This window comes from Mytilus californianus, unplaced genomic scaffold (genome assembly GCF_021869535.1).
Source record: "Mytilus californianus isolate M0D057914Y unplaced genomic scaffold, xbMytCali1.0.p SCAF_11, whole genome shotgun sequence".
NCBI classification, from domain to species: Eukaryota; Metazoa; Mollusca; class Bivalvia; order Mytilida; family Mytilidae; genus Mytilus; species Mytilus californianus.
In genome coordinates, this window is record NW_026262593.1 from 30,767,660 (window position 1) to 30,911,838 (window position 144,179).

The 144,179-nt window shown below is 31.9% G+C and overlaps 4 protein-coding genes across 7 annotated transcripts in view; 1 reads left to right on the forward strand and 3 right to left on the reverse strand.

The window, feature by feature from the left end:
* The window catches only part of LOC127719891 (uncharacterized), a 17,347-nt gene extending 4,094 nt beyond the window's left edge, over positions 1-13,253 (reverse strand). The window contains exons 1-10 of one of the 2 annotated variants that reach the window (XM_052226245.1): positions 13,132-13,253; positions 10,057-10,210; positions 7,971-8,102; positions 7,373-7,538; positions 6,540-6,616; positions 5,321-5,375; positions 4,486-4,526; positions 3,272-3,317; positions 2,148-2,233; positions 35-277 (exon numbers count right to left, since the gene is read on the reverse strand). In XM_052226245.1, coding sequence (XP_052082205.1) covers positions 35-277; positions 2,148-2,233; positions 3,272-3,317; positions 4,486-4,526; positions 5,321-5,375; positions 6,540-6,616; positions 7,373-7,538; positions 7,971-8,102; positions 10,057-10,210; positions 13,132-13,137 — 1,006 coding nt within the window. In that variant the 5' untranslated portion in view covers positions 13,138-13,253. The remainder of the gene's footprint in view (positions 1-34; positions 278-2,147; positions 2,234-3,271; positions 3,318-4,485; positions 4,527-5,320; positions 5,376-6,539; positions 6,617-7,372; positions 7,539-7,970; positions 8,103-10,056; positions 10,211-13,131) is intronic. The other variant, XM_052226246.1, reaches the window with a different exon arrangement.
* Positions 13,254-16,313: 3,060 nt separating this feature from the next.
* Positions 16,314-28,315, reverse strand: LOC127719890 (uncharacterized). Its single transcript, XM_052226244.1, has 9 exons — positions 28,180-28,315; positions 26,462-26,630; positions 25,969-26,103; positions 24,634-24,799; positions 21,069-21,148; positions 19,574-19,622; positions 19,017-19,105; positions 18,465-18,701; positions 16,314-17,588 (listed from the first exon to the last, which is right to left on the reverse strand). The coding sequence occupies exons 1-9, from the start codon at positions 28,183-28,185 to the stop codon at positions 17,302-17,304; spliced, it is 1,218 nt and encodes a 405-aa protein (XP_052082204.1). The 5' UTR covers positions 28,186-28,315; the 3' UTR covers positions 16,314-17,301.
* A 5,366-nt stretch (positions 28,316-33,681) lies between these two features.
* LOC127719884 (uncharacterized) lies at positions 33,682-116,545 on the reverse strand. 3 transcript variants are annotated; one of them, XM_052226234.1, is made up of 39 exons: positions 116,424-116,545; positions 87,923-87,978; positions 85,444-85,530; positions 81,424-83,119; positions 79,865-79,997; positions 79,255-79,391; positions 77,459-77,684; positions 76,688-76,773; positions 74,314-74,346; positions 72,003-72,116; positions 70,955-71,041; positions 68,049-68,138; positions 66,523-66,714; positions 65,141-65,371; positions 61,773-61,907; positions 60,586-60,683; positions 57,620-57,806; positions 56,846-56,950; positions 56,237-56,453; positions 55,498-55,673; positions 54,624-54,772; positions 52,742-52,844; positions 52,154-52,168; positions 50,342-50,462; positions 47,665-47,871; positions 46,068-46,211; positions 45,229-45,431; positions 44,543-44,633; positions 42,720-42,837; positions 42,014-42,158; positions 41,605-41,695; positions 41,111-41,281; positions 40,324-40,537; positions 39,666-39,810; positions 38,719-38,881; positions 37,993-38,207; positions 37,192-37,327; positions 36,047-36,157; positions 33,682-35,459 (listed from the first exon to the last, which is right to left on the reverse strand). In XM_052226234.1, the coding sequence occupies exons 4-39, from the start codon at positions 83,010-83,012 to the stop codon at positions 35,280-35,282; spliced, it is 6,558 nt and encodes a 2,185-aa protein (XP_052082194.1). In that variant the 5' UTR covers positions 83,013-83,119; positions 85,444-85,530; positions 87,923-87,978; positions 116,424-116,545; the 3' UTR covers positions 33,682-35,279. The 3 variants fall into 3 exon arrangements, with proteins under 3 accessions (XP_052082194.1, XP_052082197.1, XP_052082196.1); XM_052226237.1 differs by lacking the exons at positions 74,314-74,346; positions 87,923-87,978; positions 116,424-116,545 and having other exon boundaries at positions 85,444-85,745; XM_052226236.1 differs by lacking the exons at positions 52,154-52,168; positions 87,923-87,978; positions 116,424-116,545 and having other exon boundaries at positions 85,444-85,745.
* Positions 116,546-130,347: 13,802 nt separating this feature from the next.
* On the forward strand, positions 130,348-136,784 carry LOC127719892 (ketohexokinase-like). Its single transcript, XM_052226248.1, has 7 exons — positions 130,348-130,916; positions 131,118-131,234; positions 131,733-131,870; positions 133,069-133,141; positions 134,690-134,816; positions 135,801-135,915; positions 136,286-136,784. The coding sequence occupies exons 1-7, from the start codon at positions 130,828-130,830 to the stop codon at positions 136,542-136,544; spliced, it is 918 nt and encodes a 305-aa protein (XP_052082208.1). The 5' UTR covers positions 130,348-130,827; the 3' UTR covers positions 136,545-136,784.
* Positions 136,785-144,179: the final 7,395 nt, after the last annotated feature.

Genomic DNA, 144,179 nt, shown 5'->3' on the forward strand with positions numbered 1-144,179 from the left:
TATAATGACATGAAGTAAGACTTTTCTTAATTACCGTGATTCTGTAGTATAGGGGAAACAAAGGCAACTTGCTTATCTCGAAATGGTGTTATGGAACTCAATGGTGACTCATCTTGCACTCTCTTTTCAGTTGGATCTTGTGAGGATGTAGTTAATAGAGATATTCCGGAATCCGTTGATTTAACATATGTGCAATCTGTGATCTTTACATCAGTAATGTCTTCGTCATCTTGTGAGTTTGGACTCTCTTTGGAACTTGAAGATTCACGTATCATCCCTGCATTAAAAATTATATTGCACATTATTTTTTGTTTAAAAATAAATGGGGAATGTGTCCATATGACACAGATGATGCCCCCGCTTGCATGTCATATAAAGCTTTAAAGGGACATAACCGAAGAACTGTAAAAGTGACGCTACCCAAATATGTATTTAATCTGTGTTTTATTTTAAAAAAATATTGTGTTTAAGTTTCATAACGGTTGAGACAAACTTAAATTAGAGAAAGCAAACGAATAAATTCAGCAATTTTTCCATTTGTAAATGGGAATAACTCTAGAACAGTAAAAATGACACAACCAACATTTAAACTTGATCTGTATTTTGTGATAATAAGCATTTCGTATAAGTTTCATAACATTTGGTTTAGGCTAACTGAAGTTAGAGAATGCAAATGAAAAATTAAGCAATTTTTCCATTTGTACGGGCATAACTCTAAGTAGATTGAAATGACGCAACAAAAATTCAAACTGGATCTGTATTTTGTGTTAATGAGCTTTGTGTATAAGTTTCATAACATTCGGTAGAGGCTAACTAAAGAAAGAGAACGAAAACAAAAACTTCAGCATTTTTTCCATTTGTAAAGGGGCATAACTCTAGAACAGTTAAAGTGACACAACCAAAATTCAAACTTGATGTGTATTTTGTGAGAATAAGCATTGTGTATATGTTTCATAACATTTGATTGAGGCTAACTAAAGTTAGAGAACGGAAATAAAAAAATCAGCTATTTTTCCATTTGTAAAGGACATAACTCTAGAACGATGACAGAACCAAAATTCAAACATGATCTGTATTTTGTGGTAATAAGCATTTTGTATAAGTTTCATAAGATTTGGTTGACGCAAACTAAAGTAAGAGAACAGAAATGAAAATTCAGCATTTTTTCAATTTGTAAAGGAGCATAACTCTAGAACAGTTAATGTGACGCCACCCAAATTCAAACTTGATCTGTGTTTGTGGTAATTAGCATTTTGTATAAGTTTCATAACATCTGGTTGAGGCAAACTAAAATTAGAGGACGGAAACCAACTTTGGGACGTACGTACGTATAAACGGACGGACAAGGGTAAAACTGTTTGCCCCCTCTGCTACAGCGGGGGCATAAAAAACAAGACTGGAAAAAACATACTCTTTACGATTTATATAGATTTAACATGATTTAATATATCTACTCTAAACATCAGCACAACAATGTTATATATATGAAGGACATATCAGTACGTACGATGAACTACCATTATTGAGCGAAAGATCTATCACTTTAAATTAGAATATGATTGCCGACTGTTTTGAATTTCATATAGATTTAAAACTCTCTGTCGACATGTCTTTTCGAATTTGTCTGGTATGGAGTTCGGTATTTTTGTCGGACTTTTTTTATTTGCTTTTGAAGATTTCAAATGCAACATATTTAATTATTGTAACATTTATCAATCATATAGTTTTTACATTGGGTTCGAACATTTACTTTATACGGTGAAATTTCTTTTACGTATGCACATGCTGTTTTATGGAATTATCTACCAGATAATTTTGGGAAAATGCTATTCAAATCAGTTTAAAAAAATGCAAATGAATTACGTTTATGTTTGATTTATACTAATTTAGATCATATCCTAAATGTTATTTTGGGTGGCATGTAATTACATCAGTTGTTTGAGCATGCTGCAATACCGCTAGTGTTCTTGTTTCAATACGAACAACGTAATTGAGAAATAAAACAATACTGGATAAAGGTTTCCAGAATAATACAACTTCTTCGGGAGCACTGAAAAATTAACTGCACATAAATATACATATATATTGAGATTGAAAACAACAGAATTTGCTAAATATTTATAAAAAGGTAAAACTCTATGAATTACCTTTTTTACGTCTGAATTGTCTCACTCCAAAAAATGCTAGTAGGAAAAGACCCAAAGTAGCAGAACAAACAATAATCGTTATAAGTCTGCAGAAAAAAAATAGAGATTACAGTTAAGATATAAAGAAATAAGTCGTACAGAAGTTACAAGTCATTAACATATTAATCTAATAATAAATACACATACTGCAAATATTGTTTAAAATACCAATACTTCAATGTTGGTAAGTTAAAAGTCATTTAGCATCACTTATATTTCTACTGAAGGAAGTTCCCGTGCTCAAACTCTTTTTCAATCCACAACTGTTTTTGACAGCGATTTTTTAACTAACACCATAGCTGCCTTTAATTGATTATTTAAGATAGCGATAATGATAATTATAATAATAAAATGCTTTCATCGACAAGCAACATACTAGCATAGATGAATGTGTAAGCCTGGCATAATGATACTGCATACTCTTAAATAAATCTGTTTGTGCACAAGGAAGTCTTATAACTCTTCAGTAAGCATTATATTTGCTACAGGAACTACACATATACACATGAGACGAATAGCTTGGACCCAAATATGCTATATAAAAAAACCATGCCAAAAGCATTTACGCAGTGCCCAACCAGAACAGCCATTATTATAAAAGCCAGATGCAGTAGCAACATCTCAATTCATGACTACTGAACTGTTTAATTTGATATTTTTCATCTTTCTTTGTATATATGTATTATCATGTTTGTTTATTAGCTGCAGACGACCTTTGTTAATTGGAATAACTTGTTTAAGTCTATTTCGCAATAAAATATGATAAAGCTAAGTGAATATTTAAAATAAATATGCGTAAAATGATCAGTAAAGCATGTACAGATGTTCCCCCCCCCCCCCAAAAAAAAAACAAAACAAAAAAAAACAAAACAAAACAAAAACAAAACAAACCTGGCAAGTAAATAATGTTTAAATTTTTCATATATTTCATATTCAAAATTTGTATCAGTTTCCAGTTTTAATTTTTTTCAGACTTTGTTTCGTTTAAAGCCTCTGGATATCATTAAAACTATCGCAGATATATATGGAATGAGAATCATTCATTTTTTTAAAATGAAACATATTGGCTTATCATAAGTACGTACATTTTTGAATTGATGGTGTTATCCACAATTTCCTTAGTCTCTGTATCTAAAATATGTTTAAAAAGTAACTGCTTCTTCTTTAATCACAAATAATTCATTAAGTAATTAAGCAATGATAACACTTGTCTAAATGGTGCTTGGAAAATTGTTGTATATAAATTATGGCAGTTGTGGTACTTTATGTTTTGATTTCTATAGTAGGCCTAGGTTTGTATAATTTTTTAACATCATAAACCACACTCAAATAACTATTCATTTTTTTTAGATATTGGTTTTCAATAAGTTGTTACTATTCAGACCATTGAAGAGGTAAGAAAAATATCGTTTTTTTTTGTGATGAATACATAATTTATGTATAAAAATGGCTTTAAATTTATGATCTAGGAATCAAAACCATAAAGTGCCGTGCGACAAAATAAATGTGTTTGTTGTATACATATTACATTTTGCAAATACAAAAATGTGCGAATGGCGACACTGTGATGTCAATGCAACTTAGGAGTATTCCAGTTATCACAATATAAAAATTCATATAATTTTATATTTATAATTTTATATTCTGTTAGCACACACAACTTTTCACCAGGTTAATGAATGATCAGCAGTTCTTATTACAAACATTTTCAATATGAACCACAACATATTAAATCTTTTAAATATTTTTGTAGAATATCATAATTAATAATGTTAAACTGTTGCATTCAAATACTACACATAAAAGGAGATGTGGCGCACACTTCAATAAAACTTCAATCCAAAAGTACTAAATCTACAGGATTCAACGATATAACTATATCTTCTTAAAGTAAAACAGAGTTTGGAAAATATATCATTGTTTTGATAAATGGAACATTACTAAAACAGTGTATAGGAAATACTAATTTTGTTTACAGCTCTCCTATAAAAGCATGCAAAGCAAAACTTTGATCAACTTGCTTGCTATGTTTGTTTGGATGTTTATAAACAAAAGGTAGGTAGTCTGTTTCAGTCTGTTTACTATATACTGGAATTTGATTGGACAATAAACAATAACTTCATTGCATGTCAATTTTTATTGTCTAATCAAATTCGAGTATATACAAAACAGACTGAAACTCCGCCTACCTATTGTTTGCAAACATCCATGCAAACATAGCAAGCAAGTTGATCAAACGTTTGCTTTGCATGCTTTTATAGAAGAGCTGCAAGACTATTCTTATTTCTAGTATTCCTACCTGTTTTATTTCCCCAAGAGGATACTTTGGTAATTGTGGTCCTGTAATAAAAGAAAATATAAATTAAAAAATCATGTGATGTCAAGCAAACCTAAAGCTGCTATGAAATAATATTCTGTCATGTCAGATATATTACCTTTAAAAGTATATGATTATTATAATAATAAGTGCACATTTTTTTGATATGTGACATAATCTTTCAATCAGTTTAATTGAAGTCTGGAGCTGGCATGTCAGTTAACTGCTAGTAGCAGTCTGTTGTTATTTATGTATTATTGTCATTTTGTTTATTTTCTTTGGTTACATCTTCTGACATCAGACTCGGACTTCTCTTGAACTGAATTTTAATGTGCGTATTGTTATGCGTTTACTTTTCTACATTGGCTAGAGGTATAGGGGGAGGGTTGAGATCTCATAAACATGTTTAACCCCGCCGTATTTTTGCGCCTGTCCCAAGTCAGGAGCCTCTAGCCTTTGTTAGTCTTGTATTATTTTTAATTTTAGTTTCTTGTGTACAATTTGGAGTTTAATATGGCGTTCATTATCACTGAACTAGTATATATATATTTGTTTAGGGGCCAGCTGAAGGACGCCTCCGGGTGCGGGAATTTCTCGCTGCATTGAAGACCTGTTGGTGGCCTTCTGCTGTTGTCTGTTCTGTGGTCGGGTTGTTGTCTCTTTGACACATTCCCCATTTCCATTCTCAATTTTATTTATAAAATTATTAAAAACGAAATGAAAATATCATGACATAACTCGCTTCCATATTTTTTTTAAATGATAGTTATTGTTCATTGAACAAAACATTGTTTCTAAGTGCCAATTCATAAATTACCTCGAAATATCAATATTTGGTACATTCCCGTTGATAGCTGTTTTTTTGTTCTCTTCTGAAATATAAATCAGACACAATAACACCCAAGACTATATGTTTCTTCAGTTTGTCATACATTTGATTTTGATAAGACAAAATCAAAAAGAGCAAAATGCTGTGCTCGCCTGACACTTTTAATACACAGAAGGCAAATAAATATGATATAAATTACTTGTGTTGTGTGTTTGCTTTAGATCTGATGGTGTGCAATGAGTTTCCAGGAATAAACTTTTCGTTGTACGCTCGAGACACAGTTTATGAGAGTCAAACTTAGAGTTACAAACCAAATCGAGAATAGAGAAATAAATATAAACAGTCTGATGATAACTTGGGAAAAGGGTATGGGGTTTCATATAATTACTTTACAATAAAACTCTATAATTTAATAACAATGTCATCAAATACTACCTGGTAGTAAAGAGAAAAATAACAAAAATACCAAGTTCCAAAGAAAATTGAAAGCGAAAAGTCCTTAATCAAATGAAAAAATCAAAAGCTCAAACACACCAAACGAATGGAAAACAACTGTCATATTCTGTACTTGTTACAGGCTTTTATAGCTAGCCAAACCTCTCATTGTACAAAAGTCGTATAGAATTCCATTTTACTGATAACAATCTACTTTGTGATGTTACACTTTTGTTTCAGATAAGAGTGAAGGTTGGTGCATATTAAAACGTTTTAACCCGCTGCATTTGTTTGCACCTGTCCCAAGTCAGGAATCTGATGTTCAGTAGTTGTCGTTTGTTGATGTGGTTCATAATATAAGTGTTTCACGTTTCTTTTATCTTCTTTGTTTTAGAAGTATCTGAAGGAATTCCGACTCATAAGAAAATAAGAAGAGGTTGACAAGGAGAGGTGCACAGGTCGTTCCCTTAGGAATGCCGACACCTTGTTGAAAAGTCTACCTCCTAATATTAATTCAACAAATATGTTGCCAATAAGAAACTCTAGTAAATTGATCACTTGTTCATCAGTGTAGCATTTGTTATAAGTAAAGGGTTACATACTACTACGGTATATTTAATACATAATGCTTGATTCAAATTCAGTATTAAATCTTTTATGTTCAATAACTCTTGCATAGTTCATTCATGTATGAAAAAAAATCATTCATATTGATCAACTGAAGGAAACCATTGAAATCGTCGGTCATGCCAAATCGAAGCCAGAATCTTACCATGATTGTCAGTGATTTCTTGTATGGGAATGTATACTGGTTCTTCTAGCTTTACTGTATATATCTCTTCTGCTATTCTAATGTAGAAGAAAAGAAAGAAATGTCGGATGCGATGATGCAAATAAACTGATTAAGATAATGGTTCAGAAATATATCATAATCAAATTACATTATTAATTGGACAAAGTAAAAAATGCCTTTCTTATATTCATATTTTACTACAAGATTGTTAAGACTTGTACTTTGAATTGGTGTCTTATTTGAATAAAAAAAAATGAATTGAATTAGACATCTGGTAAAGCGAAAACTATATTGCATACGGCAGTCATACTCTCATAACAATTGAAAGAAGACATGTTTTTTGAAATGTTATTGCTATGAATGTAGTAAAGACGCTAAATACATATACATCTTGCTGTAAACTATTGACTATTGTAAACAGCAGCAAAAGTGACGTTATCTGTTCATAAACTATCTATACACATTTCTAAAACTGTAGTTCTGAAGCAGAAATGAGGACCCGTTTCATTTTTATACAGTGAAGTCCTGTACATCTGGCTCTGATTAAACATTGACATATTTCTCATCTATTGGAAAACTAAAATGTGTCATGTATTCTTGAGATTGGCTTCAAATGCTCTTGCTCTATCTCGTGCGAATATCTTACAATCTGAAACAAAACAGAATGTGCATTTGTTTATTGTTAAGACAAAAAATTCTGTTTCAAAATGAATAATTTACTGGTGTATTTGATTTATAGAATTATGAACACTATTCTCAAACACATTGTTTTGACTACATTTTATTCGAATGTTTATAAATTTATTAAATACCTGACCGAAAGACATGATCCATTGATAGAAAGTGTTGTTCCATGCTTACACTTTCCACTAAACACCTTACAATTGCAATTGTCAAGTCCATAAAAGTTGTTAGTAGTATCGCAAACACATGGTAGGCTGCAACCTGATGTCGAAAGATAGTTGACCCTTTTTGCACCTATAAGTAATTAAGGTTTTCAATATAAAAAAAAGAAGACATAGTATGAAAAAGTATATTTTGACAGATTGGCAGTCAAGAACAACGTTTAATATTATTATTACAGAAATAAGTGCAATGATGTAATAGTAGTGTATTAGTTGTCCACAAGAGGCGACATAAATGTGGTAGGATGAAGACACATTTGTGTTTATGATTGGACGGAACTCACAAGTTGTAAAATAGTTATAAATTAGCATCATAATAGAAGGGATGCGAACGATACCAAGTGGTAAAGGGACATTCAAACGCATAATTCGAAAATAAACTGAGAACGCATTGGCAAAAATAGCAAGTATTAGCATTATGAAAATAAACCGCTTATAATGTTATTGAGTTGAGAGGTAAACTAATGTTTTTTATGCTAGTAATTTGAACTTATATATTACTTACCATAATGACAAGAATATTCCTCACATTGGAAAGGATAGTCTGAATTTGTTTCATCTGCGATCCAGGTATCATCTGGGCAAGGTTTGCATATATCCTTTCCTAAGTTGTTGGAACATTTTCGCACAAAAGTTCCTAAATTGATTATTGACAATTCATCAAAAGAATGCAAAAAAGTTATCGAAGAAATGTAGGGATCGCATTAAAAATGTTAAAATCAGAGATATCAGAGTTAATGTAACATGTGATTTGTTTAGGAGTGTTGTGCAAATTGAAAGTATGCACTTTTCAGGAACGATAATTTAAATTAACAAATTTATTATATATGCTCGAGGTAAATAGCTTAAATTATCATATTGGTGTGAACAGAGCTGGCAACTGTCCCCTAAAATTTAAAAAAAATATCCATGTCTTTCAAAGTAATGGTACAAACGCAAAAAAAAAAGCTCGATACTCATTCAGATTGGATATAGGGTTTCAGGTTTGTTTAAGGCTGTGAGGATGTTGTTACAATTTAGTATGGAAAAACTTAAAAGGTCTATGAACACTTGCTACATCTATCTACATGACTCTAACCTCCATGACATGTAGGTTGTTGTCCCCGCAGCAAACAATATCGCTCTTGTTGTAAATAACATTTCAGAACTGCTTGATGACGGAATTAGGTATAAAAATTAACTTGGTAACTCAACATTTACACACGCGACACTTACCAAACAGGAAATAATTGATATGTTTTATGTTTCTAGCGAATTTCAATCTAATATGAAGAACTGGACCTGCCTTAGATGTACTGGATGACAAAATTACAAATAAACCTTTTATTGCGTGGTCTGTCAAGTGCTCGACCAGAAGTCAAAGAATGAGTTGCTATAAAACTATCTACTCCAGGTCAGTGCGGTATTCAGCAGAGAAATTTAAAATTCTATTAGAGTACAACTGCTATATTCCTGACTTGGTACAGGCATTTTCTCATAATATACTCATTCTAAACTAAAACACCGATTTGAAGAACTAGTCAAACTTTGTTTAAAAAAAAATGGCAAACGTTAATACAAATATCCTGTTTTTGGGAAGGAAAAAATCGATCATGTTACGTTTAGATGACGTGTTCTGACAAACAATAGGCATTCTTATGGGATCCATAAAGTGAAATAACAAAAATACCGAACTTCGAGGAAAATTCAAAACGGAAAGTCCGTAATCAAATGGCAAAATCAAAAGCTCAAACACATCAAAGGAATGGATAGCAACTATCATATTTCTGACTTGGTACATCCAACTGTGTCCCCTATCTTGCCGACTTGTCTCTTTATTCATATGAGGAATATTTTATGCAAGAGATTCTCAGAGAAATAAAAAGTAGCTGTATATAGACACTGTCCTTTTACTAAATAATTCAAAGTTTCAAGGGACGTTATGCAACCAACAATCAATCAATCAATCAAGAGTTTCGTGACTATATGGAACGCATCTACCAATCCAATTTGGAATAAAGAACATCACAGATACGGTTAAGATTGCTCATATCTTGACTCTAAAATATGACAATGAAGGTCGATTAAGATTGTAGGTATAGGTTTTTTATCACTTGGCACATTGATGACTTGACTTTGCAGTTGGTTTATTTTCTGACCAGTAGAAAGTTCGATTTGATCAAACAAATTGCAGTTCGGTCAGAACTGTGAATGTTAAGGCAAAGGGAAATACAAGCAATTAAGACACTTTAACAAAAAATACCGAACTCCCAGGCATTTAAAAAATGAGGAAGTCAATAAAACAAGACAAAACCAAACGCTAAACTACATCAAACAACGGAATGCGAATGCAATACAACTGTCATACTCCTTTCATGACAGTTGTTTGTAGTTCCGTTATAGTGTTAAAGATGAGTGAGCAACATATAAGGCCATAACTGCATGGGGCTAGTGGTGATTTTAAGTTAACTCACAGAAGAGGAAAAAATCAATAATATTATATTAACTGTGCAGCAGTGGTCATAGAAACTTAGAAAAAAAAATTTTCCACTTCTATAATATTTTCATTATATCTTAATAATGATTGTTTTTGTTTGTTATTTGCTACTCACCCGCGGGGCAGTTATTCTCTACTTTTTTGCAGCAATATTCAGTTGAATCATGTGAGGTTCTACGAATATAATTTCTTGGGCATATTTTGGTTGATGTCAAAACAGGGTATATAAGAAAACTTCCGACGAAGAACTGTATCAACACATAAGAGCTCTGTAATTTAAATCATATAACTTAGAAAGGATCATTCATTCATTCATTCATTCATTCCTTCAATCCTTCATTCATTCATTCCTTCATTAATTCATTCATTCATTCATTCATTCATTCATTCATTCATTCATTCATTCATTCATTCATTCATTCATTCATTTATTCATTCATTCAAGAGCTCTGTAATTTAAATCATATTACTAAGAAAGGAAAATTCATTCATTCATTCATTCATTCATTCATTCATATTCAATCATTTATGCATGCATGCATGCATTCAGACCTTCCTTCCTTCCTTCCTTCCTTCATGCATTCATTTATACATTTATTCCTTCCTTCATTCATTCCTTCATTCCTTCATTCATTTATTCATTCGTTCATTTATTCCTTCATTCCTTCATTCATTTCTTCAATCCTTCATCCCTTCATTCCTTCATATTCATTTATTCATTCATTCATTCATTCATTCATTCATTCTTAATCATGCATTTATTCATTCATATACATTCATTCATTCATTCAATCATTCATTCATTCATTCATTCATTCATTCATTTATCATTCATTCATTCATTCATTCATTCATTTCTTTCATTCATTCATTCATTCATTCATTCATTCATTCATTCATTCATTCATTCATTCATTCATTCATTCATGCATTCATTCATTCATGCATTCATTCTTTTATTCATTTATTTATTCATTCATATTCATTCATTCATTCATTCATTTATGCATTCATTCTTTCATTCTTTCATTCTCATTCATTCATTCATTCATTCATTCTTTCATATTCCTTCATTCATTCATTCAATCATTCATATTCATTCATTCATTCATTCATTCATTTATTCATTCATATTGATTCATTTATTGATTGATTGATTGATTCATTCATATTTATTCATTCATATGCATTCATTCATTCATATTCATTCATTTATTCATTTATTCATTTATTCATTCAATCTTTCATTCCTTCATTCCTTCGTTCATTCATTCATTCATTCATTCTTAATCATTCATTAATTCATTCATTTGCATTAATTCATTCATTCATTCATTTATTCATTCATTCATTCATTCTTTCATTTACATAGGCGGATCCAGGGCCCGCCCCCCCCCTTTCGTGGGAAACATTTGGTTGATTATATAGGGAATCACTGAAGCGTGACTGTAGCGGCCCCCCCCCCCCCCTCTTAGGTCAGTCAGCCCCCCCCTTTCGTGGGAAACATTTGGTTGATTATATAGGGAATCACTGAAGCGTGACTGTAGCGGCCCCCCCCTCTTAGGTCAGTCAGCCCCCCCCCCCCCCCCCCTTTACAAAAAGTTCTGGATCCGCCACTGATTTATTTATTCATGCATTCATTATTTCATTCTTTCATTCATTCATTCTTTCATTCATTCATATTCATTTATTCATTCTTGATATCTATATCATTAACGGGAAGCTTAATAAAAAATTTATGATAAAAGAGATGATTTTTCATTTCCTATCGTTAATTATCTATTTTTAGATGGTGACGTTCCCTTGTCACCATCTTATGGTGTTTATATATCTCAACTTGTACGATTCGCTCGTGTATGTAACAACGTATTAGATTTTAGCGAGAGAAATTTATGTCTTACTGAAAAATTATTACACCAGAGTTTTCGATATCATAAACTAGTCAAAACATTTACTAAGTTTTATCATCGGTATAAAGACATCATTCGTAAATATAACTCAACATGCAGACATCTTATACGTTCGGGTATTTCACGTCCAATCTTTTATGGTAATATTCTTTACAAAGCACAAAAATGTCAGTATTCACCTCTAAAGCTAACAAAACCTTTAAACAGACATATTAAGAAGGGATAGTTACGATACTGTTGTCAGGTCATTAAAGATTGCATATTTTGGCTTTAATATTGATTCACTTATAGGGTCTTTGCATCGGAATTAACACATTTATTTTAAAACCAGTTGTTGGCATGACACGGGTTATGTTCTTCTCATATATTTCATGACGGTATAATACTAAACCCCTAACAGGAGGGATTGTGCCTGATATTCATATGATGAAGACATAATCTTTCAATCAGTTTAATTGAGGTCTGGAGCTGGCATGTCATTAACTGCTAGTAGTCTGTTGTTATTTATGTATTATTGTCATTTTGTTTATTTTCTTTTGTTTCCTATTCTGACATCGGACTCGGACTTCTCTTATACTGAGTTTTACTGTGCGTACTGTTGTGCGTTTGTTTTTTCTACATTGGCTAGAGGTATAGGGGGAGGGTTGAGATCTCAAAAAACATGTTTAACCCCGCCGCATTTTTGTGCCTGTCCCAAGTCAGGAGCCTCTGGCCTTTGTTAATCTTGTATCGTTTTTAATTTTAGTTTCCTGTGTATAATTTGGAGTTTAGTATGACGTCCATTATCACTGAACTGGTATACTTATTTGTTTAGGGGCCAGCTGAAGGATGCCTCCGGGTGCGGGAGTTTCTCGCTGTATTGAAGACCCATTGGTGGCCTTCTGCTGTTGTCTGCTCTATGGTCGGGTTGTTGTCTCTTTGACACATTCCCCATTTCCATTCTCAATTTATTCATTCATTCTTTCATTCTTTCATTCTCATTCATTCATTCATTCATTCATATGCATTCATTCATTCATAATCATTCATCTGAAAAGGATGCACAGATTTTTTTTCTCACTTAACAGAATACTTTTTATATATATTCATATGAATATTGTAAAATTAATTTAGGAATACTTTCTTGATCTATTATTACTCTATATGGGCAAAATACGCCATTACTGTTCGATCTATTTTTAATAGTATAGTGCGATGTAAAATCGATTAAAGCAGATAAATTCATATAAACATCAATATTAATTAGTATTTCAGTAAAAAAAAAAGATATAAATACATACCTTCATCTTGAAACTGCAGATTCACCTGCAACTTTGGAAGTTGATCTTCTTATTATCCATAAAATAAGCCAGATTTGATGTGAATTGCTCTCAATTCAATAAGGCGTCGTGATGGTGGCGAGTCTATAAATAGTACATTTTCGTAAATAAACAAGGCTTTTCCCTCACCTTTTTTTAGAATATTTCTGCGAAAAAGGTATGTATAGACGCAAGTCAACATAAAACTTGCTTAAGCTTTGCATTATAGTTAATTAGTCCGAGATTACTCTGACGTCCAACAGCTGTTTTGCCAGACAAGCTGGGGCCGGGGACTGCCCCAGCTTGTCTGGCAAAACAGCCGTTGGACGTCAGAGTAATCTCGGACTATATAGTTAATATGCCTTCCTGGTCAATGGAATGTATCCGAAATGTGCAATCTGAGCTAAATATACGACATGTTATTGAATCATAAGATCAGCCTTGGTTTAGTAATCTAGAAATAATGGAATTGTTAAAGATTCACGTCAACCATTACAAAATATTATAGTTGTTAAAATGATAATGAGGTTGTGAACTATTTTGCGATTTGTAAACTTTGCTTTATATTGTATTTTTTGTGTTTACTTTTGTAAGAAATGAATTACTTTTAAACCAGTTAAACCTCTAGATCTTTTACATGTTGAGTAGTATATTAATAGGTGCATTGCATGACATATATATCCGCGAAAATTTCATGTTTTGTAAAAGAGGGGTGAAAGATACCAGAGGGACATTCAAACACATAGATCGATAATAAACTGACATCGCCATGGCTAAAAAAAAGACAAACAAACAAATAATAGAACACAAGACACACCTGTCCATAGAAAACTAAAGACTAATTCGAGCAACACGAACCCCACCAAAAACATGTTTTATACAAATTGCATGGAATTGTCGTACTAATCATAAGGGTCAACGTGATTCCAATCAATTGAAGAAAACACCCATTTATACAGTTTACCAGCTATTCATGGATAAATGTTCTATTTACAAATGATTCTAAATTATGTAATGCACCATGCAGTAACACTAAAATTAATTCTGTATATATCTTTTCGCTGAATAACAGAGTGTTTGCGTTTTTGTCGAATTTTGTTTCATTCTAAATTGTGAGAACCTTGATATGTTCCATAATATATGTTAGACAGAATTTATGAATTCAATTAAACGAGGAACAAAGTTGATGAAAGTTGTTTATCTAACATGATGTAATGGGATTTATACATTTGACACATTGGGTGTGATTTTTGTATAGTTTGAAGATGCCGTGTTTCTATGTGGCCAGTGCAAATGTGTTTTCATAATTCCATTGTTTGCCACTTATCTTCGTTTATTCAACCATCTCTATCAAAAGTGTATGAAAAAAGTCCTAAGTATTGCTGTCATTATAAACGTTTTTCATATGATTTGTTTGGTGCTGCCACATATGCCATGGTCTTCATAAATGATTGCCTTTCCCGTGATTCTGGTTGTTTAAAAATATTCGTTAAGAGATTATGAAAAATATGTATCTCTTTTATTTCTACATACTGAAGTAGCGCTTACTAAAGGCAACAGTAGTTTACCAATGTTCAAATCCAATACATCGAGACAAATCAAGGTGACGTGTTATTTACATTTCTTCCACTTGTGTCTGAATAACCAGAGCAAAACAAATGAAATGTTTGATAAGGATAACAGAAAATCATTTCATGTTATTGTATTCTTTTATTTGTCTTTGTATATTACTACTTTTACTGTTTAGTCTATTTTTGGTAATATCTATATCACATGGCTCGGTACTTGTACATCCCGTCATTGCGTAAATGTGCTATGGTAAATTTGTGTATTTTAGTCTTTCTTATTGCTAATGTGCTTTGTCTTTATGCTTTTTTGTATTCTTTGTTGACATATTTGTTTGTTTTTAATTAGGATTATAACACAATGTTGACTGCTGCATCCATATTTTTGACATTTTCACCTAATATGTCTGTTTGTTTTGTTTACACATCGTTGTCAATATAATGATATTAAAACAGACTGTCATACAAGTGAGAGTTTATGCTGGCTATAAAATCAGGTTCAATCCCCCATTTTCTAAATTCAAAAATACCTGTACCAAGTCAGGAATACGACAGTTGTTATCCATTCGGTTGATGTATTTGAGCTTTTGGTTTTGCCAATTGCTACTTACTGTCCGTTTTGAATTTTCCTCGGATTTTTTTTATTTCACTTTTTTGGAAAATGTATGCATTTTACAAATACTTGATATGACAATTGGCGATGATGTGTTTTAGACTTATTTCTATTGCTGATACGTTGTATATGGAATATCTGATGCAAATGGTTAGTGCTTTGCTGTGAAACTTAAAGCTCATTGTTTATTCAAATTTACTTACAATAAGATTTTTATATTACTCCTTAAATCCTATTCTTTTCCCCCTTTTATAGCACCAGTCTGTTATAACTGTTTTTTCTCTCCGGAAATATTAGCATTTCATAGTTAACAAATGCCCGTCATGCTGATCATGGCAAGAAATTGATAAAATCACTGTAAAGGAAAGCAGTGGTATTCTTGCAATTCGTTACTATAACATATCTTCAGTCATTTGCAATTTACAATTCGGAACCCTATGCCCCTGTGAAAGCATCAAATCTCTGTTACGGAAATCATGGTAGGAAACACAAACTCTCAAATATCTTATCAACTGGGAGTTATATGCACCATGCACAGGCGGCAATACAAAGTTTCTTCAATGATTACCACTGATTACCAAATGAAATGGTATTTGGACTTTGCAAAAACGTTTGGTACTAATTCTGCGGTACAATACTTAGCATCTAAAAATACTATTATCAATATACTGGATTACCAGGTAACATATTTTTAGAACACAAAAAGGGAGTCTTTATGTTTCCTTTAAGCATTTTCGTCACTTTTCATATATCAGAAAAATATAGTTGGTAACTTAAACAACTAAAGCTTGTTATTATTCATTCCCAATCTCGAATTTGTTAAGCGAGGCATGAAAATATATAGATACCCATGGGACTTGTTTTATAGGTAAAGTGCATTTCATGGAGATCGAAAATGATGAATCTGTACTGATGTCAATTAACATAAGACATTGAATTGACTACTTAATGTCTCAGTGACTACGACAATACTCAAATAAAAAAAGTTTAAATAATATTCTTTATTGGTTTAGTGAGGAGAACCAACGTGTCCTCAGAGTTCACAGTGTGAACTATATACAAGAATTGTACATTTTGCTTTACATTTTATTTTTATACTCATTCAGATAAAATACTCCTGATTTTTTCAGTGCTTCCTCACATTTCATAATTAAAAATTTAGCTTAAATTGACATTTCTAAAATATCCAACTGTAAAAAGACATAATTGTTAACAAAAAGTGTATAACTAATGAAAAAAATCAAATGATTATTGTCATATAAACGAACAATCAAAACATAACGACAACACACATATTATAAGAAAAAATACTGTTAATTATTTACATTCATCCATAATAGTTGAAGTAGTCACACAATTAGCTATTGTTGTAATATTTAGAACAGAATTATTATCAAACATCAAATTTATCAATTAATTTGTTCTTTTATCGAAAATGTTTCATCACGAAGCACAAAAAAAAATACATTTCACCAAATAGTATTGGTTGCACTATACGACTAATAAGTAAGATCCGCCCTGTCAATAATTAAACAGTTCGATATATAATTTGAACAGTTACGTACAAAACCTTAATTATTACAGATATTTTTTACTGAAACACGGATTAACCGTATGCCATTGAGTTAAATATACAACTATTTATGCTTAACATATAATTTAACTTCATGAATGTGTTTGATTTATATTATGGGAAATCAGATGGATTAAATTCATTAAAGAGTTACTATACACATTTGTACTGATATGCAATTAATATATGATATATATATATATATATATATATCTGAATGAGATGATGTAAAAATACAATATTTTCGTTTATTCAACCAGTGAACATGATGATAATTGCTGACCTTTTAGTTCAGCTTTTCTTTAAATCTGTTCAAATGTTTCCAAGTATTCAGATCAGTATTTTTCTTATCTGCACAATTGTTAGCTAATAATTTAATAAGTTTCTAATCTGTTTAATTATCAACTGATGTTTAAACTTAGAGTAGAACCAAAGTCATGTTGGACATCAACAAAATCGGATTGAACGTTCTGGTTATACTGGATATTTTCTCCTTCTAAATGTCTTTGTTGTACCATTGCATAAGTTGAAGGCGGCGTGTATGTCTGTACTGGTTCTGGAGGTGACGATAAAGGCACTTGGTGATGTACAAGATGACCTGTTGTTAAATGTAAATGTCTTTGAATCTGTAATGTATCAGCTGGTGTCATCAATGTCATCCCAACCTCGATATCATTTGTAGGTGATTCTGTGAAGACAAAAATATCCTAACATTACTAAAGAAAACATTTCTCAATTTGTCAGTCTAAAAGGGGGTTGTTGGATGTCTTCTATATTACTTTTCGCGTGATACGGTCTTACACATCCTCGGGTTTCATATGTTTGGGTTTGATCGTTTCTAATGAAGGTGAATCCAGAAACGCTTTAGACGCACACAATTTATCAAGTTTTATTTTCATCGCTTACTTTCTAATGATTAAAACAAATCGATTAAAAACTGCTGAATGTGAAATTATGTTACAAAGGCAAATCAGCGATGTTCAATAGATATTTAATAACCATGGAAGTGAAGACAATTGAAATCGAAATATGTCTAAACAAAATTAAGTCATATTTCTCGTCATGGTAAGAAAATCCTGCGTTGTATGCATTACCTATCATACAATTCGAAAATTATATCCGGTGTCAGATCCATTAGCTTACACACAAATGGTGTTTCCTATTTCCGTGATCTCGATACATGTTTCTGAAAACTTCTTTATTGGGACCGAAAGTTTGGGGTGCCAAAATATACATCAATTAAAAGCAACGATAATGCAAAAGGGTTTTAACGATTAAACATTCCAAATTTTTATTGTACATGTAGTAGGATTTGTTAAGTAGTGATATTAGACATTCTTTCTCACAACCTTATTTTGGAGTTTTTAAGTAGGGGTATGTACTTTGCTAATGAATTTCCGTAACCTTAGATAGATGACATGCTACCAAAATCAAAATCGTCGCGTTCGTCAAATATCGTATTTTGAGATGTTCGATAGGAAAAAGTTAAATCTTGTCATTTTTATATTATACGGAATACATTTTCGGTGTCAGTTATGTTTACAGATATATACAAGAAACATACCACATTCATATTCAAATGGTTTTACAAAAGCCACACTCTTCACGCAGTCAAACGGGGATGAATTATCTTGATTTTTTGTCGTATGTACACATTCTGTCTGCTCAACATTTATCTTCACTTCTGTGAACTCTGATGAGCTTGATTGAACTCCAACAGATATTCCGGAGTCTGCAGAGTCCGACAGCAAGGGTTTGGTTTTTCCTTTGTTTGTATCCAATGAAGTGTCTTGTCCTTGATCTACAATAAAATACAAAGCAAACATAACTTTGGAAAAGAGATAATTTTCATTTTAATCTTTTCATCAATGATTAATTCCTTTATTAATAAATCTGGGATATAAATTGATACAAATCCTTTTACTGAATATGTTTATTAACTGAGCTTAAACAAAAAAACAGTGTTGAATAAAGGGTGGAAGTATGAAAATAATTCAAAAACAGAGAAAAAAGGGAAAAAATGAAAACCTTTGCTAAATAAAAGAATCAAAGCATTATAAATAACAAAAAGCCTTAAAGGTAAAAAATAACTTTATGAAATATGAAAGATAAATACCTTTTCTACATTTTCCCAAAACATCTAATTTTTTGCATGCACAGATTATTACAACTAAGCCAACCACAGCTACCACCGTTATTACCCATCTATAATGATGAAAATAAAAACAATAAAATCTTTCCCTTAACCGTAGTATATAACTAGTCTATTAGTATTCCAAATTGATGAAATGAAAAAGAAATACTCTAAGTCTCAATGTTTTCGCATTTGTTATTAGCAGAAAGTTCTCAGCAAATATCATATCTATATTTCTTTAAATGAATGATGCTTGAATTATGATTTGAATATTTGATTGTAGCTAGAATCAATTGTTTTTTAAGTTGCTTTCGAAATTACATGAGACTGGATGTATGCACATATATATAACAAACTTTGGGAAATAGCTTGTTTTGAAATACGAATGGAATGTATGAAATACAGATCTTCATCTAAATACTATTTTTATTACTTCATTTTTCAAATTTGATATTATATGTGATATGTAAACCTTGAATTGTTATGTAATTAACTAATTATATAGACAGAAATAAAGATATATGGATTTGATAACATACCTTCCAATTTTCCATTCATTTTCTTGAAGATGACTTTTTGTTTTCTGTCCTGAAATTAATTTAAAAAAATAGTATAAAGTTTTTTTATATGAGTGTTTGCAATAGCTTAATCTTTTCATCATGATAGTTAGAAATGATGTTGCCCTGCTACAGGCTTTTTTATATTAAAATGCAAAGTAGAAACTTTTTTTTTAAAAGGTGACTCTTTGTTCAATCACGATAAAAAAAAAAGAGAGCAAACTAAAATTGATAACGGGATTAAAATGTACAACCTTGCAAAAATAAAACGATAATGTTATATACTATTTATTAGATGTAACAGCAATTTAACGATGTTCAATTCTCCATTAATAAGAAGATAAAAATCAAGGTACAAAACAACACATGAATTGTCAGAACTTCAAAACAAGCGGGGCTGTTTGCACCGACATGGTAATCGTCTCCTTCTATGCATGCGAATCCATATTCAGAAAAATTGTCACATTTACACATTTTCGCTGGGATTGTGAACGTGAAACTTATGCACAGTCGATTTTAGAAAGTTTATTTTGAAAGTTATGTAGATGTGAATAATTCCCATTACCTTAAAATGTACACATGCATTTTTAAACTTTTGACATTTACCCAGACTTTATATATATTTTTCAAGAAGCTAATATTACAGTATATTTGATATAATAATTAAGACTAAGACTAAATACATACACTTTCCCTTTTATATTTATGATCATTTATGCTAAAGCCTTATCTAATTTATGCCTTCAACTGTTTTAAAAAGGAACAGATACGTAAGGTGGCAATCACAAATTATAAGAGGAGGCAAAACAAACAACAAAAGAAATAAACAAATGAACAGACGATAACAAAGTCCACAAATCCACTATATTTATTTAAGTATATGTAATGATTGACATTACTGACATTATTTAGACTTTGTACAAAAAATTAACACCCCGGTCTTTTACAGGTTTCGTGTGGCTACGGTTATGTGTTTTATAGATTTTGTTTTCTGTTGTTTTGTTTTGCACGAGAATTCCAGGATTTTCTTCGCCTTTTGAATTTTAATTGTTTCATTTTTATCTTCAGTATCTTTTCTTAATTATTTTGTCTAGTAGAATTGGCTAAACCCTTTATAATTTTTTAAATTATAGAAAAAATAAGGTTTCAACTCCCTCAGGCAAAATTGAACGTAGATTGATTTAGCTATTTCTAGGTCCTTTTGGTAATATAGCTTTTCAACTGTTTCGGTTCTTATACATTCTTTGCTTTCAAATATTTGGCTTTGAACGTTCCTGATGAAGGTAAATCCAGAAAAGCACTTCGGACGCATGAACTTCTTAACGTGTTGTTTTCATTTTTTAAACAAATTCCTTATATCCAAATATCTAGATTATTGCATTTTTTCTGCAGGTATCTTTAACTTAATTAAAGGTACGCCTATGACATTTATTTTAACTATTTAACTATCAGATCTAGAAAGTAAGTATAAAATTACCTGTATCGTTTGTTGGTCTCGAAAATGGTATCACAACTCCGTCTTTAAGTGGTTTTAAATTGTTGATTTGCTGTGCAATCCTTGAAAGAAAAGCAGTTATCATAATATTTATTGTTATAATGAAATCTCCTTTTAAAATCATCTTAACCATTGGTATACTGTTTGATATAAACAAATACGGCAACATTGTTATCAGTATATATATATATATATATATACAAGTCTAAATTGAAAACAACGTTCAAACCTATGATTGCGTTGGATAAAAACCGCAATTTTTATACGTGTGCATGCAAAACAAATTTCTTGTTAGAGGGATCTAAATACAGCACAAACAACATTTTCCAAAAGACCAAAAAGTGAAAAAGTATATTTTAACAAAACGCATTTGACTAGCAGGTCGAACAACGGATGTTCTTAAACCCTGCTGACTGCCATGGCGATTGCCAAATAAACGGATCACAGATGTAACAAAATGGATCTTAATTTTAATCTAATACCAAATAGAAACCAAAAAACTTGCGGAAAAGATGGTATACCGCAAACATGAGGTGCAAAAATTTGTACACCATATCCGGATTTCGACAATTAATGTCTCTTCAGTGATGTTATGAATCGAAACGGTATTTGGAAGGCCATATAATTTACCTCGATTTGGGATTGACTCTTGAATTTTGAAGAGTCGAAATAGGATGAACGGATCATATAAACCCGAAGGCAAATATAATACAAGCCCAAACGAAAAAATATAAACAAGTCTAAATTGAAAACAACGTTCAAACCTATGATTGCGTTGGATAAAAACCGCAATTTTTATACGTGTGCATGCAAAACAAATTTCTTGGTAGAGGGGTCTAAATACAGCACAAACAACATTTTCCAAAAGACCAAAAAGTGAAAAAGTATATTTTAACAAAACGCATTTGACTAGCAGGTCGAACAACAGATGTTCTTAAACCCTGCTGACTGCCATGGCGATTGCCAAATAAACGGATCACAGTTTTGACTCTTGAATTTTGAAGAGTCGAAATTCAAGAGTCAATCCCAAATTGAGGTAAATTATATGGCCTTCCAAATACCGTTTCGATTCCTAACATCACTGAAGAGACATTAATTGTCGAAATCCGGATATGGTGTACAAATTTTTGCACCTCATGTTTGCGGTATACCATCTTTTCCGCAAGTTTTTTGTTTTCTATTTGGTATTAGATTAAAATTAAGATCCATTTTGTTACATCTGTCATCCGTTTATTTGGCAATCGCCATGGCAGTCAGCAGGGTTTAAGAACATCCGTCGTTCGACCTGCTAGTCAAATGCGTTTTGTTAAAATATACTTTTTCACTTTTTGGTCTTTTGGAAAATGTTGTTTGTGCTGTATTTAGACCCCTCTACCAAGAAATTTGTTTTGCATGCACACGTATAAAAATTGCGGTTTATATCCAACGCAATCATAGGTTTGAACGTTGTTTTCAATTTAGACTTGTTTATATTTTTTCGTTTGGGCTTGTATTATATTTGCCTTCGGGTTTATATGATCCGTTCATCCTATTTCGACTCTTCAAAATTCAAGAGTCAATCCCAAATTGAGGTAAATTATATGGCCTTCCAAATACCGTTTCGATTCCTAACATCACTGAAGAGACATTAATTGTCGAAATCCGGATATGGTGTACAAATTTTTGCACCTCATGTTTGCGGTATACCATCTTTTTCGCAAGTTTTTTGTTTTCTATTTGGTATTAGATTAAAATTAAGATCCATTTTGTTACATCTGTGATCCGTTTATTTGGCAATCGCCATGGCAGTCAGCAGGGTTTAAGAACATCCGTTGTTCGACCTGCTAGTCAAATGCGTTTTGTTAAAATATACTTTTTCACTTTTTGGTCTTTTGGAAAATGTTGTTTGTGCTGTATTTAGACCCCTCTACCAAGAAATTTGTTTTGCATGCACACGTATAATAATTGCGGTTTTTATCCAACGCAATCATAGGTTTGAACGTTGTTTTCAATTTAGACTTGTTTATATTTTTTCGTTTGGGCTTGTATTATATTTGCCTTCGGGTTTATATGATCCGTTCATCTATTTCGACTCTTCAAAATTCAAGAGTCAATCCCAAATTGAGGTAAATTATATGGCCTTCCAAATACCGTTTCGATTCCTAACATCACTGAAGAGACATTAATTGTCGAAATCCGGATATGGTGTACAAATTTTTGCACCTCATGTTTGCGGTATACCATCTTTTCCGCAAGATTTTTGTTTTCTATTTGGTATTAGATTAAAATTAAGATCCATTTTGTTACATCTGTGATCAGTTTATTTGGCAATCGCCATGGCAGTCAGCAGGGTTTAAGAACATCCGTTGTTCGACCTGCTAGTCAAATGCGTTTTGTTAAAATATACTTTTTCACTTTTTGGTCTTTTGGAAAATGTTGTTTGTGCTGTATATATATATATAATATATATAAGTCTGAAAATTTAAACCCAACAGTGTTAGAATTAGATTTTTTATGCTGACAAATTTTTGTCCCTCGACGGGATTTAAACTTACACATTGGATACACTACAGCACCAATCGCTTAGCCTCATGTCCGGCGCTCTAGACCACTCGACCACATCCGATATATTAAAATATAACTTCAATAGTCGTAGTGTTACCATTACATATATATATATTATCAAATACTGATAACAAGATATATATTGTCAAACAGTCATTAGACAAAAATGGTACAGATATTTGCTGAACAATTCGTTCAGCTTCCAATATAATATTTAAAAAGCATTGCAATACATAGTCCTCTACCGGTTAAAAATTCATTGTACTGGAACATAATGCAAACTTGATCTATAACTTGTCATGGTGTAAACTATATAACAAATATCAAGTCAATTACAAGCATAACGAAAAAAAGTGTAAAAAACTGATTATTTGAGTGAATTTTCTAAGTCCAAGGACCATAACTCTGCACAAAATCATCAGACCGGAACAAAATTCAAACTTGATCTTTAACTTGTCATGATAAAACTATATACCAATTATTAAATCAATATCTTCAAGCATGACGAAAAAAAGTGTGGAAAACTGATTATTTGAGTATATTTTCTAAGTCCAAGGACCATAACTCTGCACAAAATCATCAGACCGTAACAAAATTCAAACTTGATCTGTAACTTGTCATGATAAAACAATATACCAAATATCAAATCAATATATTAAAGCACGAAAAAAAAAGGTGCGGAAAACTGATTTGCCGGACTGACGGATTGGCAGACAGACAGATAGACAGACGGACGGAGTGCAAACCTAAAGTCCCCTTCGACTTCGTCAGCAGGGGACTAATAAGGAGATGTGGTATGGTTGCCAATGAGGCAACGACCTACCAAAGACTAGTTTACAAATCGTTCAGTGCTGGATTGTCGTGAAGAAAAAAGATTTTTAGATATTTTCGGTAACCTCTGAATATTTTTTGTAAACAAATTTTAGGTTTTATCTTAGTTCATAAAGTGTCCATTAGTTAAACACCAACCAACAAAAAAAAACTGAACACAAAGTTGTCTTACCTTTCATCTACACATGAACCATTAAGTGCCAATCTAGTTCCTGTTTGACATGTACCTTCAAACAATTGACAATTACAGCCATTGTATCCGAAGTAATTTCTTCCTGTGTCACATATGCATGGAATTCTACAACCAGATCTTGGCAAATAGTCAACTCTCTTGGACTCTGCAACAGTTAAATGTATCAAATGAATAGACTCAATATTGAGTTAAAAAAATAACAAAAGGCAAGGAAATGTTTTGATCATAATGATTGAATGCTCTGCTGTCAGTAGGTTGCCAAAATGTATGGTTGCTAGATAGGTTAATTCAAATATAGTGGTATGATAGCCTATCAGTAGATTTCCAAAATGGAAAAGCAAGAAAGTGTTCCATATTTATGCTAAAGAAATATGTTTCTTATAATTTATGATTGCTTAATACCTTTATAAAAAAGTTGATGGTTTGAGAATCATTCGAGAAATTTACCAAAAATAGAATCATATCCTTTTGAAATTAAATGGTGCCATGTCAAAGTGTAGGTCATAATGTTTCCAAAGATATCTGGTTTCTAAGAGGATATTTCAAAACACGATTTTTCTGAAGACGTCCAGGAAAATCATAAAAAATTTAACTACATTCTTTATCATGTCAATGTTCGGGTCATAATGTTCACCAAAACATATGTTAAAGATGTGCTTTTCTTTTTCTTGATAATAATTCCTAGAAAATTTATCAACATTTATGTTTACGTTATGTTACCAAAAATATATAGTTCCTATATCTTTATTAAAAATTTAAGGGACTGAGGAAATTTACCAACATGGTTTCTCTAGAAACTGCAAACCTTAGCATTTTTTTCTTAAATTGTTCTTTTCTTCAAAAATTTTGGTCTTAAAGTCTTAAAAGGAGGTTGACAAAATTGGAATCACATCCTTTTGGAATTCAATTGTTTGAGGTCAAAATGCTTCCCAAATTATATAGTTTCTTAGATGTTTTTCCAAATTACGATTTTCTGAAAGACGTCTAGCAAATTCTCACAAATTTTAATGACAAACCTTTGAATTTCAATTTTAACTAGTCAAAGTTTTGGTCAAAACGTTCCGAAATATGTATGGTTGGTGTGTGTTTTATCAAATCTGCATTGAATAGAGAGACTTCCGTGGAATTTACTTAGTTTGAGTATCTTCTTTTGGGGAATTTGATTGGTCAAAGTCAAATGTTTAGTCTTAACGTTTCCAAAAATATATGGTTGCTAAAAGCTTTTATCTATTGTTTTAACAGAAGGATAAGAAGGAAAAAAACTGTGCGATTTAACTTTCTTATTATGACATATGAATGTATGTAGAAACATACCAATCGGACAGGAATCGTACGGTAAGCAGGGATGAACACTGTCAGAATTGGTCTCATCAGCTAACCATGTAGAGCCTTTACACTTCAAACATTTATCTTCACCGAGATTGCTGCTGCAGGTTTCCACGTAGTATCCTTAAACGCAAAAGAAATGTAAACAATGAATAAATTTGGTGATAAATAGATGTTACATTTTTGGTACACGAAAATACAATATAACAGAACCAAAATTCAAAGGAAAACCTGTGTAAAATGATATTTGGTGGTAAAAATAAACACTAGTGCATCTACGGTCATAAAGAATATTAGTAGATGAAATTGGAAAAAATGGTACCGATTTATGAAGAAACTCTACAAAATGTGAATTTTTATGTGGAAATTAATTATGAAATAAAACATTTGAAGACTCCGAAAAACAATTATTTTCAATGAAACATATAAATAAGACACAATGTCCGTTCAAAGTATGTTAATTAAAAAAAAAGCTAATCACCTGCTGTACAGTTTTTCTCTAACTTCTTACAACAATAATGATGCTGTTCAGTTTTATTCCAGGTGGGCCTCAGTATATATTTGACAGGACACTGCTTATCCGTGTTCATTGCCTGGCCTGACACTGGTAATATGAACAAGAGGAGGAACATGCGAGACATATTTTGATTCTGAAAGGAAATAGGAAAGAAATCCGTGAATACATCAACCTGCGTTTATATATCACATATATGTTTATTTATACCGAAAGCTTATATCTTCATCGTAACTATTTTGTTGAGTATCAGATAATGATATACAGCATTCTGGAACCTGGCTGTCTGCTCGACAATAGAAACAAGAACCCGACCAGGATCCTAGGCTACACATAACGTACCATAACCAACGATTTATTTAATTGAAGAGTGTTCAAATAGTCACAATTGTGCTTGTGGTTATCATATAACAGACATCTTAAAACGTTTTAACCCGCTGCATTTGTTTGCACCTGTCCTAAGTCAGTAACCTGTTGTTCAGTGGTTGTCGTTTGTTGATGTGGATCATACGTGTTTCTTGTTTCTCGTCTTTTATATAGATTAGACCGTTGGTTTTCCTGTTTGAATTGTTTTACATTAATCATTTTGGGGCCCTTTATAGCTTGCTGTTCGGTGTGAGCCAAGGATCCGTGTTGAAGGCCGTACTTTGACCTATAATTGTTTACTTTTTACACATTGTGACTTGGATGAAGAGTTGTCTCATTGGCACTCATACCACATCTTCTTATTTCTATAAATCTAAGTAGAAGTCAATACACATAAACACATATAGGAGGTTGAAAACAGTTTGAATCAGAATAATGATAATATTACTAAACAAGATAGTGATATTAATGCATCATCTTCCATGCAAATTCAAATTCCTCTCCAGTAAAAAGTGTCATTGATAAACATGAGGAAAACCCGGTATAGATGTCAGATTAACAAAAGTAATTTGTTGGAAACATGATAGAGTAATCATGTCCCTAGAAGTTGAGACAATTTACCGATAAACCAATAAACATCATGTTTAGTATCAGTATCATTCGCTCAACCTCATAACCTAGTACGTCACATTTATTTGTATATTTGTACATAGTGAGAACTTACTGAGTTACATATATGTTGAGATACGTAAATTTAGAACTCAGGGGAATAAAGGCCTTTGGTACTCAGGTTTTATTTCGTCGAAATGATTATATATTTGAGTGTATGTAATCTTATAAAGGTATTTGTAAACAGTTTTTTTTTCTTCCTTTTTCTGTTCTTTAAACAAAAAGACAAACATGAAAATGATAACAATGTCATGTAGACTCACTTACAAATATAATACTTCTCGTTTTATCATCTGAACACAGACTAAGATATTGCGTAATGTTTATTAATGTATAGTGGAAATTTAAGATTCTAAATATAACTTATAAAAAACACATTATAGATTTATTTTTAGTATCCATCACACTATGGTATTAAAGATTGAAATGGGTGAAAATATTGATAAAAAACAAATAAAATTAAGAAATTGATGAAATAAAATAATGATTAAGAAGCAAAAACCTAAAATGGGAGTAATAACATTCATAATAGTTTAACCATACCTGAGGTCACATGTATTGAATGATCATGCTAAAGTTAGTCGTTAAAATTTCGTTATGGCAAATACAGTTCCTTGATTTGATAAGAATAAATGTGATTAAATATTTACCTTCATCCTGTTGCATGCTTTGATTTTTCCAGTATGTTTATTCAAGTCTCAATTTGTGCAGATCTCTCTTTGCGTCCCAAATCTACACTGACATCGAACGTTCTCGAAACAATTTCTGGTTTGATCTAGTTTGGAAATTCCCTAAAAATTTTGATATGGGGTGATCATGTTATGGATGTGTTTACATTGCTTTGATTGTCCTTTTTGTTGAACTTTAACCCTAAACATTATTTTAAACTGAAAATGTGTTTACACCCCTTATTTTGGAAGACCGTAAAAAATTAAAAATTACTTTGGGATTTTCCTTTTCCCGTTTCAATGATATTCGTTTGGTTAACAATGAATTAGAATATAAATAAGTTCTACTGTATAGATAAAGGGATGAATATTTTGAAAATTTTTTGACAGGATTTAGTGATGTTATTGTTACAGTCATTTTCCATAAATGAACTTTTCCTTAAATATTAAATCTAACCAATAAAACCAATTTCTTTCTTCCCATAGGCATAGATTTGGCACTAGGTTTTGGAACTATAAGTAACTAGTTGTAGATCTTTTTTAGTTTTTACTCATTGGCTTGATGTCTCTGCTGATGGTTGTTTCGTCGTCGAGGTTAACAACGGCAAGAAAAAAGTCGGTGATAAATTCTATTGGGTACGGGTAATATCAAAAATCTAGGAAAAGATGACGAGATTGTTGCTACGATAAAGGAAATACATCCACGGTCATCTGTGGCATAGATATTCCATAAAAAATCCATCAAATAATGATGGTGATTGTAAATATTTCAAAGGAATGACTCCAACTTTACCATTAGGAACCCTAGTTGCAATAGTTTCCTTGTTGAAGCAGCACACTATCAAAAAAATCTTGATAGAAAACATACGCTTTATACTTTGATTGTCATGAAAAATTGTTGATCGCTGATCATTTCTTGTGAAACACAGAACCCACGCTGAAAGTTACAGGTTGGTCTAATTATGTCGTGTTGTTATACCACTATCCCAGGTTAGCAGGGGTTGGCATTACACAAACATATTAACCCCACCACTTCCTTAATGCGCCTGTCCGAAGCCAGCAACATGTAATGCAGTGGTTGTCGTTAGTTGCCGTCTTTGGACAAGAAATATTATTACTGTGTTTATTTTCTGTTAATTACTGTTCATTTGAAACACAAAGATAAATCGATGGCATATGCATGCTTTTGGAACATTTTTTGTTGGAATTTGCGTTTATGATTCTTTTCTTATTTCATAATTAGTGTGGCTTTCAAACTGTTTTGATTAGAGTGCCACTGGTGAGTCTTGTGTAGATAAAACGCTTTTCTAGCATAACAAATGACAATTAAAGCGACAGTAGTTTACCGATGTTAGTTTAAACAATATTTTTATTTTTCAAAAGTGGACAAATTACAATTATACAATAGAAATACCGGGATTTGGAAACAAGAATAACTTATATACCGATGTTCAAATCTCGTAAATCGATTAGAAAGAAACAAATCAAGGTAACAAACAAAACCTGACTCCCGGGGAATCGCATGAACTCCAAGAGCCTGTTATCTTTGATACGTTTTTGCAACCACTGGGTTGATAACACTATTAGCGGACGCTTCGACCGGTATTACAAGGGCAGTAGTCATAAAATATAATTGTTGCAGTCATCTACTATAAATTTACTGTTCATGAATTATCAAGTCATTCACAACATCAAGATTTTTCTACTTTGAGTCATAGAAGGCCATAGCTAGATTTGGCTCAACTGTTCGGAAATTTGATTTCAATGCTTTTAAATTTCGTTATTGATTTGATCTTCCAACTGTTTGATTCAAGTGCAGTTGATAAATCTTGCGTCTGGAAAACTAAATTATAAGCCTGATATCTTCAACGGGTGTTTCATGTGCAAGCGGGATATGCTTACCCTTCAAGAGCACCTGAGATCAACCCCAGTTTTGGTGGCAGTCTTTAGTTTTCTATGATGTGTATTGTATACTGTTATTGTCTTCGATCGTTTTTTGGTTGTTTATTTTGTATTGACATTGTCTGTTTGTTTTCGACTTATCGGTTTGAACATCCCTTTGGTATCTTTCGCCTCTCTTTGATAAGTTGTTTTTACACATTTTATATTTGTTTGTTTTCTAAAAACCGGATGAAACGTATGTAGTTTCATTTCCGTTTATATGAGATTTGAACATCGGTAAACAGCTTTTGCCTAAATGTCTTTCAAAATGCATTTGGAGTGAAATTCATATGAAGCTTCTCTACAGGATATTTCAGCGTTACCATGTACCAATTTGTGTATTTTGTCATTTCGCTTATTTAATGACTTTTAAAAAACACTCTGTTTGTGTGTATGTGAACAGAAAGGGTTAGAACACACATAGTGTTACCCATATGACACTTTTAAGATGTAGGACATTATTTCTGGTCCATTATCGATTTTTTAACGACTTATGTGGGACATTCCTTATCAACTGATATGTAAACACCACATGTTGACGTGCAAGGTATTTAACAATTCAAGAATGAAAAGTTGACGAAACGAAATATATATAATCGTTATGTTTGTCATAAATACATAATTTAGAGGCGACATTTCGTCATTGTTTAGGAAAGCATTCAGATATAAACATGAAACTTCAGTATCTGTTTGGTTGTTTTAAAAAGTAAAATAACAAAAATATTCAAAACGGAAAGTCTCTAATCAAATGGCAAAAAAAAGCTCAAATACATCAAACGAATGGATAACAACTGTTATATTCCTGACTTGGTACAGGCATTTTCTGATTTAATAGTGAGGTGACATTATGTACATATCGGAACGTAGGGTTAAAAGATGGTTGTAGCTTCTTTTCATTTTTCCGAACAAAGGAACAAATCGACAGGAGAATCACGGTTGGTTCCCATGGGAATGCCGATTGTATGTTGAAAGACAAGTCCTCCAAACGTTACAAATAAGTTGTCAATAAAATAATAATCTGTCTTAAAGTTTAAAATAGGAAAAACTGGTGTAAAGGGTAAAAAAATAAAAATGTGTTAATACTATTGCAAGAGGAAAGACAAGTAGATTGTAAATACTGTAAAATATCTTTGGATTTATTTTGTATTCACATCTGAATCACACCACCCCTATAGTACGTAGTTTTACAGTAACTCAGAAGTCCAGCTTTTATTGCTGATTAAATTGATAATTATTTGGAAAGAGGTTTTGTTTGAGCACTTGTTAGACCCAGCAAGAGTATGTTGTTTGTATGGACACTTGTGTAATTTTGGTATCCAGTATAGTGAATGAAGATTCGTTTCCTCATCTTTGGTTGAGATTCCAAAAGGAACATAGACATAGAACAGACATGTGATTGTTAAGAATTTCCTATTTTAGTGTCGACTTGTGGGAGTATATGTTGAGTTTCCAAGCGAATTGTCAATACCCAATTTATTGTAACTTATACTATTTTGTAAGATTTACTTTATTTTTGCGACTGTGCCAAGAGCACATGGTAAGAAAGTCTTGTCCATATTGAAATTGTTGGTAAAATAAAATTGAATATTACTAAGGAATCTTATTTGAAGTTTGTAAAATGGCACTGCAAAGAAACTTGTATGAAGATGTTCTTCTGTGTATGAATATTTACCTAAATGTTGAAATTCACATAACTCTAGAAATTTTTTGAAATCAAAAGCAAGTCTGCAGTCACCAATCTCAACAGTTTTGTAAAGTTTGTAGTGACTGGATCCAACCGTACTAGAGCCAATGTCTGACATGTAAAAAATGCCTTAAATATAATGGTTTAGGATCCATAACCATGGAACAACAAATAAAAACATATATCAAAATCAAAATCAAAGGGTATCTTACTTTCACAAATCTCACAAATTGTGTGAAGTTTCTAATAACTTGATCCAAGCATACTCGAGTAAATATTTGTGCTTAAATCTGACATCTAAAGTCCTGTAAAACATGGTGGAAGATACCAAGGTAACAATAAAAAAATAATCTCATAAATCAAGATAAACTGACAATGCCATGGCAATAGTTGTAACTCTGGAACAACAACCAGAAAATGTTCAAAATACAGAAGAGTTTGCTTCTATCAAATTTAACAACAGTGTAAATTTTTATGAAATCTATCAAAACATACTGGATATATACAGTCACGGGCACATAACTCTGAAAATCATGAAAACTGAAAGGAAGCTTACGTTGATCAATTCAAGTCCTGGCCCGAGATAAAATTTCAGGAATAAATATCACAGTAAAGTTGAGTCAGGGTACAAAATTTGAGAAAATGTCCAATTTTCCATGATTAAAGTCCCATAACTCTGGAATTACATATTACATAATTGGAAATCATCACTATCATCTTATAGTATGAGGTGTTGACATATTGATGTATAGTGTAAGTGTATACCAAAATATATCCCGTCTGATACAGAAGTTTAAAATGCATAGTTCAAATTGCTTCAAAGATAATTTTTTAAAAAGATTTATTGGAAAATCATTGAACACAAAAAAACTATTGTTTTGTACATATATTGACAAGTCCAAACTAGAAACTAAAGATTTTTTCAACCTCCATTTGATGTAATTCAAGTGTAAGTTCCATGCACTATTTTTTTCTACAAGAGGGAAAACTTTTAAAGGTTCATGTTTGACCAAGTTGTTTTGTTTATAAACAAACTGTTATGGCAATAAACCAGGGCCTTTAACAGCTTTATAATATATGGTATAATGTTCTTCATTGCTGGAATCAGTACAGTGGCCTATAGCTGTTTACATCCTTGTCCTTTGGTTTCTAGTGGATAGTTTTTTCATTGACAATCATACCACATTTTCTTATTTTTATACAGTATGTCAAAAGAGCCACTTCATAAATTTATTCTTTTATAATCTTTGGTTAGAACAGGAAAATTTTTCATTTCATTGGAGTTTTGTGAACAAAGACAGTGGAGGGTTGGGCAACCGCTAACATGTTTAACCCTGCAAAATTCTGTATGTGCCTGTCCCAAGTCAGGAGCCTGTAATTCAGTGATTGTTGTTTGTTGATGTATATCATATTTGTATTTCATTGATTTTTTGTACATAAATCAGGTTATTAGTTTTCTCTGCTGAATTGTTTTACGTTATCATTTCAGGACCTTTTATAGCTTTCTTTCTATGCAGTATGGGTTTTGTTCATTATTGATTTAAGGACCTACAGTTACTGACTTCTGAGTTATTTGGTCTCTGGTGGATACTTGTTTCATTGACAATCATAACATACCACATTATTTGTATACAGTATGTAAAAAAGCTTCTTTTATAATATTTGGTTAGAACCAAAAGATCTTCCATTCCAAACAAAGACAAAAGTTTATTCCTTTCCATTAATTCAGCTCTTATCTGCATTTACTCCCAACTGTCAACTCACATGTTCAAGACATTAAGAAAGAACAATCAATCAATCACATGTTCTATTAAACTGTATTTGTTTGAACGAGGTCACAAACTACAGAACAAAGACTATTAAATTTAAAATTTTATTTTCTCTTCATCAAGTATATTAAAAGCACCAACCTGCATACAAGTATTATGTGTTGTCAGCAGTTTTTCACACTGTAAACCTGCATATAATATTACATTGTATTCATATTGACCAATCAAACACCAAAGTGCATTTAGTAAAACCTAAACATTTGAAATCTTATAAAGTAAAAATGTGTTCAAAGCTACAAATTTCAAATAACTTCACATTTTTAAGTGCATCTCAGACAATTCAAAATCATATCACTTTGAAATAAGTGCAGGTCATAAAACTTTACAAATTTCATTAAGAAAACAAATTAAAAATTGATTATTATTATAATGCATTTCATTTGATATGTTGATTTCAGTCAAAGACATTTTGATTGATGTTGAAAACTAAAACTATCTTTTATAAGCTTCTTTTGGAGACATATCCTTGTAGCAATCACAAATTGTTCTCGGTAAAACAAGAAGTCTTCTACAACCCTGAATATTGCATGAAATACAATATATGGCATGACTATCACAAAATTAATCAATAAATAAAATAATATCTAACAGAATAAATAAAATAAATTATCAAAATTTACAAATAACATAACAAAAATTCTTTATACATCTATCATTCTAAATCTATATTTAGCATCTATGAGCAAGTATTAAAAATATATCACAGACAAGGGGGAGACAACTTTGTCCAAACTTATTTTGGCACACTATCGTAACAACTTTAAGTTGTGGTTTGTACTAATAGCACTTAATATCACATATTGGTACTAGTCCATTCACAATAGTTCACATCAAAGGAAAATCTTTTAAAGGTATCCACTTTTACTGATAAAAGACTAGTTTTCACAATAAAATTCATCAAAAAATTACACCTATCATCTATGATAGGTTTGTCATGCCTTCCTTAGAAAGAGTGCTTGTCATTATAAAATTTATCTTCCTTAGAAGTTAAGCTTGTTTTAATGGAAGAGTACTTGTCATAATAAAATTTTAAAAATTCTAATCCTGATAAAACTGGCATTCTGCAAATCAATTTACAAAGTAATACTGAAAGTTACCATTGTATTATAAGTGTTTATCTTCATGCATGTATCATTTAGATAAATATCTTTAAAACAATTAACAAACTCACAATAGAGAAGGATTTGGGGAAAGTCAATGCTAATTTGCTCATATGTTAATCTTTTACATCATATTTTCACTCACTCATTTTGTAAAAAAATATCTATATCCACCAGTAGAAACTTGTCCTTTTACTGAGAGAGATATTTTCTGTTCTTTTTTATCCAATCCTCTTCCCAATCAAATTAGCAATTAATACGACCTCACTCAAATGAAATTGTGATGATCATTTACAACATTCAAATGTCAATTTATGTCATTAAAGTCTTTTTAACCAAACAGTCTATGTTTTATACTAAGTTAAAATGTCTGCTCAAGAAAAACATAGGTTTGCAAGATAGATTTTCAATCTTATAATAACAGTTCTAGTAATTTTATTCATCCTAAAAGTCTAGTCATCTCTTTAACTTAACATTAAATGAACATATTAATGAGCTGACAGAAAGTAACTGCCAGTCAGTAGTGTATTAACTATTTCCCTGGTGATTGTCTCTATAAACAGGCATAGGAATCTGTGACGGTCTGGCTGAGAATGATTCTGTTGAAGAGCTCCTAGACATCTGTAGATGATTTAGTGATGGACTTCTCTTCATTGCAATCTTTGACCTCTTTTTTCTCAGATACCAGTCCTTCCATGCATAAAAGACCTAAAATAATTTTTAAAATATTTAAAACATTATCAAGCTGAAGAAAGGTCCAGAAATTTCAGTCATTTTTTGAGGACATGAAAATTAGAATAATATTTTTTTAAGATTTGTATGAAACACACTGATTAATAAGCTTCAATACTTTTATAAATTTTGACTTGGATGGAGAGTTGTCTCATTGGCACTCATACCACATCTTCTTATATCTATTCAAGCATGAAAACACATAAAACACAATTACAAACATGTTGCATTTAAAAACAACCCTTTACATGAACTTGAAAGGAATTAAGTATTAATCTTAATGTGATAATTAATTAACCCCATCAAGATATCTGTTTCTTATACAATGTATATATCAAACATGAATAAATTATCAATAAGAATTGTAATTTTACTTTTTTAGTATGTAATGGTATAATGGAAGAGATCCCCATCAGTGTCCAAAATCTTTAGAATCACTCTGCATTTTTAATAAATAACATCACAATGTACCAAGGTCATCTTAAAATTGTGAATAGAAAGCATTTGAAAGACGAAGGAGAAAACATAATCATAACCATGACCAAAAAGCAATGAGTACTTACTGTGGATTTCAAATGTTTGGTCTCAAAGTTATCTATCTTTGTCAAAGGAGTGGTCTTAGCAAACTCTACTCGCCATCTTCTCCAAGCTGTCTTCATCAAATTCTCACTTTCCTAAAACAGAATAAAGCTTAATCAGAATAAACAACAGTATCCGGATACAAGATTGCTTGATGAGACAAATACAAAATTTTACCATATTAGGCACCGCAGACAATAGAAATAGGTATTGGTTTTATTTCACATAAAAATAGTATCTGAGTTTTATTCACTACATACTGACTGTTGGCAGCCAATACAGTGTCATGCATTATTGATATCTTCCAAAGGATTAAAATTGCGTAGAAAATGTGTATGTAACACTTCACTTGCCTTGAGATTTTTGAAGACGAATATAGGTTTTAGAGCTTCAATTAATAAATTGATATTGGAGAATTAGTGTTGATGGCAGATTTTTCATTGCTTCTAATCAATTTATTTTATGAAACAACTTTAATAGATTAAGGACCATTTAAAGCTTGACATATTCTATAGATACATGTTGAAGACAGTATGTTGCACATAAGATGTCTTTTGATTATTGTTGATCATAGGTTGCTATCTTGTTGATGTATTCCCACATCCCTTTTTATTCATATGCCAATCTTATTAACCTGTAAAACACACTATAATGTCGGGAACTTCTTTAAGTGAATTGTTTCACATTTCTTCAGGTTCAGTCCTTTTATTGTTTACTATAAGGTATGGCTTTTGCTCATTGTTGAAGGCTGAATGGTGACCTATAATTGCTAACATCCAAATCATTTGGTCTTTGGTGGACAGTTTTTTCTTTGGCAATCACACCACATCTCCTTATAATCATAAAGAATCAACAAAATCCATTCTGAATCACAGCATACCCTCTGATATTGGTGATTGTGACCTTGACTTTTTTTGAGATATTTACAAACTTTATCATGCAACAACCTTTAATAGAATAATAAGCAATCAAATTAAATATCCAAATATAGTGAAAGAGATTTAGAATTTGCAGACCAGACAGGTCTTACAAATAAATCTAGTGTTAGACTAAAGTTTGTGACCTTGATCCCTCAAGTGAACTTTAAAATTTTTCCTTTATCAATTAGTATTCTTTATAAATTACTTACCACACATTTGGCTGTATATATTAAATCTACTCTGTACTTCCAAAGAGATCCAAATTTCTGTAAAAGTTTCTTTTTACGGTACTGTATATGATGTACAACTTTCATTTCATCCAACCATGCTTCCATGGCTATTGAACTGAAAAAAAAAACAACAAATATTTTCCTTTAGACAAAAATGTTTTACAGAATTGATACAATTTATGATAGGTTTGAGGCAAATCAGAAGTTGAAAAAAATCATGGCAAAATTAGGATGAATCATGACATACTGGAGGCCTAAATAAGCTGAAAAAGAAAGTGAAATTTTAAAATTGCCCCGATAGGTAACTACACCTTTTTTTAAAGTGCTTTCCCTGGGTACTTTGTCCATTACAAAAGAATGGCATAATTCGGATTGGTTTAGATACACATTAATTTTACATCTAATTGTCAGTGGAATAACAGCATTTTCTTTCAAGTCAAAACATGCTCATTTAATAGTTGCACATATATACTATATTTTAGAATTGTTAATGTCAAATTGATACACTGGAGGAGTTCCAGATCAAAATGGCCACCAAAAATTTTCATGTTGTCAGATATGATTAGTTCCATATTATATTTTGCTATTGAAAACCCCAAAAGTCAATCAGACAAAAAATAAAACAAGAAGTGCAGAATGCCATGCAGTACTAAAGGTAAATCCAGTCAGTGTTTAGGCATTGTGTCCTTGGGTTGCTGTCTTTTAAATTCAATTAGTTGACATAGGGGAGATAATAACATGATATTTTGAATTCTAGTAATGGACATCTCCACTACCTACCATAACTTTCTGTTGTGATGTGTAACAGCTTTATCCATTTTCTCTTCATCTATTTTCCTTTCCAACTTTTTCCTGGCCACAAATTGTCTCCATTTCCTAACACCTCTACGTGCTAACAAAAGATGATAGCATCTCCTAGCAATGACCCTGTTTAATCTTTCTCTCCATACATGTAAAGCACTGTGTACACATTCTATGTCTTTTTGTTCGGCTATCTGTAAATGAAATAATTTCATAAATATTATAGCATAGTGGGATGAAAAGTTTCTGGTATTTTTAACGATGACTGCTAGTAGAGCAAATACTGCTTTCAGCATTTACCTGTGATTTTTGGTGGGGTTATTGTGTTTTGTGGATTATTTTCTTTTTGTCTTTTTCCTTTTGTTCATGGTGTTGTCTGTCTTTCATTCCATTATGGTTTTGATTGTCCCCTTGATATCTCCTTTTTTATCATTTTTATAGAATACTCCATTTCAATACAAACATTATCTTTTGTTCAAATGTGACAGGGTATTACGAATTCACCAGGACATATCAGCTAGAAAAAAGTTTCCATGAGAAAATATGTGAAAAAACAAAATAGCCTTAATAGAAAATAACACTATTGACATGCATAATCTTTTTGGAGCAAGATTAAAATTGGATAGAATTATATCACTACATGCACAAACAATCATCTGAAAATTTAATAGTTTATGGTCACTTTTTTTACCCCATTTAACATACCTTCTCTGCTGTTTCAGTAAGTGAGTTGTAATAATCGAACTGACATTTCATTGAACTCCATACATCACTGACGATCCGTTTATTGACCTTACATGTCATTATTGCCCCAAGCCTCATTAAATGACGTTTTCTCTTTGTATAATCATGCCAGGATCTTAGCACTCTGCGAACAAGTAAGAAAAATATTGTTCTGAAATATACTCATTCTAAAATATACAGATCACAGCACGGCGAAAACTGGTTTATGATACTTTTTGTTGAGTTGCAAACTTAGTTTTATAAGAAAACAAAATCACTTTTAATAATCTGGAAATTTATAAACATCATGTTTTGTTTGAATCAAACAACTCATAATCCTTCACTTCATACTCATCATACTTTAGCCTTTACTTTAAGAGTTGTAATTTTGTGAACACATCAAACCTGAGAAATATGTTTGTCAGCAATGAAATTTTTCAAGGAAGTCATAGGAAAGTCAACGTTCAGTATGTAATGACTCCCTTTTTTTATTGATCTTTTTAGCGTTCATACTACAGTGCATATATACATTGTACAAGACATAAGTAAATGAAATATGTGACATTGTTATTATGTTAAAACTCTTTAAAGTATCTGAAAAACCTTTGGTAAATACAATACACGAAATTCCAATTTCTATTTTATGAAAGAACTGGCCCTGTTGACCTGTTGACCTGTGGTCATTTAGGGAAAAATGTGTCATAGAGCATTGTGACGAATAGATATTGGCTTTGAGGCGTCAATTTTTGGATCAAGGAATACTTGTATTTTTCCTGTTTTTCACAGATTCTGTATACATTTCTTTAGAAAATTCTTAATTCATTGAACATTTAAATTGGTGGTTCCACTGTACCCACAAAATCCATGAAAATTGGAATAATTATGAATCCACAGTATCTTCAATACAATTATTGCTTTAATTGACTTACTGAATCTGTAGTTTGAGATGGAAGTGTCCCTCGACTGATTTCTGTGCTCGATGCATGTTGACCCAGTACACGAAGTAGGATTTTACATGTCGCTTTGATAAGGCTTCTTTATAGGCAGCGCATACTTCCAACCTTCTTTTGGATTCTGAAATAAATGCATAATTCAAATGTTTGTCTCATTAGGATTCAGCTAATATCAGGCTGGTATTTTCTTTCAAAAAACATGTGATGTGGTTTACCAAAGAGCTTAGAATCATGAGGTCATCCAGGGAAATGATAACAGGGCAAATCTTATATTCACACAATAATAGTAAGGGCTTTTTATGGGGAGAAAATTGAAATGGAAGCCTCCACAAAATATAAATTATATGCAATTTAGGAATCTCTGTAGTATATTAATTCCAATTACCAAAAACCAATGCAGTACCAATTACCCATACAAGTGTAAAATAGAAAAACAAAGAATATGGAATATCCATCCATGACACAAAATCAGTAGATGCACAGCAAATAAAACACTCAAAAGGCAAAGAAACAGCACTTTTATTGCTGTTCTTCATGTTGGCAAACTTCTAGAACAGGGCTAATCTTGCCAGTGTGGGCACTTCAAAATTTAGTAATAGGAACCTTAAAAACAAGACTTTGTAAAGTTCCTTACTCTGTGTAAATGTGTGCCAGTAATGAAGAACTGTTCCTGTTAGCTTCATGTTATATAGTCTGATAGCCTGTTTAGCCAACAGTGAAGTCTTCCAACTATCCATGTATCCTCCCATCAGCTGCCAATTTTTACGATCAACTAATCTCTTCAACTGATGTTCTCTCTCTAGATTTCTATCATAATTGTAACGCCATCTCTCAAAACATTTTTTCATCTGGAAAACATGAACAATCGTTGTAACAAATCAGATAAATATCTTTTATTTTGTTATAATTTGTAAATCATAGTAAATTCATGTCCTTAAATGTATGTAATGAAAATGATTTCCATTAAATAAAGCAAACTAGAAATGATTATGAATAACAATGGCTGAAAAAATGAATGTTTTGTGACACTGAAACAGAGTGATTAACAGGAAAACAAAAGATATGGGTTGGGCGTACATTAGACAGAAATAATATGACATTAACAATGTATAAAAACAGCTTTTTTATATGTCTTTCTTATTGTTTAGTCATCTAAAAAATGTCTACAATGTTATGACTACAATTTCATTTATATGACAATTTAGAATGTTTGGAATTGAATGGTTAAACAAATCAAATTACTCATTCATTTCTCTCAAGTGTTATGTCTGAAAATCTGAGTGGAAATTATTTTGAATTGGACATTATCAGGACCAAGCAGGATTATTCAGTATTTACAACAGTACATTTTAAACTATTCAGATTTTAAGGTTCTAAATATATATCATTGTTTGGAACTTCAATAAGAAAAAATGATCTACCTCTAGTTGTTGGCGATATTGAAGTAACCTTTGACCTCTAGCTTTTTGAGCTTTATATCTCCATGTTCTTGCAATCTGTAGAGCTACACGCTGTACATACTGTTCATGTTCCTCATACTCCTGTAATCTGTCTACGTAGGCACCATGCCATGTTTTAAACATCCTTATTACCTGTAAATAATATGGATAAAAAAGGATTTAGAAAAGACATGACAAGAGTTTAAATAAAAAAAAATGATTTGATTATTATTTAAAGCCATTTCATTAATATATTATGTTCAAATGACAGCAAGATCCTGGAAAACCCTTGTGATGACAGAAAAATAACAGATATACTCTTTAAAAAATCAAGGGACCATTCAATGGCTGACATATCAACTTATATTTCCTATTATAAGCAATCCACAGGGGCAGATTTATTATAAAGGTTGGGTCCCCCTAAACTCAAACTATGGATCAGCCCCGATATATAAATATATGGTGTGTTTACTTACCAGTTTGGTATAAGACTTGACTTGGAAGTTGAGAACTTTTTGTTTTAACTGTTTATTTGTGTGCGCTACATCATGCCAGCCAATGACAACTCTGGAAAGAAATTCAGATACATTAAATTAACAAGTAATCATATTTTAATCTTTTAATTCTAGGTGTCAGCAAATTTTTCCATTTACTTGAGAGTCTTAATCAATTTTATAATTTCAGTCAGTAGAAATAATATATCCTATCATATGAGCATTGTCTAAAATATAGGTAGTAGGCTTCAGATTTTTTTTCCAATAAATGAAAATCTCCACATTATCAGCAATCCCTACTACTGAATCTGAGAAAAATATATCAATCTTTAACATTTTTTTAAAAACAACTACTTCAACACTAGATAATTTATAAGATATATTAACTTACTTTTGTACTAATTTAAGATTATACAGTTTAGAGGCCAACTGTAGTTTTTGTGTCTGTTCTCTCCACATTACAAAGTTCCTACATAATGTATTCCTCTGTCTGATGTGAGTCACTATTTGAGCTAATACTCTTCTTTTCTTGTTAGCTAAAAAAAAAATCAAATTAAAACCAACTTTGTTCGAATTCTGCTAATGTGACTTTTTGTAAATATCTTATGTTTATAGACACATGATATAATCAAGACTTCAGTCCTTATTTGTCCTATGAAGTTTGTCAGTGTAACTATGGATAAGTTGTGCAGAGATTATTCTGACTACTAGCCAAACAATTTTTGCACTGACTTCTAACTAGACATGCTTAGTGGAGAGCAGCAAATACCAATTTTCAAGTCTTTGGTTTGACCCATCTGTGGATTTATTATTATTGAGTAGGTATGAATAATAACATATTACTGTCTATTTTCATACAATATACAGTGCCAAAGCTACCAAACATGATAAAAAGTTATGAAAGACAATATGAAAAAAAAAAATGAAGATCACCCAATTTATTTGCTTTGTTTGACCTTTTGTCAATTCTAAAATAAATTGCCATGGTGTCGTCTGTTTTTATTGGACTTATGATTTTTGATTGCCCTTTCGGTATCCTCTCTCTCTTATAGACCAATAACTTGAAAGTCTCTGCAATAAGCAAATAATGTTTCTACCTTTAGCCCATTGGTGCCAAACTTGAAGAATTTCTGACTGATAGATTTCCCACGATTCTTGGTGCTTTTTGTTCACAGAGGTCATCTGTTTCTTTCTCATACACCAGGTTCTAAACATCTGTAAAAGAAGCATGCTATTTTCAAGCTAACAACTCATGTGCAAAATTCTGATGTAAAATAATCATATGGTCACCAAATTCATATTTATGGTAAACATCATTTAAAGTGGTGTTCTAGCTAAAAATATACTACAAAATGTTGAAATAAGCATGACATCATAGCAGGGTTTCCAAAACTGTCGTATTTTCCGGACATGACCGGTAAATTATATTTATGACTTGTTGTGCCAAACCTGAAACAGACATTTAATGTGGGTTTGCTATTTTAACATAATTCAGAAAAAAAATTGAAGTTTTTGCGATCTTTTTGACCTGACCTTTTGCCTTAAACAGCCACATTTCCAGTCATAAAAGTGACATGGTGATTAAATACTATCAAAACAAACCCTACTTTAATACCCTCTCGTTACAATCAAGGTTAATTAGTTGTCAGACAGTTAAAATTTACCTGTTCAGGTGACAGGTAAACTAATATGTACCTGACATTGATCGGTCTATTGGAAGTTATTTTCGGTTCAGCGGTTTGCATCTAATTAATTTAATCAAAAAGATTTAGACTATCAAAAATATGTTTATAAATATGATTTGATGAAAATTTTTAAAAGGTAGTTATAATGGTTTTAAGCGAAAACTCATCAGGACCACGTTGTTTGAACAAAGAACACACGTGTGCATGTACACAGTTGTGAGATTTAATTATGCATCCGAATTCTTCAAAAATGCTTAAATTATCATTGATACCTTTTTCTAACATTCATTTCAGGTATTTTCTTGAAGAAATAACGTTGGAAAGAGCTACTTAAACTCGATTGTACTTTGTAAACGTACACGGATTTTTCGTATCCGTCTCTGGTCCGTGTTTTACCATTGTCAAGTCAACATCCGGTATAAGAAAATGTGCCTCAAAAACGAAAGTAAAGATTTTGACAACGTAATTTTGCACAAATAAAGATTCTAAGGCAGATATCAGTATGCTAATGTTGCACACTTCGAATGATGCACTGTCAATTTAACAGTTTACGTCAGTACCTCGAATTTGTATCAAAAGTCAAGTTTAATATCGTTTTTATGCCAATCATTCATTGTTTATATGATGCCCAACTGATTAGCATGATTGCCTTTTGTTACTAAGTATAAAGGGTCTAAGAATCGGGACAAGACAAAAAATGTCCGGCTGGCACCTATATTTTTTGGAAGCCCTGCATCATAGCATTGTTAGCCATAAAATGCTGACTTTGACGTTTTTCACTACAAAACAGATTGTTTAATACACCAAAAAAATGAAGTTGGTTACCATATGATTATTTCACATTATTAAAACAGAAATTTATGTATCGACAACATATCCTTTTTTAAGAAAAATCTATGGATTTGAAATTGGAGATTTAATGAATTTAAGATTATTCAAGAACGTTTTTCACCTCATCTATGTGCTTTCTATACAAATTTTCACGTAATTTGAGAGATTTGGATCAATAATATTTCAGAAAAAAAAAAGAGATAAATACATTATTTTGCAATTTTCAGTTATAGTTTCAACAAGACAAAGTTATATGCAAATTTGTACCCAAATCTGTGACATAGCCCATTTCTGTACCCTCACCTTAAGTGTTATTTTCTTTTTTTTTGATGAAGCATATTTGAGTTTCAGCACAACTTTTTAACAACTGATAGATGAATGGATGATAGATAGATATCACTTACTTGTGTTTGTAATCTCCTTGTGTTAAAGTCATTACATTTCTGTCTCTGTTCCTTCTTCAGACTTGACCAATCAAACCATATATGCAGACACCTGTAAAAATATTATGACTATTGTAGTATCATCAATTCATTTAATTTTATTTGCTATATGAAGAAAATTAAAGTGCGTATGATTTTAAAAGGCTTAAAGGAGGAAGAGCCAAAACATCCTCCCTGTCAAATAGTAACATAATTGTACAACATACTTTTATTCAAAATGAGCTATTAATAAATAGTTTTAGAAGTCCTTGTACCTTTGCTTCATATACAGTGTATATAACAGACATATTTTAATACTCGAAGATAAATTGAACTTGTCATTGTGCAAAGTATACAACACTTGTTTTAAGACATTGACAAAAAGTTCTTTGCTCATTGGGTATAAAAAAAAATGCAAAGTATTGACAGGAATTAGCTCCCAGAGGGTCTAAAAATCTCAAGTTCTAAACCAAATACCGAGTCATTCTTGAAAGAAAGAAAGAAAACAGACCAAAAATCAAAATATATTAGTCCTGAATAAGCTGTCAGAGTAATAGGTTACAAAAAATACAAAATGGGGGACAAAAAGAAGGATGGAAAGAGTCATTACATTACAACACAAACTGTCTGAGTGTGGTTATTTTATTTTCCCCTACACTGATCCATACCTCTCCAAAACAATCCTATGATATGCATTTTTTAATTTTGTAATTCGTTGGTACTTCAGGCTCCATATAGCAAAGCATTTCTTGAGAGTTTTAGTTTGTATTCTCCCTTTAACAGAACTCTCCAATGGAAGGAGAGATTGTTCCTCTGGAGTTATTGTTGACCACAGATGTACTATCCTTTCAGTATGTCTTTTCTCTTTTGCCTAAATTAATAAATAAGTAAGACAAAATCAACAATCGGCAACAACAAAATAAACCATTTTTAAAGCAAAGCAAATTTGATACTTCTTTTCATTTAATTATTTATTTATTTCTACTTTTTCCATTTCAGTAAATTTTATTCTTATTTATTTTTTATTTAGGATGGGAGGTGTATTTATAAATAGTTTAAATAAATAAATTGTTTAGTAAATTTAAGTTTTTTACTTCATAAAAGCAATGTTTTACTTTCAAAGTTGTATTCTTTGGTAATATCTAAAATATAAGAAATTTCTTTGAACTTTCACAAAATGAGATTTACATGCACTTTTAAAATATCCAAATACAAAATTAATCTACAATTTGTCCCATTTCAAGTTCTAAAATTTTATTTACTTTTAAATGATTTGAGAATTTAATTCTTTTATAACTAGTAACCAATAACTAATCTAGCAATGATTTTTTCATGACAGTTTCTAAAAATGCAATAATAAAAACCTATTACAGATACAAGCACTTTAAAACCGATGTTACTTAAGACAACCAAGATATCAAAATTTTTACCTGACAGAAAAAAAGATATGAGACTAATAAGAATTTATTTATTTTTCAAAACAGCAATATATGTCATGAATATTTACCTTTTCAAACCACATAGGGAATATCTGTCTGTAGATCTTCATTGAGTAATGATGTAGAGCAAGGGCAGATAACTGCTTCTTGTATTTACTGTGACATTTGAAGTCATACCAAGCATCAAATACTCTCCTTTGCAATGAGGAATTCTGTAAAATAAATTATAGAAAAGATGTAATTTTGCAATTCTTTACACATTTTTGGAATGCTTTACTAGTGTCCTAGTTTTTGTTTTTGGTTCATTTGCAAAAATTAATTAGGAATTATTCATTTTATTACAACTGTGGAAGTTTTGCAAGTTAAATGGTTTTGTCCTGTTCTAAAAATATAAAAACTAAATAATTTTATTCTAATTTCATGATGAAATATTAGATAATCAGAAGACAATAGTAGATCAAAGGCAATTAAACTGAACAAAATATGATTATTATAACTTTCATTTCTTTACACAGTGGGATTCTAGCATCCACTGCAGACAACTCATTTTTTAATATAAGTCACATTATTTATGTTGAAGACTGCACAATACACTAAAGTTGTTTTCATCCTCGCCCTCTGTCTCAAGTGGATAGTTGTCTCATCTACTTATTAAGAAATAATTCATGGAAGCCATAGATTTGTTGAAAATTTACACATGGCCTAGGCCGTGATATTGGAATTTTATCCTGAGCTTTAGTGAGGGATAAAATTAACAAATATCACGGCCCAGGCCATGTGTAAATTTACAACAAATCTATGGCTTCCATCAATTATTTCGATTCTAATAGGATAAATAATGTCATTTAAACAACTGAAGCAAGGGTTGGTATGTCGTGTGTGTGGCTGTTCTATTCTAACCCTGTTAGATAAAGCTAAAATTTTCTAATAAATCTATAGCTTGCATGAATTAGTTCTTAATTAACCACTAGAAAAAAAATGTGTTTAATTCTTTTAATTCTCAACCCCAAACATTTGCCATTTTTAATTTTCATTTTTTTCTCGTAAGCTACCGTCAAATTCCAAAGTTGACATTTCGTAACTAAGGAGCCGCTATGTTGACTTGCTGAAATCAGTAAATGTGCGAATAATGCAATAGCATAGAAAATAAAACAACACCTACCTCATAACCCTTTTTAATGCAATATTATTCAAATTTGGAGGGTTAACGCAACTGAAAAACCTTCAGCTTTTGCATTTTCATTCGTATGTCGTCATGTTATGAAATGACTTTAATGCGCCAAAAACATTAATGGAATTTGCGGAATTTTATTTTATTTCGATTTTGTACATTTTTCCGAGCTGTAATACATTAATTCTTTTTGTTATGCATTAGAATAAGAATGAAGGTTCTGTAGTTTTTTTCAATTGCAATTTTTTACTCAGCGAAATCAGTATAGCGTTTGCACAAAGTTTACAATACATGTTGATTTACGAGGGAGGTATATTGTAACATCCATTATTATGTACATCTCTGAGTCTGCGCTAAGTATAAATATATCGAGAATTTCATATCACGGTGTTGTCTACAAAACGAAAGAAGCATGTCATATTAGAATTTTTATATACATTTTTTCCTAAAAAAATTACCACTCCATTTTAATGCAATTTTTCATACTGACTTACACTTTGAACTTTAGCCTTAGAACTGCCATCGTAAGCCTCTCTCCATATCCTAAACACCATTTTCTGCTGAAGTTGTACATGTAATTCTTTCACTTGTTTAGTGGCAGCCTTCATCTCACGCTGACGTGCTGTAAATTCCTTCCACTGGTCAAATACATTACTAAGAGGCCAGAATCGCAATCGTTTGATAAACATAGTCACAATTTCCTGTAATTATTAATAAAAAATTAATTTCATGATGTTCACCCTTACCCTCACATCGTAAGACCATCTACCTTTGCAAAGTTTTTATCAATTTAATCAGTAATTGGAATTATATTACAACAAGAATGCATCCATAGGACACCATGCCCTGCTTAATTCCCATGTTTAGTGAACCATGAAATCTGGGACAAAATCCAAATTTGGCATATCTATTAAACAGTTCAATTCATAACAAACACCAACAATCTTTAATGGACTGACTACCTGATGGAAAATGAAAATAAACTAGAGGCTCTAAAGAGCCTGTGTCGTTCACCTTGGCCTATGTGCATATACACCTTATCGCTATTTGTCCGCCATTACTGGACATCACAGAAGTTCCCGTAAAATTATGACGTCATAATAGAAAATATCTGACGCCACAATGGAAAAGTGATTGTTGTATGACGTCAAAAGTTCGAGCGGGACTGATTCTCGGGTCATGCGGGATTAGCGATAAGGTGTATTCAACAAAGGACACTCTCCAACAGTGTAGACGAGAATAGATTCATGACAAAAATCTCTGTTATGTTGATCTTGTATTGCTGATCATTTAGTCTGTTTAGTTTCTCTCTATCTTCTTTAGTTTTTGCTCAAAACACAAAAGAGGGTAAAAAAAAATCCTCATTTAAGGGCAATCACTCCTATAAAGAGTGACAGTCTACTAACTATATTGACAAAATTTGAATTGCAAGTAGATCTTGCCTTCCAGATCATTTAAGTGATTTAAAGTGTCTATTTATCTATTATCATTTTTATCATATAAGGCAAAAAGCAAAAAAAATGGTAAAAATCTTCATTAAAGAGCAATAACTCCAATAAGGAGTCATCGGACTATTTCCCCATAAGCCTTAATAGTAGATCTTGTCTTGCTGATCATTTTTACTTATTTAAGTTTCTATCTATCTATCATAGTTTTCAAGATCATAGGCAAATATGAAAAAATCAAAGTACTGAAGTACTGAACATCGGATGACTGCAAGTTCTTGTGGATGGTCACAAGCACTTGTCTCAGAAAAAAAAATCACATCTCTATACCTGAAAGTGAAGTTAATGTACAGATATATTTTTTTTTTCTTAGACAAGTTCGTGCGTGGATGATAAATAAATGACAGGGAATTCAACCTCACCGTAATAAATATGATATTGAAGTGATACAAATCAGTATACTCTGGTTTGTTGTTATATATTATATCAATATTTGTACATTACAGTTACATGTATATATAATTTTCTTCCATTTGTATATCATTCTATTCTACTATATTAATAATAGTGCAGTGCAAGTGCATGGTGGACACTCTGCTGTAATAATTCCTTTTTTCTAATAGATTGGATTTGAGTAGGCATTCATATTTTTCTGCCAAACTTTCAATCTCCCATGCCGAGTTATCGGTCCTTGAGAGAGAGAGAGGACCGATAACTCTGCATGGGAGATTGCAAATGTTCTTGAGATATTCTTCCGCATGCCTTAACACACATTTTCTGTACGTGTGCATAGATATTAAAGATTTTTTTACTTATATATATATTTCTAACGACAAAACATTTTCATATCATTAATTAATGTTCTAAAAAAAATATATTTAGGAGTATCCATTGAAAAAATGAATTTACAACAAGCGATAAGGAGTGTTATTTTGCACTCGATAATGGCCGCGTATTTATCATGTTTATAGATCGGTTACAATCCCAACACGAAAGTTACGTAATGGAAATCTAGGCGACAGCAATACACCGGAATGCCCTCACGGTCATCCAATGTAAAAATGGTAAAATTTGTCATTCAGGGGCAATAGCTCCTATAAGAAGTTGTCTGACAGTTTTGAAGTATATACACAATTGGTAGAGCTCAACATTCAAAACCTTTCTGCTCATAGCAGATTTTCTCTATAACGGTTTTCAAAATAATAGACAAAAGTTGCATTTTACCCCTATGTTCCATTTTTAGCCATGTCGGCCATCTTGGTTGACGGGCGTGGTCATCAGACACATTTTTTAAACTATACACCCCAATGATGAATGTGGCCAAGTTTGGTTAAATTTGGCCCAGTAGGAGAAGATTTTTGTAAAAGTTAACGAAGACAACAGACATCAAGTGATGAGAAAACCTTACTTGGCCCTGTGGGCCAGGTCAGCTTAAAATGAGAATGAGTTTTTTTTTTTTTTTTTTTTCTACAGGGGAAAATCTGAATTCCTAGTACCAACCTTCATGTCTTGTACCTGTATATGAAAAATAGTCCATGACTTTGAATGCTTAATGATTAATTACCTGATGAAATAAAAGCAACTTTCATTTACTTGGATGAAACTGTCTCAAGCGTTTGCATTTCATTCCCATGAAGTATAAGATATTTAGTGATTAAGTTCTCAGTAAATCATAGTCTAGGGCTATACAACCTGTGTATGGGATCCTATATATACAGATACCTACCCTCATCCTCTGTGTCCTAACAGCATGTTCTATAGCAAATCTGTTGTCCAAGAAAGATGTGTCTGCCATGGAAGGTTTATGATCTGGGTCATAGTCCACAGCTAATCGACTGGAACTCATCCTGTAAAACATAGATTACTTAATCATATATGGAAAACAATTTTTTTTTACGTCATATTGTTTCAAAACATAAATTGAAAATTATATTGCAACATAGAAATCAAGATAATCTAGTTTAAAAAGGGACTTCCTATCATGAGCAAACTTATTTTCTGTGACTTCACTTTCGAAAGGAAGGTATTCAGTATTTCCTTAATATTTTCTTTTCAAATTTTTCATGTACATGTAAAAAAAAACCTCAAGAATAAAAGCTTCAATTATCTACCAGCTTACCATAAACAAGAAATGAGCTGTCAAGTTGAGAGGGTTTTCTGCATTGCAAAATCAACCATTATTTAAATGTATAAGAGGGTAGGTAGTGTGATACAATATTCCCTTCTATCATCATTAAAAACATGTTAAAATTTGAAAAGCATTGGTTTACCCTATCGTAAGTTATTGCACGGAAACGACACTAAATGCAATTTTCCACTAAAATTAAGGACAGCAACTACTCAATGACAAAAGTGAAAAGCGTCAAAATATAATTTAAACTCAGGTTTTTAATCAGTAACAACATATTATAATTTGAAAAGAATTGGTTGAATAGTCCATCAGTTATTGCACGGAAATGACATAAAGTGCCATTTTCCAATCAATCAAGGACAATAACTCCTAAACAGCACAAGTGAATATTGTCAATTATGAACTTGACCTGCATGTTGTTATCAGTAACAACATATCAAAATTTGAAAAGCATTGGTTGAATGGTTCATAACTTATTGCACAGAAATAACTGGAGCCACCTGTCCAAAACAAATACTAATGTATATCATGCTTAGTATCTGATGTTATCTATTCAAATTTAACACTGTAAATTGTAACCCGAATAATTCAGTCATTATATTTCGCTGCTCTACAATGGCACATTAGCACCAAAATGCATTGACAATGAAAAATTGTCAATCAATCATTTGGAATTAGCTTGGGATTTACCCATCTCGATAAGTTAGAGCTATCTGATGATTTGTCACCTCTTCCACAGGGCACCAATCAAAATCCAGGATTCATGAAGAGTTTTCAGTATGTTAAGCCTTCAGGCCCTTGCAAGTAAGGGATATCAATAACAGGGAGGGACTGAATTATTTGGGTTTATGTAAATTATTAGTAATATCAAACAACATAACTGTAATTATGGAAACAAAATTTGTTAAGGTAACATATGGAATTTCTTTGATTAATACATAAACATTTGATTGATCAAAGGTGAAATTCAAACATTTCTTGTGAATTTATTATACTGTAAAATAATTATTTTAATGAATTTACATTGAGTCCATTTTCTTGTAAAATTTTCAAACAACATTAAGTTTTTTAAGCAGCATACAAAGCTCTCATGATAATTAGTTTCTAAACCTCAAACAGAATATAAAGTGTTATAGAATAACTTATCCAAGAATTCAAATAGAGAAAAATATTACACAAGTTACGGAACAACAAATTAACTCAAGAATGTGTGTTGTTTGGTCACAAGATGCTTATTTTTCTATATTTGAATTCTTTGATATAGTTCTTTTTATTACATTATCTGTTTTTGTTATACTGTGAAAATCAGTGTTTTTCATTGTAATGAATGCAATAAAATTGAAAAACAAAAATGACTAGAAAATGGACATGAGTTGACACATATGACATTACAATTTCTGATCTTACCCTCTTATATATAAACTGTTCAAATCAAAATCAAAATTAAAATTAAATTACACAATTTTAATTCAAATACATCAGAAAATGTGGTTATCCTGTTTGAATTTCCCAGCAAGAATAACCATATTTTGTATTCCAATTAAGGAGCCCATTTAGGGTTGATTAAAAAAAAATATAGAATATATAAATTCTTTTATGTTAATTTTTCAGCATTGTCATTGTTACAAGGGAGTGGCTCTCAAAACTTAAAACACACAATTCTATTGGTTGCTGTTTCAACAGTATTAAGGGAAGAATGGATACATTTGATTTAAATAAATAGTTATGTTAATAAAACTAAACAAGGAAAAGGAATGTATGGAGGTAAATCTTGTTATTTAATTAGCAATACACTTTCGGTATTTTTCTGAAAACAAAAAAATGTATAGGGAGACAAGGTTGAATTAGATAGACGGCTAGAATTGATGAGAGAAATATAATGTCAAGGCTATTATTAATAAACTAGTAATCATAAATCAAATATAGAGGTTTAAGGCTCATATAACATTTAGTTTATTGTATTACCAAAGGGAATAAATACAAATCAATGTTTACCTCCTACTCCTTGGTGTACCAAGAGCTGGTGATGTAAATGAACTCCAGTGGGTATCTGTATGATCAAAATCTGTCAGATTCTGTAACTGGTCAACTATAGCAACTGTAATGAGAATTATTTACAACTACATCTTCAGGATATGTAATATAAATTATATATGTATATGACAGACCTACCTACAGGCAGAGGTAAAACAGTAAACCTGCGCCGTTTAGAGCTTGGATATAAAAATGTCAAATATGTAAACACACTCTAACAAGTATTAACATGGGAACAACTCTTCCATTTTTCATTCCAAGAAACACAAAATGTTCTAATATACAAAGGGCAGTAATTCTCAAAACTCATTTACATATGATTGGAACTTAAACAAGCATGACGAAAAAAAGTGCGGAAAACTGATAATTTAAGTGAATTTTCTAAGTCCAAGGACCAAAACTCTGCAAAAAATCATCAAACCGAAACAAAATTCAAACTTGGTCTGTAACTTGTCATGATAAAACTATATACCAATTATCAAATCAATATCTTCAAACATAACGAAAAAAAGTGCGGAAAACTGATTATTTGAGTGAATTTTCTAAGTTCAAGGACCATAACTCTGCACAAAATTCGAACTTGATCTGTAACTTGTCATGATAAAACAATATACCAAATAACAAATCAATATCTTCAAGGCATGAAGAAAAAAAGTGTGGAAAACTGATTTGCCGGACTGACAGGAGGACAGACAGACGGACAGACAGATGGACAGACAGACAGACGGACGGAGTGCAAACCTAAAGTCCCCTTCGACTTCGTGGGTAGGGGACTAATAAGCATAACTTCATATGATTGGAACTTCAATATGCATAACTACATAATTGGAACTTCAATATGCATAACTTCATGTGATTGGAACTTTAATTTGCATAACTACATATGATTGAGCTTCAATATACATAACAACATATGATTGGAACTTCAATATGCAAAAATACATATGATTGGAACTTCAAAATGCATAACAACATATGATTGGAACTTCAATATGCATAACAACATATCATTGGAACTTCAATATGCAAAGACACATATGATTGGAACTTCAATATGCATAACTACCTATGATCTGAACTTCAATATGCATAACTAAATATGATTGGAACTTCAATATGCATAACTACCTATGATTTGAACTTCAATATGCATAACTAAATATGATTGGAACTTCAATATGCATAACTACATATGATTGGAACTTTAAGATGCATAACTACATATGATTGGAACTTCAAAATGCATAACTACATATGATTGTAACTTCAATATCCAAAAATACATATGATTGGAACTTCAAAATGCAAACAACATATGATTGGAACTTCAATATGCAAAAATACATTTGATTGGAACTTCAAAATGCATAACAACATATGATTGGAACTTCAATATGCATAACAACATATGATTGGAACTTCAATATGCAAAAATACATATGATTGGAACTTCAAAATGCATAACAACATATGATTGGAACTTCAATATGCATAACAACATATGATTGGAACTTCAATATGCATAACTACATATGATTGGAATATATTCTGCTATGTTTCTTTGTAAAAGATGTTAGAAATTTTCCATTCATAAACTGTTGTGGTAGATAGACAATTTATTTTTCCTATATACACTTTCATATGAAATAGGGACCGTCAAACAAAATGTGTAACTAAATTTCAAGATAACCACCAAGGGGTTGTAGACCAGTAGTACAGCAAACTTCCCTGTTCCTTCAGAAGGGCCATCTGGGGACTGTTGATCTAGCTGTACAGCAAAATTACCTGAACCTTCATGAGAACTATCTGAAAAAAAATTACTTGAACCTTTAGGAAAAATTACCAGATCCTTCAGGAGTACCATCTGGAGACTGTAAGCCTAGCTGTACAGCAAACTTCTGTATAGCATCTTTTACGCTGAAGTCTGTCAGATCATGCCATTCTGTGAGAATCTTCTGTAGTTGTCTTCTGACCAACAATTTCTGGTTTTCTCTGTCAAAAGAAACAAATAAAAAGTTCATCAAAGTAACTCTTTACTAACATCAAACATTGGAATTTGTAAATTTCATACTTGAAAAATTTTCAATAGTCAAAATTTCTTTTCTCTGAAACATTTTGAATTCAGATACCACAAAGTCTAGACTTGCAATACTGTAAAATTTTTATTTTTGCAGTGTACTTAACTAAACTATTTTGTTGGCCATTCTTTTTTATGAAACAAAGAAGAACTAGTTCTTTCAATCTGTCTTTAAGTTTAGAATGATGTATACTAGTGTAAAGGGTACAAAAGTCAAATGCTTTTATTCAATTGCAAGAGAAAAGACACTTAAATTTGTATTTATTCTAAAATAACTTAAGAATTTTTTAGTATCCACATGTGACTCACAACGCCTCTAGAGTAGTTTTTTTTAACAGTAATTGTGAAGCCTGTATATGATAGCTGATAAAATTAATGTTAATAGTTTGAATTAAGGTTTCATGGAACATTTTGCAGACCCTGTAATATAACGTTGTTTGTAAGGACACTAATGTAAATTTGGTATCCAGTACAATGAAGGAGGATCTGGTTGAAATTCCAAAGGAACATAGAACAGACCTATGATTGTTCAGGATTTTTTTCATTGGTAAGTGTCATGGGCGTATACGTTTAGTTTCAGTTGACCACCAAAGTCCATAATATGTTTTAGATTACACAACTCAATCATATATATCTATACCTTGCCACAATTGTTGCTCTGAATAGTCTCCTCCAGGACTGGAAAGATGACTTGACCTTGAAGTTTGCCCTCTGCTGTTCCATCAACTGTATTGCCTCTTCTCTTTCTGATATTTGTTGGTGTACATTTTTATGCCACAATTTAAAGTATTCTCTCATTAAATACATATTTAGTTCCTGAAAATAAACCAGACAATATGAAGTGAAATGTTTATTAAAAAGTTAATTAAAGATCTCAGTTGACAAAAAAATGAATGAACCGAATACAATTTTGTCAGACTTCAATTAAAACTTATCATTAGCAGAACTTCAAGAAGTTAAAAGTACAAAAGAAGCATTGTTTTACTTTAGTGGTCTCTCATCAAAAACCTGTAGTTGATACAGATTCTTATAATCAATGTTTATAAAGGTTGTTTTTTTTGCAAGGAACACAGGTGTTTACTTAGAAAACACTACTTAATTTCAGAATGCAAGCTATCGCATCACAAAAAACATAGATGTTGATTTACTTTGACAAAATTTCAGTTTCATTCAAACTTAATCTTTTAATAATGTTGTATGTGGAACCCTCATATCTAGCTTTGAAAAATCAACTTAACCACAACAGAAAACTGGCAGACCCATCATCAAATGAAAATTCCTGACAACTTTTTCTGCATATCTAAATGCTATCACTAAATGTGACCCTTACTTAGCCCTAAACTCTTTTGAAATCAGGACCCTTCATTAATATATGTTACCTTGGTTTCTCTGGTTTCATGTTTATCCTTTATTTGATCAAAAGCTTTTCCTCTCCAGCAGTAGAACAGCTGTTTTACCATCTGTTGATTGTGGAATTTAACAGCAGAATGCTTCCGTTTGATAACAGCAGACCAACCAATTATACAACGCCTCAGCTGATTGGTTGTTGTCTTGGCTTTGATCGCAACCTCCAATTGATGGATCAAATATTGTTTTCTAAAATACAAATGTTTTTTTTTTTATCTTAAACAACAAGGTTTAAGGGCATACTATACAAAAAAGATCTGATATTTTTTCTCCTTGAAAATTTGATAATTTCTCAAAGTCAAAGATGTTTCATTCTTGAAATATGCAAATCAAAATATACTTTCATGACTGACCTTTAGAAATATTTCAGTTTGACTTTCCCATGCTTTTGGTAAAAACATAAAATTTTATATTTCAATACTTTTTCCAAAAAATTTAACACAATTTCAAAACAAGAGAAGTAACAGACTGGCAATTGTCAAATGTGCAGCAGGCAAGATGGTACACAATACAAATAAATAATAAAACCACACAATAATTTCTGAATTTACATTGCTGCTACAAAATAAGACGTAACTTACCTCCAGTCACCAAAAGCAGCTCTCAGTTTCTTCCTGTCAAACAACACTTTATTCTTTCTACATTCAGATTTGTGCTGCACCAAACCATGCCAAGAAAGAAATGTCCTGTAAAAATGAAAAAATACATTTACATAAATAAAAAGCCCATCAAGAGTTTGTATTAAATGAAGATATTTATGAATGAATTAAAGCACAATTGGGTAGATGTATAGAGGGAGGGTTGAGATCTCACAAAACATGTTAAACCCTGCCTCATTTTTGCGCCTGACCCAAGTCAGGAACCTCTGGCCTTGTATAGTCTTGTATGTTTATTTAATTTTGATTCATTTATATGTTTCGGAGTTTAGTGTGACGTCCATTTTCTCTGAGCTAGTATACATTTTTGTTTAGGGGCCAGCTAAAGCCCGCCTCCCGGTGCGGAAATTTCTCGCTGTGTTGAAGACCCATTGGTGGCCTTGAGCTGTTTTCTGCTCTTTCGTCGAGTTGTTGTCTTTTTGACACATTCCCCGTTTTCATTCTCGATTTTACTTACATGTTTTGAAATATCATGGAATAAGGTGAAATGAAAGATAAATAACTCTAGAAAAACAATTTAACAAATCATTGAAAACAGAAGTCAGCTTGTTTCAAATAAAAACTAAAATTGTGTGCAGAGCAAATGAGGCACATATCCAGGTTAAAAATGAGATGGTCCTGAGTCCCACAACTCAAGATCAGCTAATCTTAAAATGTATAAATTCTGATCTTTAGTGTTAGTTTTGTCACAGTACTTACTCTGACAGCAGTGAACCTTGTTGTCTCATTAACATAGGTCTGATCTTTAGCCTTTGTTCTGTTGCCTCTTTCCATTTAATGAAATGTTGTTTTAGAAGTGAATTTTCCAAGATGGCTCTTGTTACATCTGCTTTGTGTTTCTCTTCATCTATCTTTCTCTTTGCTTCCTTCCATCTATCAAACATAACTGAAATGAAAAATAACATGACTCATTTAACAAAACTAAAGTCAAAATAAGATTTGCAAAGAATAGGTTGTTCAGATAGTTTGTTAGTATACATTTAACTCTAAATGTCATCAAATATAATATAAATTTGTTATTCTGATAAAAACAATATACAATTTGTAACTGTTTAATCAACTTTTTACATTTTTTTCCAGAACATTGTGCTTAATATAAATGAAATACTTGCTACTGGATGCCGTAGAGCAAACACCAATCAATCAATATTCACAGCAAAAATGTTTTCTACATAATGTTTTTTTTCATTTTTTCTTACCCCTCCCATAATCTATATTGAACAAAATTTTCTGCAAAAGATGTTTTGTAGTGGTTCTCTTAGGGCTGATATGAGAACCTAATGTCCTATTAAGATGAACTCAAGATTCGTAGATGAGTACTGTAGAGTATATTAACATGGAAAATTATCTGGTTTTATATAAGGTCAAGTTTACTCAGAAGGATATCAACATACAATAAATGAGGAATGTGTCCATGGGACACAGATGATGCCCCCGCTTGCATATAACATTATAAAGGGATATTACTCAAGAACGGTAAAAGTGAGGCTACCCAAATTCGTACTTGGTCTGAGTTTTGTGGTAATAAGCATTGTGTATAAGTTTCATAACATTTGGTTGAGGCAAACTTAAGTAGAGAATGGAAACCAAAAGTTCAGCAATTTTCCATTTGTAAAGGGGCATACTGTATAAACATTAATTTTCGTGGGGTTAAAATTTCGTGGTTTTGTATCCGAAAGTAAGTTTGTGGGGATTAATTTTCGTGGTTTTTAAGTAGAGAAAAAAATTATATAAATGTTACTTTATTATTGCCAATACTCAATAAAACTAATCTGAAGTTTCGCCATTGGGAAAAATCAATAATACATTTAATAGTTACAGTGAGCACTAATTAAGTGTTGTGACCTGCACGCTAACTGTCTTTTACACACCTTTGATGTTTTATCCAAGGACAATGATTGTGTAATAAATGTATAACGGCTTGAGGGTATTACAATCGCATTAGACCGATAAATGACAATGATTGACAGTTCTTGGTCATTATTTTTTACTGTACAAACAAAAGATTCGGATTATCATCTGACTGGAAGAAAATGTTTTAATATTGTTGTCTAATCAATTAACCTATTAATTTTCATTGTATGCTTTGATGTTAATCATTTATATAATGTCAAAATGATGTTGTCTGATCATTAAAAAAATTAAATATTTACGTATTTTGTATTCAGATTTGGCAAATCTAGAGTTAAATTTTTGTTGGGGTTTTAATTTCGTGGATAAGAATTATAAACGAAATTAAATCCCCAACGAAAATTTCTGCTTTTACAGTAACTCTAGAACGGTAAAAGTGACGCCACCAAAATTCAAACTTGATCTGTGTTTTGTGGTAATAAGCATTGTGTATAAGATTCATAACATTTGGTTGAGGCAAACTTAAATTAGAGAACAGAAACGAATTTTTGGATGTATGTACAGACAAACAAGGGTAAAAATTAATGCCCCCTCCGCTAAGGCGAGGGCATAAAAAATTAAAGAACCTTAGTGAGCACGCTCACATACCCCACATCCCCATATTGTCATTGGAGAAATTAAATAAGTGTAACAAAAAAAAATTGTATAAAAAAAAATATTGAATAACAATTTCCTGTCAATATGCACATCTACATAGTATGTCCTTCTTATCTACAAAATTTCATGAAATTCTGTTGTGTGGTTTCAGAAGAGTGGAGATGACAAACTGTTGCAGAAGTAAATTGAAGCAAATAAGTTCAATGGCGTAACTCCTAGAAAAAAAATAAATCGTAATTTCCTGTCGATATGCACATCTACGTAGTATGTTCTTATTATCTTAAAAGGTTTCATGAAATTCTGTTGTGTAGTTTCAGAGGAGTGGAGATGACAAACTGTTGAAGTAGTACATTAAAGTAAATAAGTTCAAAGGGGCGTAACTCCTAGAAAAAAAATTGAATCGTAATTTCCTGTCTATATGCACATCTACATAGTATGTCCTTATTATCTAAAAAGGTTTCATGAAATTCTGTTGTGTGGTTTCAGAGAAGTTGCGATGACAAACTGTTGCAGTAGTACATTGAAGCAAATAAGTTCAAAGGGGCGTAACTCCTAGAAAAAAATTGAATCGTAATTTCCTGTCGATATGCATAACTACATAATATGTCCTTTTTATCTAAAAAGGTTTCGTGAATTTCTGTTGTGTGGTTTGAGAGGAGTTGTGATGACAAGAAACAGGACTGACGGACGGACGGACGGACAAACTGACGGGTCAAAAACATTATACCCTCTGCAACTCGTTGCGTGGGGTATAATGATACACTTCAAAGTAGACAACACATTTAGACAAACACAGGAATAAGCCATTTGAGACCCTCATAAGAAGTCAAGGTCTTTAAAAACATCCCTGTAGTAGAAGAACTAAGGCACAGACAAATATTGGTATATACTGTACAATACAATGAGTAAGATAATAAGGATTTACCAAGCCAATATGTCCATGATTATATTTTGTAGGTTTAGCAATCACTTAAATCTTAAAATGTGTTGAATAAATACTCCAATATATGGCTTAAGGGCTCAGCTATATGTAAGACAATGTGCTACTACATTAATTCACTGCAGAATCAATCAACTTGGCAAAAGGAAATAACATTTTTTGTCTTTATGGGTTGCTGTCTTGTTCATGTTTACCAAACTTCTCATTCATAACTGACCTTTCTGCAAACAAAGTTGTCGATGTGGTTCTGTCGTGACCAGTAATCTATCTAATAACCTATGATGACAAACTGTTCTCCACACCACAGCTGCCTTCCTAAAAAATAATTATGAAACATTTATGACAATGCTAACTGCTAGACTTTCTATCCTTAAACATTTTCTATATACTGTAAATTCAGAAATTATTGCGAGGTTTTTATTAATGCGAATAATGCGAGTGGATGAAGATCACAATAATAAGAACTCCTATTCTGATATCTGATACTTATATCTGTATGCAGATTTACCTGAAATTGCAATAATTAATTTCGCATTTTGGTCCATTCTTCAAAAATCGCAATAATAAATGCACGCAATAATTTCTGAATTTACAGTATGTGAAAGCAGTTATAACAAGAACACTTTAGGGATTGCTGCAGTAATAAATGAAATCTCATTACAAAGTGTTGTTGTTATAACTACTTTCACAATTTGAGTTTTTATCGTAACAACCCTGCATAAACGAGGTATTCACTTTAGGGGTTCTTATGTATTGAAGATTTACCAGGCGGTGGTTCCCTCTCTTTAGTAATTTTTTAGAAAATTTTTTATCATTCTCAAATACATATATTTTCTATGATGTTTTGTACTGGTTGGTGATCTCAATACATGTGTGCTATGAAAAGGATAATATGTAACTGTTCTATCGAGTATCTTAAAAAAATTACATTTGACTCAAACTTTTATGTGTTTTTTTTTTAACTTTTATTTGATCTTTAGAAGTATAGAATTCAATGTGTAGATGAAGACTTTATGCTTTTTAAAGATAATAAGTTATCTAATCATTGCCTCCCCTCCCCCCTCTCCAAGTAGTTTTGAGTCAAGGCTGTGTGATTATCTCTTAAAATTTACAATCCAACAGGAAAACTTTTCTTTTTTTCAACTTTCCCTCAGCTAAACTGGCTTACTTAAACATAACCAATGCTGAAAAAGTGATGAATATTCACTTAAGTTGCCCTGACAAAAATTTAGCATACTTGAATGAGAAAAAAAGAAAGTGAATTAAGAATTGTTTTTGAATGACATATTTTGTGCATTTCGATTTTGTACATCACATCCTAATTTCTTTTTAGATGACCTTGAATGTTTGAGAGAGTCTGGAACTCATTCTTAAAACATTGCTTAACCAAAAAATACTATTTACCTAGCACATGTATTGGACCAGAAACTTTTAGCTCTGTGTAAGTCCAGTTTATCTTCAAATCTTTTCTTCCAAATTGACAGGTATTTAACTTGGACAGCCTCATTCATTCTGTGTACAAATACTCTCTTGAAGGCTCTGGTGGTATAAAATATCAAAATCAAAATCTTGCTTTATGTATAATACATTTTTTGTTTATAATATGTATATATTTATACACCCCTTTTTAAACCTGAAAATCATATACAAATACATGAGCTTTGTCAGAGTAAATCTCATTTATGGCTGATGACTACGTTGACCTCTAAATGTATTTTGGTTTTGTGTTTTGTGTTTTGTGTTTCATGTTGTCATTGATGTTTATCCCATTAATCACTTTATTCCTACTGTTCTAATATATATTTCCAATTATTTTCTTAAAATTGCTTATGCAAAAGCAAGAAATTTTAAACACAGACTTACCCCAATAGAAATATGAGTGACATTACAGAAATTAACATATCGTGTTGTCTTTTATTTCAGACTGAATTTCTAGATCATTCCTAGTTTCAATTTTCTGTTGGGAAACATTAACAAAAAATTCGTAAGGGTTCCGCGGAACCCAGTGTCTCGCCTACTTTTTGCTGTTAATCACAGGCTCAACAAAAATGAGGAAAAAAATTAATAAAAATATTCCTCTCTATACTATCTTTTGATTGTAAGTAGCTTCTGTCCAAGTTTGGTAAAAATCCAGGATAGTTTATGAATCTAATAAATGTTTTAAAAACTTAAACTGCAGACTGTATGTAATGTTAACTGGAAGAAAAACTAAGTCCATTTATAAGTAAAATACGGAAAAAATGGAACAAAATTTCCTTCTAGATACTAGCTTATAATCATAAACAAGCTTCTGTCTAAGTTTGGTACAAATCCAGGATAGTTTAAGAAAGTTGTTAAAATTTTAAAAACTTTAACCACAGAGTGAATGTAATGTTAACTGGCAGAAAAACTAAGTCCATTTATAAGTAAAATACGGAAAAAATGGAATTTTTTTTTTACAAAATTTACTTTTGAATATTATCTTATGATCATAAACAAGCTTCTGTCCAAGTTTGGTAGAAATCCAGGATAGTTTAAGAAAGTTATTAAAATTTCAAAAACTTTAACCACAGAGTGAATATAATGTTTCCTGGCAGAAAAACTAAGTCCATTTATAAGTAAAATACTGAAAAAATGGAATTTTTTTTTTACAAAATTTACTTTTGAATATTATCTTATGATCATAAACAAGCTTCTGTCCAAGTTTGGTAGAAATCCAGGATAGTTTAAGAAAGTTATTAAAATTTCAAAAACTTTAACCACAGAGTGAATATTTGTGGACGCCGCCGACGACGACGACGCCGATGCCGACGGAATGTAGGATCGCTATGTCTCGCTTTTTCGACAAAAGTCGAAGGCTCGACAATAAAAAAAGAATGTGTCTGAGGACACGAATGCCCCCACTCAAGCTTGCTTTATAAACAAAATGGGACGGACAGAAAGACGGAAGGTCAAGGGTAACACTTAATGCCCCCTTTGCCTTGCGGCGGGGGCATAATTATTATCATGTTGAATATAGTATGTTCATATCATTATACATCATCGATTCATTTGTTTTCAAAGAAAACCATTTTCTTCAGAAAAACTTTTTCAGAAGAGATTTAATTTTCGTGATTAGAGCTATTTTCCTAATGCTTGTAGTTTAAAAGTTTGGTTGGCTTGCTTGTTTTGTTTGTATAAATGTTTGCTCAAGCATTGTTATTAAGATTGACATCTGCAATCAATAGATAGGCGGGGCTTCAGCTTGTATACATTATACTTAAATGTTATTAGATGTTAAGAATAATGCAGGGTATAATGTATACAAGCTGAAGCCCCGCCTATCTATTGATTGCAGATGTCAATCTTAATTACAAAGGTTGAGCAAACATTTATACAAACAAAGCAAGCAAGCCAACCAAACCTATAAACTACAAGCATTAGGAAAATAGCTCTAATAATTTGTTTCTATTAATGTATACTGAATACAATTACTCCAAAATAGGTTGTTGGAAAATGTCCAGGGTATATAGTCATGTGGTGCTGATCATTTTTTAATTCAACAATTTGAACCTAACTCCTATAGTTTTTAGTCAAAAGCCAAGAACTGTGAAGAGTTGAAAAAAAATCCACATTTCAGGGGCAATACCTCCAACACAGGTTGTGTCTTATTCTGAAATTTTCTAGGTAGGCGAATCTTGGCATGTTGACTTTTCCTAATCTGCCAGTTTTTCTGTAATTAATTATATAAGCCATACATTGCAGTTTGACAAATTTAATAAATAAAAGGAGAATGTGTCTGAGGACACGAATGCCCCCACTCAAGCTTTGCAATGAAAATGGGACGAACGGAAAGACGGAGGTCAAGGGTAACACTTAATGCCCTTGTCGCCTACGACGGGGGCATAAAAGGACCTATAGATAATGCAGACCCAATATGGTGTCAATCCATTGAGGGGTTGTAGAGAAGAATTTTGAAGAAAACTATGGATGACATATGGACCATGGACCAAAAATATATAACCTACAGACTGAGGCAAACTGATGACAACAGCTCAGATAGCCCTTTGCATTGGGCCAGGAGAGCTAATAAATAAAAAAAAAATAAAACAAATTGAAATGTGCATCAAACAAATCAAATCATGTGCTAAAAATGCATGCTGCTGAAATAAACGTGGAATTAAAAAACACTAAACTGTATCAGCATGGAAATAAAAAATTATGATGGAAGATTTGTGGGAAATTAAACAAAATTGTGCTGTTAGAAAACCTAAGTGATTTAGAGGATGATTTGAAAGACAGGTTCAAAATTAAATGAAAGACAATTAAAATCTTTAGAAGTCGAGTTTAAATCAGATTTTTACCTCTTTCTCTCTTTCCTCGTTCTGATGAAATTTATAATTTTTAAATAATTGTTGACAAGTTAAATTTCCTATCTTATCCATTAAAATTGTTTGAGTATAAGAATTGACAGGATATATAATAGTCAAATATTTTGTTCTGTTATTGGAAGAATATTGCAGAGAAGACATAGAAAATAAAGATATTTCCAATGGGGGAAAACAAATTCTAATTTACAAGCTATTGTTTAAACATACAATAGTAGAATACAGTTTTACTCATTAAGAAGATATTGCAAGAAGACTTTAAAACAATAACGAAATTTGGTACAATACGTTGTAAAGAATAAATTATTTTCAGTATGAGACACTGTAAGGTATTTTCTTTTGATGAACACAAGTATGTTTATTCATTTATGTTGAAATTTTCATTATATCATAAATATGAGAAAGTAAGATTATTAAGTATATTACCTGATCATTTTACGATGACTAGTATGCTCATGCCAAGCTTCAATAACTTGTCTGACAAGTGCCCTCTGTATAAACACCTCAGCACCATGTCGTCTTCTCTTCAGTCTAGCGACATTATCTTTCCACATCTGGAATGTCTCCTGTAGAATGTCGTGACGGATTTTACCTTCGATCTCTATCCTCTCCCGAACATTTGTCACCCACTGTATCTTCCATATTTTCCAAGCATTTCTGGAGGGGAAAAAGATTTACTTTAATTCACAGGCTTGAAAAATCATGTGAAATCATAAATTATTAGAAAATTCATCAGTGGCTCATTTCACAAAAAATCTTACGAGAATAAATACTCATGAATAAGTACCGGTAATAAACATTTCAGTATAAATTAAGATGAATTTTCGTCCTTAAATCTTTGTAAAATAGCCCCTGTTGCATATCCTTTCTTCATTTTAGCTTGAGATTTTAAAAATTTGTTTGATCACTGTCTGATTGATGTAAATCCATTCCCTCCTCTTATCATAATATAAATTATCTTTCTTATTGTTTGTTTCTTTATTATGTAAGCTTGACTCACATTCTGCATGTGCCTGTCCCAAGTCAGGAGCTTGTAATTTAGTGGTTGTCTTTTGTTGCTGTATATCATACTTGTTTTTCTTTTATTGTATTGTTCATAAAACAGGCTGTTAGTTTTCTTGTTTTTTATTGTTCTACATTTGTCATTTCGGGGCCTTTTATAGCTTGCCATGTGCTGTGGGTTTTGCTTATTATTTAAGATGGTACAGTGACTTATAGTTGCCAACTGCTGCCTCATGTGGTCTCTTGTGGAGAGTTTTCTCATTGGCACTCATACCACATCTTCTCATTTTAATACTAAGTTAAAAACTCCTTTCATACTTAATATTTCAATCCAGTTTTTTAAATTACCGTTTTATAAGGCAGACATTTTTCATGTTATCCAAAAGCGTTTTTTTCTCATAAAAACAAGCAACTCATTAGAAATAAAAATCAATAATAAAACAATTTGCTGCTATATTAGTAAATATTCTACTAAAATCTATAAGAATAAGGGAATGAGGTATCATTGCCGATGAGACAACTATCCACCAGAGTCCAAATGATGTGGATGTAAGCAACTATAGGTCACTGTCAGCCTTCAACAATGAGCAAAATCCTTAATGTATAATATTTATATTTATGTTTATTTATGCTTATATTCTAAATCCATTGCTCTCTCAGATGACAGTTTTTATGTGAAGCCTGTTCTAACAGTCTTAAAACATTTGAATCTCTTATCTGACTATCTATTTTGTGAAAAGCTGTTTTTCAAGACAGCCTAAGCTACATACTTTTTGCTAGTCTGTAATACCTATCAAACCTCTTACCTGACAAGTTTTTTGTGTGAAGCTTTCTGAGCTCTCTGTGTAAGCAGGTGCTCCCTCCATTGTATAAAGGAGCTCTGTAGAGTAGTTATGGTCCAGTGCTCTATGCTGACTAACATATCTCTATGTCTCTCCTGCTTGAGGATCTGTGTCACATGGAGCCAGGCTGTCAATACCTGATGTAACGTTCCAGTCCTATAATCAAATATTAGCAGTATTTGTAAACAAATAATAATTTTGATCACTGATTGAGGTAGTTAAGCCATTCAATTTATTGTCAAATCTATCAATATAAATCTGTATACGTGATATATTTTTTTTCTAGTAATAAAAGAGGCTCATGAAAGCCTTTATCGTTCAAATGGAAATTCTATTCCTTAGTTGCCCAAGACTAGAGAAGATCTGTTTCAAGAAGTAAGCTTCAAATTGTTTGGTTTTCATCAATTTTCTAAATATTCAAATTGTTTTTGCCATAACTTTTCAGAAGCAAAAAGAATTTTGAAAATTGCATCCAAGATTTCATTTTATCATAACCACATATGTTCACTTGCTGAAGACTTCCATACATCATTCCTGTCATGTTTATTTAAAATTGTTAAAAAGATATTTCAGTGAAAAAGATGAAATTGTAATTTTCCTTAAGATTTCAATGGAAGCTGGTGGCACCAGTACAATATGTTTGCATCATAATTAAATAGAAATTGTCTGTGTGGGTTTCAATCATCAGTCCCTGAAAGTCTCAAATTAGTTTTAAAAAACATTTTTGAAAATTACTTGGCAATAAGAAATAAAAGACTGCCTCTCGTTGGCAATTTTTTCATTCAATCAAAACCTGTCTTGAGTGGGCAGCCCATTCTATACAATCAGACAAGTTTAATTTTCCTTTAATTAACTGTATAAAAATGTTATTGCCTCACAATATGTTTTGCCATGTAGATGTTTATGAAATGGGCAAGAATACAAAACATATATAAAATGTGATGTCAAAAACTTCAAAAGTGAAAAAAATAAACCCATAGAAAGGTTGTTACTGTTTTATATTATTTGTTATCAATTTAGTTCGAAAATTTCCTGCAAAACAAATCTTTGATTGAAGTTTTTACTAAGAGTTATATTTGTTACAATATTACTTACACTATCACTTACAGCATAAGAGTGAAGTCTCATTATAGTTGTATGTAACAACTAACTGTGATCTGAGTGACATAATTTTGGTATAATAACCTTGAAAATTCATCAAAGATACCAGTCTTATAATTTTCTATGCCAGACGTGTGTTTGGTCTACAAAAGACTAATCAGTGACGCTCAAATAAAAAAAGTTAAGAGGCCAAATAAAGTACAAAGTTGAAGAGCACTGAGAGCCAAATATTCCGAACAGTTTTGTGAAATACAGCTAAGACAATCAGAACCATTATAATGATTGCTATGAAGAATGTGCCTTAAACAGGGTTATAATCTTTACCTATGATGTTCTCTGGCCACCCTATGTTTGTGGTATACAGTGTTTATATCAGTTATAATCTTTACCTATGATGTTCTCTGGCCACCCTATGTTTGTGGTATACAACAGTTACTGTTTTAAATGTCTGTTTTACCAGCTTTCTGTTATGTTGTCTCCTGTAATACCATTTGTACATTATTATATTTAAACACATCTTTACTTTGGTAAAATGCAGGAATTATGTCTCTTTTCAATAAACAGGAAACTGATGTTAAAGTATTGATTCTTTTTAATTGCTAAAGGTTAAATACAATTGATATAAATTCAGCATAATTTGTCATATGTGTACCCTATTTCCTTTGTTTTTCTACATGGTTACTTGAGTAACTAGCTAATTTGGAATGCTTTGAAAGAATTAAAGTGTTCACAGTGTTAGGGGTAGATTTTTTCTTTTTATTTTATATTTCCTCTTTTGTTTTATTGGTTTTTTGTCTGTTTTTTGTTTGGAGAAGAGTGTCAAGGCGCAAGACCAATATAAAAGAGAAAGGAGATCTAAAATTCTATGAGCAAACGTTATGGGGAAATAAAATAATTTTAAATTTTCTTCAAAATCTGCAATTGTCCTTTTTTACTGGATGTATTAAAATAAATTCCTATAAATTTAAGAAATATGATATGCAATAACAACAAGCACCTAAGAGATAAAAGAAAAAGAAAAGATATCTGTTCAAATCTCTAACAGACTGAAAATATTCAAATCTTAAATGACGACAGAAGTATTCTAAATTGTTTGTAAAATTCCTCTGAAGAAAGCAAATGTAAGCAATCCTAAAGTTTGTTCCTGTGTTTCACGCTCTGATCACCTAACAAAACTAAGTACAAAGCAGCTTATATCAAAATACTGATTATGATTGAATTTAAGAATAATTGAACATGAGAAAATAAATACCAAATCTTTATATACTTCTTATTGTTTGGTCTTTAAATTCTTACAATGATAGTTGATACTTATAAGAAATAATCCTATATACATGTTCTATTTGTTTTTTTTTTTGTTTTTTTTACAAACAGCAGTATTTTCTAAATTAAATATAGTTTTCAATAGTAAGAACATTAAAAAAATATTCAATGATATAGGCTACAAAAATTACATATATTTCTTGAGTATGCATCTACATACATATATAAATATATTTATTTATCATATTATTTAATAATTCCAATGCATGGTAGTAAAGAAAAATGTTTTGGCAGATGGTTTTTATCTAATAAAAGAAATTCAGATAAATATTATTTTATTTTGATTAAGCTTAAACTTGAGTTCATATAAAAAACATATTAGGTAAAACTCTTCATATATGCATATATTAATCTCTGTTAAAATTGCAACATATATATCATTAATCACAATCCCGTAACCTTTTCTTAAATCAAAACCACCCCAAAACCAAATATTTCACATATTCATTGCAACCCCTACCATAATATATTTCTAAGAAAACTCCATATCCAGGAATAACTACAACAAAATAAATTTCTCATAACAAACTGCCATGCAAAACTGTGAACAATTTTAATGATAAATGAACCTTAAGTTTTGGAAGTCATTTTTAACTATGCTATGGAAACAATACACAAGGTGGTATGTCAAACATAAACGCTTCCTTTCTCTCAACCATGCATTTTTCACTTTTAATGATTTTATGAGTTTTCCTAAAAACAAAAAGTTTTAATGTCAGTAATCCACCTCTTCAGGCTAAATGGGGGTTAACATATTAAAGTTAAATCATAATAGACCTGAAAACTTAAATAAGATTTGGGCAAAAAAATACAAAAAAAAATAAAAAAATTAATAAAAATCTTTTTTTACAGATGCCCTGCCTTCAAAAACTAGGAGAAAAATCTTAACACAGGGACCTATATATTGTTCAACAGCATTGTACCATGCAAGAAGAATGTAGTGATGTGATATCATTGAGTCACTCAATAATCAAATGTAGGTAAAAGAAATGCAAATATTGTTGTACAGCTGTTGTACTACACAAGATGACTTCTGGAAGACCATAAGTAATTTACCATAGATTTCTAAGAAACTGACTGTAATGCAATAATTTACCAAGTAAGGACCAATGCAATAATTTACCAAGTAAGGACCACAATTTGGACAAGCAATAGAAGATCTATATGCCATGCTGCTTGGCAATTGCAGGGCAAAAAAATCTCTGATAGCTATTAAATGTATTTAAAATACCATTAAAAAGGTATATGGATCAAGTAATATAAGATGCATAGAAGAAGCATACTATATATTCATTGAATTGAATTACTTAACAATTATGAAGAACAAATAACAATAAATGTAAAATCAACCAAAATAAAAAGAGAGCAACCTCCTACAAAAAAAAAGGAGAAAACTTTATATCAATTCACATTTTTTATGAGCGAAGTATTATTGTGCATCCATTCACTTTTTCAAATGATGTTTTGACTGAAAAGTAATTGAGCAAGATAAAGACAGAGGATAATAGATTTCCATGGTAGTACTGTTATGATCAGTGTAACATTGACATGCCGAAAACTTACACAAAATGTTTCCTGGAAAAGATGGTATACATTTTAATTCAAATTATCATCTACAGAACTTATGAAAAAAATTGAATATCTAAATTCTTTGATAGTTGTTAAATCACTTTCTTACTGTAAGGATATAGATAAAGAACAAAGATTTTTGGCTGAATAAAACCTTATACATTATACTTTCTTTCATCATTCAAATGTTCACAAAAAAGCATGAAAACATAATTGCCCAAATATTAAAACTAAATCATAAGAATAAAGTAAGGACCTAACCGGTGCCCCCCCCCCCCCCCCCCCCCCCCCCATAAAATTAAACATCAGGGAAACCACAGTTTGGTTACAGAAATAATATTGTAATAATGCAAAAGAGAAACATTTTGATATTTGTGCGATAGTATATGTTTACTTAGCTTACATAGCAATCTCCATTTTAGATTTCTTCTCTTTAGACAATGATGTAAACTGTTTCCAATATTCTACTGCTTGGTGTAATAAACAGGACCTGAAATAAAAATACTTATTTTAAAATGCCTTTATATACATCATTATTAAAGGAACAGTTTTCACTTGTGATGGTCTCTATTTATGAGTAAAAGAAAAATGTTTCAACAGTTGTCAAATTTTATGAAAAGCTACATGCTTGAATATCACATTTTTTTTAATTGGCAAAGGAGCAGTATTTGATAAGAAGCAATTTTAATTATCATAACATGTACACTTATTATAGACAAATTAGAAATTTAATGTTTGATCAGGAGTTGGTAAAGAACAGTTTTAACAAAGTATTCAAATATGATAAATAACCAACATATTCAAGTAAAACCAAATACTGTAAACATTAATATTTTCCTTGGTTGTTATTTTTTGTGATTTCAATGACCTTTCTTGGTGGGTTTAAATTGCCTATCAAAAGTAAGTTTGTACTTAACATCAATATTGTTGCTTTCTATTGCTTATTTGTTAGCTCTTGCTTTTTCTCTTATTTTGAAATAAGCAAAAATATCTACTGTTACAGTATGATGCTTCTTTATGACAACTTCTTACCAGTAGTGATTACTGTAAACCATTTAATTTTAGCGTATACTTTATTTTGCATTTAGCCCTTTCTAGCCCACTTGGCAGCGATTGAATTTTGTGATTTTCAAATTAACTTGATGTAGTTAGGATCCAAGTTTCACATATTCGGGACAATCTTAACTTGCATTATTTTTCTACTTGTGAAAGTAACAAAAATAAATCGCACATGAAAATAAGTTTGTTTACAGTATATGGATAGAATATAAAACCGATAAGCCTGGTTTTATTAACAGGAAGAAGATCTAGATTTTATCTGTGGTTTTTGGTCTTGGAGAATATAGACCTTATCGCTATTTGGGAATCTGTGACGCCTGACCCAAGAATCTGCGACACTTGAACTATTGACGTCACACAACAATCATTTTTGTTTGTGGTTCATAACAAACCTGAAGTAATGGTCTGCTGCATTCTCTTTTAGTCTCATCTGGAATCGACAGCTCCATTGATATAATGATTGATGCAGTAACTTTTTGTCCAAAGCACTTCTTAATCTCTTCACCCTGTATTAAACAATAGAAACAATGAGGTGGTGTTTGATTAAAAGTTGTTTAGATACAAGCACTTCTCTCAGCTATATAATGATTTTGGATTACCACTACCTAATGGCAGCTTTTATAAAAAAATTCTAGAAAATTTTAATATATTTAATAATGATGATAGGTAGGCAAAACTGCTATTCATTGTATGCATTTAAAAAAGCAAACTATCACTAGAAGAAAACTGAAAATATGGACACAGCGCTTCGTAAGGCACTTATTAAACAACTTCTGGTGGAAATAAAAAAAAGTGACAGGTATAAAGTCAGGACTTTGACATCAATATTAAATAATATTAAAATTTCTGAAATATTTATTAAACTGTTACCACATAGATATGTCTCACCTTTTTGTTATTTTGATAATAAAATGCAAATGTTGAAATTAAACTAGCAATACTTTAACATGCAAGTTATGCAAAATATTCATAGTCAATAGACCATGACTGAGGAAGCAGGGCCAAATAATCTCCATGGAAATGAGATGTGACAATGCACCTCATACCTATGTCTCTCTTTTTGACTCTGTCAAGGCGAGACAACAAAAATCATACTTTATGAATATTTTTTTAGAAAGAGATAAAGGCACTCTATAAAAATAGCTCAAAAAGTATGCTGATGGAACCTTAATTTTAAACCAAGTTTTCAAACTTTCCTACTATAGTCCTACTTTATGTGATTTTGTCATTTGTTTAATGAAATAAACAAGTACAGATTCATCAATGTTAAAAAGCTATTTTCTGGAATGTAAGAAGTACTTTAAAAAACTATGTTCCTTTTAAATTCAGTTCATATAAGACAGAAAATTATTCTGAATACTTTTTAGTTATGATTGTAAACAAATTAGCCATATCATATATAAATTTTTCTATTCATGTATACAATCATGGAATTAAATTCATAATATACCCCTGGTGATTTCAAATTCAAAAACCTTTTAACCATTAAATTGTGCATAAATAGGTTCCTTTTTCTACCTGTCAATATTCTAACATTGTATAGGACTTGTAATTTTAGGAGAAATATTTTCCTTTTCAAAAATATTAATTTGAAAACAGTCGAAATTTTATGCTTAAACAAGTAATTGATGTCAAAACTTAGAGAAACTTGAGATTTATGCACATATACTTATGTTTTAAGTAATTTCTTATTGTCAGGTGAAATTGGGGCCTCTGTGGCCAAGTAAGTAGTCAAACTACTCTATCACTAGCCTATAAAGTATAAACACTGAGGTTGTGAGTTTGAATCCCGTAGTGGCAGGTGCGTTTGACTCAAATCTTAATTGACAAGAATTGTCATTTTTCTACTGAGGGTTAGTGGTTTTCTCCAGGCACTCCAGCTTCATCAGCCAAAAAAAATGACCACCACAATAGTGTTGAAAGTGGCGTTAAACACCAATCAATCAATCAATCAATTCATTGGCTTCTTACATCTCTTTGCATAGAAAAGATTTTATCTTAAAATTAATGCTGTGATATAGATGTCTTGAACATATTTCATCATATATGAGTGTCTGAAAAAAAATGCTGGAAACCTTAAACCATTATCAGCATCCGAAATATGATTAATTTTTCATATCTCATTTCTGACCTTGTTGTTAGATAATTATCACATGGTTGCTATAGAATGAGATATTCCCATCTCATCCAAACCCCCTGGATCATACAGCATAAATGCACATTTTTTCAATTAAATATTTAAATGATTTCTAATCAATTTGAAAGTTAACAGGTTGAAAAAAATCAAACACAAGAATACATGACTGGAGACTCTCAAAGCACCTTAGGAAAGATGTCCATTCACCTCAGACTAGGACATAGCTTGTTATAGACTTGAAATCTTTCTGTCAGGTGCCTGATATATCCTGGTCTTGCACTCTGGTTGGTGTTAGATTCTTAATATTTCATATGGATTAAACCCATTTCAATTGTTCCCTAAATATTACTGAATTCTTTTTAATTTTACAAAGCAGTACACATGAGTTATTCCAGATTTAAAAAAATAATCATTCATGCAAGGTATAAAATAAAAACATGCCTTTTACCATATCATAATAAGTGTATTAACCATAAAAGCACACAATGTTATATAAAACAATCATTTCCTTTTCCCATATGATTTTTCCATTTTAACCAAGGGGCACCAACAAAGGATATACTTACAATGAAAGTTCCATGCTATATCTATTATCCTTTCTAAAATTGTTAAATTAGTGATACACATACAATGAATTATTTTAAAAGAAAGAAAATAAACAAGAGTGCACATGCTGAAATGTCTCGCCTGCTTTACTGACCACAACTGATTTTATGTTGAAAGTCTAAGTATCAAATAAACTCAACATTATCAATGATCCATGACAATGAGGTCATGGTCAGATAAACCCTGCCTGACAGACATGTACACTTTTCAATCATTTCATACACCAAATATAGTTGACATATTGCTTATTGTATCCAAAAAAAACAAGACAAAAATAGGAAAACTTACCATTGACCATTTAAAAATCATGAAGGTCATGGTCAGATGATACATGTCAGACAGATATGTACACCTTACAATCATTCCATCCACCAAATATAGTTGATTTATAAAGTATCTAAGAAATAGACTTAACCAGGAAAACATAATATGGACCAATGAACCATGGACCAATGCAGTCACTGAACCATGAAAACAAGGTCAAGGACAAAGAGTATATGACATACAGAAACTTAATAACATATTAAGGCATCTGTATGAAAGGTATAAAGCATCCAGGTCTTCAACAAAAATATAATATCAAGAATTTTAAAGTGAGATGTCACTGCTCACAGACCATTTAAAGACCTGTCTTATTTTATCAATAAATCTGTACAGATGGTTTGTTCAACAACATCTGTTACAGAAAAAATTCTTATAAAATGCATTGAACCCTGCACTTAAAGTCTCAGAAAGAACTTTCCCTTAAAAAATATATAAATACCACAGAACACTACTAACTATAGAAAAGCATGACTTTGGAAGAATTGAAGAATTCTACTGGCTTTTTTTCTTAATTTTAGGGAACAGATAGTTGCTCTTATCATATCTTCTCCTCAAGACCTTCCAAATTTATTGTTTCTCAAAACAGCAAATGAAAAAGTTATCTCCTAAAATATCTTTTTTTAACTTATTATAGACTAACCATCACAATCTGATATATATTTTTTTCATATTGAATATTTGAAGAGGTATATATTTACTGTAAGTAAACCTAAACCATTTTAATGAGTATTTTAAAAGTCTATAAATCATTTCAGATCAGATGGAACCTTATTTCTAAATCTTTAAGATTAGGTATAATTACATACTTTTGAATTTTAAACCTACTGGAAAATAATTATATGCATCTAATTGTATGATTGACTCAACAATGTTTTAACAAGAAAGCATTAAAATAAAGTAAAATATGTTGGGTCTATTAATTTATTAACAAATATTTAGATAAACCACACAAGGTCCAATTAAATTCAGATTTGTAGTTCAAATAATTTCAGCTATGTCAAAAATCAGGATAAAGTTTATCTATATGTGATTATGTTTCAATATGGTGTAAGAATTTAGAAAAAAATACACATTTTAAATTCCATTCCAATAAAGAAGCAATCTAATGAATAAATAATTCACATCCAATTCCATGATCCTTTATCATCAAACTTTCTGTAAGAATGTTCTTTGATAACTGAAATTCTCTATTTTGGCCTAAAGTTAGAATAAATTATTTTGTGAAAAATATTCCATAGCCTGATATTCAGAACAGCTGTTGTTTAAAAGTATGTGTACAGCACGTCAATTAATAGTTTGTAGGAATACAAATGTCATATGAAGAATATTAAGAATTTAAATAAATAATTTTTTATAGGTTTTATGCTTTAGATCAAATAATGGATATTTTGAGATCATCTTTATACTGGCTTGGTTACAGATTGACAGACACTATAACAATAAAAATAATGTTACCCATAAAGCAAAACAGAAGCCTCGGTTGATGAAATAGATGGGTTCCACTCCTAACAGTCCCTTCTAGAAGGTGTCAAATAACATTTGTTGATAGGATTAAATGAACCAATTTTTTTAAGAATAAAAATAAGAAAAGTTCTTCTCCTGACAATGACCTTCTAGGAAAAAGGAGGGGGGAATTTTTTTAAACTGCAAAACATATAACCAATACTACAAAATAAGACTTACATTGAACCCCATCTTTACATAAAAGTACAAGGGCCTTTTAAGTACATGAGAGAGAAAGCTAAAATGGTCTGTCAAGCATGAAAAATATGTATCTTTATGAAGACTGTTAGTAGTTATTAGATAATTTAAGCAATATTGATGGTTAAAATTGATTTTTAAATATTAGTAATAAATAAAGAAAATTAAAATCACATATCACTGCAATACTTTTATGTCATAAAATACTCAAATGTCAATAATTATGACGAAGTTATATAAGGCCATTAAAAGTAACACAATAAAATACAAAAAAATGTGAATATTTGAAGAATGTGCAGGTAGACCTACTTTTGTGATTCTGACGTAAATACACGCCATCTTGCAAATGACATCTCAAGTCTCATCTTTATGTTTGCTTCAGCTTTGGCCTTCCACTGAAATCATAAATATTTTTTCAATAAAATGAGGGGGAAAACTGCATTTATTATGCTTTAAACTCTGGAAACAATCATTTTAAAACAAATTTATAGATTTATGGCTTTAGTAACAACCTCTGTGACGTTAGCTAGCTCTTTGGAAATTATCTTGATAAAGGAAATTTGTGAATCTTTCAACAAGTATGAAAATTTCGAAAATTCCTAAAAAAAATTTAATTTAAAGCAGAAAAAAAGACATGAATATGTATAGAAGATGCAATTTTGTATATAATAAAACATATCCAAATGATTGATTTAGGACAAATGTAAGAGTCAGGAGTCATTTTTACCAAAAAAATTTAAATAAATCACAAAGCATATCAAGTATAGCTATCCTGCCAAAAAATCCAGAAAAGTATATAAATATTTGTTAATAGGGAGTAGGCAATGCAAAAAAAAGTAATGGACAATTCAATGTAACATGTAATTAATTTATGTTAATAGGCTAGTGTAAAAATAGCTCCATAGGGCTTACAACTACCTACTTCTTTTGAACAGAAATGATTCTATTCAGAATAAGAAAACTGTGCGGAACAAAAAGTGATCTTTATCCTCTAGGAATGGTTATTATTTGTTTAAATAAAATTATTTTTTCCAAAGTTCTCTTCACTTGGAGAGTATCCTCTAACCTAATCAAGCTCACCTTAATAAATGTGGCATTGATGAGAGCACCTCTTGCTCTAGATTGTAAAATTTCTATCTGTATCCTAGACCTACTAATGGCCCATTTGAAAGCATTCATTCCTTTCCTTAGAGTATGTTGTTTGTGGAGAGTGTAGGCAGCTCTCTCTCCAGCATGGGAAATCCATCTGCGTCTCCATTTTTTTAGCATCCGTTTTAAAAGGTGCTCTCTATTGAAAATTTCTGCCCTGTAAAAGGTTATATGAGTTGTTTAATTCACAGGTGAATAGCATTCAAGATCTGGTGTATCTATTAAAGCTAGATACATCAAATTAAATGCAATCAAAGCACTTTTCTTGATTAATGTTTATTGCTGTCTCATTGACCTATACAGTTTTTGTCACACCTGTAACAAATGACATGGGGCATGATGTATAACTGTTGCTTTCTTGTGTGCTTGTCAATGAAAGTTTTGTCATCAACACCTGAGGTTAAATTTCCTGATCAGGTCTAATTCAGAATAAGTCCTTATAATAAAGGTCTAATAATGTATAGTTTATTGTTGCATTAGAATCTAAGAATATGATTTTTATTCTGTATGTTTTGGTTTTCCCCTTAAATCAAGTGTAGAGACTTCAGAATCTTAACATCATTTTCTACTCTCTGTGTTTATTTATAAATAATTACTGATGACAGATATATATTTGTTGCACTAGCAGCTATTCTTAATGGTTTAATCTCAAAAGGTATGGCACAGTCCTTTAGATTTTAATTTTGAGTGAATCTCACAACGTAAGTTTATGTTAACAGTCAAACCACAATACAGTTAGTATGGTAATAAGTTGCTTGCCTCTTGTCAAATATTCAATAAAACAGATCTATACAATTAATTTATAGATATGCTCAAAGAAAAGACATCAATAATTATATAGTTTTATCTGATTTTGATTTTTTTAATCTGATTTTCAGACTTAGTTGATTGTTTTCAAAATATCCGAAGTCCAATTAGGCAAGTATTCAACAAAGGAGAGAGATCACCTAAAAGCTTGATACTTTTGTGACAGCCCATCTACAATCTACAGTAATTTATTTGTAAGGTTTATTCATAATACTTTTTATGTTGCCTTTATTTGTATTTATATTTTTGCCTGATCATGATGCCTTTGTGGCACAATAGCATAATACTTTTGGTAAATTAATTATTATATTTTAAATGGCTTAATCATGATTTTTTTGTTACATACTCATAATAACTTTCTTACATAATTATTCATAATAATTTTTGTTACATAATTATTCATAATTTTTGTTACATAATTATTCATAATTTTTGTTACATAATTATTCATAATTTTTGTTACATAATTATTCATAAAAACTTTTTTTACATATTAAAAATAATTTTTGTTACATATTCAAAATAATTTTTGTTACATATTCATAATATTTTTTGCACCTAATCATAATAATTTTGAGTTTATCATTGGTGTTTTGTAGCAAATCATAATCCATTTGAATCAGAACCCAGTTTTCGTGTAACTTACTTTAGATGTTTTTATTAATGCTAAAAATGTGTCGGTATCAGGTCGCGATAATAAAATCTTGCATTCATACTTTCTGTAGTAATTTTCCGTTACAAAATTTTTGCAATCACATTAATTAGATATTGCATTTTAACCAGTAATCAGTAATTACCAATAATAAATGCATGCATGAATTTCTGAATTTACAATGATTTTAATATTTAAATTTGTGAGCTAATAGCAACATTTGTGTGGCTAAATCATGATTTTCTGTCTAACTGATCTACAACATTACCTCTGTAAACAGACACCATAGTTTGCTGTCTCTAACAACTGAGCATGTTCAACAGAATTAACATTCTCTAGGCTGACCCCTTGACCCTTCAATGCAGAACTTCTCACATTCTCCAACCATCTTCTAAAACATTTAGCCTACAGAACAATAAGATAAATCTGTAAGACTTCGCTACATGTAAATGACAAAAGTAATCCCCTTGTCCTAATTATTTAGGTTACACCAAATTATCTTTGGATTTTTAAGACAAATGTAGGTAAACATGTGAGCTTAGATAATGTCATCTATGAGTGCATATTACAGCCCTAACTTGACATATTTATGAAGTTGTTCAAATTCATATGAAATTGACATTATTTTGCTTAATATATTTTTTTGCATAACAATCCTACCCAGTATGAGAGCTTTCTATAAAACAGTCTTAGAGGACTTGAGTTCAACAGGTGTTAATGTTGTTATACTAAAATAAATGGTCATGTCAATCGGTCTCTGAGTATTGATGTGTATCAGGTGGATGGAGAGCCTCAACATATCCCCTTCAGTGCAATGTGCAGGGGGATAAAAAACAATTGAACTTGTATGGCATATTTGCTATTCTTTGGCAGCTTACCTTTAATATCAGCTCTTCCCTGGTTGTTGTGTCTACATTGTACAGTTTCCGTAGTAACTCTACAGCCAGGATAGTTGAGGACTGGGAACCAGAAGATTTATTAGAACCATCGATACTAATACCATCTGACAGCCTGAAATAAAATCAAAACAAATTGTACACAACAATAAAATAAACAGATAATTAAGCAATTACAATAATTTAGACAACAGATTGCTCAGTTATTGTTTACAGGATTTTATAAGCAATACTTTGGATTCATTCATTTTGTGGGTACTAATATTAGTATATTAAAGAAAAATTGCATTTATATGGATATTTGATTTTGTGGTTGTGCCAAATTTAAAGCTTGAAATATTGAATAGACAAGTGTGTATTATTGGAGACTGTATGTAACGCCCTCTGGATTTTTAGTTAGTTATTTTTGTGGTTGGGTTTCTGTCTCATTGATGATCATTCACACATATGTCAAGTATGTTACTATTTATAATCATCAATATCAGAAAAGTATATTCAGAACAGTAAAAAGCAAATGAACTTGAAGTTCCTTCCACATTGATTACAATGAACAGACCAAACATAATGAATATAATTGTAAATTATATTGGCAACTCTAAGATGAGTTGGTTAATTGCATTCACACAATTATTTTGAAAATGACAAGACAGCCTTGAACCTGATGGGGTCTTATTCTGAAGTAGCCAGCACATAATGCTTTCAACCATATACATGATATAGTACTGCCTCTTAAGGCCCCTAAATTCAAATGATTCAATTGCTGAACACAGAAGTTATATATCAGATACTTTCCTAAAAGTTTTGTTGACAAATTGAATACAGAAAATACATTTATTAGGTGAAAAATGTACATCCGATACTTTTCTTTTAATACTAATCATGCTTATAATGCAAATACACACTATTAAAATTCTCCCAAGGTCATTGCTTTCCACATTTAATATTAACTATGTTTAAATTTTCCACAATTTAAACCACTGAAAGTTTGTTTGCTTTACTATTTTTAAAATACATGTACCACATGTAATATCTAATCACAAAACTAAATATGTATAACCAAATATTTATAAACATAAATTGACACTTCAGTTATCCCATAATATTTCCTTTCATTTTTTTAGCAAAATTACAAGACCATGGCATAAGAAAATTCATGAAAATCAAGTAGGAAAATTGTAGTTAAGTATTTGTTTGGTGTTAAGTTTATATTTTCTATCTATTAAGTCAGGTTAAGTTAGACACAGGGAACCCCAGGTAAGATTTCTTCAATGAATGGATTTCAAACAGGCTATATATAACATTTTGGGAGCTTTTAATATTGGTTGGAAATATTCTCCCTGTGCCTGTTAATGGCTTTAATGAGCCCTAGATAGTATCATACAGGTGCTTGAAGTATCTACTTTGGCTGTGTATTAAGATTGAGAGTACTGAATAAAACATTTGGAAGAATTTTCCAGTTGTTTCTTTAATAAGCATGATAAGCAACATGCAACCTTTTCATATATAGTTTGGAAATAATTTGAATATACCGGAACACCTACCTGCCATCATTATCAGAAAGGGGAAGTAATCCATTGGGCATCTGTCCTAGACGTTGGATTTTCTCCCTTTGAATCTCCTCAGATATTCCATGGCCACTATTTTGTAAATGCTTGGGGATTTTGATGTCAATAACTCCAGTAGGAAGTCCAAACAATTCCTCAACTTTTGATTTTAATCTCTTTTCTTGAGAATCAGAAAACTTTGACTTATGACTAGAAGAATCATCACTTTTGATTTTTTTACCATGTGGAAAATTTTCTTTGAGAGAAGAATCAGAACTTTCAAATTCATCTTCCAATTTTTTCCTAGCTTTAGATTTAGTTTTCCTTTCCTCAGATGAATATCTTGACTTTGATTTTTCTCTCTGATTGTATCTCTGCTTTTCAGATTTAGGGGGTTCTCTTAAATCATCAAGTGTCATAACACCTGGATCACATTGTTTTAAATCATTATCAAAAGTGTGTTTTGATTTATGTGATTTTTCACTACTTTTTCTAGATGTTCTTTGCTTCAGATTGCTCTGAGCTACATGACTAGAATCCTTATCATTTTTTCTGTCATTTTTCTTTTTCTCTTTATTCAAATGCTTGCCCCTATGATTTTCACCATCATAACTTGTTCCGTCCCATAAAGGATCAAAATGAGGCACATTACTCTGAATGAACTTTGAACTCCTTTGACTAGAACTCAAAGGGTTATCAAAAGAAGCACCATTTTCAAGTAAAGGAGCATAACATTTTGGACAAGTCAAATTTCCTTGCCGACTGGAATAGGACATATTTTGAATACAGTTATGGCATCTGCTATGATCTGGGCAATTCCTACATAATAAATTACTATGGCAATTTTGGCACTTTGGAGAGGATTCATAATTATGAATATATATACAAGTAGTAGCTTTATCACGTTCTGGCACTTGGTCCAAATCCTTAAACTTTGAATCTAATCCATTTGAGGTTAATTTCTGATTGTCTTTCCCACTCAAAACAAATTCCATATTGTCTTGCACTAATTTTGTTTTGGGTGAAGGATCTTTTTTCCTATTTATTTTATTACCAACACTTGTTAACAGACCAGAGTATTTTTCTAAATGTTGCATAGCTTCATAATTTTGATAAGACATTTTAGCTAATTCTTCATCTACTTGTTTTTTTGTTACATTTCCATCTTCTTGTCTTTCCTGTAGATTCCTCTTCTTTTTACTATTTCTAGCATCTACACCAAGTAATCTGGGACTAACAAAATCTGCATCACCATTTATTTCATCATTTTGGTAATCATTTTGACCTTGAGGTCTTTTTAAAATTGACCTCAAAGCTGCAATTTTGTCAGTAAAATCCAACCCTGTTTCATCTTCATCATCCGTGAATTGTAACTTTTTCCGCACAAAGTCCTCATTTTCAAATTCTGCTTCCATTAATCTCCTTTGTTCTACATCGTAACGATATATTCTATTTTCAAGTCGACGTATTCCATGACTTAATTTACTGACTGGATCCCTGTCCTTCCTGTGTGAAATGTATGTTTTCCCTCCATCAAGACGTTTCTTTAAATCAGGAAACGGGTATCTTCTGTCATCATTATACATTTTCCTATCTTAATAGTTTAAACTACATTTTTCTGTTGACTGTTATCATGTTTTTCTCTTATTTTCATGACATAAAGGAATTCTCTTTTCATTAGCACCATAGTTTCCTGCAAAAAAAAATCAAAAAAAATCAATGTCTTAATATAAACTCCTCTTTAATCAAGATTAACACTTTGTACTGAAAGATGTCTTATTTTTTATCTGCATGTTTTTCAACAATGTTTGTGCCATTTTTCAATTCTGTAGGGCAAATTATCACTTTTTTACTTAAGAATAATAGTTGTCATTGTCACAGCAAAAGCACATAAGAGTTTTTTAAAATGTTGAAAATGAAAATCTGGATGACAAGGTCTCTAGGATATTTGCCACTTTACAGAAGGTACAAAAACAATATGAATACTGTCCTTCACAAAAGAGTATTATATAAAATGCTACAAAAACCAAATTTTTTCCTATAAACAGTCAATCAATCAATTCAACTCACAAATGATGTTTCATGACATCAACAATGTTAAAGAACATTTCCTTCATAAGATGCAACACTATTTCTGAATTTGTCCATTGGTCTGACCTTACCATATAATATATAAAACTTATGAAACAAAGTAAAGAAATCCAAACTTTTATTATCTCATTCCTGGGCCTATAATAATTCAACTTAAATTTCTCTAAGCACACATATGTTTTATGTTCACTATGATTTTGAATTGCACAAATCAGCACTTGAAACAAATGTGTCAAAAGTTCCGTTAAGAATGCCAATTTTGTTTTAAACACCTTTTGAGACTTTGTGTACCTGTTGTCCTTATCTTAACCAAATACTTCAAATCTTTTACCTGCCACGGTTCCTAACCGACAAGTATAAAAAGTAATATACAAGGATTAGAATTATATACCTTTAATTCTAATCTTCTTGTTATTGATTTGAAAAATTGCCATTAAGAATCCTAAACTTTTGTTACAGCGTTGCATGCAGTATTGTTTGGGCTTACACAGAAGGTGAAAGAAAAGCTTACTGTTTAATTAACTATTGATTCAATTTACAAAATCCATTATCTCTCAATTTCATCTGGTAATGTGAACAATGTTTGTTAAGTTCTAAGCTTTAACCATGTCTAAGCTTATCAGGGAAATATTTTCCTTCATTTTTTTAATTACAATTAACAACCTGCAGTCTTCACGATAAACTTTTAAATCTACAGGCCTGTAGCTGAATTTTAAAAATTTTAGTTAGATTCTATTGGCTTGTAGAGATGATTTTTACAGGCCGACGGCATTTATACAAGCCTGGGCTGGTGTGCTTGTGGTTGAACGAGAAGGCTGAAACTGCAATGTGGTTCCTGTTTATCACATAAAACCATCATAACTTTATGTATCAAATAAAAATCAACTTTGTCTGAAGTCAAATACAGCACACACCCATAAACATATCTGGTATGCCATTTTCTCAATTACAAAAATAAAAAAAAATGTACTAACATTAACCTATTGATTTTTTGTTTGCTTAATGTCCAGTGGCAAATATTTTATTCTTATTCAGAACAAAATCAATATAACAACAAAGTCAGTAAGAAGACTTGCACAATGGATCAATCAGTATGCAGATGAGATATTCAAACTGCCATTGAAAAAAAAGGGTTTGTTGGATAGGGGCAGAAATTTTTACTTGTATTAGGTCTCATACGTACACCTCAAAGTAATTTTGCATGTTCTTTGACATGAACTGACTGACAACCACTGACAAGATTCAACCTACTCTTAATACTTTGATCAGAATAATAACAACTTATACAGTGAAATACACATAAAATTTTACATTATTCACTTTATTTTTCTACTCACAAAAAATAAGTTGGTTTACAGTACCTAATACAATTTACAAAATTTAAGAATAAGGATATGTGAATATGTCATTTGAAAATCGTAACAATAATGTCACTTACCAATTTATTGTACATTCCACATAAAAAATGTTCATTCAATTATAATTGAATTTGATTATTCGATTTCAACAATTTATCAATTATGAAATATTTTAAAAGTCAATATATGTAAATAAAATAACTTTCAATGAAACATTGATTTTTACCTAAGTAAATAATGGTGTGTTCTCCTTTCACAAACATTAGTCAATAACTTTAGAACAATACCAGTCTATGTAAACGACACTCAGCGTCCTGTGCTAAAACAATTCCATAGTTTGTCCTACGAAACAAACTGTTTACTCATCTGTGAAAACTTTAAACACATACACTTTTACTGTTTTTATTCTCTTTCAAATTTTGAACAAAACAGTGTTTTTCTTAAAGTGAAAATTTCTTTAAAATCTTATCGCATATTAAACAACAAAGTCACTTGGTATACATAGTTCTATTATTGTCAGTTTAAATTTTTAAATAACGTATAAAAGTGTCTTTGAATTTCCACTTACCTGTCAAAATCCGAGTGATTATAAAATCCAAACTGAATTTGCCGAATTTCCATCAAACTTTCTTTCATTAGAATGACTTTTGTTTACCTATAAATCCATGAATTCAATATTAAAAGATTTTACTTAGCAGCATAAAACAAAAAATGCCTCATCGTCAGAAATCAAATCTTGTATTTAACTCCACCTGAATATAAATCCTATATAAAATATTTTCTAAATCATTATGTGTATTCCAGGTTTAAATAAATTAACCATAATTACTATTTCCTCAAGGTAAAATATTAAATCCAAAAGATTAACTAATCCCCAAAATTGTAAAATCACATGTAGCTAATTTGCTTTCAATGTAGATATGTTGAATAATCTGATCATCCGTTTAAATATCGAAAAATAGTACTAATGCCTTACATACTGACATGACTAGACCTGTGAAATATTTTACAGTTAGATCAAAAATCATATCAAACCATGCCTCATGAAATTTAAATAGTACTTTTCAACAGGCACGATAATTTTGTCACTCATCTAACAGATAACCTTCCGTATGTCGGCAACCGATGTCAAATTCTACATATCATTTGCATAAAAGATTTAATGGTAAATTAATATACTAATTGAAATTTAAAACGACTGTAGCATTAACAATCTATTTAAACCATCATAGAGTTTCAAAAAATATTGGCATTGTCGATTTATTACCATATAATGACACAGCTCCTTTAACATTTAACCGAGTTGGTCAAAAGCTATAGAATTGTTCAGATTAATTTATAAACAGTCTGACCAATAAAATACAATCAAACACAAAGTAATGTCCATGAACATTGTGTTACGCATTTCATGACTATAAATGTTTGAGTTGGTATAATGGTATGTCCATGTTAATTGCCTGTGTTGTTCATCTCACGAAAAAAAGTCCAAGGAGTCATATACAGAGTATTCATTAATTCTCAAGAATTACAAATGTAAGGTTGATTGATTGATTGTTGGTTGCTTAACGTCCAGTGGCAAATATTTCATGCATATTCAGGACAAGAACAAATTAATAATTAATAAAATAGGTAGGTTCTGTAATAGAGTCGACCGGGACCAAGGTCTGAGAAATTTGGACTGCCACGGGAAATGAGGGTATATTGGATAGGGACAGACATTTAGCCTTGCAACAGGTCACCTACGGACCCCTCAAAGAGTTGTTACAAGGGTTCTTAACGTGCAAAGAGCGTGGCACTCTCTTTACACGAGGCATCGGATTTAACGTCCCCATTCTGACCGGACGTGGCTGCAAATTTGTACATCCCACACAGCCAAACGGACACCCCACTTTGACAAGGGTTTTACTGCCGGTGGGAGGAAGACCAATGGTGACCATACTTCTATTCCCCAGTCACCCTTGGGGGCTACAAATGTAAGGGGTCAAATTAGAAATCTTAGATTGATATTGATGCAATTTTTGTTTTATTCCTAATTAAAATCTGAGCCTTTATTTTTCAGTAAGATTTGTGGTATCATTTACAATTTTGGACCTATAAGGACCAAAAAGGGCCAAAATTGTACTTTAATTTGGTATTAAAAAGTTTTCATATTTTAGATTAAGATTTTTTCACTATTGGACTAAAGCTTTTTTGTTATTTGTCAAAAAATTGTGCAAGGCTCATGATTTCTGAGCTATACAGAACCCAACTGCAATGCCAAAGAAATTATTTTTGATTTATAATTTTGTTGCAATTTTATTTGTTCTTTAAAAAAATCCATTTTTTTTAATCCAATTTGTCATACAAAATGATTTTGGTATAATTTTCTCAAAGAGTTCCTCTAAGAGCTTCTAGTAGTTAAAGCAAACGATTTTTGTCTACCCACAACCAACATTCCCTTTTAGACATGCTTAAAAGACACATTTTACATAAAGGTTTTGCTCATTGTTAAAGGTGGTACAGTGACCTATAATTACTTACATCAACATTATTTGGACTTTGGTGGATAGATGTCTCATTGGCAATCATACCACTCTCATTATTTTTATATACACAATCCATGCAGCTGCTAAATAATGGCTTCTTTATAGCTATCTTATTTTTGCACGTTTTCCAAATTTTTTGTAAATTTTTCCAAGTGGTTAAGAAACAAAGGTATCTTTAAACTAGGGCTCTCTCAGTTCTGAAAAGAACACATATCATTTGAATTTTAAAACTTCTAGATAACATAAACCAAATAATTTAGTGTTACTTGCCTTTTGAAAATTACATCAGGGTATGGAATTATTTTGATATAACACTCAAACAGGTATATAAAGGTCACACTTGGGACAAGAAGAGGGTGCCTGACAAGACAGGTTTTTGCTGAATAAAGGTGACCTTTATAGCAGGGTTGATTGTATTTACCTACAAAATATCTCTTTTGTGTATGAATGCATCAGTTTTGAACATTTTTCTACCATATATATTTATTATTTACCAGCTCTACCATGTCTACAGAAACATACCTGGTATTTTGTATTCAATGCTGTACATTTTTTTGTGGATGATCATTTTGTTATATCTGCAAAATAAAAATAGTACACTTTAGTTATACATATTACACATGCAATTGCCACTGAAAATTTAATGGAATTCATATTGTGATTATCCCATGTGACTGAATCTCTTCTATAGTTAACCTGTCGAACAAGAAAAGTGGAACCCCTTTTTCTTTGTAGTTTCTCAAAGATTCAAATACCAAAACTGAACAGGGCTCGACAATAACGCTTGTCCGATTGTCCGGTACCAGAGGAAAAAAAGGTCGGACAAGTAAAAGCTAGATCAAGGTTGTCCGAACCATTTTGTAGAAAATAAATTAAATCCAACTTTGATGAACAAAGTATTGAGTAATAAACAAAAAACAAGAAAAGATAAAAACAAATATTAATTTGACATGTTTACCATGTTTACTTGAAATTGATAATTTAAAACTGGTTCTTTGACAGTTACTTTATAACAGATAAAACGCGTAATATTCTCGGAAACCAGTCTTAGATGAAATCAAGAATGCGCTTTGTAGATAAGGTAACAAGACAGTTCGGCACCGGCACAGAAACCAATCCTTCCATGTTTAATAGACCGTGGCAGTATGGCACCGTAGGAGACATTTCGGGACCAAGCCAACCAGTACCTCATTTCTATGGAACGCCATAGCTGTCTTATGTGTCTTTTTTATTATAATAAGGTGTTTTTTTTATTATACGAAGGTGCTTATCTATTATACGAAGGTGCTTTTCTATTATACGAAGGTGCTTTTCTATTATACGAAGGTGGTTTTTTATTATACGAAGGTGGTTTTCTATTATACGATGGTGGTTTTCTTTTATACGAAGGTGGTTTTTTATTATACGAAGGTGGTTTTCTATTATACGATGGTGGTTTTCTATTATACGAAGGTGGTTTTCTATTATACGAAGGTAGTTTTCTATTATACGGTGGTGGTTTTCTATAATACGATGGTGGTTTTCTATTATACGAAGGTGCTTTTCTATTATACGAAGGTGCTTTTCTATCATGTGGATGAGCTTTTCTATTATGTGAATGAGCTTTTCTATTATGTGGATGAGCTTTTCTATTATGTGGATGTTCCCATGATTAACCGGAAGTGTGGCGTGTCACATGATTTGAAAACAGGGACGGGTCAATTGCTAATAAAATATGGAAAAATCTTAAATCAGAGACATATATACACATATGAGACAACAACCCAACGACAAAAATATTCTTTGCACATCTATGAATGTTTAAGAATTTTTGTGGAGGTCAAAAGCACATAACGTGTACTTATATATCCGTGACCTGGTACATGTATGTACCTATTGATGCATTTCGTCCTAAACATAAGTTGTGTGAAGAGACCAAGCAGTTTATATGCTTATAAAAAAACTGATATTAAAATGTATTCCTGTATAACAAATTCCGGGAATGAGACACTATTTTATTTAAACCAGATGAGATATTAGTGGTAAAGGTTTAAACAGAAGCAGGAGGTGTCAAGGGGCAATACAAAAAGTACAAGGTCGTGTAACACAGAGGAAAAAAAAGACAAATGAAAAGAAAATAACAGCACACATAGCTCTGCACTGAAACATAAACCCACAAAAGATCAGATAAAACTTGTCTACAATTTTAAATCTTTCTAATTTCAAACTCGAGTTTCACTACCCGATAGGAAAGAGTAAAGATAAGGATGTTGCAGTACTTCTGTGGTCTATGAAACAGAACATTAAAATTCTACAGTTCAGCAGAGCATTTTACTGTACTTATGATACACATTGTTTTTAATCAGGGTCTGTGATATTAAGTCTTTAAAAAACTACAAATAATGACAGATTCATATTCAATATTTCATGGCAGCAAAATAGTGATTTCTACAACACTATACATTAATTACGTTCATTTAGGAAATTAATGCAAAGGTTCCACAAATAATGTAATTCTAGGTCAATCAAAAATTAAACATAATTAAATTAAAACAGATATAAAATCAGTTTTCCACGAGACAAAATTCTACTGGCTACATATTTTTTATATGGAAAAGTTGCTTTCTGATTTCTTTTTTTGACATGTTAAATGACTATTTTTGTTCCTGATTGAATACTATTTATAGTAGAATGTAGGACAGAAAGTCACAGGACAAAAAGTCACAGACGAAAAGTCACAGGACAAAAAGTCACAATTCAGTTTTGAGATTATTTTTCTCTGAACAAGAAAACACTAATTTTAAAAATAATTTTTTTATTTTTTATTGAACTATAATATATGAAGCAACTTTGTAATTAAAATTTATTCAATAAATATCAATGATGATCAAATAATTGTTATGATAACAAAATGTCAAAGTGGTTTGGCACTTAAATGGCTTCATGGTGCCAAGAAATATATTATTTGCATGATTAAAATTTAATAATTTTTCATTTATCAAGGCTTATGAACAATTTCCTGAACTTAAAAATAAATAAATGTAAAAAAGAAATTATTTGAAGATCTTTCTCTTATATATTCAAACAATTGTCAATAAATTATTTGTGACTTTTTGTCCTGTGACTTTTTGTCCTATCCAATTTGTGACTTTATGTCCTGTGACTTTTTTTCCTGTGACTTTCTGTCCGTTTACCCTATTCATAGTATAGCCCAGTGTTTCTGTTAAAATAAAGTTCTGGTCACGGTTAAAATAATATGTCAGAATTTGTTTAGTTGTAAAAACAATTACCAAGCAATTTTTGTCGATCAGTTCAAAACATTAAAAGCTTTTTTTGGGCGATTTTGAAAACTGTTGAGGTCAATTTTTTTGGTCAAAAAACATTTTTTGTTACTATAAAGTTTACATTTTCATATATAATAATTATATTGATTAATATCGCATAACAGATTTCTTAGTTTTATTTTAAAATGTTGTTAAACAAAAGCTATATTGACACTTTTTGTCGTTCATTTCAACTTTATTGTTAGATTTTCATAAAATATAGTTATGTATCTCTAAGGTCTTCAAATATTGAAATAATCTATCAAATAACAAAAAGTTCTGACTATTTATATCTCATCCGGTCAATATATCCTGTCCCAATCCGGGCAATTGTCCTGTCGTTAGTGCAACCCGGATATATCGCCGAAAACAATGCAGGGTCAACAGGTGGACGAATTCCGATATATTGATAAATTCACTTATCAATTATGATTAATTGATTGTTTTATTTCAAATATAATAGTCCATAAAAACTTTTAAAGACTTAATTGATTTTCTTGATTTAAGATTTTTCCATATTTTATTAGCAATTGACCCGTCCCTGTTTTCAAATCATGTGACACGCCACACTTCCGGTTAATCACGGGAACCACATCCACATAATAGAAAAGCTCATCCACATAACAGAAAAGCTCATCCACATAATAGAAAAGCTCATCCACATAATAGAAAAGCTCATCCACATGATAGAAAAGCACCTTCGTATAATGGAAAACACCCTTCGTATAATAGAAAACAACCATCGTATAATAGAAAACCACCTTCGTATAATAGAAAACCACCATCGTATAATAGAAAACCACCTTCGTATAATAGAAAACCACCATCGTATAATAGAAAACCACCTTCGTATAATAAAAAACCACCTTCGTATAAAAGAAAACCACCATCGTATAATAGAAAACCACCTTCGTATAATAGAAAACCACCTTCGTATAATAGAAAACCACCTTCGTATAATAGAAAACCACCATCGTATAATAGAAAACCACCTTCGTATAATAAAAAACCACCTTCGTATAATAGAAAAGCACCTTCGTATAATAGAAAAGCACCTTCGTATAATAGAAAGGCACCTTCGTATAATAAAAAAACACCTTATTATAATAAAAAAGACACATAAGACAGCTATGGCGTTCCATACATTTCCCTACCTTTTTCTGTTGCTTATAATAAATATGATAAATTTTATTTAACAAAAATATTTTTTAAAATAAAAAATGAAGAAATTATTGACCATAAAATTCACAGAATCATATTTGATCATATGTAGACAAAACAATACTTGATTGCCTTTGAATAAACATTTTAATATATTAAAAACAAAGCTGTTTGTTGTAAGACATTAATCATAATAATCAATATTTTACCAACATGAAAGACCAGGATACAAACCAAATGAGTGTAGACTGACAGGCCTACCAAACTGTGCCTCATGTGCAGAGTCTGATGAGACTTTGGCATTGATGAAAACTAGAACCTAAATCCTGTGACATGACTTGATTCAGTTGTTCTCGACTCATATTTTTGAAAAGGATATCAAGAGATATAAATCAAATTCTATTCTTATGTTCATTGAATCAACTTAAAATGCCAAAAAGGTTAATATTAAGGTTTTTTTTTTTTGGACAAGTTACAATTTCATTCGGACAAGTAAGTTTTGATGTGTACTTGTCCTATTGGGCAAGTTGAAAAAAAAGTTATTGTAGAGGCCTGCTGAAGTTGTGAGTTCGAACCCCAATCTTAATTTACTAGGATTGTCAGTTTTCCTGCAGAAGGTCGATGGTAATCTTCTGGCACTTCAGCTTTCTGCACCAATGAAAACTGACCACCATGAAATAGCCAATAGTACTGAAAGTGGCTTTAAAAATCAATCAATCAAATAAATTGGAGTGTTGTCCCTATATCAATTATGTTCATCCTTGCTCATGTCTGAGGTATATTAGTTAGCAATATGGTATGGGTACACTAGATACAATATGGTATGGGTACACTAGATATACAATATGGTATGGGTACACTAGATACAATATGGTATGGGTACACTAGATACAATATGGTATGGGTACACTAGATATACAATATGGTATGGGTACACTAGATATACAATATGGTATGGGTACACTAGATATACAATATGGTATGGGTACACTAGATATACAATATGGTATGGGTACACTAGATATACAATATGGTATGGGTACACTAGATACAATATGGTATGGGTACACTAGATATACAATATGGTATGGGTACACTAGATACAATATGGTATGGGTACACTAGATATACAATATGGTATGGGTACACTAGATATACAATATGGTATGGGTACACTAGATACAATATGGTATGGGTACACTAGATACAATATGGTATGGGTACACTAGATATACAATATGGTATGGGTACACTAGATATACAATATGGTATGGGTACACTAGATACAATATGGTATGGGTACACTAGATATACAATATGGTATGGGTACACTAGATATACAATATGGTATGGGTACACTAGATACAATATGGTATGGGTACACTAGATACAATATGGTATGGGTACACTAGATATACAATATGGTATGGGTACACTAGATACAATATGGTATGGGTACACTAGATATACAATATGGTATGGGTACACTAGATACAATATGGTATGGGTACACTAGATACAATATGGTATGGGTACACTAGATACAATATGGTATGGGTACACTAGATACAATATGGTATGGGTACACTAGATATACAATATGGTATGGGTACACTAGATATACAATATGGTATGGGTACACTAGATATACAATATGGTATGGGTACACTAGATATACAATATGGTATGGGTACACTAGATATACAATATGGTATGGGTACACTAGATATACAATATGGTATGGGTACACTAGATATACAATATGGTATGGGTACACTAGATATACAATATGGTATGGGTACACTAGATATACAATATGGTATGGGTACACTAGATATACAATATGGTATGGGTACACTAGATATACAATATGGTATGGGTACACTAGATATACAATATGGTATGGGTACACTAGATATACAATATGGTATGGGTACACTAGATATACAATATGGTATGGGTACACTAGATATACAATATGGTATGGGTACACTAGATATACAATATGGTATGGGTACACTAGATATACAATATGGTATGGGTACACTAGATATACAATATGGTATGGGTACACTAGATATACAATATGGTATGGGTACACTAGATATACAATATGGTATGGGTACACTAGATACAATACAGTGATAATAATTTGTGTTAAGTTGGATTACTGTTTTATTGGTTGTTGTATTATATTCTCTTCCAATCAAATACAAACCACTGTAAATATCTAGAGTAATGTTATTCAACTGATGCCATCTATGCTGGTCATGGCACAGAGTTTTTTAAATGTGTCAGTCTGTATCATTTGACCAATAAAATTTGAAATATTTGCCTTATGTCAGTTCAAATGTCTGACACAAGTGAGTTGATTTTTGATACAATTCAAGAACTGAACTGATGAAAATGTATTAAGGACTCATAGATTTTCAAACAGCAAAAGTCCAAATGCCCTACTGAATTAAATCTTTTAAATTCACCAATTGGTGCTATGCCATATTCAAAGTTTTAGGGTTATATTTAAGCATTTTTTGATGTATTGTGACAGATATATGAACAGGACAAAGGAGAGACAATATAATTTCAATGACAGCTAAATTATTTGAATATACATCAAATATATTTAATTTCCGAACAATGCATTCATTTTGTTTTATCATGTAGGATATATAACCTATTGCAAATGAAATTTGAAATTCAATATATCTTTGTACGAGTATTGATGTAATCCATTGTCAATTCACTTTAAATATAAACCTATCAAACAATTGCCAATTGTTTTTTCACCAAGAAACCAGAGACAATATATGCAATTTAAATTCAATAATTGACAATAAGAAAGTTTATTTTCTGAGATAACTTACAAAGATTTAAAGTACAGATGGTTAGAAAAAAGATGAGATGAAATAGAAGTACACTGGAGTTAAACTTCATAGCTTAGAACTTTTAATAAAGTTTCATCAAATAAGGGTGGGTTAATGTATGTCATGTACCTCATTCTGATCAAAAAAAAAATTTCAAGACTAATTTAAACAGTACCTTTTCTAAAAATAAATGTGGATAGTGTCCACATATGGACACAGATGATGCCCCCGCTTGCATATCATATAGTTATAAAGGGACATAACTGAAGAACGGTAAAAGTGATGTACCCAAATTTGAAATTGATCTGAGTTTTGTGGTAATAAGCATTGTGTGTAAGTCTCATAACATTTGGTTGAGGCAAACTTAAGTTAGAGAACGGAAACCAATTTTGGGACGTACAAGGTTAAAACTTAATGCCCCCACTGCTACGGCGGGGGCATAAAAAATCCACACTATAAAGTACATCCCAGCAAAACAAAGACAGCTATGCATGTTGATCCATTGAGTCTGAATCACTCATTCAGCAAAAATATCTTTATTTATGTAAAAAATCTGAAATACAACAAATGGTTTCTGTTAACACAGATTCTTGTACTTAAAATTTATCATGCTATAAAACTATAACTCTGGTAAAGAGTTAAAAACAATGCAATGTTTGAAGTCGTTGTTTAAAATTGCTGACTATAAACTTTAACAATTTCATAATGTTCTCTATATTGATTCTATTCAAGAAGATATCTGAAATCAGTGTTGACAATCATACTTAATATCCAAAACCAATTTTAAATTTCCGTTATAATCTCTTAACATGATAACTAACTCGTCTTATAATTCAAATCTTAAAGAGCTGCGATAATTAGGATCTTTAAACAACTTTTCCAATCTTTTCTGGCTATAGATACTAAAGATTTATCTAAATTAAGCTTATTAAATTTTGCTAGGAGAGAAGTGTGGTCACTACACAAGTGGATTAGCTGGAAGTTTAAAGTAGATAGTACATTATGTAACATCCTTAGTGTCTTTTGTACAAACATGGCATTGTGGTAAACTTGTAAGTGTCTCCGTTAAATCCAATTGTAAATATATGTTGTACTGTTGGTATTCTGAAAGGGCTGTATCCAAGACACTGAGAATTGTCAAAATCATTATTAAATGTATTTTTTTACTTGATATTTGATATCGTCTATCATTTATTTAACTGTACTGAACTTTATTTCCTAGCCTATTGAAATCATATAACTGAAGCTACTTTTACCGACTTTTCAGAAAAATCTATGTTTAGTTATTGTGGATTCATTATTATTCATTGGATACCAATTTTCATTGATTTCATAGATAAATGCAAACTACAAATTTAACTTTTCAACAAAGTACAAATTTTCTATTGTCATATACGCAGACTTCGGCAAAACCGTGAAATCAAATATCCACTAAACTACAATTTATCTTCATTCCACGAAAATTGTTAACCACCAAAATAAATGAATCCACAGAAGCCTGTATTCAGAATAATATTGTATCTGTAGAATCGATCAAGAATGTCTAGCAGTAGATACAATTCAATTGCCACACAGCAGTTAGCAAGTTATGTGGTCATGGTCCATATTAGTCAGAGTTGGTCAACCAAAATGTTTCCACAAAATCCATCTTTAAGTCACCTGTGACTGCACATAAAAAAGTCAATAAATGCAGGCATAACAAAAATATAACACTATCATACAAGTGGGAGGTTTAGCTTCAGCTATAAAACCAGGTTTAGCCCACAATTTTCTTCAGATAATGCTTGTACCAAGACAGGACTATAACAGTTGTTTTCCATTCATATCATTGGTTGATAAAGTCTAAGGTTTGATTTTTTTGGACTTCCCCTTTTTGAATTTACCTTGGAGTTCTGCATTTTTGTCAATAGTATTTTATTAGGCTTAGATTTCCCCAAACAAAAAGCCAGAATTGTTATGTAGTAAATTGATCTTAAAGAACATTTTTCCATGTAATACGAATTGTTCATCAGGCATGAAATAAAAATAAAAAATTAAATAGCTGTGTATTAATTTTTCAATATACAGATAGAGTTCCCCTTGTATTGCATTATACTGAGCTGTTTCTGCATTTGAAAGGATCTAAAATTACAGCCACTTTTATGTCATTAACTATTCTGTACAACATATCTCACAACTTGTCTAAACGCAGGGTAACTTAAACGTGACAAAGGGAACATACAATTATCTAATTTTAAAGACCTTATGTCCTCTTAGACATTGCACAGATTGCATCACTAATATATACCTCAATTCTAATTCTCCTACACTTTTTATGAAGTCCACTAAGGCTGCTTCTTATCAACAGTAGGTCAACAATACAAAAATTCAGGTAAATATATGCAGGCACTACCAAAAATGTGATAGATTTGATAACAAAATGTGAATGCTTAACAAAAACACTGTATTCTAAAATATATAAACATTCTCCTTTAACTATATAACTATGTACCGTATATATATTTCTTCAAAATGTAACTAAACAACCAAAATGCTCTTCAAATAAAAGAGAGAAATCTTCAGGTTGCTATCATTGAAAACCAATATACATCCAGTTCAAGATGATAATATTTCATATCAGATATATATGTAAAATTTATAGGTATTACCCCACCTTGTTTAAATTATAAACCTGCTAAGACCTTTAAATGGCTTCAATATTGAGTCTCTATTGCATTTCGCATAATAATATTACTCCCTCAATTTTATGGGGTGATACATAATAAAATATAGATATACACTTCAATTTGTCCCATAAACTAGGTTTATATTCACTACTTAGGGTAGCATTTAATATGTTACATAGTAAAATATAGGAAGTAATTAAATAGAAAAGAGTGGCAACTGATATTTCTAGGTCTCTAAATATGAATGGTGTGTCCTGTCTTGTTGCATTGTTTGCCAAGCGATTCTGAAATGTTATAATATAGGGAGTACCATTGAAACATGCAATTTTACAATTTCAGCATAGAACAAGGCTGCATAAGTTATTCATACATTCAAATCAGGGGCGGATCCAGCCATTTATAAAAGGGGGGGTTCCAACCCAGGATAAATGGGGAGTTCCAACCATCTGTCCCCAATCAAAAGCACTGATCGTCAAAAAAAGGGGGGTTCCAACCACCAGAACAACCCCCATGATCCGCCACTGCAAATGAGCATTCAATTCAGTGTTGAAATATATACAGAAAATCAGATGTAGAAAATCAACAGAACAAATAAATTACAAAGACCTGAACATGGTTTATCACAAACACAAAGAAAAAGATTAAATTCTCACAATCATCAATTGTCAATACTTTCATTCTCTTTACCTCATTACAGTAGAACATAGAATGGTAAATAACATCAAATATTTAATTACCATTCGAAGAAACCTGATATTTTCCATGAAAGAAATTGTTACTGGAATACTTACTGTGTAAAAAGATTTGAAAGTTAAAATACCCATAAAAGGTTTTTACTGTGCTGTGTGTTTGTTTATTCTACATTGGCTAGAGGTATAGGGGGAGGGTTGAGATCTCAAAAAACATGTTTAACCCCGCCGCATTTTTGTGCCTGCCCAAGTCAGGAGCCTCTGGCCTTTGTTAGTCTTGTATGTTTTTTAATTTTAGTTCATTTATATGTGTTGGAGTTTAGTGTGACGTCCATTTTCATTGAACTAGTACACATTTTTGTAAAGGGGCCAGCTGAAGCCTGCCTCCGGGTACGGGATTTTCTCGATGTGTTGAAGACCCATTGGTGGCCTTCGGCTGTTTTTTACTCTTTGGTCTGGTTGTTGTCTCTTTGACACATTTCCCATTTCCATTCTCAATTTTAAAACAAGTAATCTAGAAGTAATATGATTCAAGTCTTATTTTGTCAATACTGTAATTGACAGAAGAATCAGAGGGGTTGCAGAAGTTGTCTATCATGATGGGTCTGTCATTGATAATGATGCTTACTCTTTTAAACTATTGTAACATGAAACATTTTGGTTGAAAACAAAACTATGAACAAACATCATTAGCAGCATCAGAAGGTTGTACAGTAAGACTATTGTACCGAGTAAATTTACAAGAATAACAAATTTGATTTTCTACAACAAAATACTGTCAATACTTTAACATTGTAATATACATTAACTTCACTACTATCAATATAAATATACATGCTCCATTTTCTATCAATGGAATTCCATGAACCGATTCAAATAATGATTATTTAAATGACAAAATACTGTCAACTTGTAATTAAGAGAAATTGATTTTTTAAATTGATCCATCATCAATGTTAAATTGATATATAAAAATCATTTGAACTAATTCATTCACTTTTACTAATGTTTTGTGATAATAAGTTTCATAGACAGCCTTTTTAAGCTTGAAAACATTTGTGAAATTTGATGATTTCAAGTGCCATTTTGTTACGTTTGAACTATTTGTTAAATATATATTAGAGACTCCAAACAGCCTGCATATATTATCAGGTATCTATGGCCATTGTCAATAATGACAATTCTGCAATATATATATAAAAATAAAGAGATTTTTTATGATTGCCAACTAGACAAATATTCACCAAAGACAATAGGACAAGGATGTGAGCAAGTACAGGTTACACTACAGCCCATATCATATAGATGGCTTTAAAAGGCTCAAGGATAACAAAATGTGAAATAATTCACCAAAGAGAACTATCAGTCTGATTTATGCTGATTTATGCTAAAAAACATGAAATAAAAAACACTTATACAGACAGCAACCAGGGACAAGTACTGGATAACATGGATCACAGACTCCTGGCTTGGGTCACGCACATAATAAATGGTGCAGGGGTAGACATGTTTAAGAGCACTCAACCCTCCCTCGATCTAGGACAGTGTTAACCAATGTGGTACAATTCCTAGTTGAATGGCAAGTAATAAGAAAAAGTTGGAATCTTTGTACAGGGTCTCCAAAAAATTATTTCAATAATTTGGTTTCTTTTTCAAATTTCCCTTTAAGTCTAAGATGAGAAAAAAACCCAACCTAATCAAAATCAAGAATTGAGGAATTCTTTATACAGAACCTCCATACATTATTCCTGATAAGCAAAGTGTGTGGTCAAATCAACACAAAATCATTACTTTTTAAGAAATCATCAAGTCATCACTCAAAAAATTTGAAAAGATTTTGAAATTAATTTACCAGCAAGAAGGCAAAGAAATCTGAAACTTGCACTTTGGTAGCCATATTTTATGCATGCATATGAGAGAGATTTTAACAGAGGCCTTTTTCATTTGTTCTGCCTCTTACCCACTATTTCAGAAAATGATGAAGATAAGAAAAGTTTTGAAATGTATAAAGACACTGATTATAACCACACATCCAAACAGATGGCAATTGCTCACACTGGACATAAGTGTTTAAATGTGCAGTGAACCTTTTTTCAACTAAAAAACAAACATACATGTACTGATAAAGATGTGTTTGATAAAGTTATAGCCTTTCTGAGGTATTTGAAAGAATTAAAACGTAACTAAAAACTTTTTCTTTTGTTTTCTATTCTGACCTCGGACTCGGACTTCTCTTATACTGAGTTTTACTGTGCGTACTGTTGTGCGTTTGTTTTTTCCTCATTGGCTAGAGGTATAGGGGGAGGGTTGAGATCTCAAAAAACATGTTTAACCCCGCCGCATTTTTGCACCTGTCCCAAGTCAGGAGCCTCTGGCCTTTGTTAGTCTTGTATCATTTTTAATTTTAGTTTCCTGTGTATAATTTGGAGTTTAGTATGACGTCCATTATCACTGAACTAGTATACATATTTGTTATGGGGCCATCTGAAGGACGCCTCCAGGTGCAGCAGTTTCTCGCTGCATTGAAGACCCATTGGTGGCCTTCGGCTGTTGTCTGTTCAATGGTCGGGTTGTTGTCTCTTTGACACATTCCCCATTTCCATTCTCAATTTTATCAGTTTCTTAAACTAAAGAATATACTAACAAACTATTAGCTTTATCTAAAATGTTTCCCATGTACCATTCATTAAAACTCATTAGAACATCAAAAACTCTTTCAGATTTAATTGCAGAGGAAAGAAATAAATGTTAATGTGACAATTTCCACACTGGGTGTTATAATGCACTTCTCACACCCTTTAACTTCAATGATATCAATACAAATGTAATATCTATTGGAAATGTCAATGTTTAAATTTCTTTTGTACTAATTCAAACTAACAAAAATTCTTTACATACGACATATTTGCTAGGATACAAATGGATGTTTGCCTCCATCTACCTTCACAAGGGTTTTGATTTGTATTGTGAAGTGTCATCCTTATTTATTGAAATATCATGCAACAAAATGTATATAGTTTGATGATGATTATGGATGGCTGTTTAACTTTCAGCGGCATATATATTTTGAGCTTTTCTTTATAGTTATAAGATATATTGAAAGAAATTTGTAACAGACGAAAAAAAGTGGAATGCTTTTGACAAAAAAAAAGGTGTTGTCTAATAATGTAATATTTAAAATAAAATGCTCTGCAAGATGCAGCTTGGTACATCCACAGAGGTCGAACCCTGAACAGTTGGAACAACATTCAAGCTTGATACGGCTGAATTTGGATTGTGATTAAATATTTGGCACAGCATAAGTTTCTGACACAGAATGAATGTGGTTAAAGAACTTAAAAATTTGAAATCGGACATTTACCTATTATGGTTCAATATCCTAATCTAAATACATGGTATCAAAGAACACCCAAGAATTCAATCTTTGATGAAATCAAACAAAATCATGGAATTATTAGAATCTGGAATAACTTTGGATTCTGAAAAATTGAAAATAAATTTATGATGAAAACATAGACTTATACTCAGATTATTGTCCAGAAACCAGAAAATCCTTGAATTTGGCCCCTAATTCCCAAACGGTTGTGGTAATAACCCCCAATAAAATGCTCCGCTGGGGCGCAGCTTGATACGACCGCAGAGGTCGAACCCTGAACAGTTGGGGCAAGTATGGACACAACATTCAAGCTTGATACAGCACTGAATTTGGATTGTAATTAAATATTTGACACAGCATAGGTTTCTGACACAGAATGAAAGTGGTCTAAGAACTTAAAAATTTTCAATTTACCTATTCATACATGTGATGGACTGTGAAACTCAGATCAGGAGATTGGGAAATTTTGGTCAGGAGATTAGGACTCAGATCAGGAGGTTTTTAATCAACATTAATTTTGTTGTAAATGTAACCGTGTGCTGTAAAAATGGTCTTTTAAAGTGTGTTTTCTTCAACTTTCCAACCAATTTATTATGTTTATAGTACCCTTGTACTTATAAAGTTTCTCCATCTTTATATTCTACATGTTCAATCTAACATTGTTTTTTTCCAGTATGTTCTTTAAATTTTTTACTTCATATTCTATAAAACAATCATTGCAACCAGAACATTTGTTTAGCTGTCTGCATATAGTTTTTATTTTTTTTTTTTTTCTCTTGCAAATAGTTTTTATTTGCAAACTCAGAAATTCATTCTATCTGCAAAGTTAGGGTCATAGTTACTATATAAATTTCAATTTAAGCCTTAAAAGGAAGTATAGAATCCGCAAATAATTTTCAAATTATTATTTTTTTTATTTGTCCTAAGACATTTAAAATCATTTAATAACCATCCTTTTATGATTATTTGTTCAATTTATATTTTATTTATATTCTTTTAAAAATTTTCATTATTAAAAGGAAAGTAACTTAAAACAGGATAAATCAAGGGAGGTAACCCAATAAATACACAGTTTTTGTTACACAACGGCAGTTAGCCTGAGGTAAAAATCGTTGCTTACCAGTATGTTTGACACCCAAGCTGACAAGTGAAGCCATATAATTATGCATGTTAATTGATTTACAGGTAAAATATAACTTCAGGTAATGTCAGTTACACCAGATGCCTGAGATGTTATGTTGGGCAGAAATTTTTCATTCATGAAAAATTTCATACACGGGATTTTTTCAACGGGAGGGGGGGGAGGAGACCCCTGAAAACAGGATTATTGTACTCCCGTCGGGAGGTTCACATGTATGCCTATTCAAACCATATCATTATTATTTGCTTTTATATATAAATCAGAAATAACCAATTTAAAATGGAAAATGTTAAAGAAAAAAAAGGAAAAAAAAAATCCCCCCCCCAATTTTTTGAACCCCCTTATGATTCATCGCCCCCAAACTCAATCCCAGCTTTCCCTTTGTGGTATGGTACCTTGCAGTACAATTTCAGAGAGATTCATACACTTGAACACAAGTTATTGTCTGGAAACTAGAAAAATGCTTGTTTTTTGGCCCCTTTTTGGCCCCAAATTCCTAAACGTTTAGGGCAATTACCCCCAAACTCAATTCCAGCTTTCCCTTTGTGATATGGAACCTTGCAGTACAATTTCATAAAGATCCATACACTTACACACAAGTTATTGTCCTGAAACTAGAAAAATGCATGTTTTTTTTGCCCTTTTATGGCCCCTAATTACTAAAATTTTGAGGGAAAACCCCCAAAATCAATCCCAGCATTCCCTTTGTGATATGGAACCTTGTAGTACAATTTCATAAAGATCCATACACTTACAAACAAGTTATTGTCATGAAACTAGAAAAATGCTTGTTTTTTGCCCCTTTTTGGCCCCTAATTCCTAATATTTGGAGGAAATTACCCCAAAAATCAATCCCAGTATTCCCTTTGTGATATGGAACCTTGTAGTACAATTTCATAAAGATCCATACACTTACAAACAAGTTATTGTCATGAAACTAGAAAAATGCTTGTTTTTTGCCCCTTTTTGGCCCCTAATTCCTAAAATTTGGAGACAAATACCCCCAAAATCAATCCCAGCATTCCCTTTGTGATATGGAACCTTGTGGTACAATGTCAGAGAGATCCATACACTTACACACAAGTTATGTCTGGAAGTTACAAAAATGCTTATTTTTGGCCCCTTTTGGCCCCTAATTCCTTAACTGTTAGTACCATAACCCCCAAAATCAATCCCCACCTTCCTTTTGTGGTATTGAACCTTATGGTAAAATTTCAATGAGATCCATTCACTTAAACTAAAGTTAGAGTGCGAAAACTAATGTGTATTCAGACGACGACGCCGGACGACGACGACGACGACGACGACATCGACGACGCCAACGTCATACCAATATACGACCACAAAAATTTTTTTGCGGTCGTATAAAAACAATCCCAACCTTCCTTTTGAGGCATTGAACCTTGTGGTACAATTTCATAATGATCCATACACTTATATACAAGTTATTGTCCTGAAAAAAGAAAAATACTGGTTGTTGGCCCCTCACACAAAATCTTTCCAAGAGTGGTCCCTGTCTATATATATTTTTTGTTTATTGTTTTGTACATAAATAAGGCCAATGGTTTTCTTGTTTGAATTGTTTTACATGTTTTCATGAAGCCTTTAAGAGCTTTCTATAGGGTATGGGTTTTGCTTATTGTTGAAGGCCTTACAGTGACCTCTAATTGTTTAATTTAGAGATAACTGTATTGTATTGCTCCGCGTCGCCAGGTAAACTAAATTTGCGACAGTAAAACTACCGATGGACGTCCGCAAGGTTTCAAATACAATACAGTTATCTCTATTCTAATGCAAAATAAACAAATCATTCAATTTTAGTCATTATTTCAGTGTAAAATTTTCATTAAACAAAAATTCCACGAAATGATGTTATCTTCTTTGGCGCATAAACTAGGTGACATCATAGGTATGCTTCCGGCATCAAACGTAAACACCAGGCGTTTTCTGGCTTCTTGTCCGCTTCAGAATGTTATAAAATATGATAAAAAGAAGATTTCTAGGTGCAAAATGTGAGGTTTTTGTTTATTATTGAAGAAATTACATGTCAATACATTCCGGAATTCAAAATGTCGGCTTCCTTAGTTACAGTCAGGGAGATAAAGAATTTTGCGCTTATTGTCATCCAATCAGAACCATTGATACAAAATAATTGCATTAGAATCCATGTTTTACTTGTTGGGGTCCATTATATCTGACTATAAGGTATGGGTTTTGCTCATTGTTGAAGGCTGTACAGTAACCAATAGTTGCGTACATTTATCATTTTGACTCTGCTGCATAGCTCTCATTGGCAATCATGCCACAACTTCTTATTTTTATATTGAAATGAATTATATCTCCCCTCTAAGCAGGTCTTGGAGGTAAGTTTACAGGTATGACATAAAGGTTGATAATATTATAGTACTATGCACATATTTATAAAAACATTTGTTAAATTTAAATAATTCTACAAATGAAATTAAATAGAATCAACCTTATGACTTTAGATGCCAGTCTACATGTCTAAATGAAGATTAATCTGATAAACAAAAGCTGTATACCCCCTAGTTGACTAGTCAATGATAACTTTACTTTGATCACTTGCCATTAACAAACAAGTTTGATAAATTTTCAAATCTTTGCTAATCTGTCAAGTCAATAAAGCATTAACAATTCCTATATTTTAGTGAACTCTCCTTTTGAAATGATTAGTTTCTATATCGATGGAATCTTTCCTGTCAAACAAAATATTCAGTAACTTAAAAGATCTGAACACTTAAGTTTTGTCTATCATATTTGTAACTGTTATCAATTTTCTTGTTAAAAATAGTGGGATTTCCCCCTTTTCATTTCACATGACCATTACAAAGAAAACTGAATTCTAACTCTGGTGCATATGTACTTGGATGCAAGTTCATTTTAAACACGACTTCAGTTCACTCTTGAAATAATTCACTAACAACATATACTTCAAGGATATAAATATTTAAAATCTGCTTTAATATTTTTCACTTTACTACATTCATATAGTAGGAACAGAGTCAAATAACTGGTTTTAGTCAAAATGAAACAACTATGTATGTAACAGACAGTGTCAGAGATGTCCTAAAATATTGATGTCTAGATATTCTCTCTGCTTATCATAATTTTAAACACAACAGATACCTAAGGGTTGGATATTGTTGTTGTTTGATGTCCAGTAGCAAATATTTCATGCATGTTAAAGATAAGAACAAATTATTAAAAAAAAAACAATAGATAGATGTTGCAAAGTAGGTGGGAAGAGGGGTGGGAACTTTGGAAATTCACAGTAAATATATACATGACATGTCTTAATAAAACTATATGATTCTGATTTCATGTTTCTAGAATAATTACACTCATGAATGTTCAAAAGTTTGAGAAATCAAATACAATATTTAATTGCATCAAAATAATAAACTGTTGACACAGAGATATGTCTTGCCTGTCAGCAGAAAAAAAAAAAAAAAAAAACAATCTGAAACAGCAGCATGGCTAATTAATTCAAAGTTGCTCGACCATGACATAGAGGGCAGCACATAAAAAGATAGTCAAACTGAGATGTATTGACAGTAATTTAACTTTATAGAAAATCATTGCCTATCATAAGTAGTTCCTATCAAACTACCTTCAGCAGAAAACTTAACATTGAAAATTGATGATTAATTCAAATTCACTGGACCATGACCTGGGGGGCAGGGCCTCGAAATAGTCACTAAGGAGTAATACCACCATTGATTTTCCCCTATTAGTCTTTGTTAAATTGGCACTTTTCAAAATATTGTGCAGAATCTATCTTTCTTTCAAATAAAGAAATACTTGGCAGGAGTAAAGTTTTATCCTGTCCAGTACTACAGTGAAAATTTCATGGCATATAAGATAATAACCATCACCGGAAGTAAACCAATTAAATTTTCACCCCTTTTTTTCCTGTTACAAAGCTTTAGTAACCTGAAGTTTCCAAAATATTTTATAGAAACACAGCAAATAAAAAAAAATGGTGCTTTGATACACCCAAGACGTATGATTACGACTCACAATTTTTTTTTCTGCAATGAAATTTAGGGTTAATTTCCTACAACTGTCGAAATCAAGGGAATACAAAAATTCTAAATATCCAGAAACAATTTCACAAACTTTTATTAACTATCAAGTATTGCAAGTTTTCAATTATTTCATAAGCTTATTTACTGTTTTATTATCAATGTGATTGTCTCCAACCTTATCTGCCTGATATTTAATGTACGTTTTCTAATATTCAAGGTAGCAAAGTTTAAAGCAATATAAAACTTTTGAAGGTATTAAACTTATCATACTATTTACTTCAAGTCAACAATAGCGAAAAAATAAATTACTCTTTGTAATTCAAATACAAAATTTTAATATGTGAAATTGGAGTCATTATCAATACAAATGTACAACTCAATTCATTTGAAGGCAGTACCTATATGTTTTTCTATTCAACACTTTAAACAAATATCAAATAGGTTTCAAATAAAATCCTACTTTTCAAATTGTCAATACACAACTCTTAGAAAGGAATTAAACATGTAAATAAATGTTGTATGAGTTTTAAAAAAAATCTAAAATGTTATTTATTTTCATTTGTTAATGATGTAAGCTTTAAAGTAGAAATTCATGAGAAAAACAATCTAACTGAAAATTAGGATATTACCATGCAAATATACAGTCACACCTGTATATTAAGATCACCCTTGGGACAAGAGAAAACTGACCTTATAAGAGAGGTGACCTTTGAACTGAAGTTCAAATTGTATAGGTAGTACTACAGGTTTGACTGTAAACAATAAAAAATTATTACATAAGTCGGTATTGTAATTAGGATTGTTGGGGATGGAGGTTGTGAAACTTTTACTGCTACCGGAAAAGTCCAAAATGTAGGATAGAGGCAAACATTTTGCTTTGCAACTGGCCAACTAGTGATGTATCAAAGAGTTTTTGCAAAGGGTTAACCTGCAAAAAGGGTGGCACTCTCTCAACATGGGTAAGGGATTCAATGTCCAGATTGCAACCAGACATGGCTGTGTATTTCTACATCTTGCAAAGGCATATTGACATCTCTTCAGAATCTGTTCAAACAGCCTGACTGGGAAGAAGTTCAGGTTGCTACATATATATTAATCCATAGAAATACTGTATATATATATATAAATACATTGCTTAAGATTATCACTTTATAGATATAAGAAGATCTGGTATGAGTGCCAATGAGACAACTCTCCATCCAAGTCAAAATTTATAAAAGTAAACCATTATAGGTCAAAGTACGATCTTCAACATGGAGCCTTGGCTCACACCGAACAGCAAGCTATAAAGGACCCCAAAAATTACTAGTGTAAAACCATTCAAACGGGAAAACCAACGGTCTAATCTATATAAAAAACGAGAAACGAGAAACACTTATGAACCACATCAACAAACGACAACTACTGAACATCAGATTAGGGGGCCATCTTTATCGTGCAAACCCTTGGTTATAAGGGTTAGCATGATAAAGACAACCCCTAGAGTTAACTAAAGTTTTAATTTTCACCATAGTTATATATTATGTACAGATGTATAGTAGTATTTTCTTGTCCCAAAAACTACAATAACTTTTCATCAATGTACAATAGTTTAAAAGTTTCATTAATCGTTGGTAGTTACTGTTCTAATCCCTATTGAGATTCAATGGGTCAGGGTTGTATTTTTCATATTCAGCTGTCAAATTCTAAAAGTGAAAGGGATAACTTTCAAGCATGATCCTTTCAGATTTCCCCAACATTGAGCTTTAAATTCAAAAAGGTTCAAGTCTTTAGTAAGACATGATGTCCAGGCATATTGTGAAAAAGGCATAATTTAGTTTTAAATATGGGTGCTCCAAGTTATTTCCCCTTAAGTCACATAATAGCTCAACAAAAACAGACGAATAGAAATTTATATTGGTTCTGAGATTAAGAACACTCTATTCTCTCAAGGGCTTGCTAATTTAGTGAATGTTGAAAGGAAGAGACTAACTGCTAGTTTATGTTAAATTTTTGGTCGTATTGATTAAAAATACAACTCAGTTTTCTAAAGCTGATCAAACCTGTGATGCATTCCCTATCAAAATTTTCAGCAGGTTAATGTTTGTTAATGTTTGTCAATTTAAGATTACAGAAATTATTTTGTACTTGCCTTTGTAAAATACCTCAAAGTTTTCAAAAATCTCAACAAAAATTTTGTATTACTTTCATTTAAACATATTTCATTTGCTATTTACACAAAAAACGAGATCAGACAAAAGTTATCAAGTTAATTTGTAATATACTCCAAAATTTAGATTCAGTCTATTGTATAACTCCTTTGACATTTGATTAAAGTTATTAAAAAAATTACTTCATTAATTTTAACATTATTATCTAATAAGTATATTAATTATTAAGCCTTAAAAATTACCTCCTTAACTCTATTCAAGAATGTAAAGCTTATAAATCTTAATCCTGACCAAAGTAGCTTTTTGGGTCAAGATGTCCAAACTCTGGTCTTGTCTATAAGATCCTAGGTTTTCATTATTAAATACAATAGTCAAATATGTGTATATAACAATAAGGTCCTATTTCATATAAAATGACATTGGTACATCCATCCAGAGATCAGTTTGAGAATGATATGCGACTTTTAAATATTCACATTTTTTGTTTCGTAATCTTTTAAAGGTATCTGACTTACTGATGAATTTGTCTGATCCCCTGTCCTATATGTATATCAGTATTCTTTTTATATAGAATAAGAATCCTTGGGGGCCACTTCCTATATACATGGTGATAGGACGTGCCGCTCGAATAGGTCACATTTTCCAGCTTGAAATATGTGAATAGGTGGGGAAAATTACTTTCAGAAATATATGAAAACCCTGTAATTTTTTCACAGCCGAAAGTCTCACTGTAAGTAAACATTACATAAGGAATCTGAGCTTCGGATCTGAGCTCCAAGCAAAGGTGATATTTTTCGCGATTATGGCAGAATGTGATTCTTGTCTGCTCCTGGGCTCATAATTAAGAAATGATTGTAACAGGATGCTGTTACAAAGTTGCCCAAACAAATCCTGTAAGTATAAACCCCTAAGGACTCTCCCTATTGAATAAATTGAAAAAAGAGTTCATAATTGACCTTTTGACCTTTCAGTATGTTCCCATGGTCATTACTGAAGACCCCATGTGTCTATCACTAACTGTTCTCAAGTTATAATCATTTGAAAATGAAAAAAAAAATAAAAATCCCATAGGGTTCTATAGTAAACCCCTCCTTTCTTTTTGCCCCTCAAAGTACCCCTTTATAAAGCCCAACTCACAAAACAAAATCCTGATTGCACCACTTGACATGTTAGTCTAACATATTGTGGAACCCTAAGTTAATCTGACAAGGGTTTGGGTGCGGACAAGCTGAAATTTAAAAGTGGCAGAGGAAGAAGAAGAAGAAGAGGGAAGAATAACAACAATAAGAAGAACTGAGCAAAACCAATAAGTCTCCAAACTTTGTTAATCATGTATAAATGACTTCACTTAACTTAGCGTTTAACTCTGCAGTATTTTCATTGTAAAGATTGAGATCGTCCCTTCAAAAATATTACTGTTGTCACCACGATTTGATTGACCACTATGGAATGTAAGTTTCCTACACGACAAAAGCTTCCCAGATCCCCTGAATTCACCCATGGTTTTTAGTGGTGTTGCTGTATGTCCTTTTTATATTTTTTGGATTATTTGTAAATTCTTCTTCGTCTGTCATCTTTCTTGGTGTCCCCGGCTGTGTTTTATCCACAAGTTTTCTCTCTTTTGACACCTTCTCATTCCACTTTACCAACACACCACACAAAACCCAACCAATATAGGGAAAGGTATACATTTTTAAAATCTAAATTATATTGGTAACAGAACCCAAGTAGCACCCCCTATCAATTACGTATTGAAGACCTCTGCAGTAGGGAAACAAAGTTACCCCCATGAGATAAGAGATAGAATTAAGACACTATAATAAATTTTTAAAGTATTTCCACTTTTTATGATATTGTATATAACAGATTATACTTTCGATTACATGAAAAAATGTACCCGTAATCGATTACAGATAAGTATTACTAGGAAGACCCCATGTCTGGTAAAAGGACAACACTTAATAAATACTTCAATGAAGTAAAAATAAAGAGATTTCTATGAGTGTATATTTAACATAGTTTTTTTCTCTGAATCTGTATTTTCTTGATATTTTTACATGCAACTTAAATAATGCTTGAAATGAAACCAAATTTATTGTTCTAATTCTTCACAAAGAATTCCATATTCTGTTCATTTACTACACTAAAAAATGTGAAAGCTTCATATTAACGCCATAAAAAAGTAGTGCTTTCCATCATCAAGGATGACCTACTAGAATAAGTACCTTTATTGGTCCCTTATATTCTGTTGAAGATGAGCTTTGGACAATTGGCACTACCCGGTATACTTTTGGTATGAACTGGTTGAACTCACATAATGGAATGTCCCATTTGTCTCATTTTGTTATTCTTCTTTTGATTCATTGAAATTGATAACCATCTAAACTTAATCATGGTAGAATTAAAGACCAAACAGCCTATTCAGTTCTACCATTAATTTTTCCTTGAAATTTTGTGTGAAGGTACTTCATGATTTTGGGAACAAAATAAGATGAAAAAAATTGGTGGCCACCGACTTGGTTTCATCACTATAGCAGCCTCAGTTTGATGTTTTTTCCAATATGAACATTATTTGGTTGTTATTCAAACCAATGATATCTAACCTACAAGCATGATTCTTTTTTTCATGTTAAATAGTAGATTTGTATATATCAATTAAAGATTTTAGAGTTTGAGATTTTTGTTGTTTTGATCTTAAAAAATTTATGATTTATTTCATTCCCACTAAAAATAATATGCAAGAATGTTTCAAAGATTAAAAAATATCTACCATTGATTTCTTCATAAAAATTTCCAAAAGGAAAGTGCTTTGTGCACTCATTTAAATAAAGCCCTAAAAGTATTTGTGACTGACCTTTCCAAAAAGTTATGAGTTATTTTCATGTTTTTTTATTCATTTGTTTTCAAGAAAAGAGCTGTCTTTCTTCAGAACACTGAATTTGACGTTATAGTAGTACAAATTTCCCGCAATTTTGGCAAATTGGACGTTTTTGAAACCAGCATTCAAAAATAACAACAATATATAACTGCTTTTTTATCCAGTTATACAATTACGTATCACTCATTATCAGTATTTGTCATTCTGTTGCCATATCAAATTAGCCTTCAGAAACATTGTCTGTTGAAAGTGGGGACTCTAGAAAAGTCAAATTGGTCGAAATCACTTGCTTCTCCACTTTTAAAAAGGGAAGTTTGTATTTGCCCCCTCCCTCTCTTTGATAAAATTATTGAAAATAAAAAATGAAAATGAAAGATGACACTGACTAACTTCTAGACTATTAGACTTTATTAGTTCTTACATAAGCATTTTTTTTTTTGCTCATCACTTTCAGAAGTTTGCCCCAGCCCACTTTTCAGTCAACTCCTTAGCCACTGTAGTGTTGACTGACAGATAGAAGCACAGATGGACTAGGGCATACCACAATATAGGACTAAACAGTTTCTTTTGTCATGTTTGTGTTTATTTTTGTTTAATTTTCACTAGCCCAATCCCAGTTTTCTTGACAAAACGTATTTTGACATGAAAATCATATTCGAATCTATGAAATACGCAAAATGGAACGTTCTAATCTGCCGCTTTTGCTCAGCTGGATACAACGTCTTAGAGTTTCCATGTCATAATCAAGTTGCCTTAGCTAATGCAAACAAACAATAGGCTGTTTGGTCTTTAACCTTCCATTTCTTTCATTAGAAAAAAATATAAAAAAAGTCCTGAACATGCATGAAATATTTGCCACTGGACATTAAGCCTCCAACAATCAATCTTTTATGAGCTACTTGAATACTTGATAAGGACAGTTACATACTGTTATGCTGTAAATTTCTATTGTCTGCAAATGGATCACTGCTACTTCAAAGTAAATGTATTTACTATAGATTCATTCTTAGGTATTTTCAAATTATAATATAATAAATTTCTTTCAATCAAACATAACAAAAACTGTTCTTAGCAGATTAAAAACAAGCCTATTTTTCTCATTAAAGAATTAATATCATTATAAATGACATAACTGGATCAATTATACAGCTTAAATTTGTTTTTTAATTCCTTAAAGAGCTTAATCATTATTTATTATGAATACATACATAATTTAATAATTCACGTTTAAAAAAAACGTGAACACATTTTGATATCTGACACATGGTTTGAAAAAGTTGATCTTAACAACATGAGCATGTAATATTTTATACTTATTGACTGGGTGCAACTATTGCCCTGAGGCAGAACCGAGGGCAAAAGTTGTTTCCGAGGGGACAATAAACTTACTATTCCACAAATTCCAGTCAGTAAGTGTTTTATTATACTGAAAGAGACAACAGACAATAAATGTAGGGTCTAAATCAACTATCGTAATACAAAAAGCAGAAACACAACCATACTGTTTAACGTTTACTTCACACCGAAATCCTTACTCAGACGCTTACGGTTGTCCTACTGTTCATATACATATTCTGAATGCTAAGGCTACGTCCCGTAATGAGGTCAACCCTAGATATGATAGACAAAAAACGACGTTATAACTCCAGCGGTATTCTCAACATTCTCCAATCCCGTAGCTGCATTTGAAATTCTGCGAAATGTAATGACGCTTGCGGTCTAATAGTTTCATTGAGGGCAAATAGTTGGAAACTATTGACTGGTCAAATAGTTCAACGCTTGCAATTTGAAAAATAGTGAAAATATTGTGTACTTATTTTATATAGACCAGCAACTGTTGTGTCTACTTAAAGGGTTTTTACAATGAGATTGAGAATACTGTAAATTCAGAACTTATTGTATGCATTTATTACTGCGATTTTGGACAAAAATGTGAGATTAATTATTGCGATTTCAGGAAAATGTGCATTAAGATATACGGATCAGATATCAGAATGTGAGTTCTTATTTTTGAGATACCCACCCAGTCGCATTATTTGCATTAATAAAAACCTTGAAATAATTTCTGAATTTACAGTATATAAACTAAAAACTTAACGTTAACAAAACTTGTTGCTAGCTTTTCACAAGTGCATGTACTTATTTGATCTAAAATGAGGTTTAATAATGAAATATAGGTCTTAGCATAGAAGATAAAATCATGGTACAAATCTACAGAAAAGCAATAAAGAAAAGATTATCAACACCTCTGTCGTTTAATTGTCATGTGATAGCAAACAAGATTTTAAGATATGAACTTTAAATAATGTCAGATATTTAACATGGTTAAGTAGCTTAAATTTGATCTTGTCTATAAAGTGTCTATTGTATGTTTTATGTCTGTAAATTGTCATATCATATATTTTGATATTAAATGTATAGGATATTCAAGCATTTTAGTTCTTACATTTTCAATCAACTTTTCCTTAGGGGATGACCATTTGATTTTCTGAGTTGGGCAGGAGTACTAAAGTGAAACAAAGTTTTTGCACGGCTTTGTGGCATGCATAGTAACATATGAAATAAAAAGTCAATCTAATACATATGCTCCTGCCCCAACACTCCACCCACCTTATATCAAATGGTTGTTCCCTTAAATTGTGTAACCACTGCAGCTTTTCCTGGGCAATTCATTAGAAAAATTTACTCAAAAACCACTAAATGTTATTTCATATATACATCTGGTAAAATGTTTTCCAATTCTTGTTGTTACTGTGAAATTTTTCACATACTTTTTCTGTCATTTCATCATATTTTCCATATAATTTAAAAATTGAAGGAGTATTTTTTGTTTAACAGTTTAAACAAATAAATGAATGGGGAATGTGTCCATGGGACACAGATGATGCCCCCGCTTGCATATAACGTTATATAGGGACATAACTCAAGAACAGTAAAAGTGACACTACCCAAATTCGTACTTGATCTGAGTTTTGTGGTAATAAGCATTGTGTATAAGTTTCATAACATTGAGTTGAGGCAAACTTAAGTTAGAGAACGGAAACAAAAAATTCAGCAATTTTTCCATTTGTAAAGGGGCATAACTCTAGAACGGCAAAAGTGAAACCACCAAAATTCAAACTTGATCAGTGTTTTGTAGTAATAAGCATTGTGTATAAGTTTCATAACATTTGGTTGAGTCAAACTAAAGTTACAGAACGGAAACCAATTTTGGTACGTACATACAGACAGACGTACAGACGTACAGACGGTCAAGGGTAAAACTTAATGCCCCCACAGCTACCGCGGGGGCATAAAAAGAAAATGTGTTTGGAGGACACCATGCCCTCACACTATCATTTTTCTTTTTCAGTGAATCCAGAAACTAGGGAAAAACTGAAATTTTGTATAAATTTTTTAAAACTCAAATTATAATGAACATGTGCACTGAGTTTCAATTTGATGACTTTTACCCAAAAATTTTAAACTAAGTATGTACTGGTTTCAGGAATAAAACCACCAGTTCATATAATAGAAAAACAAAGGATATGGGGTATCCATCCATGACACAAAATCAGTACATGCACAGCAAAAAACACTGAAAAAGCAAAGGAAGATAGCTTTTATTGCTGTTTTTCATCTCAAAATCACATTTAGGCTTTCATCATTGAGCAACAAAAAAATCTCTCACTTTACTGCAAGTTTAAGACGGCCCCTATAGCCCATTCATTTCTATGTTAAATTCTTCAATTTCAAGCATTCATAGGTTCAAATAAAGTGACAGTCATTTCATTCAAAACTATACCTTTCATATTCTGACTTGTGCTGAAAAATTCAATATACCTTCAATCGCATATTAGGGCGCACTAGTTCCCAGAAGTAGCAAAAAAGCAGGTACTTCTAATCTGAGTAACAGGTAAAATATGCCCTCCTGTTCTATATATTTTTTTTAATAATTTGAAATAAAAAAAAATGCAAACAAGGGTTCTACAGTCATCCCAAGTCCTTAATCTTTCATTAGATACCAAAATTGCCCTCACATTTTTTTTGACAATCAATGCATTTGACTGGGGACATATATTTGGAACCCCCCTTTCTCCTGGGTTGGAACCTCCCTTTTAAAAATGGCTGGATCCGCCCCTGTTGATGCATTCATATACATGCATATTGTTTTTTTATGACTTTGGGTTAGAATGTACTCCAGACATATATTAGGATTTTGTCTATGTGTGATAAATAACCTGAACCAAATTGTCACTGTCTAATGATAAATACACCTTATCGCTATTTGTCCGCCATTACTGGACATCACAAAGATTCCTGTAAAATTTTGATGTCACAGAAAATATCTGACGCCACAATGGAAAAGTGATTGTTGTATGAAGTCAAAAGTTCAAGCGGCGCAAATTTCCAAATAGCAATAAGGTGTATAAGACAATACAGGAAGCAAAAATTTTGTTTCATTATCTAGCAGATGTCACTCAGACCTGTTCTATAAAATGTTGATGTAAATACAAATGTATACAATGACACCACATCGTAAATAATTTGATATGTGACAGTGATGTAAAAATGTTTTTCTTACTTAATGGTACATTGTAATTTTTAAATTTTATTACCAAATTATTAACCGTTTATATTGTTTATTTTTAAATTTTATTACCAATTAACCGTTTATATTGTTTATATTTTCAAACACCTTGTGCTGCAGTTTGCATCTCGGTTACATATTTGTATATGTGTTTGGTTATTTCTGGTGTATATTTACCTGTTTAGGAGAACCAAAATACAAATGTTGTTTTCAAAACAACTATTTATGCCGGTAAACTTGTGAAAACATGCTTCTTTCACTTTCGTTTTATTTCCTGCGCCAACTTTTCGTCTGGTGTCCACAATGTCCTTCTCACAAAATACCACTTTCATGGGAGACAATCAAAATTTTCCCGCTAAATTTCAACATTACTTTCTCCAGAGATATATAACATTATGTAGACATATAACATTATGTCTGTGCTTTCTCTGAATATTTAAAAAATAGCTGATACAAATGTATACATGGGGATCTGGATGGGGTTTACATAATATAGAATAATGAAAAAAAGTGCAGAATAACTGAGAGCAAAAAATATAAAGAATAAAGAATAATGGGCAAAATAAATAAAGAATACTGTATAGAAAAATGGTATAAACGACCGTGAAATTAAGACCCTCATGGGTAGCCAAGGTCGTTAAAAAAAACCTCGTTAAATAAACAATTAAAAAAATCAAGAAATGAAGGACTCTCACCCAGACTCCTATCCAGACCCTCATACATACGATCTAGAAAAGTTTTTAAAGGGTATTAAGTACAGGGGTAGGAAATTGCAGATTGTTACAATTTTTCAGGTTATTGTATTCTTCATGTTCTCAGTGAAACTAGGCTAAAATAACATATTGGGTTAGTTTTATTATTCTTATAAATACATGTATTTCTATATTTTTCTTTTAAGTATTTGATCGTATTTGTTCAAATTTAGCATGGTGTCCATGGAAAATTGTATATAATGGTTTTTATATACTTTCATTGTTATTTGAACGTATATATTATTTTTATCTATATATATATATATATATATATATATCTGCACCTCATGTTTGCGGTGTATATGATATATATGTAAACCTCAGATCTGTGTACGACCTCAAATCTGTGTCCGTTTCTCAAATCTGTGCCCCATCTTGACGTCAATCGCTAATCTATGTCCGTTAAAAAAGATACGGCATCAAATATATGTCCTTTTCTTGAATCTTTTTCCAGTTTGTTTCGCCATGCGCAAATTTTTGCCCGTCTAATAAGTACGGCCTTATAGGATTTTTGTTTTATTAAGTCATTTCACAAAATTCAATGTTAAGTTGGGATGTGTTCTCCATGTGTGTGCTTAAAAATTTTACATGCGTGTGTAATTATTATATGATTTACATTTTATTGTAAAACTGCAACATTTTCAAATCGTTTGCTTTTCTTGATCCCGTGTTTATACATAGATTTGAGACAAAATGGCCATAGATTTGAGTTAATAAAGGACATAGATTTGAGACAACACAGGACATATATTTGAGACAATAAAAGACGTAGTTTTGAGACAATAAAGGACATAAATTTGGAACGTCTATGACACAATATTAAAAAGGACATAGATTTTCGGGAAGGACATAGATTTGAGGCTGGACATAGATTTGAGGCTTACATATATATATGCAAAACAAATTTCTTGGTAGAGGGGTCTAAATACAGCACAAACAACATTTTCCAATAGACCAAATGAGTGAAAAAGTATATTTTAACAAAACGCATTTGACTAGCAGGTCGAAAAACTGATGTTCTTAAACCCTGCTGACTGTCATTGGCGATTGCCAAATAAACGGATCACAAGATGTAACGAAATAGATCTTATTATTAATATATTACCAAACAGAAAACAATAAACTTGCGGAAAAGATGGTATACCGCAAACATGAGGTGCAAAAATTTGTACACCATATCCGGATTTCGACAATTAATATCTCTTCAGTGATGTAAGGAATCGAAACGGTATTTGGAAGGCCATATAATTTACTTCAATTTAGCATAGACTCTTAAATTTTGAAAGAGTCAAAATAGGATGAACGAAACATATAAACCCGAAGGCAAATATAATACAAGCCCAAACGAAAAAATATAAACAAGTCTAAATATTGAAAACAACATTCAAACCTATGATTGCGTTGGATAAAAACCGCAATTTTTATACGTGTGCATGCAAAACAAATTTCTTGGTAGAGGGGTCTAAATACAGCACAAACAAACATTTTCCAAAAGACCAAATGAGTGAAAAAGTATATTTTAACAAAACGCATTTGACTATAGCAGGTCGAACAACGGATGTTCTTAAACCCTGCTGACTGCCATTGGCGATTGACAAATAAACGGATCACAAGATGTAACACAATAGATCTTATTATCAATTTATTACCAAACAGAAAACAATAAACATGCGGAAAAGATTGTATACATGAGGTGCAAAAATTTGTACACCATATCCGGATTTCGACAATTAATGTCTCTTCTCCTCTTATATATATATATATATATATATAAGTGCCTATAAATAGCAACACATAACATACGAATCTATTTGAGTGTGAATTAATCAGTACAAAGATTAATTCAATTACACAAATGAAATTATAAATTGCCTAACAATGTAATTTTAACACACTACTGAGTATGTAAATATAAGAATATTTAAAATATCATAACAAAGCGATAAAAAATAATCGCAATATTTAGCTAGACAAACTAGCTTCATCAAGCGTGCATCTATCCAGCTGAAATCGGATGTAGATACGAAACTTTTGCAGCTCACTGTACATAAATTTAGCTGTCTTGTAAAGAATTCAAAATTTGGACGAAGTTCAAGATTATTTACAAAATTGGTGGTTGAAGTTTGCAACGTCCATTGGCCAATATCACAGGATAAAAAAAGGACGATGCTGTGTACTAAATTATCCTTTATCTTTCTTGTATCTTTTCTCGTCTTTTTCATTAAGACCATCAGGTTCTAAAGTGTGGAGCTGGTGGATTCAAAAGTTTTCTCTTCTCCTTCTCGTCGTGATGTCCCACTCGGTGTTGACTTCTATGATTTGGAAAGTAACATTATCAAAAGGATGTTTCTTTGAGCGATGATGTCTTGTGAGAGGACAGTTTTTGTTGGTTTTGTACCATGAACGATGGTTATTAAGCCGAATATTAAATTTATCCATTGTTTCTCCCACATACTGAATGCCACAAGTGTTACATGTTAGTACATAAATTGAGTTCTCCGTTTTACAGTTAGAATTTGAGTAGATGGTATAACTTTGTTTTGTAAAGGTGCTGATGAAAGAACTGCTTGTATTGGCAGCTTTACAACATAAGCAATTCCTTCTGCCACATTGTTTGTAGCAACCGGGAGGTGGAGTAGGTTGCTTTGTTAATACAGCTGTCACCAATTTGTCACGGATGTTTTTAGGTCTTCTGAAGGCCATGACTGGTGGTGAGGAAAATACATTTTTTAAATTGAAGTCATTTTCTACCGTATCCCATTCAGCCAGGCATTGCGAATCAAGAGAATACGCTCAACCGAAAATAAGCAAAATGTTAAACACAATGTAAATACAAAATTAATAAAACAAGGGGGTAAGATGTAAAACAATATAAAAAAGACAACCATAACCTTGGACAAAATGCCTCCAAATAAAATAACGTACACAGGTAAATAAAAATAATTTTGTTGTAATGCAAGAATATTGAGATTTTTTGCGACGTCTTATTACAGTGTAATTTATGAAATTTTGAATAGATTAGAACCCATCATAAAATGATGCAGAAGATACCAAAGGTACGATAAAAAAATCATAAGTCGAAGAAAAACAGACGACACCATAACAAAAAAAAAACACGACGTAAGGAGAAACAGCAGTCTCATAAAACTACCGAATGAACATCAAAAACCCAACAAAAAACCGGGGGTGATCTAGGTGCCCTGGAAGAGTAAACAGATTCTGCCTCATCAGTAGCACCCGTTTTTTTTTATCTTGACAAGGACTAATTTGTGATAAGTCGCATTCGATGATGTTTTCGTTGAATTGAGAAAGAGATGACGTAATTGTGGCAAAGACAATTGGAACATATAGTTGGTCATCTGTGACGCAAATATTCAATGACCAGCACACTTGCCTTGAAGCATTATGACGTCGGTAGAACTTACAAAGGGATGACTTCAAGTTCACTAATTAAAACACTTGGTTCAGTAGCTTCATTGTGAGCCAGAGTGGACAGCAATGCTCCATCAAGGAAACCATGATTGAAAACACATGCCGGCCGCCTGGATGATATCGTTTCAACTGCACTTGAAGGCGCAGCTGGAATGTTGCGACATATATTAATAGAAAGTTCAAAAATGGAAAGCTAAAATCATCACTATGTTAGCCTCAACCGAACCTCATAGTCAACTTCGAGATGTAAGTCAAGATACGAACCAGACTTAACTGTATTTCAGGTTAAAGGGGATAGATGCGCTCAACCTAGTCAACACATTATGAATTATTTATAGTGAGGTGACATTATTTTCTTTTTATGGAAAAGCGACTTCTATCGGTCTGAATGAAGGGGTACATCAAATCCGATGCCTTCAGTTAGGAAGAGTGTCACACTCTTTACACGTTACAACACTAAACCCCTAGAAATCACGTATGTGACCTGTTGCTTTACCCCTATCAAAATCCTCTCATTTTCCACTGGTAGTCGAAATCCCATTCTTCATTTCGGTCGACCCACTTTCAAGAACCTACCAATATGTTAATTTGTTTTCGTTCTGAATATCTTCTTCTTCTTCCAAGAAAAGAACCGATTTCATACATGAATGTGTATGTATAGTCCCGAAAAAACTTTGCGCAGTGTCGGGCAACACAGCGAGTCCTGTCAAAATAATTTACATTTAAAACATTCTCCAATTAACAATTAAAACTATATACAGGATGTGTTGTCTACTTCCTTTCAGAGCCTGCTTTCAGAGCAGCTCCTAATCCCTCTATTGTGTCGGCCGAGGTGACTTTAGGCGGAAGTTGATTCCTATCCCTGATGGTCTTAGGGAAGAATGACTGTCAATAGGTTGCAGTTTTTGTTCTTTCTTGATAAAAGCGGCCCATATCTCTGGTACAGCTGTCGTTGGGGTTATATATTGTTTTGTTGTCTACTTCCTCTCAGAGCCTGCTTTCAGAGCAGCTCTGAATCCCTCTATTGTGTCGGCCGATGAGACTTTAGAGGGAAGTTGATTCCTATCCCTGATGGTCTTAGGGAAGAATGACTGTCAATAGGTTTCAGTTTTTGTTCTTTCTTGATAAAAGCGGCTCATATCTCTGGTACAGCTGTCGTAGGGATTATATATTGTTGTCTGTCTATGTCTATTAGCCCATCCTGGATCTAAAATAACATACAAAGTCTATTGGTTTTCTTTTGTTCTTTCAGGCTTTCCCCACTGAAGTTGGTATTCGATCTGTGTAGTTGTTTTGGACAAATATTGCTACTCTTTTTGGTTATATTATATTATATTATATATTAGAATTAGAATATTTTTGAAGAATTTCCCACCAGACGGCAAGCAAACGTTAATCAATTAATCAAGTCAACTGGCATCCTAGATCAAATAACTTCCTGGCTTATAAGAAATAGTACATGAATAAATTTGCAGTAAGGTGCTCTGTCAGAGCTAAACATAATATATCCTTGATCCAGAAGAAGAGAACACTCAAGAACACCAGTATAAAAGCACATTGATATTTTTACCTATCTGTGTTATATGTGTGAAACTGGAATGGTCAGGAATAAGTGATGTGTACACGATATGGAGAAAACATTTCTCGTTGTAGGTTAAGCATGTGTAGATACCGTAGCTGTTGTCTCTGATTATCCAAAGGAAGATATATTGACGAGGTTAGATGTCATCAAATAGAACTATTACGAAAACTAGTCATTCCCTAATTTAATTTTATTTGTATAATCCTTCCATGACATGTACACTAATCTGATATTGGTACAGTTTTCAAACACTCTCTCTCTCTCTCCCCGGTGGTCTAATAGTATTTGATTAATTATAGATATTCAGCAGTTTTACAGTCCCAGTTATTTTTCATATTTTCAGGGCATAAGGGTTTTACCGGCAAAGGGGAATCCTAAACAGGCTGTTTTTCTCGTTTTACTCGGGGCAAAATTTTGGGGCACACTCGGTATTTACCAAGAAGCTGGGTAAGCAATTATAAAAATATGTGTTCGAATGATAATGATCAAAAATTCCCGAAGACTTACTAATCGATCATTAAAACAACAATAATCGCACGTTTATTACTATCTTTGAGAAATCTATTTGGAAATAATGTCTTCACTCATGTAAGCTTTGATGTAATTTTTTTTTGTAATTATTTTATAGTGTTGATAGAACCTTCTGAACACCTATATTATCGAAACCATTAAAGGGCAGGCTTAAGTTCTTGCAAAACCAGTTTATTTATCTCTGCCGAATATTGATGTGCTTGGTCAAAGTCAGGAATCTCGTGTGTGCTTCTTGCAATTAGCATAATGCCTAAATCTTAATATGATACAAACGCATCCTGGAGACTACGAACATTTTACAAACGTCAAAAAAGTACTCTGTAATGTCTTTGACATGCATTTTTATCGATGTGCGATATAGTAAATTATTTAAACCCACAGCAGATTTTCAAAAGAAATAAATCTGAAGTTAAAATTCGATTTAACATGAAATTAATTAAAACCCAAAGCAGATTTGTGTTGTGAAATACGAAGGAAATGACCCTTTAAATGCCTGAAACAAAAACTAATTTCGGTGTAGTAACCTTTGGTGTACAATGTATATAGAAAATAACATGTGTAGGTGAAGTATTTAGTTTTTTATTTTGTTTTCAAGGTTTCTCGAAGACATATTTCATAGTTATAATGTTGATATCGTAAATTGTCCAAAACCATATGTGGGGATAGCCACTCCAAGGTCTATAGTCATCAATAATGGAGACAACGGAGCCACTCCAAGGTCTATAGTCATCAATGATAGGGAAAACACATATGGAGAAAGCCACTCCAAGGTCTATGGGCATCAATAATAGAGAAAACGGAGCCACTCCAAGGTCCATAGTCATTAATAATAGAGAAAACACATGTGGAGATAGCCACTCCAAGGTCTATAGTCATCAATGATAGAGAAAACAGATGTGGAGATAGCCACTCCAAGATCTATAGACATCAATAATGGAGACAACGGAGCCACTCCAAGGTCTATAGTCATTAATAATAGAGAAAACACATGTGGAGATAGCCACTCCAAGGTCTATAGTCATCAATGATAGAGAAAACACATGTGGAGATAGTCACTCCAAGGTCTATAGTCATCAATAATAGAGAAAACACATGTGGAGATAGTCACACCAAGGTCTATAGTCATCAATGATAGAGAAAACACATGTAAAGATAGTCACTCCAAGGTCTATAGTCATCAATAATAGAGAAAACACATGTGGTGATAGCCACTCTAAGGTTTATAGTCATCAATAATAGAGAAAACACACGTGGAGATAGACACTCCAAGGTCTATAGTGATCAACAATAGAGAAAACGGAGCCACTTCAATGTCTACAATCATCAATAATAGAGAAAACACATGTGGAGATAGCCACTCCAAGGTCTATAGTCATCAATGATAGAGAAAACGAAGCCACTCCAAGGTCTATAGTCATCAATAATAGAGAAAACAGAGCCACTCCAAGGTCTATAGTCATCAATAATAGAGAAAACAGAGCCACTCCAAGGTCTATAGTCATCAATAATAGAGAAAAAAGAGCCACTATATTAGATATATTTGAAAATTTTGGAAATGCCTATACCAAGGCAGAAATATGACATTTGTTTTCCATTTGATCCTATGGTTGATAAAGACTAAAGTTTTGTCAGTTTTTCTGGACTTTCCCTTTTGAATTAACCTTGGAGTTTGGTATTTTTGTTAATACTTTTTTCCTACTTACAAAATAGTAAATATAACATCATCAATATTATCACAATTATTTTTATCATTACTTTTATTATTTTTGTTGTTGTTGTTCAAAACCACTCACACTGATGGATTAAAATTTTACAGTTCCGAAACATCGATCTTTTTGACGAAAAACTATTTTTTTAATCCTAAAATTAATGATTTAAAAACGCATGCCACAGTTAACAGAAAAAAACATTATCTCAATTGGTTCCGAAGATAGATTAAATCGAATAACAGCCAAATGACAGTTAATAAAATAGAGGCGAAAGATACCAAATGGATATTCAAACTCATAAGTCAAAAATAAACCGACAACGATATAACAAAAAAAGAAAAAAGACCAAAAGACAACAATAGCATACAAAACACAACATAGAGGCTGTCAGAGTGACAGCAAACCGGATTTCCTGCAGAGGTCGAACCCTGAGCAGTCGAGCAAGTATGGACACTACATTTAAGCTTAAAACAGCTCTGAATTTGGATTGTGATTGAATATTTGACACAGCATAGGTTTGTGACACAAAATGAATGTGGCCAAAGAACTGAAACATTTGAAATAGGACATTTACCTATTATGGTCCAATATCCAAAATATAAGTACATTGTTAGAATCAGCATATCAAAGAACTCAAAGAATTCAATGTTTGATGAAATCAAACAATAGTTTAATTAAGGACCCTTTGGACCTCAGTGTGGACCAATTTGATAAAGGAGCCCAAAATCCAAAATCTCTAAATACATGGTTAGATTCAGCATTTCAAAGAACCCCATAAATTCAATTTCTGTTGAAATCAAACAAAGTTTAATTTTGGACCCTGATTTGGACCAACTTGAAAACTGGGCCCAAAAATCCAATATTTAAATACAGGTTTAGATTCAGCATTTGAAAGAACCCTATATATATTTAATTTATGTTAAAATGAAACACAGTTTAATTTTATCCATATACTTATTAATTTTCTGTTCAAAGGGAAATACTTCAAACTGAATAAATGATATACAAATAGTTCTCTAAAATTAGATATGATTTAACCACTAAAAAATAGTTCTCTAAAATTAGATATGATATAATATCTATTTTCAAATTATAATCAATAAAATTAGATATGATTTAATCACTAAAACATTGTTAGAATCAGCACATCAAAGAACCCCAAGAATTCAATTTTTCATGAAATTAAACAAAATTTTAATTTAGGACCCTTTGGACCTCAATGTGGTATTATCTAATTAATAATGAAACTAATTACAGCTTTAGATTCAGCATTTCAAAGAACCCTATATATATTCAATTTATGTTGAAATCAAACACAGTTTATTTTTGGACCCCGATTTGGACCAACTTAAAAACTGGGCCCAAAATCAGAAATCTAAATATATGTTTATTAATAGACAATATATGCTTAGTTTTTAAAGGAGTTCACTTCATCCAAAAATATATATATATAGCATTCAGAAAATTTGTTTATACAGAATAACAAACAAACCTACCACAATATTCTTCAAACAATTTACCAAAGAAAAGAAAAAAAAAGTCCAAAATGTCATTGTTCATTAATACAATGTCTTTTAAAAGTCTATAAAACTTATCTGTAAGTGTAATCAAACTTTATATATATAATTACCCATTTATGTTCAAAGGGAAATAACTCAATCACATACTTAGTAATAAGTGCCACTTTTGGCTACTAGAAAGGACTATAACTCAACAATGAGAAAAGCTAAAATCGTGAAAATTGAACTTGACCTTCATTTATTCACAGGAAACAACATATTTAAATTTGAAAAAAATTTCGTCAAAGCGTTTTCATGTTAATGAACGGACACTGTTTGGCAGCCGCCCGCCGTACATCCCCAAATCAATAACCGATTTTTCCTTCGAAAATCAGGTTAAAAACTAAAGACTGTGCAACACGAATCCAACCAAAAACTGGGGGCGATCTCAGATGATTCGGAAGGGTAAGCAGATCCTGCTCTACATGTGGCATCCGTCGTGTTTCTCATGTTAGTACAAACCCGGTGACAAGTATTATTCGGTAAGTCACATTCAGGGGAAAAGGAGGGATTGTGTTTACGACGATTGGAACATATCCGTCGTCATCTGTGAAACAGATATTCCATAATGGTCAACCAACTCGTGACCGCGTCAGTCAAATTTTCGAAGAGATTACTTCAACTTCACCACTTGGAACTCTTGGTTTAATAGCTTCTTTGTGAGCAGCGACCCTCTATCAAGGAAATCACAATAGGAAACGCAAGCCCTGCAATATCGTATCAACTGTAAGATATCTACCCCATATACGGGCGTTGTTGCTACATAGAAATGAAAAGTTCACAATTGGGAAGCTGAAATCATCTCTTTTGCCGTAAAGTTTTGTTCTCAACCGACCTTCATTGTCAATTATAATGGCAGACTTAACTGTATAAGTGTATCCTTTATTTCAAGTTCGGTTGGATAGATTAGTTCAACATAGTCACCAAACTTTGAAATATTTAGGCAGAGGACATCATCTATATAGCGGAAAGCAAACAAAGGATAATGCTAGCTTCTTTTCATTCTTCCTAAGAAGCTCCTGTATGACGTCAGGATCATATGAATTAAGAAACACGTCGGAAAATAGAGGAGCACAGTTGGTTCCCATGGGAATGCCGATTGTTTGGAGAAAAACACGTCATCAAAACAAAACAAATATGCTGTCAATAAAGAAATCAGGCATCTTAGTAGTGTCAGTTTCAGAGAACTTTTTGTTTGAATCAGAGTGATATTTTACAAAGTACGATGTATCCCTCCCTAAGACAAGATACTTGTATCAACGTTGGCTATTCTTTTTTTTATAAGCTGGACCAATTTTTTAAATTTATCTTTTATTTTAGAATGGGGAATACTTGTGTAAAGTGTAGAAAAGTCAAATGTTTTAAGGTCAAGTTACAGAAAATGGGCTATATCACAGATAGTTTTTAAATTTTGCATACCATTTTTGCTCGTTAAGCTATAACTAAAAATCGAAAAAAAAATAATGCATTTATCTCTTTTATTATCTGAAATATTACTGATTGAATTCATTAAAAATAAGTGAACATATGTATAGAAAGCACATAAACTCGGAAAAAACTACTTAAATTTGGGGCGGATATAGATGTAACAACAATCCCACTGAAACTAAGAAGGTTACTTGAGGTGAAGGGATAAATGGCGGATAAAAATGTGACAACAATCCACCGAAACTAAGAAGGTTACTTGAGATTAAGGGATAAGGGGCGGATAAAGATGTGGCAATAATCCCACGATACTGAGAAGGTTACTTGAGGTGAAAGGAAAAGGGGCGGATATAGATTTGACAACAATCCCACGAAACTAAGAAGGTTACTTGAGATGAAGGGATAAGGGGCGGATATAGATGTGACAACAATCCCACGAAACTAAGAATCCAAAGAAGGTTACTTGAGGTGAAGGGATAAGGGGCGGATAAAAATGTGACAACAATCCACCGAAACTAAGAAGGTTACTTGAGGTGAAGGGGTAAGGGCGGATATAGATTTGACAATAATCCCACGAAACTAAGAAGGTTACTTGAGGTGATTGGATAAGGGACGGATATAGATGTGACTACAATCCCACAAATCTAAGAAGGTAACTTGAGGTGAAGGGATAAGGGACGGATATAGATATGACTACAATCCCACAAATCTAAGAAGGTTACTTGAGGTGAAGGGATAAGGGACGGATATAGATATGACAACAATCCCACGAAACTAAGAAGGTTACTTGAGGTGAATGGATAAGGGGCAGATATAGATGTGACAACAATCCCACGAAACTTATAAGATTACTTGAGGTGAAGGGATAAGGGGCAGATATAGATGTGAAACCAATCACATGAAACTAAGAAGGTTACTTGAGATGAAGGGATAAGGGACGATCAAAGAAGTGACAACAATCCCTGGAAGACAAATAAGGTTACTTTAGGTGGAGGGATAACGGAAGATGAAGGTATGACAACAATCCCATTATAAACTGTTGACACAGAGGTATGTCTTGTCTTGCGTGTCGGCATTAAATTAAGAAAAAGACAATCTGATGGACAGCAACATTGCTTATTAATTCAAAGTCGTTGGAACATGATCTAGTGGGCAAGTTCTAGAAATGGTCGACAAACTGAGATGTACAGACAGTAATATAACTTTATAGAAAACATAAGAAGTTCCAATCGATCTAACTTGAGCAGAAAACTTAACATTGAAAATTGCTAATTAATTCAAGGTCACTGGACCATGTCCTAGGGGCAGGGTCTCGAAATTGTCGTCAAACTGAGTAGTCATGCGACTTTAAATAAAATATCAATGATCTATCACAAGTAATTCCTATCGGTAATATACAAACAGATATTCTCTTTACCCTTTGCTTTCTTGTACCTCCCCCAAACTGTTCCTTAAAAAGATATTTCGCCGCTTACTATTCATAACCGTTTTAAAAAGACATTCCTTCGTTGGTGAACTTAAACGTTTATGTAATTAAGTGAAGATTTTTTTTTAAAGCTATAGCATATAAATGCCATTCTTCTTTGTTGCATATACTCTACGAATAATTTGTGTTTAAAGTAACTTAATTCTGGTTTTGTGGTGAATGAACACGAAAACCAACTTGCGGAATGCAAGAAAACGGATATATTTAAAAAAAAACAAGACCTTAGATCTGTGATGTGTTTTGGTCGGATATCCTAAAATATTCTTACGAAAAAACTTAGACATATTTTAAAAACATTTATATATAGATAGCTATTTCTAACATTGCGAAACGGAATATATTGTTGGAGTCACGGGTGATTGGGGTATGGACCTCCTTTTTCTCTATTCTTATTTGCTATTATTTCTATAGATATTATTCAATCCGAAAATTTAGTGGTATAGCATAATGTATAATTTCCTGACTAGACTGAATAATTAATAATTACGATTACGTTTAAGTACATGAATATATAAAAAAGCTGAGTAAGAAATTACTTTAATGTCATTATTAATTATGTTATTATAAATATTTCCATCATTCAGTTTAAAAATATTTGTTCCAAATTAAGCATGATGGCTCACCATGTTGTATATTATGTTCTATGTCGAAAATCACCATCGACTGCAATAAGGTAAAAACTTGCATGTGATCTGTCAGTCATTGAAATGTTCAAGTCAGTTTAGCACCTGCAAGAATAGTTGACAACGGAAAAGAATTTGTAAAATTTTCGAATGACTGTAATTCGGTAAAAAGTAGGTCACATGCATGGAAGGAAATGGAATACGATTTAAAGAGAACAATCAAAACTCATCCGTCAAAAAAAATATAAAAAAGACGAACAGTCAACTAAACACTACACCGATCGATATGGTCCGAGAACGTAAAGACCGAGCAACATAAATACCACACAAAACCAGGGTTATTACAGGTGTCTCAGAAAGCATTAAATCCTTCTAACTAGTGACACCGTAGTGTTGCTCGCGACATGTCAAAATCCACTTAAAATTAATATGTACAATTTTTGTCTTTAGTAAAAACATATGATAAACATGTTGCTTGCAGATTCTGCTACACTAGTGGCACCCATCTTTTTACAATAGGCAAGTAAATAGTTGTTAATTCGCAGATCGGTGTTGTCATAATCGAGGAAAAGAGGACGGAATTGTGGCTAAGACAATTGAATTGACATATCTTCAAAAATGGTCATCTGTGACATAAATATCCCATAACGATCATAAATATAGTGGCGTTGGTAAAACACATGACCTTTACCAATAGTTAACTCTTCATGTAGTAGCTTCCTTTTGAGCCAGAATGAACACCAATCCTCTATAAAGGAATTCATGATGGGAAACGCAAGCTCTGGAATACCGTGTCAACTGTATATGCAGGCGCAGTTGGAATGTTGTGACATAGTAATAGAAAGTTCACAATAGGAAAGCTAAAATCATCACTTTTATCCTAAAGTTTAGTTCCCAACCGACCCTCATAGTCAAACTCGAGTTGTAAGTCAAGATACGAATCAGACTTGACTGTATCTGCGATATCCTTTATTTCAGGTTCAATGGGATAGATGGGCTCAACGAAGGCAACACATTTTGAATCATTTTTAGTGAGATGACATTATAATTTTATGGGATCGGGAATTCTACCAGTCTGAATGAATGGAGACGCTAAATCCATTGCCTCGTGTACATAGATAGAGTGTTACTCTTTGCACACTAAAGAGCACTTACAACACCATACACACTGAACTCTTAGAGGGTTACGTAGGCGACCTGCATGTTGCAAGGCAAAATTTTGACCCCTATCTAAATCCGCTCATTTTCCATTGGTAGTCAAAATTCTCGTCTTCTGGTCGACCCACTTTGACGAACCTACAATGTAGAAGAAGTAGCACATGGAATAATTTGCATTAAGGCGTTCTGTTATAGTAAAACATAAGCTATCCTTGACCCAGAAGTAGAAAACACTCAAGCATACCGGTATGAAAGATAACACAGATAACGCGTTGATATTTTTACCTATCTGTGTGAAATTGGAATAAGTGATGTATACACGATATGGAGAAAACATTTCTCGTTGTAGGTTTAGCATGTGTAGATACGGTAACTGTTGTCTCTACTTATCCAGAGGAAGATATATTGACGAGGTAAGATATCACCAAGTAAAACTAATTCGAAATTTCAACAGTCCACGGCATGTATATATTCATATTTCCTCCATAGCATGTACAACAACCTGGTTTTCCTATACAGTTTTTACACTCTCTCTCTCTCTCTCTGTTTATTTGATTTAAAGGGATTCCAGCAGTTTTGCAGTTCCAGCCGATTTATATTTTTCATTTTTTCAGGGCACAAGAGTTTTACCGGCAAAGGGGAGGCAACGCTGCATATACAAGCTGCATTCTCTCTTTACTCGGGGCTAAAGCAGAATTTTTGGGCACACTCGGTACTGACCAAGAAGCTGGGTAAGCAATAAAAAAATATGTGCTCGAGTGAAAAAAATTATGCAATGGGATTCGTTCGAAAACGATACTCGACGTATGTCGAAATAGTTTTTGCGACGTTATCGTTTTTGGAGCTTAAATTGCCATTAGAAAGCTGTAGTCAATTTAAAAAAAAGAAGGTAACAAGCGATACGGATATTATAAATAAGCATTATACCTAACAGGGATGTATAACAAAAGACTTAAAATGCGGTCACTTGTAATAAAATAACATATATTTTTACCGATGGGCGATAACAAGTGAAATTCGACTTAGCCTGAAATAAATTTAAAATCCAGAGCAGATTTTTGTTGAGAAATTCGAAACACACAACTCTCAACTTAAATTCGTTAATGACACAATAAATTTGATTTAACAGGAAGGGGAAAAACCTATTTTGGTGTAGTAACTTTGGGTATAAAGACCAACTACATATCTTTATGAAGCATTAGTTTAACTGTTTTTATTTTATTTTCAAGGTTTCTCAAGGAAATATTTCATAGTTATAATGTTGACATCGTAAATTGTCCAAAACCACTTGATGAGATAGCCACTCCACGGTCTATAGTCATCAATAACAGAGAAAACGGAACAAGAACCATCTTACATTATGACAGGTTTGTCAAGTTTTGTTATGCTTTTCCTGCATATATATATATATATATATATAGCTAACGCAAATTTACAGATCTAACATTGTTGGGCTGTTATTTAGACTTTTGTATATATATATATATATAAAAGTCTAAATTGAAAACAACGTTCAAACCTATGATTGCGTTGGATAAAAACCGCAATTTTTATACGCGTGCATGCAAAACAAATTTCTTGGTAGAGGGGTCTAAATACAGCACAAACAACATTTTCCAAAAGACCAAAAAAGTGATAAGGTATATTTCAACAAAACGCATTTGACTAACAGGTCGAACAACAAATGTTCTTAAACCCTGCTGACTGCCATTGGCGATTGCCAAAAAACGTATCACCAGATGTAAAATATGGATCTTTATTATAAATTTAATACTAAACAGAAAACATTAAACTTGCGAAAAAGATGGTATACCGCAAACAAAAGGTGCAAAGGTTTTTGTACACCATATCCGGATTTCGACAATTAATGTCTCTTCAGTGACTTTAGGAATCGAAACGGTATTTGGAAGGCCATATAATTTATCTCAATTAAGGATAGACTATATATATATATATATATATATAAAACAAAATTGAGAATGGAAATGGGGAATGTGTCAAAGAGACAACAACTCGACCAAAGAGCATATATATATATAACATTATTATTATTGCTGTTGTTGCTAAAGACATGCACTGATGATTTAAAGTCTTACAGTTACGAAACATGGGTCATATTTTGACAGGAAATCCCATTTTGTTCTCAGAATAACAAAATGCATGTCATCATATCACATCATTTGCAAAACAATAAGGCATCATACTGTGTATTGTTCTCGAAAACAAGCACGGTAATCTTTGTCGTTTTAGGTACGGTAATCTTTGTTGTATTTAGGTACGGTAATCTTTGTCGTATTTATGTACGGAAATCTCTGTCGTATTTATGTTCTTTGCCAAAGTTCTAATATCGATCCACAACATACCTTAAAATCTCAAATATGACAAAGCAAAATGAATCTCCTTAAATGAGTCAACTATAGGTTACTTCAACAATGAACCAAACCCATACCGTAAAGTCAGCTTTAAAAGGCCCAAATATAGTGCAGTTTCCATAATTTGACATCTGTGCCATTTCATTTTGTAAATGATTCAAATACTTTTTTAAAAAGCTTTTGTTATTTAAAGGAATTTCAAAGAACTGACGTTTGAAGATTTTAGATGTATACAGCTGTCGAAATACAATTGGATTCACTTAGAAGTATGTAAATATTTTTTTAATAATTATTTGAATGATTTGTGTTAATGTTTTGGCTCAAACTGTTCCTACGTATTTCTATGATTCTTTGTTTATTTATTTGAATGTATCTTACATTCTACATATTTTTTATTACTGTACACACCCCTTTTTTTCGGCCGAGTACATCAGGGTTTCGTTGTCGTGTGCTCGTCTCGATTGCAGTAAACAGAAGTTTTGTTATCCTGGCGTTCAAACAGGGCTGAAGACCACAGGCACTTGTCTTCTGAAAAAAAACCTATATACTTTATATCACAGTATTTAGGTAATTTTTTTTGAGAGACAAGTGCCTGTGCTGAAGAAGAATATTTCATTCTCATCAATAACATGAGAAAAAACATAAAATAGGTATTTTATGTTTCTCTGCCATGTAAACAGAATTTAGATTTATCGGCTTGGGGTTTAAATAATGCACCCGCTTTGGGTAACATGTTTATATGTGCGGAATGCTATTTTCTCAACTGGTACCTTCATAGTGACGGTCTTTGACATATGTTTAGATTCATATCGGAGAAACATATCGTCCAATTGTTGAAAACCGTCTGCAATGGTGGATCCAAGATGGGGCGTAAATTAAGAACGTACCCAACCCCCTCTTTGATCAGAAAAAAAAATGATCTTTTGTCATAAAATCGTCTTTGCTACGCTCTCCGTTTTTTGGTTTTTTTTTTTACTATTACAGACAATAACCCATCTTTTCCTTAAACCCTGGATCCGCCCAGGGTTCACTCATCTTGGTTTGTTCAGAGACATATATAATAAGTATTAGATTTCTCTGGTTATCTAGTTGTTTGTATATATACGTCAATTGAATGGAGCTTCTGTTCTGCACATTTTACCAAAACTTTAAGACTGATTTCTTTAAACATGCAAAGGATTTTTTACCAAGAGCGATTGGAAAAAATATTATTATATACTTTTATTTGGTGTAACGGACGGAAACAGGAATAATGAATTTTACTTATGCTGTTAGTGATTATATTTGTTAACATTTTCAAAATATTGTTAAAATAAAATTAAGAAGCCAATGAGACAATTTCTCACCAGATACCAGATGACGTAGATGTAAGGAACTATAGGTCACCGGACGGCATTCAACAAAGAAAATAAAACCATACCATGTAGTAAGCTATAAAAGGCCTGTCATGACAAACAATTCAAATGAAAAAAGCAAAGGCCTGATTTATGTACGAAAAACGAATATGATAAATATGATACCGTATAGCGGGTTATTTTCGCGGGGTGTAAATTTTCGCTTATTTTCGCGGATAGAACAAAATCGCCAAAATAAATTCCGCCAATTTAAAAGTGCACGTGCAAAGATATTGATAAAAGTTTTGAATCCGCCAAAATAATAACCGCCAAAATATTTCGTATACCTTATTCAATGAAAATCGCGAAATTTTACACCCGCGAAAATAAGCCGCTATACGGTAAATATGATAAATATAATAAATATGATAAATATGATAGACAGCCACTGAATTACAGGCTCCTGACTTTTGTTCACAGGGAAGGTCTAACTACAAAGAACTACAATTGATGATGGAATGGATAGATAACTATAACAACACAGTGGAAGCGGACAAGCGAATCCCAGTGTCCCTGGAAATTGAGCTCCCAGACTGCACAGGACTAGGTTTAGTCTTATTCTTAAACAAATACCTTAAAGCTGCCAGACTGTACAGGACTAGGTTTAGCCTATTTTTTAAACAAATATCTTTGCCGACTAGAATATTTAATGAAATTAGAATACAGACATCTTGGTAGGAATACTAGAATAGTTCACGAGTGGTCGACTTTGATCCTCTGATTCAGTCGAATTTAGTTGTAAACGTAAATAACTGTCTAATACAATATCAATAATTGTTTGCCATGATCTCGTCAAAACGATTTATTGCGCGGTTGTAATGGTTAAAATCAGAATTTTCCGGAGACTTTTGCCTAACTTTGATATTTTGCATCAGATAACATTCACCACTTTAAAAGCTATTGACCGTGTTCTTGGATGACATCTTTTTTTATTCGACTAGAAGGTTAAAGGAGATGAGGCAAACAAGTGTTTCTTTCAAATTTAGCTATCTGTATTTCCAAAACCTATAGTTTCTTAAAGGACCGGGTGGTGTTGTCTGTAATTTGAAAAAAAAACATGTAATTGCTTACATCCACTTCATTTTAACTCTGGTGGAAAGTTGTCTCACTGGCAACCATACAACATTTTTTTATTTTTATATGTATGATTATAAACACCTGTCATACAAATGGGAGGTTTAGCTAGGTATAAAACCAGGTTTATCCAACCATTTTCTTCGGGAAATGCCTGCACCAAGTCAGAATATGGCAGTTGTTTTTCACTTGTTCCGTTGATTGATAGTAGCGTTTGATTTTGTCAGTTTTTATGGACTTCCCCATTTGAATTTGCCTTGGAGTTCGGTATTTTTGTTATGCTTTTTAACAGACTTCTAACAAGAAAGACATTTGTATTATTGACCTTGTGAAATACATGTAGATCAAATTGGGATGTAATATGGTATTTTATACAGTCTGTTAAATATTGAGAAAGAGGACAAACTTGTTTCAAAGTCAGAAAATATGATGTAATGTAAAGATTGTATTTTTTCAGATAGTTTGTTAAATAAAGTGGATACAGTTTTTGTTAGTAAGGAATATGCCATAGATAGAGGATGCAGCAATAAAGAGGAAGCTGTTCAGAAAATAGTCAGCAAATGCAGAGAAGGGTATATGCTCCTTATATTATTCATTGTACATGTACTTTAATACTTTTATTTTTGTATAGTATACCTCAAGTGCGGTTGCATTCAAGGTCTCTCTAAACAAATAATCATTGTTTAGTCAAATATCATTCCTCTTTTAATGATATCAACACACAAGTGACACAACCTGGGTTGTTCTTTATATTTTCTGTTAAATCAGTATGGTATGGTATGAATCAGTTGTTTTTGTCTGTTTTGTGTGTGTGTCCTTTTTAGAGGATTTGTAGTAGTAGCAGTATCAAGATTCAGTGTTTTTAATGATGTTTGAAACTTCTATTATACATTCTTATTAATAGAAAAATACTGCTGTATTAACTAAAGAAAATACTTGCAGCGCCAACATGGTCTGTGCATGGGGTGAAGACGGAGCAGCTGCTGTGTCACCTGACCGGAAACTAATTTCTGTTCCATGTTTCCCGCCAACAGAGGTAGTAGACACTCTAGGAGCAGGCGATACTTTTAATGCAGCAGTAATCTGGTATTTATCCAGAGGAAAGACTTTAGAAGAAGCTGTAACATACGGGTGTAAAGTAGCTGGAGCTAAATGTGGAATGCAAGGGGTTGATGGATTAACAATATTCAGAGAGCATTGAAACAACTGTAAATAATTATTTATATGAGTGGTCATGACATCATGACTGCACCTATGTAAAATTGAGATGGTGATATATCCGATTGACTTTTGGTGGTTATTTACTCTCAGTTGACTGTAACTGGTATTCTTTTGATTTTCTTTCATGGATCATCGATCCTTGCATTGCTACACACACATGCATAAATTTACAAGGAGTGCTTTTAATGAGCCGCAACTCTATTAAAATGATATGAAGTTATTTGTATGTCTTTTGTTTATTACAATATGTACCTCATAACATCTCATAATGTTGTATGAACAATATTTGTTTTGTAGTTTTTGCTTCGCATCACGGTGTGTAACTTTGAGTTTTAGTTTCAGTCATTACACACGCCATTTGACTGACGATTTCGGCCATGTTGACTTCTTTGTAGATCTTGTCTTGCTTATCATTTTTGTCGAGCCTGCGACTTTTGTCGCAAAAGCGAGACATAGCGATCCTACATTCCGTCGTCGTCGTCGGCGGCGGCGGCGTCCACAAATATTCACTCTGTGGTTAAAGTTTTTCAAATTTTAATAACTTTCTTAAACTATCCTGGATTTCTACCAAACTTGGACAGAAGCTTGTTTATGATCATAAGATAGTATCCAGAAGTAAATTTTGTAAAAAAAAATCATGTTTATCCGTGTTTTACTCATAAATGGACTTAGTTTTTCTGCCAGTTAACATTACATTCACTCTGTGGTTAAAGTTTTTCAAATTTTAATAACTTTCTTAAACTATCCTGGATTTGTACCATACTTGGACAGAAGCTTGTTTATGATTATAAGATAGTATTCAAAAGTAAATTTTGTTAAACAAAAATCCTGTTTATCCGTATTTTACCTATAAATGGACTTAGTTTTTCTGTCAGGTAACATTACATTCACTCTGTGGTTAAAGTTTTTTTCAAATTTTAATAACTTTCTTAAACTATCCTGGATTTGTACCATACTTGGACAGAAGCTTGTTTATGATTATAAGATAGTATTCAAAAGTAAATTTTGTTAAACAAAAATCCTGTTTATCCGTATTTTACTTATAAATGGACTTAGTTTTTCTGCCAGTTAACATTACATTCACTCTGTGGTTAAAGTTTTTCAAATTTTAATAACTTTCTTAAACTATCCTGGATTTGTACCATACTTGGACAGAAGCTTGTTTATGATTATAAGATAGTATTCAAAAGTAAATTTTGTTAAACAAAAATCCTGTTTATCCGTATTTTACCTATAAATGGACTTAGTTTTTCTGTCAGGTAACATTACATTCACTCTGTGGTTAAAGTTTTTTCAAATTTTAATAACTTTCTTAAACTATCCTGGATTTGTACCATACTTGGACAGAAGCTTGTTTATGATTATAAGATAGTATTCAAAAGTAAATTTTGTTAAACAAAAATCCTGTTTATCCGTATTTTACTTATAAATGGACTTAGTTTTTCTGTCAGGTAACATTACATTCACTCTGTGGTTAAAGTTTTTTCAAATTTTAATAACTTTCTTAAACTATCCTGGATTTGTACCATACTTGGACAGAAGCTTGTTTATGATCATGAGATAGTATTCAAAAGTAAATTTTGTTAAACAAAAATCCTGTTTATCCGTATTTTACTTATAAATGGACTTAGTTTTTCTGCCAGGTAACATTACATTCACTCTGTGGTTAAAGTTTTTTTCAAATTTTAATAACTTTCTTAAACTATCCTGGATTTGTACCATGCTTGGACAGGAGCTTGCTTATGATCATAAGATAGTATTCAAAAGTAAATTTTGTTAAAAAAAATCCTGTTTATCCGTATTTTACTTATAAATGGACTTAGTTTTTCTGCCAGTTAACATTACATTCACTCTGTGGTTAAAGTTTTCAAAATTTTAATAACTTTCTTAAACTATCCTGGATTTGTACCAAACTTGGACAGAATAAAATTGAGAATGGAAATGGGGAATGTGTCAAAGAGACAACAGCCCGACCATAGAGCAGACAACAGCCGAAGGCCACCAATGGGTCTTCAATGCAGCGAGAAACTCCCGCACCCGAAGACGTCCCTCAACTGGCCCCTAAACAAATATGTATACTAGTTCAGTGATAATGGACGTCATACTAAACTCCAAATTATACACAGGAAACTAAAATTAAAAATGATACAAGACTAACAAAGGCCAGAGGCTCCCGACATGGGACAGGCGCAAAAATGCGGCGGGGTTAAACATGTTTTTTGAGATCTCAACCCTCCCCCTATACCTCTAGCCAAAGTAGAAAAAACAAACGCACAACAGTACGTACAGTGAAACTAGAAGCTTGTTTATGATCAAAAGCTAGTATCTAGAATGAAATATTGTAAAAAAAAATCCTGTTTTTCCGTATATTACTTATAAATGGACTTAGTTTTTCTTCCAGTTAACATTACATACAGTCTGCAGTTAAAGTTTTTAAAACATTAATTAGATTCATAAACCATCCTGGATTCCATCTTCGCTAGCCAAGGGTTACGATCCACTCCCTTCCTCTCCAGAGATAAGGGAAGTGGATCGTAACCCTTGGCTAGCGAAGATGCCTGGATTCTTACCAAACTTGAACAGAAGCTTCTTACATTCAAAAGATAGTATCTAGAGGAAAATTTTTAATAATTATTTCCCCATTTTTGTTGAGCCTGCGACTAACAGCAAGAGTAGGCGAGACACTGGGTTCTGCGGAACCCTTACGAATTTTTGCTATTCAAAGTTTGTATCTATCTACTATAGTTTTATAAAATAAGCTAAACCCAAAATATTGGTAAAAATCTTCATTTCAGGACAATAACTGCAATAAGGTTTGGAAAGATTTTGGCCATGTTGACTGATTTATTCTTGTATTGCTGATCAGTTTAGATGTTTACAGTTCCTTTCTATATAGATCTATTATACTTGTCATTTATAAAAGGCAAAAATGAAAAAATGAAAAATTCGTCATTTAAGGACAATTGCTTCTATAAGAAGTCGTCTGACAGATTTGATGTAAATGGACAGTAGGTAGATCTCAAAATTCTTGAATATTTTTGATCGTCAGATTTTCTCTTTTTATAGCGGTTTTCAAGATAATAGACAAAACTTGTATTTTACCTCATGTTCTATTTTAAGTCATGCCGGCAATGTTTGTTGACAGGTGGGGTCACCAGACACATTTTTTTTTTCAATTTGATACCTTAATGATGATTGTGGTCAAGTTTGGTTAAATTTGGCTCAGTAGTTTCAGAGGAGAAGATTTTTGTAAAAGTTAACGGACGACGGACGCAAAGTGGCGAGAAAAGCGTACTTGACACAATCTCTAATACATCTTTATGGATAAAGTTACAAAAGGCTAATATCTCCGGGAAAATTTTTAAGGTAATATATAACATGTATAGTGATGATAAATCGTCAATTAGAAATGGGAACGAAGTTTCAGTCGTTTTTAACTGTAATATTGGAGTGAGACAGGAAGAAAATGTATCCCCCTTTTTATTTTCTGTGTATCTCAACGATCTTGAATTTTTCTTTGTTGAAAAATGATGTTCAGATCCTGCAGGTTAAGGAAAATATTTGCAGCAATTATTTGCATATCTATATTAAAGTATTCGTTCTTTTATTATGCCGATGACATTATAATTATATCTGAAATTGTTGAATCGATGCAGCAAGCCTTACATGTTTTTGAAAGATAATGTTTCCGATGGAAGTTAAACGTTTATTTATCAAAGACAAAGGTTGTTGTGTTCTGCAAACGGAAATCAAGAACATTACCAAAGTTTCAACTATTTAACCAGCCTATTGAAATTTAAGATTCTTATTCATATCTAGGACTAACTTTTAATAACAATGGTTCATTTGCTACAGCAAAATCAAAGAGCTGAAAGCTCTGAGGAAAAATGACGCCACTGCCTCTAATATTGTGATATTTTTTATGCAAGTCTTGATTTTCACATACCGTAATTAGTTTAACATTCCAACATGTCTCATAAGCATATAGTTGATATTCGTATATGTGAAGATGACAACTGGCTGTTTTTTTAGTACAAATGTATAGGTCAAGACTACCTGAATGATCTACAGTATCCAATGACTACTGGCTGTTTTTTTCTATAAATAAATAGGTCAAGACTACCACAATGATCTACAATATCCAATGACTACTGGCTGTTCTTTTGTACTAATAAATAGGTCAAGACTATTTGAATGATCTACAATATCCAATGACTACTGGCTGTTCTTTTGTACATATAAATGAAGACTACCTGAATGATCTAAAGTATTCTAAGTAATGTGATTTTTGTCTTGCAATTACATTTTTCTAAATCAAGAATAAAGACTACTAGTATCCTTTTCAAACCAAATGATTATGAAGAGCCTGTTGTTATCAAGCTCTTATACCCCACATACTCATTAAATAAGTTACTAGTGACCTAGTTATTTCTGTTACTTGAAGCAAATTATATTTCTGTAGATTTAGACAATAGTATAATATTGTTTTACTAGTTTTATTTCACCTTGAATTGAAGATTAGACAAATAGGGATACTCCTTTGATTTTTTATTTCATGTCAGTCAGGTCGCTTTATATGAAACTTGAAACCACTTCTCTGCCATATTGTTATTTCATAACAACTCTGCCCTTGACCATGTTGACCCATGTAATTGATATTCATTCTTTAACCATATATCATAGTCAGATAGTTTTTGATTTTGCACTCCCACACCACCTTTCAGGTCAAATGTCTGTCTCCATTTAAGTTAATGACATTGAACAATCATGGTATTAAACACAATTCCAATAGTGATAATGCTGTTCTAGTAGGTCACCATATATTCAACTCGGGTAGCATTCCAGTTATTGAAATTTGTGTCAGATTAGAACAATGATCTAGACCTTTAGGAATGGATCTTACAATTTAATATGGAGCCATAGTATGGGACCCCTACACGGTAACAAAAAAAAAAAAAAAAGCTTGAAAAGATACAACGTCAAGCGGCAAAATCTATCACCAGAAATTACAAGTCAAGAGAGGATGGACGGGATACGTCTCTAAAATGCTTGCCTAACTGGAACTACAACAAGATCTCCAGACAAGACGAACAAGGAGTTGAAGCCAGAAGTTAATATTTATGTAAAAAGTAGTTGAGGGGCTGATTCCCGCTATTGAACCATACTGTCATTCTATAATATTATTGCGTAAGTATTTCTGTATTGTCCTTGTTATTGGTCCATGTCTTGGTGTATTGGTCTGAGGCGAAGCCGAAGGCCAATACTGCTGGCCGAGGACCAACAATAAGGCCAATACAGAAATACATGTAATAGTATCTTTATTTATTAACTACAGTGTTACAATATTTTTTTATTTCATTTCACAAGAGATAAACATTTTTACCTTGAAGTGGAACTATCCAAATCTCAGTTTCTTTTTATAAGATGCAATATCTAATGATTTGGTGCCGTTTCCATGCATCTTCAGCCTTTTCTCATCTGATGAATTTTTCTACCCTTTCCAGTCACTATAAAGTGTTACAACTTTAATTTAGACACAACACATAAATAGTAATTGGAAAGGTACTGCCATTGCATGTGTAATGCAAATATATTTAAAAAAAAAATAATGTAAGAGTTGAAATTGATACAACTATCCATAAGCCAATTGACCAAAGAACGAAGATTTGCGCAATTACAGAATGCATATGCCTGGTTCGGGTTTAAAAATAAAAGACCGTTTACAAAACATGAGAAGCGAAAGTGAACAGTAAAAATCGACATGATGAAATTATGAGGTCGTCAAGAAATGAACTTTGTGATAATTTACTCGTTCCCTAAACCTGAAATAATTCCATCGTCTACTTTCAAAATGCTTTTCAAATGAATGGGACCGTCTTTAACCTAAAATATATGCCATACTGAACGTTTCAGCTTGTTTAAATTATGGTGAGTAAATAAAAACTGCGTCGTACAAACAACTGTTTACTTTCAGTTTGAGTTTATCGTGACTTACGATCTAAAAACTAGAGACGTTCCGAAATCCTGTTTTGGCCGGATCAGAACTCGGCCAATACGGAAAAAAAATCTGTATTGGCCGAGTTGACATCTTATATTGCATATGCAGTTTTCATCATTTTAAGTACAATAACAGTGTAGTTAATTAATAATGATACAGTTACAGACTCTGCTGCTATAACTTTGTGAACAAAGATTCATACGCACCGCGTGGGTATAACCGTATTACTAATTTCCGATTATTAAAATCTTCGTAAATCTTGATAAAGACCAGTTTCTATCCAATGGATATCAAAATGATTCTGATTATTACTTTTTTAATGATTGTAAAGTTGAAATGGCATGAAAGGCTGACATTATTTAGGAGAACTATTTTGTCTAGCGATTGCTGATCATTGGAGGGTAAAAAGTCCAACACCATAACAAAACGGATCTATTTATCATGTATACATACCGATTGTTTACGATTGTAAGACATGTGCATAAAAGTGAAAGCTCGAATAAATATGAAAAATATAACAAAGGGATAGCTCCAAATACCATTTAATAACAAAAAAACATATGGACAGGTCAAGATATCTTTTTGGTAAATAAAATAACGTATGTAAACTGGTTCCCGTCCGACTACAACACTTTAACAAAGACTTTGTTCGAGTGTAGCGTAATACAAGCAGATTCCAGTTAGTATGTAAAATAGTAAATATGAAACCGAGTGCGGTAGGCGGAGGCATAATCAACTTCCGTTAGTTCTGGTCAATGGTATCGGAAACATGCCGCTGATAGCGTCATTTTCCAAAAACGTTTAAGTGAACAAGCACAGAAAGCACTATTTAGCCTTTGCAAGATACGTAATCTATCAATACCTGTCGACTTGCAATTACAACTGTTTGATACACTTATACTACCCATTCTGACATATGGGTGTGAAATATAGGAATTCGGAAACAATTACATGCTGGAATAAAAATGCTGCGAAGGGCGCAGCTTGATACGACCGCAGAGGTCGAACCCTGAATAGTTTGGGCAAATATTGACACTACGTTTCAAGCTTGATACAGCTCTAAATTTGGATTGTGATTAAATATTTGACACATCATAGGTTTCTTGCACAGAATAAATGTGGTCATAGAACTGAAAAAATTGAAACTGGACTTTTACCTTTTATGGTCCAATATCCAAAATCTGAATACACGATTAGAGATAGATTCAGCATAACACAGAACCCCAAGAAATAAAAAAAAAAGTTTAATTTTGGACCCTTTGGACCTCAATGTGGACCAATTTGATAACAGGGCCCTGAAAATCACAAATCTAAAAACAAGGTTAGATTTAGCATATCAAAGAACCCCATATATTAATTTTTTGGACCCCGATTCGGACAGATTCAGCATATCCAAGTACACCAAGAATTTAATTAATTTATTTTATAATGGACAATATGAGCTAAGTTTTTAAAGGGTTCGCTTCATAAAAAAAATATATATATATTTATATAGCACTCTGAAAAGAAATTTATACAGAATAACTAACGAACCTAGAGTAACGAACCTATCACTAAATTCTTAAAAAAAATTTACAAAAAAAATGAAGAAAACAATTTCCAAAATACGATTCCCCA

Coding starts and splice junctions, on each gene's coding strand:
- LOC127719890 (XM_052226244.1), bottom strand. Junction 24,800..25,968: donor GTACGATTCCTGTCCGATTG/GTATGTTTCTAC, acceptor TAACTGTTGCAG/AGTCCAAGAGAGTTGACTAT. Junction 18,702..19,016: donor TTTGGGAAAATGTAGAAAAG/GTATTTATCTTT, acceptor ATTTTATTGTAG/ATCAAGGACAAGACACTTCA.
- LOC127719892 (XM_052226248.1), top strand. CDS start 130,828: ATGGAGAAAACATTTCTCGTTGTAGGTTTAGCATGTGTAGATACGGTA. Junction 133,142..134,689: donor ACAATTGGATTCACTTAGAA/GTATGTAAATAT, acceptor TTTTGTTCACAG/GGAAGGTCTAACTACAAAGA. Junction 135,916..136,285: donor GTCAGCAAATGCAGAGAAGG/GTATATGCTCCT, acceptor AAATACTTGCAG/CGCCAACATGGTCTGTGCAT.
- LOC127719884 (XM_052226234.1), bottom strand. CDS start 83,012: ATGTATAATGATGACAGAAGATACCCGTTTCCTGATTTAAAGAAACGT. Junction 47,872..50,341: donor TTAGGACACAGAGGATGAGG/GTAGGTATCTGT, acceptor TAATAATTACAG/GAAATTGTGACTATGTTTAT. Junction 37,328..37,992: donor CATCACAACAGAAAGTTATG/GTAGGTAGTGGA, acceptor TTTTTTTTTCAG/TTCAATAGCCATGGAAGCAT.